At 35.8% G+C, this 121,896-nt stretch overlaps 1 protein-coding gene across 1 annotated transcript; it reads right to left on the bottom strand.

Moving 5' to 3' along the window:
* Positions 1-60,018: 60,018 nt before the first annotated feature.
* On the bottom strand, positions 60,019-111,724 carry RFX6 (regulatory factor X6). The gene is made up of 19 exons (XM_012753826.3): positions 111,465-111,724; positions 111,027-111,183; positions 108,156-108,279; positions 106,380-106,441; positions 95,549-95,626; positions 94,394-94,421; positions 81,988-82,095; positions 77,546-77,623; positions 77,315-77,428; positions 75,657-75,706; positions 73,297-73,456; positions 72,260-72,404; positions 70,810-70,919; positions 69,732-69,849; positions 68,181-68,303; positions 67,318-67,524; positions 65,687-66,199; positions 64,631-64,843; positions 60,019-61,441 (listed from the first exon to the last, which is right to left on the bottom strand). The coding sequence occupies exons 1-19, from the start codon at positions 111,685-111,687 to the stop codon at positions 61,266-61,268; spliced, it is 2,787 nt and encodes a 928-aa protein (XP_012609280.2). The 5' UTR covers positions 111,688-111,724; the 3' UTR covers positions 60,019-61,265.
* Between the last annotated feature and the right edge of the window lie 10,172 nt (positions 111,725-121,896).

A 121,896-nucleotide genomic window follows, 5' to 3' on the forward strand; every position in this document is an offset into this window, starting at 1 on the left:
CCCTTTGCTGGTACATCCTTGCCAGTCTGACCTCTAAATGTTGTTCCCAAGGCTTGGTCCAAGGCTCAGTTTTTGATCCTCTGCTCTTTTCTTTCTGTGTGTACTCCTTCCATGATCTCATTTGGCCGCATAGCTTTAAATATCTTCTATATGCTGATGACTCTCGTGTTTGTATTTTCAGCCTGTACCTCTTCCCTGAACTCCACTGGGATGTCTAGTGGGCCTTTTAAACTTAACATGTTAAAAACTAGAGCCATGCTGCTTCCCTTAAGCTCTCCTTCTCCCAGTCCTCCCTTTTCTTTCTCCATTTCTCCCCTACCAACTTTTATCTTTACTCCTTTACCTGAAAAAGATCCCAAAAACCTTGTGTGTGTGTGCGTGTGCGTGTGCATGTGTGCTTAATCTCTCACTACTGCTATTGTTATACATTTATCATTTCAATTGCTAGTCTCCTGAGCCCTCTCTTCCTTTCTCTTCTCTCCTTTCATACTATTTTTAGTTGCCAACTTTAAACCTAAGCACTTTCCATATGCTACCTCATTTTAGTCCTCATAAAAATGTTCTGGCATAGGCGTGACTATTCCTATTTAATACATAAAGAACTTGAGGATCAGAAAGGTAAAGGCTAGTACAACCTCTATGGAAAACAGTATGGAGATTCCTCAAAGAACTAAAATTGACCTGCCATTTGATCCAGCAATCCCACTACTGGGTATTTACCCAAAGGAAAAGAAGCTATTTTATCAAAAAGATAGCTGTACTTGAATATTTATTACAGCACAATTCACAATTGCAAAGATGGTGAATCAACCCAAATGCCCCTCGATTCATGAGTAGATTAACAAAATCTGTTATATGTATGCCATGGAATACTACTCAGCCTTGAAGAAGGATGACTTAAGCCTTTTGCAAAAATTTGGATGGAACTGGAGACCATTATCTTAAGTGAAGTATCTAAAGAATGGAAAAACAAACACCACTACTAAACTGGAATTAACTGATGATACATGTGCATAGAGGGAAGTAAATCTCAAAGGAAATCAAGCAGGGATAGGGGAAAGGAGGGGATGGGCCAAAACCTACCTAATGGGTACAATTAACACTATCTGGGGGATGGGCACATCTAACCCTGATTCAGGTGTTACAAAAGCAATCCATGTAACCAAAAACATTTGTACCCCATAATACTTTGAAATAAAAGGAAGAAAGCTTAAGGCATTAGTAAGGGGCTAAACCAGACTTAAGATCCAGCCCTTTTCTTTCCTAAGCCTAAATTCTTTCTAATATTAAACACAATATATATTGCATTTAGGGCATTAACCACCTGTTAATTAAATAAAAACACTAGTCAGACCAGTTGTTTTCTGTCACCCAAAAGACTGATAGACTGAATGCTTCATTTCCAGACATTTTTTGTTGTTGTTGTTGTTACAAAACCCGAATATAGACTTTGATTGGTTTTGTTCGAGTCAAAAACCTGAGTCCAGACTTTTACTCTGTGTGGGTTGAAAGTCAAGCAAGTCACTGTCCTTTATGGTAGGAGCAGCAGGAACATTGGAGAGCAAGCCAAGGGAAAGCAGAGGGAAAGTACATGACTTGGCTCTTCCAGTAAAAACTTGATCTGTGCCACAGATACTCAATCAAATGAATTTATGAGTTTTTTTTAAAAAGATCACTATTAGTGCCAAAAATCAAAGCCAAGGAAGGATTCATGCTATGTTGACCAATATGAGGGACACTCCAGAACTAAATGATCGGGCAAGTCTTACAGTTTCATCTCAGCTTGCATCCCACTTGGATTTTTAAATACCCATTTAGGCAAAACATAGATGTTTATCTTTTTTATTTCCATCAGGAAGAGGGATAACTCTCATATGTCATCTAATTTGTCCTCTTTAATTTAGGCCTAGGTCTGAATGAATATCTTTTGTGTGCTTAACGAGTTCTAAGCCACAGTTACTCCCATTGTCCCATTCCACCAGAATGGCTGGGATCATCACTGATATGTGCTGATGTTTGTACATAAATATGATGCTCCCAGCCCACTAAAGTCAAAATTTGAAAACATTTACTGAGCGCTTATTACATGTCAGGTAGGTATTATTGCTCCCCATTTGCAGAGGAGAAAACTGAGATTCAGAAGGGCTGAAATAACTAGCTAATGTCATGTCACTGGTTAGTTGTAAACATTTTCTGTGGGCTAGTAATATTTTTCCTCTGTGATTATTAAAATGAAAACCTAGCACACAAAAAAATCAGTACTTTGTGTTTTGACAAGGACTTTTTAAACATATAAATGCAATAATTGTACCTTTGAGACACAGGACTTAATATACAGTTGACATCATGTCGTGATGCCACTTCTGTGGAATTATGGCTGTGACTTTATCCATAGAAAAATATTACTCAGATTAAATCATAATCAAAGATGATATACCTAATTTATTTATTTTCTGTGTATCCTAATAACAATCATTCTCTTTAATACATAAAGATGAATTTATTATTACTAAAAGTAAAGTTTTATATTCATCATGCTTAAAGTCCAAGTTTAAGAATTTGAGCCACAAACCACTTTTTTTTCTTTTCATCCGGACACTTGATAGGACTTTTAATTTATTAAGGCCTCTTTATATTGGCACAAATCACTTTAATAATAGAAATACAACAGAATGTTATGGGACCAGCCAATTCTCTAAAGAACACATTGATACCATAAGATAGCTTCTTAAAGCTGGTAGATGCAAACAAAAATGTTTATCTAACTTGTTTATAGCACCTATATAGTACATAATAATTTGAGTCTAGGATATACTTGAATTTAAGATTTACTATGCCAACATTGCAATGAGATTCCCTAGATATTTATCACAATGAGAGAAATGCCTGTAATGTCTGTCCCCAAAATTCACACACAGCAGTATGTGCTGCTTATTAGGGTTAAGAGGCACATACTTGTGGAATTCAATGCCTCAGTGATAGTCAAGGCTACAATTTGATAGACATGACTATGTTCCTGCCAGAGACACAGGTCTCTACTTCAAAGCATGCAAAATGAGAGGGTAAAATAAGAGGAAACAAAGATCTAGAAAAAAATAAAATAAAATACAATCCTTGATAATGTTTGGTAGGTGAAAAACCACACGCCAATTTTATAATCATTTCAAGTTACAACTGAAGTATTCTAACTGGCATCTGACTAATTTGACCATAATTGTCTTGTCTACATTACTCATTTTGGGCCTTAATTACTTGAGGATCAGAAAGGTAAAGGCTAGTACAACCTCTATGGAAAACAGTATGGAGAGTCTGTGGAGTTTAAAATTTTATTCATTTCTATGCATACATGCACAGCAATTAAATAAAATTCTAGACTTTACATCTAGAATTCTCACCCCTTGTTCACTTCTCCATCTAGGCAAATAAGTTTTTTTTTCAAGGTAGAGAAAGCATCTTTTATAGTTTTATTGGTCAATTACTTTAAGTTAATTGAGGCAACGAAACTTTTTAAAATTTACAAGCTAATAGTTTTATCAAGCAATACAAATTCTTTAGTTTACTTCAAATGTAATACTAATCCCATAGTAAACAACAGAATTTTTTATACACCAATATATGAAAAAAAAGTGGACAAAAACCTCGTGCCAGCATCAAAAATTCAACAAAAACAACTTTTTTCTCCCATTTTACAATCTCTAGGTTTCATAAGAAAGACAAAAGGCGATATTCTGTAAAGTTTGGTAGCTTCATGAAACAAAGATAAATCACTTATCAACACACATTCCCTCAAGCACTTTTTTTTCCACAGCTTTTATTTTGGCTTAATGGCAGCATGAAGAGAACATTTACACAGAGGACTATCAATATCTCAGAAGGTATTTTTTTCTTTTCTTTTAAAATTTTAAACGTAAAGAATGATTTCTAAAAATAAGAAATAGAGTCTGTAATTTGGACATATTCTAAACAAAAGGTTTTTAAAATCTTTTCTTTAACAGTTAAAATACAAGTTAGAAAGTGTGCTGGCAGTTTATTTCATGGGAACATATCAGATGTCCGTCATCTCTCAATGCATTCCCAACTCAGAGGCGAAAGCAACAGGCACACGGAAGTGCAATGGACAGGAAACTGACTAGGACCAAAACCTCAGGGGTATCCAGATGAACAGTGCTGACTGTTACAAGATGCTGGTTTGTTATTGGACGAAGGCCCAGATGACAGAGCCATGGCTTTGCCATACTGATTTCACATTTTTGTTTGCCATCTACATATTGCTATTGCCAAATGATATTTTTGATAATGTAAGGAAACACAGGGACCACAAAACTTTTTTTTTAATGTGAAAGATTAATGTAGTGTCTTTTGGCATACTTTTGATTTTAGAGGGTATTTTAGTACGGTATCAGCATTGACAAATCATATAGATACAAAGAACTCTATAGATTATCACAATATTAAAGGTTGACCCTGATCCTGCAGAACAGCTTTTTAAATACTGTGTGGGCCTCAGAGCAGCATGTGTCAGATGGAAATCCTCCATAGGTTGAAATGCCAAAAACATATAAACCCTATTATGTTGACTCACATAGTTTAGTCCATTTTAGGAGAGCTTTTACCATTAAAACCAGTGATGAAAAGTATTGCATATCAACCTCTCCTAGAAGCACTGCTCCCTCCCCAGGTGAGCCTGACTGTCTGTGGGTTGGGTCACAGCAGGTAGCACCTGTCACACCCCTGCTGGACAGGCTTGTTCACAGTCTCAGACCACCCCATCAGTCAGAAATGATACTGGCAGGGGAAAGAGATTTTTTTCCTCCATGTACAAATAAGTTTTTGTTTTTGTTTTTTATCTAAGGACTGAAAACTGCTCTTGTAAAGGTCATCATGTTGCCAAACATGATGACCTTTACATGACCTTCTCCATGTTGCCAAATCCAACTGACACCTCCCTGTCCTTCTCTTATTTGATTTATTAATAACATTCAACACAGCTGACTATTCTTCTTTTCTCAAACACTTACTTCTATGACACCACATGTTTCTGATGCTAGAAACATTGTATAACAAGGTAGTTTAGACTTTGGTCCCTGACTTAGTCTGTTTGTGCTGCTACAACAAAATACCTGAGACTGGGTAATTTATAAAGAACAGAAATTTATTTTTCACAGTTCTGAAGGTTGGAAAGTTCAAGATCAAGACACCAGTGGGTTTGGTCTCTTCTTCCAAGATGATGCCTTGAACGCTGAATCCTCTGGAGAGGAAGAACACTATGTCCTCACATGGCAGAAGGTGGAAGGGCAAGAAGGGATGAAAATTGCCATCAAGCCCTTTTATAAGGGCACCTAATTTCATTCAGAAGGGAGGAACACACATGGCCTAATCGTCGCTTACAGGCCCCATCTCCTAATACCATTATATTGGTAACACCTGAATTTAAAAGGGGACACATTCAAGTCATGACAGTGCCGGATTGCCTGGATATGAATCTCACCTCATGTGCCTACTGACTTTGTAACCTTGGAAAGATTAGTTTTAATTGATCTATCACTCATTTTTCTCATTTGTAAATGGGATGGTAGCACCTAATTGATAAGGCTGTTATAAGTATCAAATGAGGTAGTATTTAAAAATCATATAGAAAAATTCATGGCATAAAGTACTAGAAAAGCATTAGATATTATTATCTGTCCCAAATTTCTCCTTCTTAGTCTTTTTTGCCAACTCAACTCGTCTTATAAATATTAGTACTACCTAGTGCTGGGTCTCTACCAATGCCCTTTTCCAGTCCCATAACTTCAAATTTCATTTAATTGTTGATGACTCCCAGATATATTTCATCTTTCTTCTGGACTCCCATATGAGACTGCCTAACTCAAAAGAGCCTAATCTATAGGCATGGGCAATATTACATACAATGGGAAGTTCTGAAGTGGTTATGAGTAACATGTTAATGAATTTAGCAGCTCAAAGATATCATCACATCCCCAGGGGCTTTCCATTTTCAGCTTTTCATCTTTAGCATATCAGCTAAGTTTCCTGGTTATGGAAAACAGTTCTGGCCATCACATTTATGGCTTTCTCAACCTTGTTAATATTGATATTTGGGGCTAAATAATTTCTTGGTGTGACGGATGTCCTATGCATTGTGAGATAGTTAGTAGTATCCTTAGCTTGTACTTAGTAGATATCAGTAGAATACTCCCAGATTTGATGAATAAAAATGTCTCCATATATGCCAAATGTCCCTGGGTGTACGAGATTGCCCCATCTGAGAATCACTGGTTTAATGAAAGAAAATGGCAACTCTTCCTGTGGGTATCTTTTTATAAATAATAAAACCTTCCCCAGAAAACTGCTCCTCAGTTCTCATTGTTCAGCTTTTTTTCACTTGCCATTTCAAAACCAATCCCTGTCCAGATAAATAGGATTGCATGATTGGTTTAAAGTAATTAGCATTTATTCTGGGGGTAGGAGTAGACACTAGAACAGGATTGGCTAAGCCTTCCTAGGATAACAGAAAAATAGAGGCTGGTGTTCATAGGGATTAGCAGTGGCTGGTACACATCTGACACACTTTATCTTTGCACTGACAACAAGTTAGCCCATGCCTTTCTCTCTTATCTCCTCCCACTTTTATCATCACTCTCTATATTCTAGCCACATTATTTTTTCTTCTATCCCTCAAATACACATTTCTCAATTACTCCTTGAGCTTTTCTTTAAAATGTACTTACTTGTTCTTCTTTTTGGAATTCTCTTTCCCAGAGGGATTTTTTTTTTATTAGTGATACTTATCATTCGGGTCTCAGATCATGTCTTACCTCCTTAGTGACTCCTATCCCAAATTAGCATCTTTCCCTTTAGTCACTCTGTATTGCAGCATCTAATTTGTTTTTTAAATTGCACTTTCTTCTTTCTGGAATTTACTTAAATTTTACGGAATAATTTCTGCAGGATATGCACCAGATTTTCTTTGTAGGTCTACAAAATTTGGGTGTGAACCCATCTAGTCTGGGACTTTTCTTTTTAGGAAGGTTTTTTTATTGCTGTTTCAATTTCAGTACTTGCTATCAGTCTGTTCAGGAATTCTATTTTCTTCCTCATTAAGACTAGGGAGGTTCTGTGTTTCTAAGGATTTGTCTATTTCCTCCACATTTTCCAGTTTATGTGCATAGAGGTTTTTATAGTATTCATAGATGATATTTTGTATTTCCATGGCATCGGTTGTAATTTCCTCTTTTTCATTCCTGATAGAGCTTATTTATTAGAGTTCTTTCTTTTATGTTTCTCATTTACATAGCCAGAGGCATGTCAATTTTGTTTATTTTTTCAAAGAACCAGCTTTTGCTTTATTAGTCTTCTGTATCATTATTTTGTTATCAATTTCATTTAGTTCTGTTTGATCTTTGTTATTTCTTTTCTTCTGCTGGGTTTGGGGTCAGTTTGCTCATCCTTTTCCAGTTCTTTGAGACGATTCATTAGATTGTTTATTTGTGATCTTTCTGTCCTTTGGATGTGGGCATTTATGGATATAAATTTTCCTCTCAGGACTGCTTTAGCTGTGTCCCACAGATTTTGATAACTTATGCCTCCTTTATCATTTAGTTCAAATAACCTTTTGATTTCCATCTTGATTTCCTCCTTAACCCAATAATCATTCAGCAGAAGGTTGTTTAGTTTCCATGACTTTGTGTAGAGATGATAGTTTCTGTGGGAGTTGATTTCTAATTTTATTCTACTATGGTCTTAGAAGATGCATGGTATAATTTCTATTTTTTAAAATTTTTTGAGACATGCTTTTTGACCTAAAATATGGCCAATTTTAGAGAATGTTCCATGAGCTGATGAAAAAAACATATTCAGTGGTTTTGGGTTACAATGTTCTGTAAATGTCAGTCAGGCCCATTTGTTCTAGAATTCTGTTTAAGTACACTGTTTGTTTATCTTCTGTTTGGAGGATCTGTCCTGCTCTGTGAGAGGGATATTGAAGTCTCTGGTTATTATGGTGTTGCTGTTTATTATTTTGTTTAGATCATGTAGGATTTGCTTTATGAATCTGGGTGCACCTGAATTAGGCTCACAGATATTTAGAATTGTTATGTATTCTTGTTGAATTGTACCCTTCATCATTATATAGTGAACATCTTTGTCTTTTATTATGTTTGTTGATTTAAAGACTAAGTTATCTGAAATCAGAACTGCCATGGCAGCTTTCTTTTGGCTTCTATTTGCTTGAAATATTGTTTTCTATCCCTTCACCTTGAGTTTGAATGCATCTTTGTGGGTTAGATTTGTTTCCTAAAGACAGAAGATACTTGGCTTGTGTATATTTATCCATTCAGTCAGCCTATGTCTCTTTAGTGGGCAGTTCAAACCATTGACATTTATTGAGAAAATTGGTAAGTGGGGCAGATTTATGTTCATTCTGTTGAGTTGAGGTTTGTTGCTTCATTTTCTCTCTTGAGCTATTGTGGTATCTGACCTTTAACCTTTAGCTTTTGGATGATTTTATATTCATGAGTAAAATCTGACCTGTGTAACATTGTTTTGAGTACTTCCTGGAGGGCAGGTCTTGTCTTGATGAATTCCCTCAGTCTTTGCTTGTCTGAGAAGGTCTTTATTTCTCCTTTGTATAAAAAACTACTTTTGCAAGGTTCAAGATTCTAGGTTGGGCATTATCCTATTTGAGAAGAGTGAAAATGGGGTCCCAGTCTCTTCTTGCTTGTAAGGTCTCAGTTGAGAAGTCTACCATTATTCTGATGGATTTTCCTTTGTAGGTTACCTGCTTTTTTTACCTTACAGTTCATAGGAAGGCCTCTTTGATGGTTATTTTGGTCAGTCTGATGACTATGCCATGGTGTTTTCCTGTTTGTGATGAATCTCTCAGGAGTCCTTTGAGCTTCTTGTACTTGGATATCTAGATTTTTAGTAAGGCCTGGGAAATTTCCCTCTATTATATCTTTAAATAGCTTATCCAACCCTTGTGTATTTTCTTCTTCATCCTCAGGGAGGCCTGTGATTCTCACTTTAGGCTTCTTCACATAATCCCACATTTCTTGTAGGCCTTGCTCTTTTCTCTTATTTCTCTGCTCTATCTCTGTGACTGATTTAATTGAAAGATGTTATCATCAATCCCTGAGATTCTTTCTTCTGTTTTACCTGCCCTATTCTTAAAGCTTTTCACTGTGTCTTGTAATTCCTTGAATAAATTCTTCATTTCCAGAAGTTCTGTTTGATTTTTCCTTAATATTTTAATTTTTCTTTAGGGATTTTTTATTCTAAGACCTGGGTTATTTTTGTGGTTTCTTTGTGCTGGTTATCCATTTTTTCTTGCATATCATTGAGTTCCCTTATAATACATGTTCAAAATTCTTCTTCTGTCATTTTAGTGTTCTGAATTTGGTTGATGTCTGTTGCTAGAGAGCTGATGTTCCCCTTTGAGGGAGTAATTTCCATTTGATTCTTCATATTTCCAGAGTTCTTTTGCTGATTCCTTCCCATCTGGATCAGCTGTTGTTTCTTTTTTTTTTTTTTTGAGACAGAGTCTCTCTTTGTTGCCCAGGCTAGAGTGAGTGCCATGGCGTTAGCCTAGCTCACAGCAACCTCAAACTCCTGGGCTCAAGCAATCCTTCTGCCTCAGCCTCCCGAGTAGCTGGGACTACAGGCATGCGCCACCATGCCCGGCTAATTTTATATATATATATATATATTAGTTGGCCAATTAATTTCTTTCTATTTATAGTAGAGACAGGGTCTTGCTCTTGCTCAGGCTGGTTTCGAACTCCTGACCTCGAGCAATCCGCCCGCCTCGGCCTCCCAGAGTGCTAGGATTACAGGCTTGAGCCACCGCGCCCGGCCAGCTGTTGTTTCTTACCTTTAGATTTTTGTTTGGATAATGACATGTCCTATTTAGTCTCTGAGCCAGTAGGTGGTGTTTGTGGGTGAGATTCAACACGCTTTATGATCAGTCAGTAGATGCAGTGAAAGGGTGTACAGAATGATCTTCCTATCAGCAGGTGGCACTTGCTGGGAGGAGCAGACGGCAGTGCTGCAGTGTTGTTTTTGGGTCCTGTAACCACCTCTTGTTCCTCTGAAGAGGACTCTAGTGCCTCAGGTGGTGGGTGGGGCCCTGGGACTTCCAGGTGTGACCTTATTCTCCACCTCAGTGTGGGTGAGTGATTCTGGCAGTGAGTCTGGGTGGAGCTGTGTTGGGTGAGCCTGCCTTCAAGCTCCACAAATGCTGTTAGCAGGGTTCAAAGGTCTGTCCTCTGCTTCTGGGCAAAGCTGCCAGGGAGGGGCTGAAATGGCCCCACTCAGCTGAAAAATCTGGTAGGGCTGTCTGAGACCTTCAGTCTGGAGCAGGCCTTGCTCCTTTATATCCTACCCTATTCCTTGGTTTCTTCAGAGCCTCTGCCAGCAGGCAGGACCTCACTCTAGTAGATCTTCCCTGGCAGTGATGCAGGCTGGGAGGTTCCCTGCCCAGGATCACAGCGTGAGCTGGGTGCACAGCCCTGCTGTGGGAGGAGGGTTGTCCCTCAAGCACGGTGATCTGCCCCTGAAGGCACACACACCTCAGTAGGCTCGTTCACAAATATCCCTTCTGTGCCCCAGGGCAATGCGGTTGAAACCTAGGTGTAAGTATCTTGTCTGCAGGCCTGTCCCCTGAGTCCTGGAGATCAATCCCTTACCCTGCCAGGGAGAGGAGTGCTGGTCTCAAGTTACCCATGGGGTAACCAAGCTGAATCAGTGTCTCTCCATCTGAGGATTTGCTCCATTCTCCTGGAGTCACCAGGCAAGTGGCACGTGGGAAGGCTGGTGGATAGGGAGCTCACAGTCTGAGTACCACTCAGTCCACTATAGGGCCCCAAAAGGAAAGGTTCCATTCCCCGCAGGAGCCTCTGGCGGTAGCTGAATTATCTCTCTTGGCAGCCGTGGGTAGGGAAGGGGAAGAGGAGAATGGAGCAATAGGGTGCCTGCCAATTGGCTTGGGTATGCAGGCCAGAAGGTGCCCTGAGGGAGCTGGGAGCCTGGTGCCCTGTGAGCAAGAGGCTCACTGCTCACAGGTGGCAGCCATCTCTGGGCTGGTGTTGGCAAGTCTTTCCAACCACTCAGAAGCCCACCAGCAGTCCAAGATACTAGGGAGGGGAAATTTAACCACTCCACCTACCCATGTCGCTGGTCTCTGAGCCTCTCAGGGGCCTTTTTCCTTCCAGTTCTTCTCTGCAACTTCTTCCTATGGAGTCTTCTGTAGTCTCAGGCATCCTTCCTTCCAACCCTCATCTGATCTATGTTTGTCTGTCTGTTTATTTATTTATTTTTTTCACTTTCTTCTAAAATCTGTCTTTCTTGCAGAGACACTCTGGCTGGCGGTTTTTCTCATCTGCCATCTTGCCCCTCCTCTGATGTATTGCAATTCTAAATAAAATATTATTTCAGCAGGTAATTTAAAGCTACATGATAAATGATAAATATGGAGACTGGTTCAATTGAACTAAGGGCTGGGGAAAAGAGTCTATGAAAAATGATTACAATTAAGCCATAAAATTGGTAATGCTGCCTGGTTATCTAGTTCTTAAGGTATTAAGGATTATCTTAAAACTCTATTATACCTCAGATATTCTTATATGAAAAATCTAGATGAAGAAAACCTAGAAACTATCTCTCTGCTGACTCTGTTAACTATAGTGTTAGCACATTGAAAAGATACATGGTAGGAAGCTTTTGAAAGCTGTCTGTGTATATGAGGTTTTCTATGGCCTTTATATAGTTTGTGTATCAAGGTTTGTTTTTGATGTATTTAAGATGTTGTCTAGGAGTGAAAAAGATCACTAAGATGAATCTAGGTTCCCCTGCATACAAATGAGACACAGTTGTACATGGTCTGTCCTCAATCTCTCTGCTATCGTCTACTCCCAAATACTCTCATCAAATATCTTGAACTTTTTCTATTCTAATATACAGAAATATTTCTCTTTGTCTTTCTTTCAAACTCTTCTTATCAGATTTACCATCTCTATTTTAATCAAATTTTGTAGGTCCTGAAGTTATTACAATCAGGGAAAAGGAGCTCTCAAGAGACAGAATACAAAATTAAGCAAATCTTAATTTTTCAGAAGGAAAAAAGCAATCCCGACAAATGATAAATTCTAAAAGCTGACAAATAGCAAAAACACTATAAAAATCAAGAAAAACACATATTATTTTTTATTACTTTGACCAGTGTATCTCTATAATACTTTTACTCCTATTTTTAAAATCTGTATACTAGGCCTCCTCAAACTATGGCCAGCGGGCCACATGCGGGTGTTTTTGCCCGTTTGTTTTTTACTTCAAAATAAGATATGTGCAGTGTGCATAGGAATTTGTTCATAGTTTTTTTTTAAACTATAGTCCTGCCCTCCAATGGTCTGAGGGACTAGCCCCCTGCTTAAAAAGTTTGAGGACCCCTGCATACTTTTCATCACCTAATTATATTACAGTAATTTAAAAAACATTTTCTATAGACAGAATTAAAAGGTAATTCAGTCTCTCTTCCATCATGCATTATAAAAATTTGTTGTTTATTATCAGTAGTTGAAATGCATAAAATATGTGACTTCAGACACAGATATACTACTCGTAATCTGGCAAAAGTTTATTCCCTACTAATACAAAAATTCTGGTAAATTTCATTTCATGAGATTCTGGTCGAAAAGGAAAATATATGTAGTGAATTTGCAATGCTCTTTACTGCATTACTGAGCACATGCTCCAGGGGAATAACTTTTTATTTGATAAGGTGTTAATAAAAATTGGAAACATGCCTTCCAATTTTACACAAGATAAGAAGAAAATTTTTTCATATACTAACTTTTAACTATAACCAATTCAAACCTTGTTTCACCTCTACCACACATTCTTTGGGTCCTGGCACTGTAGGACACATAGAATTGTCTCTGACACCAGGTGGTTTTGTTTGAGATTTCCTCTGCTCTTGGCTCCTTCTATCACAACACTAGGTGAGTTGTCACAGGAGAAAGAAGTATCTCTATGACTTAGCTATGCCCAAAAATGACTGCAAACCCTGTAACTGTATCTTACTAAACCAAAACAAAATGCATCCTCTATTTAACTTCCTTTTAGCCAGATTCCAAAAAGACCCCCAGCTCCTAAAATTCTTCAACATGGAGGTGTGAACCAGGCAAAGTCAGAAGGGACGAAGGCAATAGCATTATCCATTGTTGTTAAAATATCTTTCTTTTGCTAATTTTTATTAAAATGGATGATACACATACACATTGCTAGATCACTACCAGGATCCTGGAAGGGGTCTGTGCAAGTGAGTGGCCCTGGAGTTTGAGCTTACATAGGTTGCGATAAGTCCACCTCTGGTCTTACTCCAAGAAGCTTTGGAATAATAAGTGCCATTCATGCATTAAAGGCATTCCATTGTTAATTCTGAGTGATTTTTCTTCAAACCATCACACAAAACTCTTTTCTCTTACTCCCTCATTTGTTCAACAATGTTTATGGAGCACTTATTATATATGTACAGTCATGCATCACTTACCAATGGAGATAACATTCTGAGAAATGTGTCATTAGGCAATTTTGTCATTGCGTGAACATCATAGCGTGTACTTACACAAACTTACATGGTATAGTCTACTACATGCCTAGGCTATATGGTATAGCTCCTAAGCAACAAACCTGTACAGCATGTTACTGTACTGAATACTGTAGGCAATTGTAACACAATGATAAGTATTTTGAGTACCTAAACATAGAAAAGGTATACAGTAAAAATACAGTATAAAATATAAAAATGCTACACCTGTATAAGGAACTTACCACAATGGAGCTTGCAGGACTGGAAGTTGCTCTGGGTGAGAAAATGAGTGAGCGGTGAGTGAATGTGAAGGCCTAGGACATTACTGCACACTATAGCAGACTTTACAAACACTCTACACTTAGGCTGTACTAGATTTATTAAAAAATGTTCTTCAATAATAAATTATCCTTAGCTTATTGTAACTTTTTTACTTTATAAACTTCTTAATTTTTTTTTAACTTTTTGACTCTTTTGTAATAACGCTTAGCTTAAAGCACAAACACATTGTATAGCTGGACAAAAGTTCTTTCTTTATAAGTGTTTTTCTATTTAAATTGTTTTTATTTCTTTTTTAAGTTTTTGTTAAGAACTAAGACACCAACACACATGTTAGCCTAGGCCTACACAGAGCTGAAATCATCAATATCTCTGTTTCCCACCTCCACATCATGTTCCACTGGCGGGTCTTCAGGGGTGACAATACTCATAGAACTGTCATCTCCTGTGATAGCAAGCTGCCTTCTGGTACTTCCTAAAGGATCTGCCTAAAGCTATTTCACAATTAACTTCTTTTTAATAAGTAGAAGAGGTATACTCTAAAATAATGATAAAAAAATCAGTGCAGTAGTTTTATTAACACCAACATCACCCCAAACGTGCAAGCAATGTGTTGTGTTATGACATTGCAATAGCTATGACATCACTAGGCAACAGGAAGTTTTCAGTTCTGTTATAATTTTACAGGACCACCACTGTATAGTGGGCTGTTGTTGACTGACATGTAGTTATGCAGTGTACATGTGTACTAGTTTCTATGTTCAGCCCTGGAAACCAAAACAACAATTTGTATTGTTTGGTTCAATGCTAAGTGTATTCAGGTGATATCTGACTAACTTTGTTAGGCTTGCTTCCCAAATTAGCTTTGCTTTCCGATGTCAATAACGTGAAATGATCTTCAGCCAAATGCAAAAGGATACACAAGTTGGCTGCAAAACACGATGACCTATCCAGTGGAAAGATGAAACCTGACAGAGACCTGGAGACAGGATCAAACTCTACCCTGGGATGCTTAGAGATCTGAGAAGGAGCACATTGAAGTCTTGAAAAGGGAAATGGCAAACTTGAAAGTGTACTAGCTGAAAGGTATAAAGGGCTCAGCCCAACCATCTTCGAAAAGGCAATCTCAGTCCTTGGGAATTTTGTAGAGAAAATCTATCACCACATACATGACCATCTGAACTCACATGGACTGAGCCATAATCAATTATACGCAAATCAAATATTCTAAGTGTATAAACAATCTCTGTGAATTGATGAGGCATGTGTGGCCCTGAGGATAAGAGGATGACAGGTGTATAGTTACTGTTTTCTCAGAGCTGGTCACATGAAAGAGGAAAGCAGCAATGCATGCAGCTGTATTTATATCCTGTATTCAATCACGGAAAAAGCAGCATTTGATATTATTGTCTGTCCCACCGAAAGGAAGTCTGGAATAGTTCTTTTGGGAATTTCACAAGTTATCTGGACACAGAATTCCGTCCTTAACGATTTCTTAGCTCTGCAGAGTTTTTAAAATGCATGTGTGGTGGGCAGGGAGTATTCCAGATGCCTCTGAATCTTCCTCTCAATTTTGCTGTGAACCTAAAACTGCTTTTAAAAATAAAGACCTTAATAATGACTTTTTAAGAACCAATAAATATTATATATTTTTTAAAAATTCAGTACTAGTTGGTAAATGTGCCTTGAAATTTGTGAAATCAGGTAGTTAAGACATAAATTTTGTGAGTCTCTTAGAAATAGTGGCACCATCCCATCGGAGTAGGCACAATGCCTCCTTTAACAGATGGCTGGGAGAGAAGGCAGCCAAAAGACCATGTATGAACAACAAATGTGCTTCTAAGGGCGGGAGTCCAAGCGGTGAATGTTGAAATTGTTTTCCATCCTACGCTTGCAGGCCTGTGGCAAAGGGACCGGGGAGTCAGTTGACTCTTGTACGCTGGAGCAAAATGGCCAAATAGCTCCCATGACTATAGGAAAGACCAGCAGACTTGTGAGCAGCAGAGGGTTCCAAATGTGGGATTAGGTATGCTCGCTGTCCTTGTACCCTTATGTGGAAGTCCCTTCTGCTGTCTGTTAACTTCATATTTTATCTTGTTCTCATTCTTACAAACTGAAGCACGAGTGCTATAATACATACACACAGGCAGTTTGGCATCTTAGGAGATGAGAAGTATTTCCACTAGAAAGACCACGTACAAGGTTATTTTGCCAAAAAAGAGAAATATTATTTATAAGAGATAAATAATCTCTTTGGTCTTTGCTGCCTTTCTCAATGAAAGTATAACCAGTTTATAATCTTCTGTCTACTTCAAGTCCTATAAGGATGTAGTAAAATATCTGTAGCGAAGATAAATCTGGCTCACATATAGGATCTCTGGAGTAAAAACTGCAATGCATGAGAATTTTGAGACTATGTTGTTGAATGATAATTTTTATATTAATGAGACTTTTCCTCATAGTGTGTGGATGAAACTGAAATTGTAATAGAAACATCACTTTATTAAAGTCCAATGTCAACGGACGAAGGGTGTGTGTCGGTGTGTACATGTGTGTATGAGGATGGTTTCTATGTGTAAATAACAAAACATGTACATATATGAATATGGAAAGTGTTAATATTGCTGGGCGTAGCTGCATCAATTTTTTAGACAACTAGATTTACACAGTTCTCAGAGCAATGAAACAGATAACAGGTCTCACAGTAAAATGAGGCCCTTGATTTTTATACTTATGTTGTGGGACTTTTTAGTTCTTAGAATAGAGCCTACTTTTTAAGTTATTATGTTTTCACAACACGTGACGGTAAGAGAAAAGAAAGATCCATTTTTGCCATAAAATCCATGTAGGTAAGCCTAATGCTACTTCTCAAACAGTATTACATCAAGTTGGCACCCACCCTTCCTCCTTCCTAAGATTTAGGGAACAATCACGTTGAACCTAATCTTTATCAGATCAACTACATTCTGTGCTGTATCATTATAGGGTCTTACTCATATTAAATATAGGCTGGAGGTAATGTGATTTTGAAAATATCATGTATTTTCATGTTTTAAATAAGTAAAAATCTTTGTGTAAAATCAGCCTGGGTTATTGACTCGAGAATTTTCCCATCTGCTGAATCTAATTACTACAGCAAACATTTATAGATTATTCTCAGACACTGATACAGGTTTGTGAAATACATTCCTAGCAATTCTTTCCTGATCTTACCCAATTTTGTACTTTCAGCCTCTAGGATTGGAAATTTAAGCATGCTGACAACTTATGTTATTTAAAAAACTTTCAAATATAATTTGCCAAATCAGGAAATATTTCCCCTACCTAAATGGTATTTATTATGGTAACCTTGTTTCAAGTAATGCTGGTTTAAATTATGTAGTTAGTAATATCGTATTGTATATTTCAAAATAGCTAGAAGAGAGAATTTTGAATGTCTTACCATAAAGAAATGATAAATGTCTAGTGGATATGCTAAGTACTCTGATTTTATCATTACACAATGTACACATGTGTCAAAACATCACACTGTATCCCATATGTACAGTTATTATGTATCAATTAATATAAATAAATAAATACAGAAAATTTAAAAACCTGGAAGCTGCTGTACCAGGATAGGTTCAGAGAGACTCCCAGAAAAATAATTTTTTAAAATGTAGTTTATGATGATCTGTTGATATTGAAATTGCTGGATTGTAATCAGAATCTACATTAAAAATTTAAATTTTTAATTAATTTAAAATGCATAGACTTATAAAATAGAGTTAAATCTTATATAGTTCTTGAGCCAGAATCCCGGTTTTATAAAAGTAGACTGTTTAATTTAAAATGCAGAAAAATATCTATCAGGCTAAGGAAATGCTATCAATGAGTTTAAATTTTTGAATTTTTGGGGCAGTGCTGCCCTCTAATGGCAGTGTTGGAGAACTTGCTTACTTGATCATAGTTCATTACCTAATACAAAGCCTGTTTAAATTAGGCTCATGTTCTCAATCCTGGTTGCACATTAGAATAGCCTGAGGAACTTTTAAAACAATTCCCATTATCAACCCCCAGAGATTCTAATTTATTCATCTATGGCCTGGGCATCAGTAGTTTATATATATTCCCCTGGAAATTCAAATATGAATCATTTTAAGAAATGCTAGTTTAGGCAGAAAAATAAGTATTAACAAGCCCCAAGAGTTGTATCCCCCAAGCATTTAGTGCACCAGCGATCACTATTCTCTGTCATCTGTTGTGAAACACCATTTTCAGGGATATGGCTTCTGGCTCCCGAATTTCCCTAAGTAACCACTGGCCAGATTACCACATATGCACAGCAGTATGTGTAAACACACATGCAGAAACACAGATACACCCACAACTGCAGAAACCAGCTCTTCCTTCTACTGCCTCTGCACCTCAGCTTCTTGCTAACTTTTAACCAAAAAACAGGTTCTTTACTATAACCCAGGAGGCTCTAAAACTGATGCCAACCTCATTGGGAAGAAAGGAGAGCAAAAATGGGAAGATGACATTGGAAAAGGAGTGGGAGGTTTTTAAATCGTGTGTGTGTGTGTTTTCCTGTCTTCCCCAGTGAAATATAATTCCAAGAATAAATGTATTTTTATCTATTTTAGGACAATGTCTGGCACATAGTTGGCACTCAATAGGCATCATTTAATGGATGAATAAATAAATGAATTAATGCATAAATGAGTAGGTTCATGTGTGAGACTGGGTGAGAGTCTAAATATAAATATTAAAGGTTGGACAAGAAAGGACAGGTAATCTCAAATTGAATGAAAGAAGATGCCAATCCAAATGAAAGGTTGAAATTGTATATCACTGGATTAAAAAAAGATAGAATAAGGAAAAAATCAAATTTATAATTAATTTATAGAAACCTGTGAATTGTATCAAAACCCAACCATTCTAAGATGGGCCTTAAAGGTTATTTAAGAACATATGACTGGAAACTAAACTAATGGGTCACCATTGGAGCATTCTATAGAACCAACTCATGATTTTGGTAACTAGAAAAGAGAAAAAAATTAGTCATTTAGCTTGCCTTTCCTACATAAACTATATCACTGGGTAGCCAAATATAAATATTCTTCTATAGAAGCATTCCAGTTAATAAATGAAAAAACTTGTAGAATTAGAATATCATTACTTGCCAACACATGAATTGTTTTGGCATTGAGCATCAAAACCTGCTAACAAGACAAAAAGGAGTGATAATCAGACACTTGAGGCCTCTTGATGGAAGAGCACACCACTGCCTATGAAGTAGTCTTGCTAAAAAAATACCTAAATCTAAATCTGGCAAGCTTCTAGGGCCAAATATTAATATAGAATATCAGCATACAAATACCAGTATACAGAGCAAAAAAAATACTTCTTAAAATATACCACAGAGATGCAACCAGCAAAATCCAGAATGAAAGAAATTTTATAGAACAAACAACCTGATTTCATCAAAAATCATTTCAAAAGAGAATTGGAGAAGGCATTTATAGATTAAAATATCTTGAAATAAATCAATCAATCACAATTTGTGAACCTTATTTGGAAATTAATTCAAACAAACTATGAAAAATCAATAACATTTACAGGACAACTGGAATTTGGACACTTACTAGATATTCTATACTAAGAAGTTATGTTAATTTTAGATATGATAATAATATTATAGTTATGTTCAAAAATAGTCTTATCTTTTGGAATAAGTACTGGAATGTTTATTAGTGAAATAATGTGTGAGATATACTTGAAAATGGTAAACAAAAATTATAAAAGAAGGAAGTTTATGGCGGTATACACTCTTTGGATTAGGCCTGTGGTGATATTGTTCAATCTGGGTGGTGAATACATGGAGAGCATACTATCCCTTTTACTTTTTTATAGGTTTAAAATTATCTATAATAAAATTTTGTTTCATTATCCCATGAAAACACCTTCATCGCTAAGTTGGAAAGGAGGATTGGGGAGGGTAGTTTATCACAAACTTTTTTAGAAATGAAGAATGAAGGAGAGGGAAAAGCTTTTAATGGATTATACTTGTCCATGGTAAGCTGTTCATTCCTACTGGTTTTCTTTGAAAATATTTTAAATAATGCAATACTTGCCATTGAAGCCAGCATGCCACAAGTATTTCCATTTGCAATAAGAAAGAAAGGAACACTTACTACTCCATGCTTCAAGGTTTGCGGAAAGAAAAACAGGAGGAAAATTTACACAAGTCTTGATGCTATAGCATGTGGAGAATACTTACTCAATATTTCTAGGAATATTTTCATATCATTGCAGTTTAGAAGGTGTCTCCTCCTGGGGGTCTTTTGTTCCTATTTTTCTCTCCTATGGAAAATAGGTTATGCTGGGTTTTCTTTTTCATCCAGTAACATAAACTGTCAGGAATATGTGAGTTTCATTTGCTCTCCCCATTCCATCAAAATGTCATTTTGTACCTCAAAGCAAGTGCTAAATTCACATAGGGCAGATTAAATAAATGACTGATTTGGAATTTATAAATCTGGTAATCTATTCTTGTAGATCCAGCAGAGGGAGTAGTGAGCACAGATTTGCCTGCCTCAAAGAAGATGAGGCAACTTTAATCAAATTGTATTTAGACACACTGTTGCTTTTAGAGCTTGACTATTTCTTACTTCACTTCCATTTTCTAGACCCTGGAGCTCCTGGTTGATAAGTAAGTATCTATAAGCAAATCTTATTTCATCCTTACCCAGAGTAATACAGAGATTCTTGTGGTAATGTGGAACTGGGGCATGAATCCAAGAATCTCCTTTTCTGTGTGTAGGATTTTAATACCTTTCCAGAGCTAGCAACTTCCTCTTAATTTTATCCCCTTATTTAATCTTCCCATACCCTTTTCCTCCTCTCTGTTTCCATTTCCTCAAAGTCTGGCCAATAGTAAGGTAGAAGCCATTCTACATTTTTGTGCTGCCTACTTTAGATTAATGACAGAGGGTCACACAGGAAAATTAGCCTCTGCTGTTTCCAACCCACGTGTCCCTTCACATGCCCTCATGATAAGTTGGAGTTTAAACTTTTCTCAGAGAGGCCCCAACACAAGTGGGCCAGTTGCTTCTTCATGTACATTCAGGCAGCAAAGCACAAGGGGTGCTTTTTGCTCAGAGTTGAGGGGCAATTAGCTGCAGTGGACAAATGAAGGTGTAGGTGCCTTTTCTACTCATTGCCTTTGAAAATGAGTCAAGCCACAGAAAGAAAGGCTTGAAAGGGACCTCAGTAACAGCTGATCCACTTTGGCCTACCTGGTAACGCCCTAAGAACACACCTTCCCAGCTGTATCAAATCCTCATTCTATAAAAGGCAGGGGAGTCCCGCACCAGCGTAGCTGCCAGTGAGGGTGAGTACAGAGTAGCCTCTCCTGGGCATCAGCGGCCTCCTCAACTGGCCCTTCTTCCTACAGAACAAAAGGAGGAGAAGACTGGAGATAAGGTGTCCCAGTAAAATAATTTGTTGTTGTCATTTAGAGCAATGTAAATTCACCCACATGGTCTCTCTTGTACAGAGAACCCTCCCTCCTGCATCAGAAAATCTGTATTCTAGATTAGTGCTTCTTACACTTTGGTTTGTGGTAATCCCTTGGAGACATTGTTAAAGTTTTGTCATAGAGGAGAGCCAGAAATTCTGAAAGGGTCCAACCTGGCATCTCAAAGTGTGGTCCGTGGGCCAGCCCCATGGGCATCACTTAGAAACTTGTTAGAAATGCAATAGTGAAGTAGTAATACCATTTTCCCCCTATATATGTTCAAAGATCCCTGATGCTGGGATAATAGTAATAATATTGATAATAATTTTCAAATACCACTCATGAGTGTTTATTGCATGCCAGCAACTATATACATATTAACTCTAATGCAAATATCATTGTCCTCATTTTATACACACACAAAAAAACTAAAGCTCGAAGAGAAAAAGTCTTATAATCTGCCCCAAATCACATATTTGGGAAGCGCCCCATCCAAATCCAGCCAGCTGCAAAGTCTGGGCTCTCTTTGCCACTTTGTGCTACAGTAATTGACATCCTTCATCCCACCAGTAACCCTGCCCCGCCAAGATTCCCTGACTGCTTCTCCAGGCTCACCCATTGCTTGCTCTGTTCACTGTTATTTTTTTCATTACACTCTCTTTGTCTGCAATGTCTGCAGGTGATTTTCTGTGCCACCTCTGGTTAAGAGTGATGACTTATTCTTAGGGCAGTTTCTCTGTATGTAGTTCAGTTGGGAGAGAGATTACTATGTACTTTTGAGTTTACCAGCTGTCTACTCTTTATTTTAGAGTGAACAGATTTCTTTCTCTAGTGTTTTACTAAAGCATTGGATTTAATTTTCTTCACCTTCTATTTTCTCCATTTGTATTTTCCTTTATATATGGAAATTTTCATCTTGTAATATCTGATTAAAGACAGTTTTCCTGTAATCCATTGGCTGAGGATGTGTTTGATTTTCTTAGAAGAATAAACACATGAGTTGCTTGGCTGAAGACTTACAGATACTTGTGGGTTGGCTGCAACACTATTCTCTAGTCTTCCCCAACATGCCTAAATACATTTCTCCAATAAATATGTTTTGAGCACATACTACATGCTAGACATTGTGGTGACCTTGGGAATACAGTTTTAGTAAAATATGCATGGTCTTACCTCCATTAAGCTTTCTTCAGTTATAGTGTAAACTGGCTTCTCTTCTTGTGCGCCTTTTGGTATGACAGCAGAATTATAATCTCAAGTGGAAAGCCTAGAAATTACAGTAGATGAAAAGATTTGCATGGAGCATGATATAGTAAGAAGAGTAGATTGGAGGTTGAGAGACCTCACCTCTCTCTCTCTTTTCCTCCTTTCCATTCCTCCATCTCTTCTCCCACCTCCCACCCAGCCTATTCTATCTCATTCCTCTGCCCTTCCCTGCCCCCACTCTCTCATCAAATATGTACTCAACATTGGGCTACAGCAGGAAGCAGGCATAGGAGGTCCCTGTCTCCACAGAGCTCTGAGTCCAGTGGGGAAGGAAAACATTGTTATTTCAGTTGCTCTGAGTTGGATGAAGGAGAAGGTTATAGGCACGGGTCAATAAGTGGGCCTGACTCAGTCTGGGTCTAAGATATAGGAAAGATAGATCATGATTAAGTTACCAGCAAGTTGTATGACAAATCATTCAATTTCTCTGGGCCTTGAGTTTTTTTTTTAATCTGTAAAAATGGATGGATGTGTGTGTGTGTGTGTGTGTGTGTATGTGTGTGTGTGTGTATGGTGGAGTTGGATTTAACAGTCCTTTTAAACCCTTCAAGTTCTAATATTCTACACAAGAACTTTAGCACAAAAAATAGATTGTTCACTGTAAAAAATATTATGCTGTGTTTTAATGCAAATACAAATACACAATTAACATATAATAAAGAGAAGTATGTATGATCATAGTATATAACTTTTCAAAATACAGACAAGTCCTGTGAAAAGTAGTCCCTGTGAAACTTGATAATCTCTCTTTCCTTCAACTTCAGAGATGTGTTGATCTTGCAGTTCTCTGAGTAACCCCACTTCCCCCCATCCCCCATCACATTACTGAAATATAACCACCTGCCCGGGGCAGGTAGCAATCCAATAACAATAACAATAGAGTTACATTTCTAAAATTTCAATTAGAAATTAAAAATATTCCCAAGGACCCCCTACCTAGTGTTAACTTGAATTGATTTGATAATAATGTTACTTATATATGTAGAGCCACAAAACTAGATATAAACCTTATTAAACAAAATGAAATTTCAAATTATATATAAACAAAACTACAAAACCAACACCATTTATATTAACATTTAATTTAATGTGACAGATGGCTTTGTTTTTCTAAAACTGAGTGTCTGTTGGAAACATGAAGTGATGCTGACGGCTGGGGTGTGGGTCCTTGAGCTGGGGGAGCCCTCACGATGAATGCAGCATGATGACTCAATTTTCCATCAGTTCTTAAGTTTTGATCTACAGTGAAACTGTCATATATACAGTCTGTACAACATTGTTTGGCTTTTGCTTGATGTGAATGAATCATTTAGTTGTGCTTTTGTTCTTTTCTCAAGACATAAACCATGGAATCATAGGCATATACTCAGCCACAGGCACCAACATCCAATGAACACTGAATTAGAAATCTTGATTAGAAAGTGAACAGATTATTTAGAATAATTTTATATTATGTTTTATTATACATGTAAGAAATTATGCACATACATGTGTACTATAATGATATATGTATGTACATGTTACATATAGGTATGTATGTATGTATATAAATATATATTTATACATATATGTAAAAAATAAAAAGCTTGCTGATACTTGAAACTATGTATGAAATTACCAGTTTAGGAAAAACCAGCAATAGAAAGTACTGGAAGATGTTAGTGATTCTTAAAAGCCAATCTTAAGGGCAAGATCTAAAATAATAAACATATATATATTATTTCAGATTATTACAGGAGTACAAATGTTTAGGTTACATATATTGCCTTTGCCCCACCCGAGTCAGAGCGACAAGCATGTCCAAGCCCCAGACCCCACGCACCACACCCATTAGGTGTGAATATACCCATCCCCTCCTGCCCCCTTACCTGCCAGATACCCACTGAATGCTACTACCATATGTGCATTTATTTGTCTTTGGAGAGGGTAGAAAAATGAGGACTTTGAAGAAGATATATTTCAGTCAGAATGATTGACTATCATTTCTTGGATGAGAAAGGCTCTGTATTCTAAAATTATTTGCTTTTTTTAGTTTCACCATGTCCTTTCAGTTACAAAATGGTAGTGTGGGGTAGTTGCTTTGACGAATCATCTTCACTGCCTAAAGGAGTTTTAAGCCCACTCTAAGTTGTTATGGATCATCCTTACAATGCAGTCTCCTCGTCGAGGTTAAGTAACCTGGGAAACCCACAGGATTTGGTGCCAGTTCTTGCTTTGAATCCTGGTGCTGTCACTGCTGAGCCTAAACTATCTCCTCTCTCTGGTCTCAGTTTCCTTACCTGTGAAATGGAGGCACTATTACCGGCCTCATCAGATTACTGCAGGATCAGTGAGAGCACATATACTAATCTCAGCATGGAGTAGCAGCCCATAGAGTGTGCATGGCCAGCCTCGCCACCGCCAGTCAGCCTCCCATGGAGAAATGTTACAGATGGAGTTCCGATCCAGAATCCTCTTACTTAAAACTTGACATAGTCAACCAATTGGTACCAACATAAACAAAAGGATATTTTCACTTTATTTCAGATGCCCCCCAGGGAATCTCAAAGTGTTTGCAAGTCTATTTTCTCAAGATGGGGCAGGTTTCATAACTGCATATCTGGTTATAAATCATCTAGAACCAACAATGCAGTGAGACAGTGTAAAACAATAAGAGTATGCTTCTTCCTACTTCTGAGAACACTATTCAGATGGGGAAGTACTATAGTCAGGATTCCCATTATACCTCATTTCTGGCCTTGGATTCAGTGAAGCAGATGCTAGTGTTAAGAACATGAGCTCCATAATTTCGGAAGTTAACACGGACAGCACTGCTCTTGCTTCTTAGTGAGTTTTTGACCCTCTGTCTGATCTAACCTTCCTTTGAAGTGCTCCAGCCAGGCCTATTTTCCTCCCATGAGGATTTTCTCCTCTTGTGTACCATGACAATGTTCTTTTCTACCTCTTAGCAATGGAAACTACTGTTCCTATTAATGCTCCCATAATTCCTTAACCATAAGGGGACATTAGTTGTACCCAGGCTGTCTTGGTCCAACTTCCTCGGGATTTCTGAGAGGAGATCTGTGATCTGTTCTGATACAATTTTCCACTCTAACTTTGGCTTTTTAGCTCCTTTTATCAGCTTGATCTCTGATTTATGCTTTGAGGACAATCCTGAGTCCTTGTTCCCAGTTCAGCTCAGTTTGCAACTTCTATTAATATTAATAATAAAGTCCTCTGGGATGGGACCAGGTTTTGATGTTGACACCTTGACTCCTGTTCTGTCCAACAGGTAGTGTGGTGTAGTGAACTGAACACTCAGTGGGAAGCCTCAAGTCCAAGGTTGCAGCCCGGTTCTGCCACTCACCAGCCCAGTGATCCTGGCCAAGGACCTTCATGGGCCACATTTCTTACATGTCAGATGAGGAAAACTAGGACAGGCCTACCTCAGTTGTTTTCCAAAGCATCCCAAGGGGTGATTTAAAAAAATGCAAATTCTCCAGATCGATATATAGATATTTTAAATTAGCACAGAAATCTGTTAAAATTGGTCATTGAACCTCAACTTGACAAATCCTGGACTAGCAGATCTGTAAGGTTACTTTTGTGACTGTATATGTTCTGGCTCAGGTTCAAGCATTCTCAAGTTCCCCAACACTTCATTGCTTTTTTAACCTTCCTTCCACTTGGGGACAAGCTTCCCTGCTGCTTTCTGAAATGTATTTATTATTGTCAATTCTGGTGGTTTTCTTGGTAGAGTTTATCTAAGTCAAGAATTATTCAGAAAAAGGTCATGTGGCAATACTAATGCACACGTGTGAATGGCTACTCCACACTAATTAAGCAAGTGCTTAACACCGTAGATTTTCAATCTATTTGTGTTAAGTGAATTACCAATCTAATGAACTGAACTATGATGGGAGAGAGAGCATATTTTTTTTTAAAAGGATGCATTTTAATTAATACTGATCTCTATTTGGGAGAATTTTGGATATTGAAACTAAATGAGGATCTTCAGACAGGGTTGACTGAGATGACTGGGGTTGAGGATCCTTTCATGGTCCCCATGAGGAAGTAGGAAATCACAGCACCTGGATGTTCTCAGGATATCTGGATCACTTTACACAGTTTTCTGCACAATCAGCCACTTCCATTTCTTCATTTGTTGGATCACAGAAGTTCAGACAGTACTTGGTACAGGTTTCTCTGCTCTTACAGCAAAGCCAGCCCTGCCTGGATTGCACTTCTCTACAAATCCTACCACGAGCTCCCAGCTCCTGGGATGGCTCTTGGTTGATTCCATAACAAAGTCCAAATTCCTCCATGTGGTGAACGAGGCCCCTGAACATCTGGCTTCTACCTGCCTGTCTAGCCTTATGCCTTGTCCCACACCCTTCCTACATATAATAATAACCAAGCAGAATGAATGGCAAGAATTCTGTGATTCTCTGATTTTTTCCCATTGGCAGGAATTAATTTCTCACCTTAATTAGCTAGCTCCTAATTAATCTGAAAGACTAGATTAGGCTTCTCTTTTATGGTGGGCAGAATAATGCTCACCCAAAGATACCCATACCCTAATCCCCGGAACCTGTGAATATATGTTACTTGCCAAAAGGGACATTACAGATGTAATTTACATTATAGACTATACTATAGGGAAAGTTTCATGGATTATCCAGGTGGACCCAATGATACTCAAAAGCAGAGAACTTTCTCTGACCAGAGGCAGACAAGAGATGAAGCAGAAGGGGAAGTTGCAGAGACTTGAAGCACAAGAGGGACTTGATCCCCCTGTAGACAGGATGCACAGAAAGCTTAAGAAGAAATGTGAGTGGTCTCTAGGAGCAAAGATTAGGCCCTGGCTGACAGTCAGCAAGGAATGGGGACCTTAGACCTACAACTGCAAGAAACTGAATTTAGCCAACAATCTGAATGATCTTAAATGCAATTTATCCCCAGAACACAGAAAGGAGCACTGTGTTGCTAACATCTTGAGTTTGGCCTGTGATACTAAACTGAGAACCAACTGAACCCGGAGGGAGTTCTGACCTGCAGACCTGTGAGATAATAAATGGATATTGTTTTAAAATGCTAAATTTGTGAAAATTTGTTTTAGTAGCAATAGAAACCTAATATACCCCCTTACAGAGAGCCTTTCCCAAACTTCCTATAGCTACCCCAAGTCAATGTTACGTGTCTTAACTACATGCTGTCGTGGCTCCCACGTGCTCCTCATTGAGGACTTAGCCCACTATGCTCTACTGCTCTGGTTACTGGGCTGTCTCCCCTACTACATTTTGAGTGCCCTGAAAGTAGAAACCACATTTTATCAGCTTATATCATCAGCACCTATACAGGGCCTGTACATAGATGTTGCTCAATGATTGTTTACTAAATGAATAAATAGACATTCTATTCATTCAACAGATATTTGTTGAGCACCTATTACTGGCCAGGCATTATCTTAAATGCTAGAGTTACAGAACCAAATAAGAAAATTCCCTGATTCAGAGAGGAATTGGAGGAGGCAGGCACTAAATGTGAAAATAAACGAATAATTTCTGACAGCTATAATTTCAACTAATAAAATAAAACAATGGGACAGACAGCCATAGGGTGGGGAGCAAGGCTGCCTTAGCTAGCATGGTCAGGAAAGCCCTCTCTGAAGAGGGACTTTGAGCTGAGACCTGAAGGACAAGAAGGAGAGACGAATGTTCAGGGAGCTAGTGGAGAAACCCTTGAAAGTACCCTGCAGGGGTGGAGTATATGAGGAAGAACATGCAGGAGATGAGCTGGGAGCTCCACGCAGAACTCAGAGCCTTGCAGACTAACAGAGAAAGCTTGGATTACATTCTAATCCAATGGGAAGCCTTTGAAGGAGTTTAACAATTGACATGATTGGACTTATATTTTTTAATAGTTTATTTTGATATCAGTGTGAACAAGACACTGTGGAGAAAGGTTGGAAGCCCGAAGACCGCTTAGTCCAAACCAGAAGGGATGGTGGCCTGGATGAGCATTGGAGCAGTGGAGAGGGAGAGAAGAGGTCAGATGTGAGATACGCTTTGCATGTAGAGGCTACAGGCCTTGCTGGTGGATAAGATATCGGACATAAGGGACTGAGAGGAATGAAAGATGACTTCTAGGTGTTTGGCCTAATCAACTTGGTGGAGAAAACTGGGAGAGTATCCAGATTTAGGAAGGAATGGAAGATAATCAAGAATTTTACGCTGGACATATTAAATTGAAGATGACAATTGGTCATCCTCCAAGGCAAATGAATATGTTGGTGAAAATCTAAAGGCAAATGGATATGAGCCCAGAATTCAGGGGAGCACTTTGAGTTGGAGATAGGGTTGGTGGCATATCAGTGGTATTTAATGCCAGCAGACAAGATGATATTATGTAGGGAGAGTTAGCTGTTAAGGACAGAGACCTGGATGTTCTAGCATTTAGAGGTGAATAGAGGAAGGAGAGTCAGACAATAAGATAAATAAGTAGTAAGTAAAAAGAGAGGAAAAGGAGAGTGCCATGTCCGAAAAACCTGTAGGAAAGGTGCTTCCGGAAGGAGAAAGACCAGCTATGTCAAATGCTTCCAAGAGGTCCAAAACACAAAGATAAAAAAAAATTGGCCACTGAATTTGGCAATGGATCATAATTATATTTTGGTGTTAATATATGATGATGTTCTTAGTTGTGTCTCTTCACTTGCCTTAATCAATTGATTTAATTCATTTCAATTCAAGAAGCCTTAAGACATTGCTGAGCATGTAAGGGATAAAAAGGTGACCAAACAGGACTTCTTCCCTCAAAGAACTTACAACTTAATTGAAGAGACAGATTGATCAAAAGCTAATATGTAATTTAAGCATGTTCAATATGCAATTAATTCTGAGAGAGAGGAATGGGAAGAACAGGAAAGTCTCCAGGGAGAAAAAAGCATTTCAGCTGAGTCATGAAGAATCAGTAGTATGTCAGGCAGAATAAAGAAATAAGAGCTTTTTTAAAAAAAAATTTGACTAAATTGAGGTAATGTAGGTAAGGCATACAAACTTTTTAAACTAGATAGCAACATTGGGAGTGGGAAGGAGGGGAAAAGGTGAGAAAGAATGTCATCATTAGCTGTTCTTTATTATCTATGCTTCAAGATATGTGTTTGTTTCCATTTTACACATATAATCCATGAACTATATAGCCCAGGCATCATTTTCTTTATTTTATAGAGAAGGAAACTAAATCACAAATTATCCAATAAAGATGATATGAAAGTGAACACAGTAACTAGACTGAATTGTCAAAAAACACTTGATTTAAATGTCACCACAACTCATCCCTTCAAATTTGCAGTAAGAGTGGAAAGCAGGTGCCTGTAATATGATTATGGTAACCAAGTCCAACTACGTTAAACCTAGGTCCAAGACACAACTTTGAGTCATAATATTGGGATAGATGTCTGGCCACATAATTCCACAGGATCCAGTGTATAATACAGAGAACTTACATAAGGAACAGACAATATCTTTTAGAGCTGAGAATAATTTCAAGGAATGCTGCATATATATAGTATGTGGAACTACAGAACAGTTGCACAGAACAATTTAGTATTGGTGAGAATGACCTAGGATCATCTCTTTTAAAAGAAGTGCATCATTGAATCCAATAATTAAACATTAATAAACTTGCCTATAATCCCAGTACTTTGGGGGCCTGAGGTGGGAGCGTTGCCTGAGTCCAGGAGTTCAAGATCAGTTTGGTCAACATAATAAGACCATGTCAGTACAAAAAATAAAAAAATATATAACTGAGCATGGTGACATGCACCTGCAGTTCTAGCTGCTCAAGAGGCTGAGGCAGGAGGCTCACCTGAACCCTAGAATTTGAGGTTTCAGTGAACTATGAGCATGCCACTACTCTCTAACATGGGAGACAGAGGGAAACCTTGTCTCAAAAACAATAAACAAACAAACAAAGTATTCAAATCTCAAATGGCAAAGCTGGAAACAAGGACACTTCATAGAGGAGCTGAAAAATGAAATTCTGATTCCTTAGGTTTCTTGGAGCACCTCTGCAAAACATGGTGAATCTCTTTAGTAGAGTTTCTTTGTAAATGAATTAAATGGTAATATAGAAGGAGCCCAGATGCTAGCAAACAAGGAGACACAATACTTCTGTAGCTTGTGGACCATCTTTCATAAAAGACCACAGATAAGTAGGCTATAAATCAAGAAATTTAATCATCCTTTCAGGAGAAAACTATTTTTCTCTTTTTTTAAGAGACAAAACCTCACTCTGTCACCCAGGATGAAGAGCAGTGGTGTGATCTTAGCTCACTACAGCTTCAAATTACTGGGCTCAAGTGATTATCCTGCCTTAGACTCCAGAGTAGCTGGGATTACAGGCCTGCCCCACCATATCTGGCTAATTTTTAAATTTTTTTGTAGTAGAGACAGGATGCTTCTATGTTTCCCAGACTGGTCTCAAACTCCTGGCCTCAAGTGATCCTCTTACCTTGCACTTACAGTCCTGGGCAGAGGTGTGAACCTGGGATTAGGGGTGTGAGTCACTGTGCCTGGCCAGGAGAAATATTTTATTTGGACTCTATAAATCTGATGAAACCTCAGAGCAAGTACTTGTTCACATGCCATTTCCAAGAAAGAACAATCAATTTAGGCTTAGTGTTTGGGAAATATGTGTACATTTTTTGGGTAAAGATTCTATTTTATTTAGCTCCCTGATCATGATAAATCTAATGTACTTGAAAATAACCTATAGAAGTGATAGAGGAAGGACCTGACATTCTCTCACCTGAATAACATGATTATGCAGACTCTAGCTGCCTTCACCTCCATTTGCTGCTTTAAGGACTTCCTCTCACAGAGGCGGTACCCAGCCAGCTTGAGACGCTAAGTGATGTTTAACCTTTGGCACTTTCTTATTGGCATTTGATTTTTGCCATAAGCAGGTCTTTTGTGCCTCAGTGAGAACTGATTAGTGCTTATGTTCCACTTAATGCAGTAGTAAAAGATTTAAAAGAAGTGGAACATGATTGCTGCAGTGTATTTTCAGGTACTAAAGTTCGAGCAAAATGGAATAAGGGCCAGGTGGTGGTATCTACAAACTGTGCTAATGGCTCCGTCAACAGATGTTTAATGTACTTAGAGTTATTCTCCACATCCTACTGTTGCTAATACATTTCCTCCCATACCTCCTCTCAACACAAAAATTTTGAAAGGAAAGGAAACATTAATAACTCCAAAGTGTTTAATTTTAAAGAACATTTAAATCTTAATACTGGTCATAGATGACCTATTGGACCACTGAATGGCTTATTGCAGACTTTAATAATTTTGTTGCCATCATTAGTAAAAGTTGTTAACCAAGAGAAGGCTTATAATGCATGGGTTTTCTCCTTTATTTACCCTTGGGTTGCATACTGCTTTGAAATTATTTTTCAGTGGATCAAAAAAGCATAGATGCTATGCAGTGATGTTATAGCTTCGGACGCTGATGAGGCCAGCTGTGAAAGTGGTGCCAGCCTGCCAGTAACAGACCCTGTCTTCTCTCCAGTCAGCCCACTGAGTCAGGTGACCAACCTGAATTAGACCATCTTGTAAACATCAGGTCCCCAGTCAATATTAGGACATGTTTTCCACTAAAATGAGAAAGAAAGAATGAAGAAATGACTCCCACTTAGAGCAATGCCTTCTCCAATGAACATGTTGAGATGTTTATTTATATGATGATCCTTCCTCCAGGTTGCTAGATAACAGAGAATGGGGGCCTGGGGGGAGCCGCAGGACAGAAACGTTCTGTGAGAGGGAAAGGCTAGCAGGCAGGATAGTTTGGGAGTGCGGCTGTTGTGGCCTTCTGAGGGCTCCTTAACCCTTTGCACTCGGATGTCTACTGTGGATAATGTCGAGTGGATAATGAGAAAAAAGCAAGTGAGTGCAAAGGGTTGCCACCCTAAGGGAATGAGGCAAGAGAGAGAACAAATAAATGTGGACCCCCCCTACCCACCCAGGAGAGGAGCCTTTCCTCAGCCAGCTACACGGGCAGATTGTTCTTGTGATATCCCTCATCATCCTTTCCCCAATTAATTTCCTTTATCTCTTATCTCTGTCCTACTGTATTTTAAAATTTTTCCAATTTTTAATATTTTTAAATGGAGGAAGGGACCCATGAAGAGAAAAGTGCCTGGGCCCATGAAAATCATGCTGCAGTTGTCCATTACCATTTGGCAAATTTTAATCTGTTTTATGACTTAGGGCATTCTCATTGTGCATTACATATAATAATTTGGTAAATTGAGAAATGAACATAAGAGAAGGAAAGGCATCTTAAATCAAAATTATAAGATATGGATTTTCTATCACGGCACATTTTAAGTTCCATATCAACAATGAGAGAAAGAATAATTTCATCTGTAAGTTCAGGCTGAAGTGGAAGTGGTGTGCGGTGATTGAAAAAACGTTGGAAGGAAGTCAAGATGGTATCTCCAGTTTATTCCTGGTGAGGTTTTATCCAGTTATGAATGGTGGGAAGGTCACTCAGCCTATGGGTCACCACTGGGATTAGCTGATCTCTACTGTTCTTTCTACATTGTAAAAAAAATGTTCTCTGATTCTAAGGGTATATTTTGGTCTCTACTTGAGAGAATGCCCACTTCCATTTCTGTGTGTAGCCAAGAAACAAGAACAAAGTAGAAGCAAAATTGAGGAACATGAATCTTTGCTGTAACAAGGATTAAAATTGTGGAAGAGTTCTATTTTATGTGAGATCCTTTCTATTTAGTAACATTAACAATTATAATTTAGGGTATTCTAAATGTGGGTTAGATATAACAATTTAGTTAATTAAGAAATGAACTTGAAAAGAGGCAACATTGACATTTTATGATATGAAAAATGTCAACTGTTAGCTTTGAAGGGCAAGAGCTGCTCCCTTGAGAAGACAGAGATATGCTGCCTTCTGGTAGGCCTGTCTATAATCAATAAAGGGACAAAGTAGAAGAGACTAAATAAGAGGAAAGATGAAGAAATTAAAACAAGGTAATATTTGAGGATATGAGAATAATGGCTTAGCACAAAGTACAAATAATAATTATGAAAACAATCATGTGAAATATAATGGGAAAACAAATGATTAAGACAATAAAAAAGAATGCTTTATAAGACATATTAATTCATGTAAAGTCAGTTTTCTGTTTTGAAGTTTGTGAGTTACATATTTTCTTTATCTTTTCCTGATTTTTATATCCTTGGAAAATATAGAAAAATATAAAGAAGAAGAAAAAAAGCATCCTAAATCTTATACCATAGTAAACACTATTTATATCTGCTATATTTCTTTTTAGATATATACATTTAAAGATAAATTTAGATCATATCTTATAAATAGTTTTCTTTCTTTTTGTAAAATATTAATTTTCATAAATAGTCTTTAAAAATCTGGCTTTAAATGGGCCTAGAGTACTTCATTGTTGGATAAAGCCATTCTCCTGCCATAATACATTATAATATTTCAAAAATGTCACTATTCATCATAAGGTGATGTGCAGTTAGAAGTAATAGAGTTGTTCACATAGCATAGCAGCATGCTAGACTTAAATGGGACTCTAGAGAAAATGGACCTAACAGACACTTAAAGAACATTCTATCCTTAAACTATTAACTATACATTCTTCTCAGTAGCACATGGAACATTCTCTAATGTAGATCACATCTTAGGCCACAAAACATGTCTCGACCAATTCAAAAAAATAGAAATTATACCATGCATCTTTTCAGAACAGAGAGGAATAAAATTAGAAATCAACTCCAACAGAAACACTCAATTCTACACAAAGTCATGAAAATTAAACAACCTACTGCTGAACGGTTATAGGATCAAGGAAGAAATTAAGGTAGAAATCCCCTTGAACTAAATGACAAAGGGGGACACAGTTATCAAAATCTTTGGGATTCAGCAAAAGAGATCTTAAGGAGAAAAGTCTTAGCCTTAAATGCCGATATCAAAAAGACAGAAAGATCACAAATCAACAATCTAGTGAATCATCTCAAGGAACTATAAAAGGAAGAGCAAGCCAAACCCAAATCCAACAGAAGAAAAAAAATAACTAAGGTCAGAGCAGGACTAAATGAAATAAAAAACAAAAATTAATACAGAAGATTAATGAAACAAAAAGTTGGTTCTTTGAAAAGGTAAAAAAAATCAATAGACCTCTAACTAGATTAACCAGAAATAGAAAAGACCCAAATAAGTTCAAACAGAAATGAAAAAAGAGATTTTACAACTGATATTACAGAAATACAAAATATAATCTGTGAATACTATAAAAATCTCTATGCACATAAACTCAAAAATGTTAAGAAAATGGGCAAATTCTTGGAAGCACAAACCTCCCAAGGCTCAATCAGGAAGAAGTAAAACTCCTGAACAGACCAATTATAAGCAATAAAATTGAAGCAGCAATAAAATATTTTCCAAGAAAAAAAAGTCTCATACCAGATGGTTTCACAGTGGACTTTTATCAGACCTACAAAGAAGAATTGGTACCTACAGTGAAGAAATTATTTCATAACATTGACAAGGAAGGAATCCTTCCCAATTCATTCTATGAGGCCAGTATCACCTTGATATCAATGCCAGGAAAGGATACAAAAAAAATTATAGAAAAATATCCCTCATGAGTATAGATGCAAAAATACTCAATAAAATTCTAGCAAACCAAATTCAGCAGGACATCAAAAAATATTCCACCATGATCAAGTGGGCTTCATCCCAGGGGTGCAAGGATGGTTAGACATATGTAAATACATAAATGTGATTTACCACATAAAAAGAAGCAAAAACAAAGATATATGATCATCTTAATCAATGCAGAAAAAATATTTGACAAAATTTAGCACTGTTTTATGATTTAAAAAAAAGTCTTAACAAAATAGGCATAGATGGACATACCTCCAAATTATCAAAGCCATATACAACAAACTCATAGCCAACATCATACTGAATTGGGAAATGTTGAAAGCATTCCCACTGAGAACCAGAACAAAACAAGGGTGCCTGCTGTCACCACTTCTATTCAACATAATGCTGGAAGTACTAGCCAGAGCAATCAGGCAAGAGAAGAAAATCAAGGGTATCCAAATGGGGAATGAGGAGGTCAAACTATTGGTCTTTACTGAAGATATTGTCTTATATCTAGAAAACCCCAAAGATTCTGCCGAGAGACTCCTGGTATTGATAAATAAATTTAGCAAAGTCTCAGTTTATGAAATCAATGTACACAAATTAGCAGCATTCCTATACACTAACAACAGTCAAGCTGAGTATCAAATCAAAGACTCAGCCTCTTTCACAATAGCTACAAAAAAAATAAAATACCTAGGAATATATTTAACCAAGGAGGTAAAAAATCTCCACAATAAGAACTATGAATCACTGAGGAAGGAAATTGCAGATAATGTAAACAAATGGAAAAACATATCATGCTCATGGATTTTGGCAGCATCAACATTGTTGAAATGTCCATACTACCCAAAATGATTTACAGATTCAATGCAATCCCTATCAAAATACCAATGTCATCTTTTACAGATCTAGAAAAAATTATTCTGTGCTTCATTTGGAACCAGAAAAGAGTCCAAAGAGCCAAAGCAACATTAAGCAAAAGGAGCAAATCTGGAGGCATCACTTTATCAGATTTCAAGCTATACTACAAGGCTATAGTAACCAAAACAATATGGTACTGGCACAAAATTAGAGACATAGACCAATGAAATAGAACAGAGAACCTAGAGATAAAACCATCCACACATTGCCATCTGATCTTTGACAAAGTAGACAGCAATATACACTGGGGAAAAAAATCCTTATTCAATAAATGGTGTTGGGAAAATTGGATAGCCCCATGCAGAAGGTTGAAACAGAATCCATATTTCTCACCACTCACAGTAATTAATTCAAGATAGATCACAGACTTAAATCTAAGATATGAAATCACAAGAATTGTAGAAGAAAATGTTGGAAAAACTCTTTCAGATATTGGCCTAGGCAGAGAATTTATGAAGAATACCCCAAGAGCAATAAAAGCAACAAAAATTATATAAATGGGACTTGATTTAATTAAAAAGCTTCTGCACAGCCAAGGAAACAATTACAGAGCAAATAGACAACCTACATTATGGGAGAAAGTATTTGTATGCTATATATCCAATAAAGGGCTAATTATCAGAATCTACAAAGAACTCAAGCAAATCAGGAGGAAAAAAATCAAACAACCTTATTGAAAAGTGGGCAAAAGACATGAACAGAAGCTTTTCAAAAGAAGATAGACTAATGGCCAATAAACATATGAAAAAAATGCTCAATGTCAGTAATCATCAGAGAAATGGAAATCTAAACCACAGTGAGATATCACCTAACCCCAGTGAAGAATAGCTTTTATCAAAATGTCCCAAAACAATAGATGCTGGCATGGATGCAGAGAGATAGGAACACTCGCAGTGTTGGTGGGTTTGCAAACTAGTGCAACCTCTATGGAAAGTAGTATGGAGATACCTCAAAGAACTAAAAGGAGACCTACCATTTGATCCAGCAATCCCATTACTGGGTATTTACCCAAAGGAAAAAAAGTCATTTTATCAAAAAAACATTTGCACTAGGATGTTTATTGCAGCACAATTCACAATTGCAAAGATGTGGAATTAATCCAAGTTCCCATCAATTCATGAGTAGATTAATAAAATGTAGTATATGTATATCATGGAATAATATTCAGCCATAAAAATGAATTAATACCTTTTGCAAAAATCTGGATGGAACTGGAGACCATTCTCCTAAGTGAAATATCTAAAGAATGGAAAAACAAACACCACAGGCACTCTCTATTAAATTGGAACTAACTGATCAGCATGTGCACAGATGGAAGTAAAACTCAATGGAAATCCTGTAGGTGGGAGGAGGAGGAGGGGATGGGTAAAATCATACCTAATGGGTACAATGTAAACTCTCTGGGTGATGGGCACACTTATAATTTTGACTCAACCAATACAAAAGAAATCCATGTAACCAAAACCTTTGTACCTATAATATTCTGAAATAAATAATAAATAAATGCATTAGATTGGTTGCCTGTTAAGTGGAACATGAGAGTGGCAAATGGAGAGCGAGTAAGTGAATTTCAAATGCATGGTTTTCAAGAATTTATCATTGAGTAATTGCAAAGAACTTCTTAATTCTATTTGAGGCTTAAAGAGTAAGATGGTTCACCCCTTGCTTCAGGACTTTTTAGAAAATTTGAGGTAGAGAATGAAATAAGATAAGCAATTACATATATGTATTGTCTCTAAGAATTTAGGGATTTGAATTTTCTATTTCTCCAAAGGTGATACTAAGGTGTGGTAATTATGGTTCAGTTTACTTACTTTGCCTTAATGTAATGTTTTAAAAATGCACCTTTTAAGTCATTTTAATTTTCAAAACATATTATTTATTTATTTTTACTTTTATCCACATTTTAGCCTCAACACCAACATCTCCAAATTTTGTTGAATATAATTCCAGCCACTTCCTTCTGGAATGAGGCATTTATTCCTTCCAGAAAAATCTCAACTGATTAGAAATCACAAAATGCTTCTGATTTTAATTCCCTGCAGAGAGTTGCTAGAAGAGTTGTTTTAGATTATTCTGGCAACATTTATTAAGATTAGAAAGCACAGAGATAAGACCATCAGAAATGTTTATTTTCTGTAACTATTTAGATCCTCCCACACCTGCTTAATCCAATGACCCTGACTATCTTGTAATTGCCTCTATTAAATGTTTAGTGGATATGAGGCAAAAATATACCACCTTAATGGAAATGCATGTGCTTTCCTTTTACATCAGTTTTAATTGATGGTTCTAATTCTATTTAATGGATACAATTTGAAAATCTCACTAACCAGATCATTTGATATAAAAGTATTTTGTTAAGCATATAAGAAAGGTTTCCTCAGGCATTCAAATTTATTTCTTAGTATTATCAATTTAATTAGAATCAGGATTTAATATAAGAATATTTTTTGTATCCTACTATCATTTCTATTTTGGAAAAAGAAGATAATTTTTATAAAGAAAGAAAACTTAGATCTTGCCCTCTTGTGTGATTAAAAAATCTTTATAAACATCTAGCAATTGAATCATTTTTTTAGTATGTCATTAATTTTCCTTTGGGTTTTAAGCAAAAACTGACAATTTAATGTTTAGAAAGTAGGTTTACTAACATAATTTTAGAAGGGGGTTCTTTTTAAATGAACAACAAATTCATTCCTGTGACAAATTCCTTTTTTGTGTGTCCTTAGCTTTTCCTTATTGCTCATTTTTTGCTAAAGTTGAAACTCTCTAATAATACTGGGTTCCAGTAAAATTCATCAGACTTCTGTGTGTACGTGCATATGTTGCATAGTGAAATATACATACGTGAATATAGTTCTTAGCCTTGAGGTCATTCAACGAATAGGAGCCCAGAATCATGTGCTCCGTAGTTTACTAAAGCCCCATGGGAAGCCCTACTGCAGTAGCTATGCAAAGTTCTGGTTAAACATTGTCCTAGCGTTTGCACTGCTCCGTCTGTTGTTTTTACACTAAAGACTCAGCCCGTGTTGGAGGCAGTATTGACTTTGTAATTAAACCATTTTACCTTCAGAATTTTGTAATCACTGGTTTAAAACCATCTGTTGTGGTAAGAAGGTAAACTCTTTTTCCCCCTCAAAGTACAGGAAAAAATATACAGTGGCTTTTTTTTAGGATTCTGTTTTTTTCTTTTTCTTTTTTGGATTTAGTACTCTGAATTTAAGATTGGCTAACATATCAGTAGAAAAAAGGAAAAAAAATTCTCTCTGAGAGATGGAAAAGGAAGACTGTCATAGAATTCAAAATACATGTAGGTGAAAGTATCTTCTTAACTGCTACTCTTTTCAAAGGTGCTTTGTTTCCTCTTGTACATTCACAGTTATTATTAATTTATTAGAAAATGAATGTGGCAATGTGACAGCCAGTGTTTTTGTTTTTTCTTTCTTGGTTAGTACAGACATTTTATTGCCAATATAAAAAGAAGTTTGGAAACAGGCATCCCCAGGCTGGTCCAGAGGCTCAATGATGTCAGCAGTGGGTTGCCTTTTCTTGAATTCTTTTAGCCTCCTCCTCATAATCCCAAAGTATTAATAGTTGGAGAAGTTCCCTATGGCATGTCCTCACATTAAACACACCAAGCAAGAAGCTAAAGAAAGATGGGTCCTCTCTTCACCCATATTGCTTTAAGAAGAATAATTCTTTCCCAGATACCCTCCTGCAGAGGTCTCCTTAAATTAGTCAGCGCTGGGTAAAGACAGGTGACAGCTTTTAATATGATTCACATTATTGGAAACTTTTCTTGCTAACTTATCATGATATTGTCAGGAATCTCAGAGTATACATTTGCCACAGGTATGGGGTGCTTATTACAGTAAGTAGAGAGGGCTCATGGAAGACAAGCAAAATGTTCAGGAAAGGGGAAAATATTTTTAAAATAAGTTGGCTTATGAAATATATTTCTTGGCATTGATGTAGAAAACCCTGCCCTTCTTTTTCCAGAAAGAAGAGGCAGAAGAGTGGCCAAATTTGCACTTCTGTTAAATCTTTGTAAAGGGCATACAATTGATCTCAACTGTCTCCCCAACATTGTGGATATGAGAATGTCTGTACTACCATAAATTTCACCTTTTGCTTTTGGGCGATGTGGCAAAAAGAATTTGCAAATATGAACTATGGAGTCAGACCAGTGTCCAAGTCATGGCCCTGCCACTTTTTAGTTCATGGACCTGGGGAAGTCATTTAACCTACAGAAGCTGAGGTCTCTGTATCTATAAAGCAGTGGAAATAAAAGTACTTCCATCACAGGATTGCTGCAGGGTCTTTATGAGATAATATATTAAAGTACCTGGTACAGTTAAGAAGCATAACAAAAATTTTACTTCTATCACAGTCGATTGGTTTATTTGAAAACAAATTTTTGAGACATTTCACTTTTAAATTTCAGTGTAGTTCAATAATTATAAAAAAATAATTGAATATGTGGCTTAATAGTGGACTTTTAAAGCAATTCTGTAGCTCTCTTTGGCTGACATCTAGTATATACACCCATTTGGGGAGAGGAGTTAAAATCGTTGTCAAAAATCACAAAATTCATTATTGAATGAACACTTTTTCCTATTTTTTTTTTCCCCTTTCTCTTTCTTTCTCTCTTTCTCTTTCTTTCTTCAAATACTTTGAAGACTTTGAGCGAAAGGTCAACTTCAGCTCACAGCAAGCCAACAGTGGCTGACTGTGACGTGGCACAGGGGTGTCATGAGGGTAAAGAGGAGAGGGTGTGGGTGAGGACAGGCCACAGTGCCATCCTAGACAGCACTGTCAGCTGAGAATGCAAACTTTAACCTCAGGGTGCTTAGCTTTAACTCTTAGCTGCTGCTGCCCACTAGCTGTGGAACTTTGGGCAACCTGCCTGTGTTCAGCACACAGTTGCCTCATCGGTAAAATGGAGATGGCCACAGCACTTGCCTCATAGGGCTGATGGGAAGGTTCACTGAGGTAGTGCATATAACACAGCACAGTGCCTGGCACATGGTAGGCACTCAGTAGATTTATTATTCATAACAAGAGCACTGCAATTAATATGCGATGACTGCTTATAGTGCATTGGAATTCAAGATAAGAGAGTTGCTATTGATACCATGAAGGTTCAGGAATTGTTAAGAGCATCCAGTTTCTCTTACAAGTTTACTTATCCTCCCCAAAACTCAAGGATTTTTTTTCTTTTATGGGGTTACTGTGACCATATAAATAGGAGCCGTGATTAAGACCATATTTAAGTCAGAAAACCAATAGGTAAACAATCCTTTTTATTCTGTAATGGAAGATGAATTAGTTTGCTTTTAACAGCACACCATGCTAAGCACATAAAAATTACTCAAGGAGTGTACGTATAGTTGAGTTTTACCAATGACATATAATACCTTGAAACCATGAATGTGAGGGAATATGTATGCAGTGGTTCTTAAGAAAGATATGAAAAGACAAGCATAAAATTTTGTCCTTTTTATGTTTAGGAAAACAATACATATATAATTTTATTTTAATTTGGTATGATGAATTAATAAGTATTTATGAAAATAATTCCAAAAATTCTGTATAAAAGGTATTATAGAAACTCATAATCCAGGGGCACATTAGGATATATAACTGTTCTAATTGGTAGAAACTTTATAGAAAATCTATGAAAAATGTAAAAGTATGTGGGCTTGAAAAAAACTAAAGTTAACATGAGAAAAAGAATTCCAAAGAAATAGACATTATTTTGGCAATATAGGGATTCCTATTCATTGCCTAGGCAGTCTATGGAATAAAAATTCTACTTCATGTTCCAAAATCAGTTCAGAAAGCAATACTTTCTAAAGCCTTAAATAGCATAGGGAACTTTCTATCGTCCTTAAAACTTAATCTAGTTTACAGTCCCCGTGGGATAAGAAATTCTTCTTGTGTAAGAAATAGGTGCTTTTGTGCAACAACCTCTAGCCTCCTTCCATAGCTCAATACCGAAAGTGGTGGATCAGGGGTGCACCCTGAGCTATGGACAAATCCCCTTCTGGCATAGGAGGTGGGGAGAGGTAAAATGGAAAGTTTCAAAATCCTCCTACAGGAAAAATTGTGTAGCCAATATAATTCATAGCTGAAAGATGAACCTGATACTGTTTAGGAAGCTCTAATTATTCCTTTAGATATTTATGTGAATATAAACATTCTAACGTTAGCCTTTCCAGTCCAGATACTTTTCTAGCTCTTATCAGCACAGATAAGCTGAGGGAAATCAGATGTGAGAGAAAGCACGGGAACCCCATCAGCTGTGTGTCAGCCACCCGATTGTTCTCCTCTGGCTGTGCTCCTCTTGCCAGTCTGCCGGCTCACAAAGGCCTCAGCTTTGATCCCAATCTGACTGTTTGACAAAGCCAGTTGCAGATGCCCTTCAGGGAGACAGCAGATTATAGACAATACCATGCTAAAGAAATGCTATCTTCTAACCATGTATACACTGAAAGCTATCTCTTTTTTCTGGGATATGCTTGTTTCAAGGAGTCTCAGAAATGAGGCAACTGTGGAATGGAAGGCATTTATTTATCCGAGTTGCAAAATCTCCCTGAGAAAGACCAAATGTAGCAGCAATAGATAAATAACAATTGTCGATGACATGAAAATCATACAGATTCATGTTCAAGACATAGCTATTATAGGAAGACTAATGAGGCATCAGGCAGCTAAATATGCTCCCCTTTTCCCTAGAACATCTTTAGCTGTTGAAAGTGGGCAACAATAATATAATCATGTAGTTGAGCACTAACTTGCAGGGATATGATACCCCAATTTTGAAAACCCATTTTGACCTTTGCTAATCCTCTGATTTAGGAAAGAGATTCTGATTTCACTTTGGCTAACACTTATGGTAAGAAGAATGCCATTTAAATGATTTTGCTTTAAGTAATCTTTATTACAGGATACATATAGTTGCAAGTTGCCAGAAAGTACAAAATCCTCTTGTAATTTGAAATTATACTGCCAGAATTGAGCAAATGATTCTGTTGATGTCAGAAGAATAGACATTGAGTTTTATCTTCATGTTTAGTTTGGTAAATTGCTTGGTAGTCCAGTCCCTTTTTGTCTCAGTAGCCCTAGAAACATTGAATAAAATGACATTTTTCCAATCACTTTATTTTTCATGCTTACATTTGAAAATCTTAGTCTTTTAAAATTAGTGAATAAAACTGAGCTCTTACTCAGCTTTACTTTCCTTTAAAAATTGAAAGAAGATATATTAATGCTTATCTCTGAGACCCACACAATCTCATGCTTGGTGATGTCACTCTAGGGCCATCTTGAGGCTTCTCATTCCCTGTCATCATTCTAAGCGCTCTTATTGTCATTCAGACTTGAGAGCTTCCCACATTCCAAGTTTACTTATTTACCTCCACAAGATACAACCTCCAAAAATTTTTTCCTTGTCCAAATTAAACAACTGTTGTTAAATTCTGGTACAAATGGTCTGCTATATTTTGGTTTTCATCTTGGCTTGGGCATTTGCACCAATATCTCTAAAATTTACTGTGTGCATATTTTTCATCCATCAACCAATACAATGCTAATCATTTCCTCCTTGATTTAGAACCAATAAGATGAGATAATGCAAAGAAGTTCTTTAAAAACAGGTAAGTATTCAGGGTTGTATCTGTCCACAAATCTGGTTGATCAAGTTCAAACAGGGCCTGTTCAGTAGCAGAATTCTCAAGAAAGCACAGGTTAGCTTCTGGTCATTAGCAAAATATCCAATACTATTTAAGATGTCCGCTATAACTACACTTTAATCACCAACTCCTATTATAACTTATACAGCAAGATGTTTTAGGTTTTTGTTCTAATTATAATAGTAGTCAACAAACTTTAATAATTATAGTAAATCATTAAACAGAAAATCCCCTGTAATTTCCCCAGCCTGGAAAATCACTATCAACAATTTGAGACCAAATCCCCTCTTCAACATTTTCTTTGTTTATATTTATATCATAAAGTACGTAGATAGTATTTTGAAGAAAAATGTGATCCCATGTATACTAATTTGTAATCCATTTCTCCATATTCTACCATATTTAGATATCTCTCTCTGTGTTTCAGAAGAGCACTAGGTTTTAAAATTCATTTTGGAAAAACTCATTTTTAGAGTGTTTGCTTTCAGAAATATCTAATGTAAATCCAAATATCTACCAAACGTAGTGAGCTCAAATGGAAAACAAGAAGATATTGTTCTGTGAGTATCTAATTATCATTTTCCAAAGGCTCAAAGAACATAAAGAAATCCATGAATTTTCTCATCATTACTGCAAATGGGCAGACTAAAGAGTTGGTTATATGGATTTCTGCATATCTACATTCTATAAGGATTCAACATGAAATCATGAGAAGTAATTGCTCTCTGGCTCTTTCTAGATCTTTTCTTTTCAACCCTCACCTTTTTCTTCTTCATACCTAACTCATCATCCAGATTTTTTTCTATGTACACTTTGCATAAGATTTATAATTTTAAAAGTTTGAATTTGTTGCAAGTGGTTATCATTTCCACTACAGCAAGAGTAAATGATTTATTGTGAGCCATTTTCATCCCATTTAAATGTCCTTCTTAAAAAATGAAGAAACTGGACATATGGAAGATGCTTATATTCAGATGACATACACATTTATGTAATATCTGCCTTAAGTCTTCTTTCTGTTTCTCTCTCTCTTTCTCTTCCTTCTTTCTCTCCCTGCAGTAACCAGGGCATAAGGGCAGCTGGAACATGTGGCCTCTTATTTGATCAAAGGTAATGATCAACCAAGCCAGAGGAAGGTAGGTCAGCTTTCCTAGTTCACCTGCTAAATAGAATCTTTTTACATTCTCTCCAATTGTGAGTCCATCTGTGCCACCATCAGGAAGGAAAAATCTACAGAAATAAAGGGACTGGCTGTAACAGGAACTGAACATTTAAAGTTGCTTTGAATATGGATGTAGGGACTGCTACTCTATGGATGAAATATGTCCTTTGCTCATCTCTGTGAATCTAAAGAGCCATAGAGTGGTTGCCTTTGTTGTTTTGTTTGTTTGCTTATTTTATTTTTTATTTTCTTCTTCTACGTCATCATTTTCATCTTTGTAGTTCTCTTTTTTCTTCCTTAAATTTTAATAGGGGACTCAAATCTCAGATTTATGCCAAGAAATGCCAATACATGCATATGTACTGTACAATATATATTTGCTAATCATAGTTTCCAGAACAAATGCTCTTTATTTATGAAGAAAAATGTCAAAGGCAGAAATTCGTTCCAGGGCTCTCTACTTATTTCCTACACAATATGTTTCTTCTAGCATTTGAGGAAAATTGATACAGTATCTTGGAGTTTCTGTGAATCCTGACTATTTTTTCAGTTACAAGTCATTTGAATGATAGTAATATTAATACATCAGATTCAAGTAAAAAAAAGTCAAACACTATAAACACCATTGAGCTTCCAGGTCATTCTGATGCTACAAGCACTTTTCTTCCCCGTGTCAGATTCTTTGCCCTATTTCTGGGGCTTGACACTCATATTTTAATTGTTAGTACTGCTCTCTGTACAGGTAAAGACCCGAAAATAAAACTAGACCTACCTGCCAATGCTGTCTGCTTTAGAAACTTTATGTTCCTGTGCCCCAGATAATAGTCCCTGGCACTTAACAATACTTTTTGGTTGATCATTTCAGAAAAGGCTCCTAGAACTACTGTTGAAATGTAGTGATAGTTGGCTGTAGGGTGCGGGCAGAGGGTAAAGAATTGTCATGGCAACTGTAAACTTCAAAAGATGACAAAAGAAAAACAAGAGTGGCCATTGACAGAAAGTGTGATTATTTGAAAAATAAGGAAAAGGCAGAACATGGTAATCTGAGGAAGTCGAATGTCCTTCTGACAAGACTATTTTGATGTTGCTATTTTCACCTTGTGACCATTTGAAATTTTACAGACATTCATCAAATTGCAAAGACAAAGTGTTAACTTTGAGCTTATTCCACATAAGAAGATAGAAGGACACTTTCACATATTTCTATATCTCCCTCAGTCCCCCAGGTCATACCTAGGGGTGAGTCTGAGAGGTGGACTGGGGGTCACAATGGAGTAAAGATATCTACTGTGCATGTTACCAGGTAATTAAAAACCTGGAAGTTTACATTCTACCTTTAGGCTAGCCTAAATGTGTCTGTGGCTTGTTGTTGCTCTATCAGCACTTCCTGCTTCACCAGGAAAATAATATATCCTTGTGTGTTTTCTGTGTATATATGTGTTAGTACAGTGGCTTGAAACCCACCCTAATTCAATTCAGCCTGTCAGGGAATTTCATGAGATATGCCCATTAACTTGGATTTTGTAGAAATCTCCACTTTATGAAGATTTTGTGGCTCTGTTGCTTTGATAACAGAGCTTGTCTTTTGGATGAGGAATACTGAATTACGAGGAAGATATACAAGCTGGTTAGGTCATTGCATTGCTGATGTGGTGATTAAGACGTAAACAACCAAATAGAGAAATATTTCTGGGGTGGGTGTTGCTTCCACTCACCCATCACCAGGGCCATCCCATTTTTCATCTGCCAGGATTTTGAGAAAAAGCTTGGAAGAACAAGGCTCATAAACAGATGGTTCATGTTGCAGATCCTGCCAAAGGATGAGAATAGATGGTGAATATCATATGCATGTAGAATCTTGTGGTAGGGTAGTGAGAGGGAAAACAATAGGAAGTTCCATTGATGCAGCCAAGGACACTTCTTCCTATCTGTCACTCCATCCATCTTCTTCATCTCTCTTTCCCTTCCATGCCTTCCCTTTTGCCAGTTGTTTCTCTGTAGCCCATAAGAATGATTAAGTGTCTTCCAGTCAAAAAAGCAAAATATTTTAATCCTGAATCACCATGTTCTCAAATACAGAGGATCCAGAAAAAGTTTTTAAAGAGGATTCTACACACGTTGTATACCTTTTCCCATTTCCCATTTAGATTTGGATTTTCATCTTCATTTTGATTGAGTAGTCCAAACCCATACAAGTTGGCTTTTGCTTAGAGCACTACACTCAAACTGCCCTAGCAAAACCCAGCAATCACCATATGGCCAAGCCCAGCATATATTTTCCAAGCTTTTTATGGAGCATCTATGCTATGTTTGCCACTATTGACCATCATGTGTTCTTGAAACTCCCCATATCCTCGACTTCAAATCACTGCTATCCTTTTTCTGCTCTCAGCTCTGACCCTCAGCCTCCTTTACTCCTCCATTATGGATACCTTCTCTGTTTCTTCTTTCTAAACATGAGTGTTTCTCAGGGATCTTCTTCTGGCACACTGCTCTGATCATCTGTGCACTCTCCCTGGGCAAATAATTTGCAGCTTATAGTTCTAATTAACACCTTATCTTAGTGACCATCAAGCACATATTTCCAATTCTATAGTTCCCCTGAGTTTCAAGCTGGAAATAGATCAGTTCAGGCATGCCCCCAAAAGAACCACAAAATTAATTTGTGTAAAATCAGTATGTCTCTTGTCACTTTTCACCAGAATATCCCTCAGAGTACTACACTTCCTCCTATAGGTTTTAATTGGTTATTGGCATTGCTATATACTTAGTCTCCAGATCAGCCCTTTTCTCCCTTCTCTTACCACCACTTTCCTCCCCCTACATCTAATTAATCAAGTATTTTTAACCTATCAAATTTATTGCAAGAGTTGAGGCCTTAACCATCTTTTACCTGCAGTATTGCAGTATATTCCTCACTGATTATAAAAATTGTAGTAACCCAAGGAATTCCAGGTACTAAATAACAGCTTTTATGTGACACATGGGGCTTCCTCCCATGAATTATTTGTACCTCAGCAGAAACACAAATACACATGCCTGTCTCAGAAAAACCAACCCAGGTAGGAGTTAATTTCCTTTATATAACTGAGAAAATTCTTTGATTGTTAGAGGTTGTTTGCACTGACCTTGAGCAGAAATTTGGACTTTATTCCTTGGGAAGGGATGTTGAAGATGTTTCTGAATCATTCCTTTTACCTAAGGGAATGTGTGATAAATCTAGCCTTGAAAGCAGAAGGCAGATGAGTTGCTAGGCTATCGAGAGCTGTGTTTGCATGGAGAAATAATTTCAAGGGAGGAAGTCATGTGTTTATACCTCATCAATATTAACTGAACTTGAAAGAATGTATTGTGATATTGCTATCAATAGTGGATCAAATCATGACCTCCAAAGTGCCTGAATTACACCAAGCATGATTGCTTAATGGTATTTACCCTCATTCAAATTTTACTTGCTCATGTTCTCCATCGCGCATTGTGCTCATCATCTCTTACCTAGACTACTGACATAGCCTCATGTGTCTCCCTGTCTCCAAAGATATGCCCATAGTTCACTTGAATGCAAATAGATCTTCATGTTTCAGAGGGTTGTTTTTGGTTTTTTTTTGGCATTTAGGCCAACAAGGCTATTTTGCCATATCTACCCTAATGGTATCATAAAGCAGCTTCTCCTAACATTCAGTATTAATAGGAATATAATGTATTACATAGAAGTGTTGTGAGGATTAAAAGAACACATCTGTTGATTGGTATTCTTAGTATTTTGGAAAGAATTCCCGTCTAGGAATATTTAAGCAATTAATTATCCCCTAAGAATTTCGCTTTGAGCAGTTTTAGTGTGGCATCCCTTTTCCCCATCTCCAAAGTAGAGAGGTAAAATTTATTGTGGGGATATATTAATATCCTAGGGATGTCAACCACCAGACATATTAATAGCTGGCTGGATATTCTAGTGGTTTTTTTCTCCTGGACATAAGACATGCTTAAAATACCTGGGCAATTTAGTCTATCATCTGAATAATTACTTATTTTAAAAAATATCAACTCTGTGTATATGTTAGAGTTCAGTAAAAATAAAGCGGGGATTGGAGGATATTCTAGGTCATAGTTTTCCAATGAACCAGGATATCATTTTCTTTTGCTTTTTTTTTTTAGTGTCTAGAAACCATTTAAATATCCAGTAGTAGAGAATTGATTAAGTTATAACATACCCATATGAAGAGACTGTACACAGCTACTAAAAATCTTCTGTAAGAAGAAGCTAGATAACATAGAAAAAGTTCACATGTAATACTAAGTATATGCAAAGAGTAATGTAATTAAATCATGTGTGCATGTAGGCATATGTGTGTGTATGTATGGAAAAATTACATTTATACATTCATTCATGAGAGGTGAGATTAAATGTGAATTTTCCTCTTATTTTGTATTTCTGAACATCTTTTTCTTTTGTAATTCAAAAAATTAAAAATTTTTAAAGGAAAAATATTCGTCTCCATCTTCTCTAAGAAAACCTTTGTTACTGCTTTACTGATCTCCCTAGAGATATAAACATTTACTAATGGCACTTAACTCTTTAACTTTCAATAGCATGTATTTTACTCCATTCACTGCTGCACTGGTCAATTAATGTTTATGGGTAAAGTTTTAATTTTTAAAACTGAATAGGATCTCCCTTCTTATGGCTTATTTTTTTTTCATTGTAAATTAATAAATAATTATGAAATATTTAAAGTTACCAAAAAGCACACAAAGCAATGTATGTCAATGTATCTGCCAACACACTTTAGCAAATATATAACATTTTGCCATATTTGCTTCACATCTTTTTTAATGAAACCAAAATTTCACATAAAATTGAGCCCTTACCCAATCTCATTTCCCTGCCTCCTTTACCAAAGATAATCATTATGCTGAAAATAATATATAACTTCCAATTATATATTTATACTTTCATCACATATGTATATCCATAAGCAATAGTTTTATTTTATGGTTTTTAAATTTATATAAATATCAGACTTTTTTTGAACTTCCTTTTTTCACTCAGTATGATTTTTCAAAATTTATTCCTTTTAAATGGGTAGATTTTATTAATTTTGCCCAAGATACAGTATTCTATTGCATGAATATTTATTCTTTTTTAAAATCCATCCATTTGTTGATGGTCATTTAAAATGTTCTAAGTTTTTTTCTATTACAAATAATGCTACAGTGGACATCCTATCATCTGTCTCCTTGAGCAAAAATACAAGCATTCTTTAGGGTGTATATATCCAGATTCCGTGCCTTACAAAGGCATCTTCCAGGCCTTCCCAATCAATCAAGCAATCAGTGCATTAATCAATATTTGCTGAGGGCCTACTCTATTAAAATAAATAACCAGATGTCAGGTCTTAGAGTTCGCTTGTGTTTCAGCTCCGTCTGTGTTTCAAAATCAAATCAAATCTAAAGACAAGAAAAAGCATAACTTTCTTCCCCAGGAATGTTTTAGATTGATGACTACACCAGGGCAGGCCCTGCCTCAGCAAATGCCTGTGCTTTGTGCAATTCGGGCCCATGTTGAATGGCAGTGATTGTAGGTCCAGCCCGGCTCTGGCCTCTCACTATGTTATCTGGTAGACAGTGTCTTGAGTAATGGACTCATTCTGAGTTTTCAGGTGTTCTTTACCTGCAATTTTAATTAAACATGTATTTATTGTGGGAATAAATCAATAAATCTGACAATTGCCTCATCCATCCCAGAGTGTGCAGTCAAGCTCAGGATATAGAAAACTAGCATGATGAGTGACATATTGGGGAAGGACCTAATGGGAGCACATGGCACAGACACTGGACTTTGGGGGCTTCAGGAGAGACTTCTTTGGAACAAAACATCTATACTGGGAAGTAAGTGAGAATCAGCTAAATATAAGAGGGGCAGAAGGAAGAGGAAGAAAGTTCATTGAATTCCTATATGTTAATTTTCTTATCTCAGCCTTTGCCTCAATTAGGCTTCTATAAGCCTTTATGTCATGGAGGTCCATCAAGGTATTTCCTCAGCCTTTTAGTATCACTTTGTCACACATTAAAAAGGCTGAGAATTGAGCCAAAAACTTCCATTAAATAAGATTTCTTTCAGTGTTCCTTGTGTCAAATGTTAATATCTTGAAATATTTTATAGCCATTAAAGTTATTGATTTTAATAAGCATTTTAATCTCTTATTGACCATTTATCATTCATATTCCTACACTTTCTACTTTGAGAACAAAACATAGAGGAAATCTCAGTACCTACAGAGTGATTACTTTTGCCATCTAAAAATTCTATAAACCTTCCATTTTCATACCAAGTCCCAAAGAGCATACACATTATATTGATTAACACTAGCCTCAAGCAGAAGGGAAAAAGGCTTAGACTTATGCAGAGAAGCCTGGGCCTTGTTCTGAGGTCAAAGAGAAGCAAGCCTGCAAAGGATCCTGAGCAGAGGTTTAGCTCATGCTTAAGAAAAATCTCTCCAGAAGTCACAGGAAAGCTGATTGAGCTAAAACTAATACGATAATCCTGACAAGATATGAGAGTTTACGCTGGGTCATGCTTGCGGATGAAGAGAATGAGAGAGCTCAAAAGATAATTAGGATAAAAAAGTGACTGGAACAGGGGGCTGTGAGAGAGAGATGAGGACGATTCCCAGGTTCCTGGCTTCCATAGTGCTATAATGACAAGAGAAAAATGTGGAGAGAATGCAATGAGAATGAAGCAAACGTCTCTGGGCCTGTACACGCTGAGCTTTAGCGGCCTGCAGAACATCCTGGGGGAGATGTTCAGGTTAGGCTTGGGAGAGTGCTTATGGCTAGGGTGATGATTTGCTCTCAATAGTAATAAAGAGAACAGAAAGTACCTTGTCCTGACCTTGCAGTTATGAAGGCATCAGAAATGTCCAGCTTATTAATCATTTCTGATTATAAATTTAATCATCTAAACTTTTAGAAATACTAATTTAATTGACTTTTACAGGAAAAATGAATCAGTGAAGAATACTTTGTTCCTAAAAGAAAATTTCACAGAAAATTTTGATATTTTTTAATGACAGTTCATTGCAGGTCTGTGAAAACAAAGACAATCAGTCAAACTAAAATAAACATTGACAGTTGCCCTCCCAGAATTACTGATTAATCAAGGAAGAATTTGCAACATTGTATGAAACCAGTTAAATATATATAAACAAATTGTTTTAAAATATTGCTTGTAATTCTGTTTTCATATCTAACAATCACGCCATATTGTATCCTATGGGTGTCCACAGTGATGTAGTTAATAATTTACTACATTTTGCTTTTTTGCCTTTACTTTTACATAATAAATTCTTATTTAATTAGCACTGGCCTAGCTTGCCTTAGTAGACAACTCTAGCAATAGAACAGTCTACATTACACATAACAGTTTGCATTGTTTTTAATAATCTACTGATTCCATGAGATTTAAATACTAATAAAAATAATTAATAAGTTACTAATTATTGAGCCTGTACAATGTGTCAGGAACTATAATGCTAAACAGCTAAATTAATTCTCACAAGAACTTGTGACAAATACTATTATTAAGTCCATTTTACCTACGAGAAAAATGAGTCTCTGGAAAGTTATCTAAATTGTCATATGGCTATTGTGGTTTTAAACAGATCTGACTCTCTAGTAAATGTATTAAATCTCTACATATTTGGCCTCTATTTGAAATAATATTTTATGGTAATTCTGCCTTTATATATATGTATATATATATAATTTTTTTTTTTTTGAGACAGAGTCTGACTCTGTTGCCTGGGCTAGAGTGCCTTGGCGTCAGCCTAGCTCACAGCAACCTCAAACTCCTGGGCTCAAGCAATCCTTCTGCCTCAGCCTCCTGAGTAGCTGGGACTACAGGCATGGGCCACCATGCCCGGCTAATTTTTTCTATATATTTTTAGTTGTCCGGCTAATTTCTTTCTATTTTTAGTAGAGGCAGGGTCTCACTTTTGCTCAGGCTGGTCTTAAACTCCTGAGCTCCAGTGATCCTCCTGCCTCAGTCTCCCAGAGTGCTAGGATTGCAGGTGTGAACCACCGCACCTGGCCTCTGCCTTTATATTTTAATAGAGACTTGAATAACCACTTCGATGCTATTCTACAGAGGTGAATAAGGGACTCTTGGGGAGATGCCTTTCCTGGCATCTTGCCTTCATCTTTCTGATACATCTTCGTCCCTCTGCCCCTTATCTGACACTCAAATGCAGAGACCAGGAAAAGTTACATAGGAGTTTCACGGGGTCAAGTCACTTAGCACTGAGGCATGTGCCAAAGACAAGCTATTCTCTTTGGTTTCTAGGACTTACTAGTCAATTCTTGGCCACTTTTCCCTTATACTCACCGGGGAGCTTCAGCATGTGCGAGAACCACCCATATGCCAAGGGGTTATCTCTCATCCAAGGTTCAGTGCACCCTCAGAGGGCCTTCTCTGCTGGTTTGATGTCCAGGTGTTTCTAATCCCCCAGGCCTCTGAATATCTAGTTTCCTATGAAAACTGTTACATCATTATACCACCTTCAGGCTCGTTTTCTAGGTGACGTTTCTTTGGGGAGCACAGAGTCAAAATCGGCAATATAAATTGTACATGTGCCCAGGCAATGAGTAATGAGTGAAAAACAGTGTGTGTGTGGGGGGGAGGCAGATGGGAGGAGCAAATAATACAAATATATTACCCCTAAAAGTCAAAGGCAAGATATATTACCATTTTTAATATAAAAACATTATATGGTAAAATAGGAAAACAATTTTCTTTCACATAGAGGGCATGTGTAAAGTATTAATAAGCTAAAGCACACAAAGCCAAATGACAAATCTTGATTAACAAACTACCCACGCCGCCCATATTTGCCTCAGTGTGTTTAAAGATGCTTGAAGGCTGTAAATCTCTGACCCTCATTCTGACTATTGATTGGTAAGAACTCCACCCTTGCTTTTTAACTAATAAAAACAATGGTTTCTCTTTACTTTAGAGCAGGTATCATATTGGGTAGTTAATTTTTCACTTTTGTAAACGTGTAAACGTGTTTCTCACCCAATTCTTACTTGGAGGCTCTACAACACCTATTATGAGAAAACAGGTAAAGTCACCACATCACACTAAGAAATCTTGGTTTTGACATCTTCACTGGTAGTTCCCTTCAATTTCAGGGTTGAAATCAGTATAGAAAATATACAGAATATTTGAAGAAATATAGAATATAGAAAAATATCATTTAAAAGCAATAACATGTTTTCCTTTCCTTGTTATTTAAATGTATTTTTCAAGAGAGGAAGTCTGGGATTGAATTTGTTGGAAAAATAATAGTGAATTATTCTACTACAAGTAGAATAATTCTACTACAATTATTCTACTACAAATATTCTACTACAATTATTCTACTACTGTAGTTCTACTACAACTTGTTTATATTGCCTGAAATTATCATTTTCTAAAGAGATTCAAATTAAAACCTCCACAAAGAATCCCATGAGATTAATTTCCTTGATTATATGTTGTCACGGGACACATAAAAGGGACTTAAGGGCTATTAAATAATTTTTAAGTGTGAAATCTTTCAGAAAAGCAAGGCTATTCTCATAATGAAAATGTATTAACATTTCAGAGTTTATACGTTCTTGCCAAATCTCTTCTAATTATTTACAGATCTTCACCATCATACAGGTTTCTCATATTTTATCAATATATCACTATATCATCATTAAAGTTTGAAAGCCTGAGAAGTATCTCCCCGGACTCGTTCTGGTCACTCTTCCAATGTCTCTGTGATCTTATGACACATCTTTTCAACTTTGGCATCCAGTCGGTGACTCTTCACATGTGGGATTCCTGTCCTGAACACCGGTTCTGCTGCTCATCTCCCCCCAAGAAAACATCCTTCCCCATCACCACCCACTTCCTACTCATTCTTCAGCTCTCAGCCTGTACGCCACTTCTTCCCAGAAGCTCCTCTGACCAGCATTCCCCACCCAATCCCCTGCCTTGTACACGCATTCATTAGCCTCACTCTTGTTATAATTTCTCTGAGCAGCCTTCACTTGCCACATTTTCAATTAATTATCTCTTAATTGTAACCAATTGTGTAAATATTTAGCTTAATGTCTTCTCTCCCTCATAAGCTATTAACTCCATGAGGGGAGGAACCTTGCCTGTTATTACCAGTGTGAGCAGACATATTTGTCAGAATGTGAGATAAAAGGGACTATCTCTTGAAACCTTCAACCCATTAGCTCCTTCAGTATGGCGCTCACCGGCTGCGAAACCTTGCCCACAGCCGGCACTCACAGTCTGCAGGATAGTTTGTGCTGTGCATTGATGATGGATCTGTTTTGCTCTTGTGTGATGAGGAAAGCTTGAAAGCACTGAAAGCTTGTTTTACTTTATAGGCAGCTTTACTTGTCATCTAAATCAGAATAGGTAACATATACATATATGTTTTCATTACGTTATTTTTTAATGTTCACAATTTTATTTTGATAAATGAAAAATTAGAAAAGTCATATCACGGCTGTCAGCTAAAGTCTCTGTGTGCGTTCATCTGTGGCAATCAACTGTAGTCCATGCTGGGCTGTGCGCGTTCATCTGTGGCTATCGACTATAGTCAATGGTGGTACCGAAGTGGTTAATAAAACCTAACCAAGCCTGAGAACACCACCAAGATATTTCATTGAGAATACTGAATCACTGGCTTTTCTTACTCAATTTCTAAAAAAGAAAAGAATATTCAAATAATAAATAAACTTTCTTGAGATCAAATGAAATATTTGCAAATAATGACATGAAGTTTTTAAGAGAAACAAGAATCTAGAGATATTCTACATTTATATGTCCAAATCTTCCCATACTGTTGAATGGACAAAGTAGGCTTCTAATAGAACTGTTGGTATGATAAGTAGTCAAACTAATGAGTGACCAATTTTAACCTCATAAACATCTGCATGAATATTATTGAAAATATAGACATTAAAGAGAGATTTGGGGAAAAATTAGAGATCTCGCACATGTATTGGATTCTGGAAAAAAAAAACTAAGTAAAAAATTATTTTGTTTATTCTAGAAAATAAATTTTTTTAATAGAAAACATTTCTACCATAGTATTATATAGCCGAGATCAGTAGAAATTAAGCACTAGTTACAGAATTTTGATATTGGAAAATTAACTCAAAACCTTTTATCGATAAGAACAGAGAGAAGGCCTTATTTTGTGATTAAATATTTTAGAATTAGTGAATAGATTATTCATCAGAGTCTGCTTACAGCTACCAATCTTTTCCAGTCATTGCTCATGCTTATAATCAAGAATAACTGAAATTTATTTTCTTTTCATTTAATCAGTGTGCTTTTGGAACAGACAGGTTGTGTTCTCTGCCATTTACAAACTCGAGGATTTAATTTAGAATTCAATAATTGAATGAGATGGTACAATAACCTTTTATATAAATTCATCATTTCTTATCTTTCCCAAAGAACAAAATGTCCTGTATGCCATAATCAGTATTGTTTACTTTTCTGGAAGGTTTTTGTTTAAATTTCTATAACTTACCCTGGATTGTAAATCTGCCCTCAAAATTCAGTGTGAACAGTTTACTACTTCAGCAGCTCATAACTGCTATTGTGACACATGTATGGCAATTAATTTCATCTCCTGTTATATAGAAAGCTGAATCCCCATAATATCCCTTTCCAGGGAGTACAGATATATCACCCTCATTTGCCTCCTGCTTTTTTTAAAAGCAGAAACTTTGGATTAGGGTTTCAGAATTCATCTATTTCAAAGATTTTCCTCCCTCTCTTCCTTCCTTCCTTCCTTCCTTCCTTCCTTCCTTCCTTCCTTCCTTCCTTCCTTCCTTCCTTCCTTCCTTCCTTCCTTCTCTATTTTTTTCTTCTATTTTCCTTTTATTGGGGGATAAATAGGGAAAATGCACTACCTAGACTGACTTTCAAGAATTGGCAGTATTCTTTGTCCTATCTTTATGGACTGCATTTGTATGAGACAGATTCGGTCATTCAAAAATAAAAATGAGGGAACCTCTATTTTATGGCTTATCAAGTTTTTCTGCAGAAAAGGAAACATGCTGTGGTGCACTTGGTAATATAGTTAGAGCAGCTGTCCTTTGAGTGGCTGTATGGACACCTCATCCGTCTATGTCTCCAAAGAGAACTGGGCATTGCTCCTCACTAGTCAGGACAGCACAGTCGCTGCTCTGGGTTTCTGCTGCAGGTCTGGGAGCCTGTCATTTTATTAGAGGGTACCAACCATTGCTGCCACAGCCCCTTTCACAGCTCAGCTTCTCTCTCCCTCTGCTTCTCTCTGTCTCCCTCTTTGTAGCCCTACTCCTCTGCCTGTTTGTTTCTAGGCTGTGTGCGTGTGTGTGTGTGTGTGTGTGTGTGTGTGTGTGTGAGTTTTGGAGTCACAGTTCCTAAGGGGATTGTCTGATTGGATTAGCTCAGTGATACACAATATGAAATGCCACTTTTGGGCAAAATTTGGAGGCAATCACCTCATAGCCTAATAGTCTACCTTCATTCCTTATAGAAATGTCATTGGCTTTTGAAATGGGACAATTCTTCATTGTGCAGATGTGTCCCAATGTCGTGTACCTGCCTTCTGTAGGTACACAACCCCTCTTCATTTCCAAAACAGACTCTGGGTGTATGAGACCCTGAGAGTCTCACAGTCTTTTTTCTTGAAGCAGGAACAAAGAGAAAGATTTGTGCATCACTACTGTAATTGGAATTTAGCTTACATTGTGTGTGTGTGTGTGTGTGTGTGTGTGTGTGTTTAAATCTTGCTGATCTGAAAGCATACTTGGGAACATATAACTGAGGAGAGCTCCAATTTGTCTTAGTGCAATACCACCGGTAGAGAAGACAATAAACTAACTCCCTCTGATCTGTGATTCTATGTTAATGACATGGCTAGGTTACAAAACAAAACCCTGGGTTACAAAACAGGGTTTGGGTCTCTAAATTGTATTAAGAATCCACTGAATTAATTAAAGCATTCATTTGTCAATATGTATTTTATCTGTAACAGCCACCATAAGATTTGAAATATAGTACTATAATAATTGAATTTTAAAGCAAACGTTTTTGAACATTGATTTCTTAATTTTGTATTTCACATAGGCATTAGCTTACACAGGTCACTTCTTTACAGTTGCTACCCCACAACTTCCAAAAACCATTTGAAGAATAATTTATTTACTTTTGAAAATAGAAACACTAAAAAGCTAGGCAAGATTCTTTGCTTATATACATATATGTAAATACATATACATATATGTATATGTGTGTATATATATATATATATATATATAGAGAGAGAGAGAGAGAGAGAGAGAGAGAGAGACAGACAGACAGACAGACAGACAGACTGCAGTGCAATGGCACAAATCATAGCTCACTGCAACCTTGAACTCCCAGGCTGAAGCAATCCTCCCGTCTCAGCCTCCCAAGTAGCTAGGACTATAGGCATGCTTATCTAATTTTTTCAAAATTTTTTTTGTGTGTGTGTGTGGAGAAGGAGGTCCCTCTATGTTGTTGTCCAGGTTGGTCTTGAACTCCTGGCCTCAAGCAATTCTCCTGCCTCGGCCTCCCAACATGCTGGGATTACAAGCATGCATCACCACACCTGTCCCTTTGCCTATATCAAAATTAACAACAAATATCAGAAAATGCTTTTAGCTTCAGGTCCTTGAAGGAAACAATTCTTAAATGATGAGTATAACTGAAGGGCAGAAATTAAAGGGTAAAATTAAAGATGCTGTCACCTTTAATTCATGCAGGACTAGCACTGCCTCTCCAGGAGCATTTGAAAATTTGTGAGGTATTTTGTGTTATTGCAATAACTGGGAAATGGGCTTCTACTGGCATTTAGTGTTTGAGGTGCAGAGATGCCAAATCTTGTGCAATCTGCAGAATAGTTCTATAAAACAAAGAACCATTCTGCCTGAAAGCCAGTAGTGCCTGCATCGAAGAACACTGTTATGCATGTAACAAAGATAAACTCCAGTCGCATTACCTGGTGAAAAGATCAAGTTAGTTATCTGTCCCTTGACATCAAGATTGAGCACCTTGTTATCATCCAGGTGCATGAGACCCAGAGACACTGCTCACATGTCTTGTGAACCTCGCCTTGCTACAGATCACTTTCCCTCATTAGCAAGGTGGGTATCAATATAGGGTCAACTATTTGTACTGCAATGCTTTGCGAATAGAGTTAGGGAAAATTCTTCAATGTATTTTTTGAAATGATGCTCATGCTTCTTTTTCTCCCTCCCATCTCATTTCTTCTGCTTCCAAATATTCTCTATGCTTATCTTCTATACATCTAGATTAGAGAAACAGCCTCCACAATAGCCTTTTCTCAGGCTAATTCCTCACGTGTCCAATCCACCTCCTCCCTCCTGCTGCTACTAGATATCCCTTGAACATCACTTTCCTCATATTGGTTTTCTACTCAGAAATATTTAAGGGGCCTCTATTTCCTATGACATCACCCTTTCATCATTACATCAAAATGTGTTAAAGGTATGGCAATGTCCTTCTTATCTTTGTATTTTCCATGCTGTCTAACACACTGTCTGCCGCATAGTAGATGCTAAATATATCTTTAATTACTATACCTTGAAATTTTGATTCTTAACTTCTAAAACTTATGGCCAAACACTTGTTGAAGCTGTTTTGTTCACTATTTTGTTCCAAGCCTTTATTAATTTCACCCTCCTTTGTACTCCTATGATATTACTAGAAAAAAGAATATAACATTTAATTTGCTATTTCTCATGATTTGCTACTGCAATCTTTTTCTGCTCAACTAGATCATAAACTACACACTATTGAATATACAACGAATAAAGAGTAGCAACACTTTGACAAATCCACAGATAATTGTTTATTGCTTGCTGAAAACAATTCCACAGTTTGTTTTAACAAATTATGTTCTGATGTATAATGGGTATTTGGGGTTTACAGATTCTTTTATGATGTACCTGGAGCTCATGGCATTGCCTAATCCTTAATACAAATAAAATGAAGCCTATCTTATGAGTATGGGAGAAGCCTGTAAAGTTAATGGAAGTTCTTTACTGTAGGCCAGGAATCTTAAAACAGTCCTTTCAGCCAAGACATGGAAAAGAAAAAGAAACAGAGCTAGATAGATGGTGCTATGAAATTATATTAATTTATGTGCAGTGAATTCTTCACTTCTGCATTAGCCTTTGCATCCAAATAAATGATCTCTGAATACTCATTTCATTCTCAATTTTTAAGCAAAGTACTTGATTATAAAACTGCTTTCCAATCTGAAAAAGTTCAGTCTACAAGTCACAATTTCTTTATATTTATAGGCATGGATCTGATATGCAAATATTGTTGAGTTATGGTCTTTGGTCAACCAGATTTCCTCCTTAATTTCATATTCAAAAGAGCTCTGCCTGCAAATCCTCAGTGTTCTTAAAAACAGTACCAGCCCTGAGAGCAACCAAGCCTTTAAAAATATTTCCACACATAATTTCTTTTTATCTTTTTTAAATAAAGAGGGGAAAGCATTTATTATCTCTATTCAGTTACACAGAATTGCAATATGGCTATGTAACAGAAATTATCACACTAATGCACAGGAATTGATAGTCAAGCAACTTTGGTCTAGGCTGAATTGAATTAAATCTTGACCTTGTAAACATTTCTATAGGAGGTAGAACATACACATTTGACTTCTTGTCAAATAAGGGATAGTAAACAATGATTCTGAGGTCCTAATAAATTAAAGGTATTGTAAAGGCATTAAATATACTTTTCTCTTTCTTAGAAACCAAAGATGAAAGAGCACGCACATTTTTAATAAATTAGAAAATGAAATATTAAATCTTCATAGTTGAAATGTTTGCATCTTTGAATCTCCACTGGTTTCATTTGATAATTTTTGAAAGAATCATTAATAATGACATGATGTGTGCAAGGCGAACTCTGCAAGTATCTCCATTCACTATGGAGTTGTCCAAAGTACGAGTGACTTGAAAAACAATGTCCAGTCACTGCATATTCCATTTTCTTTACTTTCATGGTAGACTGAATGAATAATGATATTTGCACCGCAGAGATTTTTAAAGTTTCAACTCCCCTCAAACAATGTTGGTTTAAGTGCCTCCAGCTGCTGTTCCCATGAACACAGTGTTGATGGGTGGTAAAGAGGACACCATTTCTCTACTGCTTGTTCCATGGGAGTCCAGGGTTTCTTGAGCTGGATACTGACTGGAAGTTCCATACATACACTGGGATGAGGAGGAAGGTATCGGGGTTTGCAAGCTGGAAGCTGGAAGGGAAAATATAATCAGCAATTGAAAATTGACATTTTGTTTTCTTTGCAAATGCTACTCACTGTAAATCTCTGCATTTATTTTGCATTTAGCGCATATACCTGTTCTAAAAGTTTGTATGGTTTGTCAAAGCAATCACCTTTTTTTCATTTTTTTCCCACTTGCTATTCTTCCCGAAATCTTCCTTCTACGTATTTCACAAGGAAAACCCAGTTTCAACGTAAGTTCTACCACCAAAATATATCCCCCAATTTACCTCCTCTTTCTATCTGCACCCATCATTGTAGTTCAAACCACCACCTTCTCTTACCTGGAGCAACACAGCAGTCTCCTAATCGGTCCTGTGACCCTCACCTTTGTCTTGCTCTCTCAGTCTCCAGACAGTAAGCAGAATGATCTTGCTGAAGTGTAAATCAAACTTTCACTCTTCTTCCCAAATGCTTCTATGACTTCACATACTCTTGAACAAGATCTAACCTTCTTGCCCTGGTTCATAAAGCCCTGTGTGGATTGATCCCTACCTTTTGATTTATTTTGCTCCACTTTCTCCTTCATTAACCATGCTTAAGCCACACCGGCCTTCTTTCTGTCCAGAGGCTCTGCACTTGCTGTTTCTTCTGCCTAGACCTCCTCCCTCAGATCTTCAGTCATTGCCTCCTTGTTTTCACTCAACTTTTAACTCAAATGTTTCTGCCTCAGAATTCTTTTCTCAACTACCTTATCTAAACCAACTCCCTCACTACTATCTGCCATTATGCCCTATTCAATTGGCTTCTGAATACCTGAAATTATCTTTTTTTTTTGTGAAATTATCTTTTTAATGCATTCATTTATATATCTATTGCCTTACTCTTTCCCAACTTGAATGTAAACTTCAGGCAGGAACTATGGCCTGATTTCTACCATATTGTCATACCTAGAATGGAGTCTGGCACGTAGTAGGTTCTCAAAAATATTCACTGACCGGCTCACTTGCTCTAGATTTCCCTAATGTGTGGTTGCTGCCTTCTTATAGCTGACATGGCATGTTCTCTGTCACTAATACCAGATTTTATAACTAAGGAAGCATACGGTGGGTCTCAATTTCTCTTGCACTTTCTACCCACCTATTCTATTCCTTTTTTCACCCTGAAGCCCACTTTGTAGTCTATTTGTAAGCCAGCTCTAACAACTAACGCTTAGAAACCACCAACTCCCAACCTATGTTTCATCAAAGCTTCCACTATCTCTACAAGTAAATAGAACTAATAGTAACAATAGCAACACAGTACATTTTAGTCTCATGGTGAAGAAACTTCCTGAAGTGGAATTTTCTGCTTCATTAGAGTAACCTAGAAGCAATGGCCATTTGCAGATAGCAGGAGATGAGCTGCTAGACTCTGCTCAGGGAGCATCTGTGATGGTCAACAGGAGGGGAAGAAGTACTTCCTATTGAATTATTGGATAAGTACACTGAGTGAGGACAGATGAAATTTATTTTATTTTCCCTTACGCTCTGGTTGGGTGTCAATGCCCTTTACTGATGCTAGTCTGAAATCAATTCCATGGGGAGATTTCAACCATCTCATACAAACATTAACACTCTGCCTCGATACTTAATGAATATATACTTTCTCTGTGATACCTTATTAGTAATTTTAGAAACTAAATCAATATGTAGATTTAATCTCTAAGTCTATGTTATTAGTAATAACATACTAGTTATTTATAGACTAACTGTATGTATAGATTTAGTTTTTATTTCCTTTTTTCACTCACTAATAACTGAGTTCCTACTATGTGGCAGACTTTTTGCTAAGTGCTGGTGATGCATTTATTACAAGTTGCAGAATTTCTTCATAGATAAAGTTTAGGGACAGCAACCTGATTGGAAGACGATTCCAGGAGACTTCATGGCCAGCACACTGTTTTGCTCATTTTTAATTAAGTTGTTTGTTATAGAAGCATAAAAATAGTAACCTTTTCTACAGAGCTGAATCATATTTTACATAAAAGATTAAGAAAAGGCTAGTAAGGCCGGGCGCGGTGGCTCACGCCTGTAATCCTAGCACTTTGGGAGGCCGAGGCGGGCGGATTGCTCAAGGTCAGGAGTTCAAAACCAGCCTGAGCGAGACCCCGTCTCTACCAAAAATAGAAAGAAATTAATTGATCAACTAAAAATATATATACAAAAAAAAATTAGCCGGGCATGGTGGCACATGCCTGTAGTCCCAGCTACTCGGGAGGCTGAGGCAGAAGGATCGCTGAGCCCCGGAAATTGAGGTTGCTGTGAGCCAGGCTGACGCCACGGCACTCACTCTAGCCTGGGCAACAAAGTGAGACTCTGTCTCAAAAAAAAAAAAAAAAGAAAAGAAAAGGCTAGTAGCATCCACCATAGGACACTATTTTTTAAAAAAACTTGGAGTGGTTTTCAGGTAATGATGAAGATTATAAAGTTCAAACTTACCTCTTGGCACTATGAGTGGGTAGATCCAACAAAATCAAGAGAAAGTGAGAAAAAGACACCATTCCTGTCCTTGTAAAATTAATAGCTTTAGACTGCACTTGACAGGTTAATTTTTTGCAGACATAATAGATGTCATCTATATTTTTTGAAAGAATAGCAGTTCTAGGCTGGGTGTGGTGGCTCACGCCTATAATCCTAACACTCTGGGAGGCCGAGACAGATGAATCGTTTGAGCTCAGGAGTTTGAGACCAGCCTGAGCAAGGGAGAGACCCCATCTCTACTAAAAATAGAAAGAAATTAGCTGGACAACTAAAAATATATATAGAAAAAATTATCTGGGTATGGTGGTGCATGCCTGTAGTCTCAGCTGCTCAGGAGGCTGAGGCAGAAGGATTGCTTGAGCCCAGGAGTTTGAGGTTGCTGTGAGCTAGGCTGCCCATGGCACTCTAGCCCAGGCAACAGAGTAAGACTCTGTCTCAAAAAAAAAAAAAAAAAAGAAAAAAAGAATAACAAATCTAGCAGTAGGCTGCATAATAGTGATATATAGAATAAGAAATGGAAAACTGTTAGCAACTGTGTATATCCAGATACAACGAAATAACTTCAGATCCAAAGTGATAAATCAACTGTGGGAATGTGAGTGCTCAGTTCACCTAAACACATCACCCTCAAGTAATGCTGCATACCCGAGGTCAATGACTTTTAAAAATGTTTTCAAGAACTACTAAAATAATTTACCTAGTACTGGAGTCCGACATGCAACTGGAGATGATGTGTCTGCATAAAACGAGCTGGGCTGTTTTCTACTACTGTCATCTAAAATGTTAAGTGGGTCGTGGATGTCGCTGTAGGGAGGCAGTGAACGAACGCTGCTGATGACAGAAACATGTTGATTCACCATTGATCCGAGTCTGTGAGACTCTGCGTAGTTGATGTTGCTTCCATAGTATCCTATAACAGAAAGTGTTGAGAATGTGCTGTTGACTTATTATAAAGAACATTCAGGAAAGAAAAAAATGACAAAGTAATTGGGTAGAGCCCTAAAGATGCCAAATGATAAATACTACATTTATATCTATGCTTGCTATAGAGTTGGATTTATGTTTATATATGCATATGGTTTACTACTCTGATTTTTTTCAAAAATATAGAATAGTCATATTATTAATTTTGAGACAGACTATACTTCTCTCATATTTCCCTTAGCTAAATTAACAAGATCTGCCTATGAAGAAAGAAAAAAAGCACTATTCTCCTTTCATGAAAATACTATTTTTATTTATAGATTCATGCTTATAAGAGAAAGACTGGCCTACCTTTAGGAGAAAAGCATCAAAGTAACTTATACACAAAGCCTATTTTGGTAGCTGAAGGTGTCCAGAGATCTTTCTAGCTTGCCTAACTTCAAGTTTTTATCGACATAATGGGGTCATTGTTTTGTTCTGAATCTTTAAAGTCTGCTTTAGTTCTCTGAAAGAAACATTGTCCACTAAAAATAGTTTAAAAGGACAGAATGTTCTTCTTTGGGGCTATTAAGGTTGGTTTCAAGCATATGATTTGACATAATTTTTTTTTATCATATGTGGCATCTAGAAGAGCAACTTTAATAAAGCCATAAGAATTAGGGAATATATTTGCATGTGGCAGAAATCAGCTCCAAATGTCTGAGATACCATGATCATTAGAAGCCTGACATTGGATGACATGCTATTCAGCAGAGGTGAAACTCAATGTCCAATTTTGCCTTATTGGCCATCTCAAATGCCATGAAAAGTTCTTTAAAAATTTCAATACCATTAGGTGAATTAGGAGGCAATGTCGCTCCTTGGCAGTTGGCAGGCCCTGTGTTGCTCAGGAAATTGAAGCTTCCTGTATTTAAAAACTGCATACTGTGTGAATCCTGGGCATGAGGGGATGGTCCATAGCTGGAAGGTGGCCGGGAGTTATATGGAGACCCAGCACAGCTGCCACTGAAGAAGTCTCTAGAAAGCTGCTGCTCAGTCCAGGCCATGCATCGACCATGCTCACTGTGATGAGAATAGAGTCCTGATGGGGGGTGGGGCTGTGACCTAAACACAGTCTGATAGTTAGAGCTGGTCCCATAGAAGTCATGGCTGGCTTGAGGAAGAGCAGGGTAAATGGGCTCTGGGTATGCAGAGCAGTGTGACGGAGCTGACAATACGGGGCCCACACTTGGGGGTCTCCCTGCCATTGGCCCTTGGTTAATGACGCTTCCTCGGCTTGCCATGGCTGGAGAAATAGGTGGTGTCATCAGATGGCCCGTGCTCTGTGAAAGCTCCATTTGACCTGAAAAAAATGACCAGAACAGTCACTTATTGTCATATTAAAGTATATGTGCTCACATCTTTAAAAAATATTCAAAAGGTTTATTGATATATGTTTTTTCCAACTTGGTTCATTCTTACCCTCCAAAAATAACTGAGCTGGGGAACACCAAAAATCCAGATTTAAAAAAATAAAATCGCAACACATGTATACATCACAATAGTGGAGACTTGGAGTTAGTGACTACAGAGGAAAGTCTGGGAGGACCTCATACTTCCACAGGTATGAGGATGGTTAGAATTCATTCATGCTTGGGAAGGACATAGGAGTCTGCTGCTTACATTTCTCCATAATTAAAAAAAAAAAAGCTGAATGTTAAATGGTTTTTTAGAGTGAAAGAAAAAGGCACTAATGTCAAAATGGCCATGGCTTCAAAGCAGTCAATTCAAAAATATCATGCTAACACCTCAGATGAGCAATGCAATATATGAATGCCACCAACTCCCTGGGCCTCTGATTTTCCATATGTGGACTGGATCCCTGAACTATAAAGGCTCTCCCAGGTTTAAAATTCTGTATGTCCAACGAAGTAATATATATAAAAGAATTTCGAAAAGACACAAGGCAATAAGCAGATTTAAAAGACTCCTTAATAACTAGTTCAAGCCACTAAACATTCATTTTGACACAAAGAAGACCCCACACCAAAAGAGAAAATTATTGTAATGGTTATCCCAAAATGCCCAAATCCACTTTCTAATGGAGGAGAAATAGTCTCCTGAAAAGCCAGAAATAAATAAGCTACCCATTTTTTGATCTTCAAAGCATCTTAAGGATTTTATGCACACCTAACCTAATTTTTTCTTCTATTACATGAAGACAACTAATTATCTATACTCCTGATATAACTTATCAAGTGTGTCAAAATATGATACCTATGTTAATAATGGTACTAATTGAATGTTAACTGCTGAAAGTCACAAAAATATTATGAATCTGTATTAAAAGTCAGTTAAGATAATCCTTATTTATTCTTGAAATCCCCAGTGGAGGTTACAAATTAAAAGACAAACGAAGGGGCAGGCTCCTCTGGGATGTGTTCAAGCCTAAGTGGTTCTCTTCGTTGTTTCGCAGGGTACCTGGGAGCGGCATGCTGTCTGTATTCCCAGCAGGGAACGGGTGCAGAGCAGGGGCTAAGCCCCCAGGTTGGCTGGATGACAGAGGAAGATAGGTTGTCTCCACATGGCTTTCATTCTTCACGGCGTCGCTGGAAACTAAGCTCCCTTTATTACGGTTAGCCAGAAAACATGAACTTGGAGAAGCGGTAAAAGCAGCTTTACTTGCATCTGGAAAGATTTTTTTAAATGGGAAAGCCATGATTATTCCCATATTCCTAGTAGACAAAACCAAGTAAAATAAACTGAAAATGTTTCATGATTGAGTCATTAATCTGGAAACTCCTAAGCAATGTGTTCTGTGGGAAACAATGCTGGCAGACCTTGTTCCTGACAATGGTGTGGGCTTTTTAGTTGTGGATTTGTGGGTGTAGATGTGCTCTGAGGGGCACTAAATAATCCACTCTGGAGTGAAGTCTTCAAAACACAAGTTGTCCCGTCCAAGTAGATGTGCTCCTTTCCTTCTCTAAACTCCTATAGAACTTATTTCTCTATCATTTATATATGCAGTATACCACATGTATTGCCTTGAATGAGTTATTTTTTGTATTATAATCACTTCTCCAACTTCATCTAAATCTCCAGAAATTAAGAACATCAATTTTGTATCCTTCAGAGTTCCCAGTAAAGCAACTTGACTACTCTATGTGTAAATTAATGAAAGAAGAGATAGTGCTCCAATAGTGTTGGCATATGGTGTTAGTAGTGATGTATTTGGGGAAAAATTTTGAAACTACTATAAACCCCCTTAACATGTGTACTTACAGAGTCCTGAACTTAGGTTTAAACAAAGAAATATGCAAAACAAGATAGCTATTTTAAATTACCTGAATTCTTCATATACTTGTCCAATAAATTCTGTAATTCCTGCTCTTTGTCATTATTAAACTGAGTCTCCATTGCCAGGAGAATGTATTCATCAAGAAGCATTCGAATCAAATGGAAAGAACCTTGTTTATGAATGGGGAGAGGACATTGTGAAATGAAAAAAGAGAGAGAGAGAGAGAGAGAGTTATCTTTGTGACCATCTTGCAACATTTTACAAGGAGCAACTGATATAAACAAATACTCGTTGGACTTTAAATGACCTGCTAAGACCAACATGCTTAACTCAGGTCTCTAATCTTTCTGTGTACCGCCTGCCCAGCTCACTGTGTGTACTGTCCTGCCAGTTCTTTGGCCACTAATTACATCAAAGGAAAAAACGGATGAAAGTGAGACATGCTTTATACTTTAAGAGGGCACACATTGGAGCGTGATAAGCTTTAACCTGGGGAGAATGAGCTCTACTCTGCTCTATTTCTGTTTGCTTTGTACTAAATAATTAGACAATAGCCAAACATGGTCTGAAAAAAGCATCAAGTACGGTGATGTCTTTCTAGCCTGAAACAAAATATTTTTGATTTAAAAAAAAATCAAAAGAATAATTTTCATGGGAAAGATGTACTGAAAACCTTCAACTTCTTTTAACTATTCAACAGATGTCCCAACAAAAGTCTTTTTTCACAACAAAGTCAGCATTCAATGCTGTACATTTTAAGAAATCTTAAATATGAGCAAGTCTATTTCAAACAATAGATTCAACACATTTAGTTCGTCCCTCAATACAAGTTCACTGATTCTATTTAATTCTATTAAATATTAAATAAAAACAACGTAGTTAGTAACGAGAAGATTTCTTGAAATGCAGCTATGAAATGCGGTTACTGCCCATGAGTTTAGCTACAAAATATGAACCTTAGAAATTTTAGGGGAAAAAAGGCATTCAAGTTTTGGAAAAGCTAATGTGACCCAATTTGTCTCACAAGTCATACAGATCAGGAAAGATAGTCCAGAAATTTATGAGGGTGTGTCTTTTAAGCTGCATTTTTATTCCTGGAGTGCAGCTATGTGACTGCCCAGAAAAGATGCAAAAAAATTGCCATATTGCAAGGAATAATCCCTCTGGAAAATAATGTCTTAGTTATTGTTTATTTGTTTGTTTAACAAAGAAATTTTTTCCAAGCACTGATAGAATGGAATGTAACAGTTACTATTCATTAACTATTTGCTGAGAGTTATGCAATGTGTTTTTATATACATCATCTCACTAAAACACCTACACACGGGTATAAAGAGAATATTTTTCTCCTTCTTCATTGAGCAAACTGGCTTGGGTAAAGCCCACAGCCAAAGAGAAGCAGTGTTAGGATGTAACCTTTCGTGTGATCTGACTACAAGACCCAGCTAGTCTCATAACTACTATTCTCTACCAACTCAATATTCAGATACAGTTTGAGAATGGACTGTGTAACATGTTTAAAAATTGATAGGAGATGTGACTGGGGAACGGATGACATAATTCATTTAATAAGAATTTTAAAAAGCACATAGGATACCAAAACTGGATGCATTGTTCAAGGTGAGATTATGCATTACTCGAGCACCAAAAAAGCTCCACTTTAGCAGAAAGTCTTGAGCCCTCTTCTTTAATGATCTTCCGTTTTGTTTGCTGGTCTAAAAGTAAAGGAACAAAATGAAACTATAAAATCTGTCCTCTCGTTACTACATGCATCCTATGTTAGGTCAAGAGGTAAATAGACGTTTGACAAATGGACAGATGGCATGGCATGCCATTTATTTCATCAAACAAACGATTCTTCCCGGGATTTAATTTCGGCTGTCATTGCTGTCATTGTAAGGGTGATAAGTCTTTATTTTATATGGCTTTGTTTCCTAATAGAATTAAATAACCAAATGAAATAATTTACAAATTATTTTCATTTTTAAGTTTTTCTTTCACAGAGCTTTAAAAAAGAACAGACGGTGAAGTGTGAAGGAAGGGTTATATATTTCTGTGAATGATTAACTCTCATTTCTCTGGTTCCTGAATGATAATCTGTTTTCCTTCTAGAAGAAAAAAGTCCCCAAACTATAACTAGTTTCCTTGATATGGAATGGCTAACACCAACTAGTGATGGATATATTTGTTCTTATTGCCTTGTTTCATGATGGATGACTTGAAGGTTAACTGAAAAAGCTGAAGAAACCACAGAGAAAACACAAAATACTGAGCTTTTGGAATTCAGAAATGCAAATGCTTAAAACCATATTTTTCTCTCAGAATTTCTAAACACTTACTTTTTAGAAAAGGGCCAAATCTTTCCAGTTTCTAAGTTTATCCTTCTCTATTGATGTTAGTTAGCTGTAACTTTATTGACTGATAGGGAAGGCAGAGCATCTTCTAGTTCTTGGTCAGGAAAGGAAAAATAGAATGGAATTCATTCCCAATGCTCTCAAATCTGACATATTCCTAATTTTGATATTTGGGCTGCCTTATGTGTAGAGTGTCAAAAGCTTTTCAAAGCCTTCATACACACAGTCTGCCACCTCCCTCACCAGTCAAGAAATTACAGCCAGTTTAGCATTTACTCATAGCAAAAAACTTATTTTCTGAATCTGTCATTTAAAAAGTACCTTAATAACTCTCTGTTCTACCACAGTATCCAACCATTCAATAAAAGCCTCCACGGTGGCATTCTTCTTAAGGAGATCCTTCAGTTCTTGGAACACAGTGATAGAGTCATCTACCAAGTTAAAAAGAAAAGAAGAAGAAGAAGAAAAGAAAAGAAAGCAGCACATCGCACTCAATACTCACAAAAGAAAACCTAAAACTAGGTATCATCAATAATTGGATAGCATTAAAGGGCAGGTAGATTAAATTAATCAGGCAGATTAGGTTAAATGTGTGAAAGGAATTCATTTCATATCTTGAGAACAGTAACAAAAAATTCTTAGTACTCTTCAAAATTTTAATCTGAAGTATATATATAGGTATGTATTGAAATAAAAACTCATATATTATACATATATGCACGTATTAGGGATGAATAAGTTGTTAATATAGTTGGATATTCATTTTGAATCCAGTGTTTTCATTAAATGGAACAGATCAGTTGAAAGCTAATGAATGAACCAAGCTAAGCTTGTTGATTTTTTGCTTTCTGAAATAGCCTTTATTTTTAACAAAAATTAATTCAGCACTGCAGAATTTAGCCATGTACATGAATAACCTTCTGTAATATAAAATTTTAGAGAGGAAGTTTAGGAATATCATTTTATTAAAGAGTTTGATGCTTTTTACTGAATCTCAAGGGTAATAAAATTTTATGTTAGGAAATAAAAAGTACAGTTGAGGTTGCGCCGCAGAGAGCAGTCTATTGTTTGTGCTGTATAGGAGGCTGTGTTTTTGTCTTTTTGGAGAGAAATGGAGGGAAAAATAGTGGGCTATTATTCCTCAGATATCAAGCCTAGTTGTCTAGTAACACATATTGGCGTGGTAAGTTCTGTCAGATGCTCTAAACTTGAGTGCAGTCTCCTTTGAAAAACAGTATTGTGTTGAAATTTCATTTTGATATGTATCATATAGCATATGATAAGTATAAAACACATGTAAATGTGTGTGCTTGTAATGTAAAACTGGAAGAAAACTCATAAAGCATAAAACCATTTTGATTATTTCCAGCTTATTTTATTTTGGTTATTTCTAGGCAATGAGATTACAGATTACTTTTATTTTTCCCAATATTGTCTGCATTTTCTAGGTTTTCCGCAATGAGTAAGTACAACTGTTTTTGAATAGAGAACAAATATTTTTTAGTTAAAAATGTTTTGATAAACTATGGTTTTTCAACCAGATGTGATTTTGCAGCCCAAGGGACATTTGGCAATGTCTGTAGACATTTTTGGTTGTCTCAACTTGGGGGAGGCGCTACTAGTGGCAACTAGTGGATAGAGGCCAAGGATGTTGCTAATAAACACGCTATAATGCCTAGGACAGTCCCCCACAACAAGCAGTTACCCAGCTCAAGATGTTAATAATGCTGGGGTTGTGAAACCTTGTTTTAAATGAAGAAAGTGAACTTACGTTCAGTGTAGATATCAGATTCAGTGTCTGAGCTGCCCGAAATAGTAAGAAGGGCCTGAGATCCAATACTATTCAAGTCAACCCTTTCAATGTCAGATACCATGGCATTCACTACATGCTGGTCAAAGAGAGCTGGTCTGGCAATCTGCACAAAGTAAGCGAAAAAGACACTATGCTATATCATTTGGAGTCCATCTAGAGGAATGTTTTAGCTTTGAGAAAAAATAGTTCCTTGAGGGAAAAGGATCATTAATAACGTTCTTATTTTAAAACTAAAAACAATAGCTGAGACTCATAATCATCTCTGTCAGAGGCTTGAAAATTATTTTTGAGCTTAGTTTTTCTTTGTCCATGGTCATAAAATAAGGATTTCAAAATGTTATATTTCCTATCTGGAACCATCCCAAGCTAGTCTTTTAACATTTAGGGGATAAGAAACCCACATAAGGAAACCAACGATTTGTGGGGAGAGGAAGTATATTTTAACAATATACAAATAGGGTATTCCTCATTTATGAATTACTTTTGATCTTCCCCATATAAGAGAGCCATAATTAGTAGGCAATTTAAAATGTACTGGGTTTGTGAGTTTCACATCAAATATCACAAGAGCTCATTTCTCAAAACCTTAATTTGTATGAAGTGGATTCACATGGCAAATAAATGTTTTACATTTTGATTACATTCAGAACATTTGTTTTTACTTTTTATTTTGAAATAATTTTAAATCATAGAAAAGTTGCAAAGATAATGCAGAGTATTTCCAAATACTCTCCATCCATATTCTTATCATCTTACACAACCATTTCATATGACCCAAGTCAGGAAATTATCACTGGTACGATACTATTAACTGAACTACAGACATAATTCGAATTTCACCAGTTTTCCCACTAATGTCCTTTTTTTGTTCTAGCATTCACTTTAGGATCTCACATTCCATTTAAGTACTGTCTATTTAGTATCCTTTAATCTGCGAAAATCCCTCAAACTTTTCCTTAAATTCAGTGACAAATACCACCAGCTTACCAACTTACTTGAGCAAGATGTAAGAAAGATGTTTGTCGTTTCAGAGAAGACACAAATCTTCGCACAATAGGTATCTTCTTGTCAGTTAGGGCTTCTGGCAAGTTTTCCAACGATGAAACAACCCACTGTTCCCAATTTTTAGCAAAATTTCTTATGTCTGCTAGTAAGCTACAAAGAAAGTTATGTGTTAAAGCCTTCATTGTTAAAAATGCACTAAATAAATGTATTTTGATAGAAGTATACTATTATTCTAGAATTCCAAGAGCAGACGGACTTGGCCTATGTCTGCTATTTATCAACTTGGTCAAAATACTCAATCTCCTCAAGCTCCAGTTTCCTCATCTTCTAAATGGGAATAATAATAGTATCTGTGTCATAGAATTACTGTGTCATAGAGGATTACATAAAATAATTCATGGAAAGCGCCCAGGTTAAAGCCTGGCCCACAAGGAGTACTCAATAAATAATATACTTATTATTACTATTAACTCATAATTCAATACTTTTCTATGAAAAATTTTATAGGAAAATGTAAGAGTGCATTGTATTTCACATATCCTGACTTCTTGAGAGACATATTGAGATCAGAACATCATTTCATGTATTTAATAGTAGTTTCTAGTAGCATAGTCTTTTAATCCAAATATAAATTTGTGAGATGAATTATCAAAAGCATCCTAACTATAGGACCCAAATGGGAAAATTGCAAATGTTGGCTGTGTATATATTGCAAGAACATCCAAAATTTGAAAATCAATCAAAAATCTAGATATTTTATTTTAATAAAACACATATAAATCTATTTGGGATGATACACATGTTGGGAACAGTGACATGACACAGGAAACAGAGTAAGCCGAGTTTAGAGTTAAACAGACTTTGATTAAAATCTAAGCTCTGCTTCTTATTAATTTGCTGCCTCTGGGAAAATAAATTAACTTATTTCTGCTTCCAGCTTCCTCATTTGTGAATTCAAAATCATAATAGCTGCTTTGGAATAGTCTGACAGGCTGTATTTAAAAAAAAATAGAATTGTTAAATGATAAGGAATTGGTTAAATTAAGTACAATATTCTCCAGGTGCTGGAAATTTATGCAACTTTACAAAGATAATGTTGATCTATATTTATTGATATGGAGAGATTTTTACAGCATACTCCTATAATATGTATACTATAGTTTCATTCTTTAAATGTGTATATTTACAAATAATCCTAGAAAAAAAGTCTGTGAGATAATAATCTAAGACATTAAGCATATGGTGAGATTATGAGTAATTTTTTTAAATGCACTCATGTATGTTTTTCATTTTCTACAGTGACCATGAATTGCTCCTATAGTTAAGACATAAATCAATAAACAATCCTTTTTAGGTTTATTGTAGGAATTAAATGAAATAAGTTACATAAAGTCTCAAAGCCTATGGTGTGTTCAATAAAGGTCAGCGATTATTACTATTAATTGTCATGTGACTAGATACCTGCCACCAAATACAGCCATTTTGCTATGACATGGAAATGGTAGGTATATCTGATTCAGAACATAGATTAGATGTTTAAAAGCTACAATTGATAATTAAAAGAAACAACTGAAAAAAAGAACGCAAAAAAAAAAAAAAAAAAAAAAAGAAACAACTGACCAGGCTAATACCAACTATTATACAAATAAATAAAACAATCTAGAAGAAAAGGTAAATAAAAAATAAAATTTGTTTTATAAATTAACATCTATTTATTGAGCACCAACTGTCTAGCCCTATATAAATTTATACCCCCAAAATATTGAAATAAATTTTATTATTTCATTAGACTTTGTTTTCAAAGAAAAATTTGGCCTTTTGGTTCAAGTTTCTATTGTTCTTGCATCAAAAAAGTCTTTTTGGAAAATCTTCAGGTACCATTTTAATAAGCTATTTGAGATTTTATTCCTTTGTTAAAAGAAGGTAATAATTTCATTATGCCACTTTCTGATTTTGTAATTAAGACCAAAGTTAATAATTAAACATAATATGTCCCATACAGTTTTTATTATTATGCTTATTTTTCATCAATTATCCTCATTTATCGTCTTCCAACTAGTTTCCATCAAGGAAATTTCTCAGTATCTTGAAGTCCAGAAGCACTTAAATATCTATTTTTCACTTTGGCAGCCCTCAGATTAAAGGGATTTCAGAATTGTTTCACCCATTTTGTTCGCTAAAGGTCCAAATATAAGGATTGAAGATCTCTTCTAGCTGTTACAAAGGGACAGAGAAAGAAAATAATCTTCTTAATAAATCAATAAATTATTGCCTAATGTTTTCTTTTAATATAATGTAGAAAGTGAAGCCCCATCCTAAGAAATGATCATGTTTTATTAACTGAACATACCTCTCAGGCATTTCTTGCATTGTTGCAGGAATGAGTACATCTGTAAGAACCTAATCACAGCAAAAGAGAGTGAATATAAACCTTAACTAAGGATCTTTACAGAAAGACATTATTTGTCAACTACTTTTTCTTCAAAATCAACATATGTATGAGTTGTGTGCGTATGTGAGACAGTAAAACAGGAGACAGTATTGTATTTGCCCAATATGTTAATTACCAAAGGATTGGTCATGGGAATCATGTACTGTTTTATGACTAAAAGCTGACCACTCTCCAGAGGTGGGATAATCTTGCAGAAGCTCCTTTCACAGTGCTCTATTTACAGTGCTCACTGTGCCTCCCTGGTTTCACCATAAGGAGGAGAAAACAGGTTTGTTTAAAGTTACTTAAAGTCACGATTTCTGTGTTGGACTGAAAAAATAATAATAATTTGGAGGGGGAAAGTATGTTTTAAGGGTATTTCTTGGAGGAGCTGAGTGACAATCCAAAGGGCTTTGCTTTAATTGTTGTAAACGTGTATGCAAGAGGTCCAGATCTTTTCTTATACTTATTCTTGGAGCCACCACCATTCCTGCTTTTGGTTGCTTCCTCAAGTGTTAAGCATTACGGACAATCAGTGCAAATTAAACCTTTTCTGTCTAAATAATGACATTCTTATTCAACCCAGGGGGCAAAAAAATAGATAATTCTTGCTTTCCTCTGCCCTTCTTCAACTTTATCTGGAACTAAAGGCAGAGAACATACTGCACTTACTCCTCTGTTCTCTTATCCTGTGATGAGGAAGAACTGAACAGAGAATGAGAATATGGGCTCCCTTATTCTGGCTCAAGCCAACCTATCAATTCTTGATCTGCAAAGCTACTTCTGGACTGAGTCCACCTAGATTTTGCTTCACTTTTCTGAGAAGTCGAGAACCTGATAGTTGCAGCTAACTTAGGCGGCTTTTATTTCACAAACACTTACCAGGATCCAGCTTGGGTTTTCTTGCCAACTCATATTATTTTTTAAAAGGAAAGCTTTTAATTTTATTTATGACAATTTGGCAGGTAAATGTAGGCAGACTCACTTTAAAGTAGCCAGCTTGCAATATTATTTTATCTCTTAGCTTGGACTTCGTAGCAACCAGAGAAGAGACCGTGTTGGGGACTAGCCTCTTTCCCTTTCCCATTAAATATTTGGCTAGAAAGACAGCCAGCTTGTATTTATGCAGATGTCTTCGTGATCCTTCTGTAGATACTTGGGGACTTTTATTTTGTTTGAGAACAGAATTAGACGTTAATACATTAAAGCTAGAAGCTTTCAAGATTTACAAATTATTGTTTTGTGGGAAAAATCATTGTGTTATTTTAATCTGAAAACATCTTAAGAGTTAATAAAAATTAACTACGTTTTCGTACATATACATGTGAATAAGTATGTCATGTATACAGTCATTCTTAGCCATAAATAGAAATTGAGCTTGTTTTACTTAATGTAAACTTCAATTAAAATACATACACTAATAAACATGCATTATTAAATTTTCTTATCAGAAAAAAATCGATAGTACATCTCTATCCAGAAGTAACAAATTTATTGAAAATATATTACAAAAATTTAGATAGAATGCCATGTAAAGAAACAAATGGTGCATGTTTAACATATTCCAAAGAGCTTACCTTATAAAGAATTGAGTCACAAACACAGAAAATGTCAATGATAACAGGGTTTTCAAGCAGGGGAAGAAGATGATCAGGCATTCCTTGCCAAAAGTGTAATAAAAAATGCTGGATCTAATTGCAGAGCAAAGAGTATGGACGTTAAAATTTTCCTTTACCAGGAACTCATTAAGAACAAGACATGAAAGTATATGTAATATGCTCAACAAAACATTCTGTTGTCACCCTTACCTCTTCAAAGTTTCCATTAATTGCATTGTCCAGGATACACTGGCAGTGAGTTTTGTACATCATTATGAGAGTATCAACCTATTTCAAGGAAGAAAAAGCTTAACCAAAGCATCCTTTTCATTTGTTCATTCATTCACCACACATTTTCAAAGCTCCCATTATGTACCAGACAGTATGTTCAATGCTGAAGTTTCAAAAATAAATCCTTATTTCAAGGAGATTACTGCCTTGTGAAGAGAGAAACAAAAGTCAATTGACAATTGAAGTGTAGTATGATAAGAACAAAGAAAAAGGTAAATGTACAGGGAATTGTCGGTCAAAAGAACATCCTAATTTTCTGCCTAGTAAGAAAATTATCTTTGACTGGGGGAATAAACATAAAATGATGAAACACATCAACTCTTTACACAGTTTTATTAAGTGGATGCTTGGAGCTGTGTGGCGTAGTAGTTTCAAGTTTTGGTTCTGAAGTTGGCTGAACCTTAGTGCCCAGCTCCACTGCACTACTTAGCAGGTATGACTCTACAAGTTGCTTTGTCTCTGAGTTCCAAGCTTTTATCTTTAAGTAGATAGTAATAATATAGTACCCATATGGTGCTATGAAAATCAGATAAAATAAGGTGTGCTATACATGGAACAGTATCTTGCACACAGTAAGACCTTGCTAAATATTATCTGGAATTAGTAATAATATCAAATGATGCATTTACCAAAAAATACTCAAACACTGAGTGTCTCTTACAAAGAGTCTCTATTTCCAAGTTAATATGGATATTTGTATTGCATAGTTTAAAAAGTTTTAAATATGTTCTAAAATTTGCAATGGATTAGAACTAGATAGTATTCCAGCAACTTAACAATATTCAAACTAAGACCTTTATTTTATGTGCTAAAAATGTCCCCACCTGTAGCTGGTTGTTTGCTATGTGTGAAGAGGAGCTCAGGTTAAAGGTATGAGCTTTCCCCTAGATTACCTGGATTTGAATCCCAGCTTTAATCTGCCACTTACTAGCTATGTAACATTGGGTAAGCTATTTAATATTTATATGCTTTAATTTCCTCTTCCATAAAATTGACATGATAATAACTATATAGGTTGTTTGTGCAGTAAACAAACATAAAGTGTAGTACATGTTAAAAATTGTCAGTGATTTTGATTCCAATGGCATTGAGGATGGCGGTGGTGATGCAGGTGTCCTATCCTAACCCTTTGCATTCCACCCTTTATTCCTGCAGCCTAGTGAGAGCACCCTTCTTTGTGGTCCTGATTACAGCTGAACAATGGTAACATGCAGATTACCACTCTATTTCGTTGGAGGCATGCTGATTACAGGACACCTCTAGCAGGATAGGACATCATTAATGCAAATGAGACTTGCTCCATACTTTAGAAAATGCTATTACGTTTTTAGACGGATTGCAAGTCCTACTTTTGAAATGAGAATGAAAACTACTTGAAAGATGAAAGGGAAGTCATAACTATTGTCAAAAATTAACCCTTTGTTTAGATATCCAAAAGAAAGGAAAACAATATATCAAGGAAATATCTGTACTCCCATGTATACTGCAGTGCCATTCACAATAGCCAAACGTATGGAATCAACCTAAGTACCCATCCGTGGATGAATGGATAGAGAAAATGTGGTCTATATACACAATGGAATATTTTCCAGTCTTATAAAAAGAATGAAATCCTGTCATTTTCAGCAACATGGGTGGAACTGGAGGTAAAATAACATAAGCCAAGCACAGAAAGGCAAGTATCACATGTTATCACTCATATGTGGGAGACAAAAAAGTGGATCTCATGAAGGTTAGAGAGTAGATTTGTTACCAGAAGCTGGAAGGGGTAGGGATGGAGGGTTGATTAATGTGTACAAATATACAGTTTAATAGAAGAAGTAAGACCTAGTGATTGATAGATCAATCAGTAGGGGGACTATAGTTTATATTAATCTATTGTATATTCAAAATAGCTAGAAGGGAATAATTCAAATGTTTCTAGTATAGAGAAAAGACAAATATTTAAGGTGATAGATATCCCAATTACATTGTTTTGATCTTTACAGATTATATGATTATATTAAATTATCACATGTACCCCCAAAATATACACATCTATTATGTCTCAATAAAAAAAAAATTAATTAACCCTTTGAGCTCTGAAATTTACTAAAGGACAAATAAGATTTTATCTTCACAAGTATTTCTATTTATTTGTGTCAAAATTTGTTTTATACACAAATCATCAGCATTTAAAAATATTACTATTAATACTTCATTTGTTTATTTAATACTTACATAGACTTAGGATAATGAATTTTAGTTGTAGTGTACTTTGCATTCTTTATAAACACAATTTTACTCAGTTTTCTGAGAATAGCCATCATGTTAGAGACAGCAGGAGCAGAGACAAGGCTTAGCTCCATTAAAGGCAGCCACCACGTGGTGGGCGTGTCAACTGCCATGAGTGACAGTATGATCAGTCAAGAAGCTGGCCCCCAGCTTCAGCCAGCATCTCTCACTGGGGTCAGCTTCTCACTGGGCAGCCTCTGTTCTTTCTGCCTTAAAGAAGCAGGTGCTTCAAGTGCTTGGCTTCAGCCCCACCTTCCTCTTTCTAGGAACTGACAATTTACCTGGGGAACTTGGCTACTAGCTAAAAAGGTGAAAGGGTTAAGCTGTCCTCAAGGGACAAAGAAGAGTGTCAGTCCCTGGTGCTCATGATGGAGTCCACTGGGAATGAACTTAGAAACCAAGGGTTATGTAAGCACCTTGATACACCAGCCTTTCAAGTTGGTAGGTAAGAAATTCCTTGCAGGCCAGCAAAGAAACTGAAATAAACTATTGGAGCCTGATCTTTACCTCTTTTTTCCTTTGTTGCTCAACCTCCCTGTCCCTCTCTCTCTCTCCCTCTGGCCAGGAATATTTACACAGTAAACATCTTCGTGATAAGTTTGCATGTAAGCAATCCTCTGCACAAAAGCTACCCAATATTACCCTCCCCCAAAGAACTGAGATCTCACTGATTTCCATAGGCTTCCCCACAAACTGCCACATGTTAACATTTACTGGCAATTTTCAAAATATGAAGTCATAATATCACACATTACATCTACAAGGTTAAAAGAATGTGGTAAATTTGAGAAATGCAGTGAGAAAGGAGAATAGTAGGAAGTGGACATACTTCAGGAAACTCCTTTGGATTTGGCATCTGTGAATATCTGTAATACTTTGCCTATTCTTAACTGGCAGAGTATGACTGTCATCAAAATTAGCCCTCTAAGTTACTGTGCATCTCTACTTAATCTACCAATAACCTTTTTAAAATCAATGTGTTATTTTTATTTCCTGCTTCTACAAAAAGCCCATTACTATCATCATCAAATTGGTTTCACTGATCAACACCTAAGTGCACATATAGGAATAACATTTATCAGGTGTCGAGCAGATGAGGGGGGAGGAGGGAATGGGTATATACATACATAATGAGTGTGATGTGTTTTGGACACGCTTGAAGCTCTGACTCGGGGGAATGGGGGCTCTAGGCAATACACGTAACCTAAACATTTGTACCCCCATAATATGCTAAAATAAACAAAAGCCCATTACTAAAGTAATGCAGTTGGACGTTAATTAATCATATTCTTCTCTTTGCCTCAAAAATATAAACTGACTCAATATACTATGAAAGGCGTGTTCCTCAAATGCTAATGAAAATATAAACTTTAGTTGAAAGCAAAACATAGAAATCTTTAAGTTTTGATTTAATAATGGCTCCTGCTACACAATAGCCAATAAAACCCCAGCAAATGACTCTAGAAGTACAGAAATAGAGGAGAATTCAGCCTCAAATTTTATTACATAAGCATTGAAAAGTCATATTGAGGATTATTTATAAGCTGAATCCAATGAAAATGTTTCTTTCTTAACTTTCTTAACTTTAACTTTGTAAATGTAAGTGAGCATAGAATTTTAGAATTGAAAGGAAACTTTGTGATCATCTAGTGTAGCCCTTGTATTCATCTAGTTATTTCCCCCTTGGTGCTAGGAGTATATTCTGTTCTAGGGAAATACTTGATGACTATTTACTGAAATAAAACAAAGCTAATTGAAAACATAAAACTTTTAATTGAAGAAATTGCACATGATAGACACATTCTAGTGTTTTCTTTCTCAACAGAGTTTTAAATAAAAAATAATCTCTAGTCTTTTAAGGTTTATTTTATCACCTTCTGATTACATGCTGCCATGGAGATGGTAAATAATTAATTGGAAAGTGTTTAATCAATGTTAGTAAGCATTTGTCTCTCCTATAAATCAGTCAATTATGTTTGATTATGCAGACTTTTGACTGCTTCCTGCAGTACCATGAGATTTCCAGAAAATTGAGATATGGAACCAACCTATCACAAAATCAATAGAGAAGTATCTTTAATTGATACCTTGTCCTTAGAAATGCATCCTTGGTACACAAGGTGTTGAGCACTGGGGAATTCTGGTAGAAGTGTTCCAGTCTTTGAGCTAAGCGAATATTTACGAGTGAAGCCACCCTATAATTTAGGAAAATGAAAATAAATAAATCATTATCGACTACATGCTTCAAAACACAATTCTAATAAAATAGAAACCCATAAAATTTCACTCTTCTTCAACCTGCAAATTATGATAAATTAGAATATTTGAGTACACCATTCAGATTGTATAACTGAATAAACTACACATCAGCCAAAGTATTTTCAAACCTTAAATAGTTTCATAGTCATGATATTTTCGTATCACTTTAGATGTTAATTTTGAATATTTGTCAGTTTTTATAACTTTTTAGAAATTTAATTTCACATTAATTAGTGGCATAAGTTTTGGAAAATCTACATCTGGAATTATTGAAATTATTTTAACCTTATAGGATCAGGAATTGACAAATTCAACCTTCTCTTTTACAGATTAAGTAAATGAGATGATGATAAGTTAATTTATTCAGTCTCAGAGATAATCACTGTCAGAATTTTCACTAGAGTCTAAGTCTTTTGATTGCCAAACTAGTACTTTGGATTTTCCCACATCAATCTTTCCCTACCCTAAGTTCAGATATGTGATATTTTTTCACATCTTCTGGAGAAATCAAACCTCTAGCAGTTTTCAGAAAACTAGAAAAAGTGACAAATAATTTATGATGCAGTGGTTCTCATGTACCTACAAGAAACCCACATGGAAAAAATAAATACATTATTCATGACAGAACACAATCCTCAGCAAATCAGTCTCCCAGGCTATAATTAATTGTTTCTGCTCCACAAACAAAATTTTGACAAACTGAATGGTAATCAAAAGTTTGGTAAAGAAAGTAAAGCATTCCTGTCAAGGACAAAATGTAATTTTTCCCAGAGTTTCCTCATTCATTTCTAGACGTTTTATGTTTCTTTATCTCTGTATCATTGAAAATGTTTACTAGACAAAAGTTTTATTACTGACACAGATAGGTTGGGTTCCTACCCTGTCTTATCACTCCCAGACTTTATAGACCTTTTAGACTTACCATAGTAGAGCAGAAAGGAGTTGGGAGACCTTTCAGTCCTTAAATATCAGATATTTTAGAACAGGTTTCTTATTGACAAATTTGACATAAACTCTTAAACAAATTTTATATTAGAAACAGAAATTATTTTAAAAAATGTTTAGCCTAATTTGCCTCTATTTGCAAACATAATAAAATACTATTCTAATTGAATAATTTATTTAAAAATTCAACATTTATGTGCACACATGGAAATAACATTCATTGGAAATCAAGCAGGAGGGAAGGGGGAGGAGGGATGGGTAAAATCACACCTAATGTGTACAATGAACGCTACCTGGGGGATAGACATGGTACAAAAGCAATTTATGTGACCAAATCATTTGTACTCCTGTAATATTCTGAAATAAATAAAAAATAATTTAAAAAATAATCTAAATAACAAAAAAGAAATATTACATAAAAATATAAAATACAACAAAGTAAAGGATTTAATATTTAAAGGAAGGAAAAGGTATGGCAAAATATGAAACTAACATTTGATGGACAAACATAACAAAAATGAATCTAAATTCTAACTTTAGAAAAGTTTATACTTTTCTTATACTCGTGGGTGAAAAATCATTTTTATTGAAGAGACACCACAGAAAAGATTGTTATTATTAACAATAAAATTTTTTAGCAAGCATACTGAATACACAATCAATTTAAAAGTCAATTGAACTTCTAAATTCAAGGAACAAACATTAAGAACATGCAACAAAAAGATACTGCATGAAATAATAACAAATATTCAAAGATGCCTAAGAATAAGCCTAATGAAAGAAGCATAAAACATTTATAGCAAAATGATTAAACTTTATCAAAAGGCACTAAAGAAATTATGTAAGAAGATACAGTGTTAAGAAAATGTAAGTTCAACACAAATTTATTTTCTTCTTCAATGGAATTCCAATCACAATAACATCAGGGTTTTCTGAGAAGTTTAACAAGCTGATTCTAAAATGTATGTGGAGATACAAAAGATCAATAACCGACACAACATTTCTGATAAAGTAGAACCTGGCAGAAGGATTTGCACTACCACATATGAAGATATATTATAAAGCTTTAATAAATGAAACAGTGAGCTGGATGCAGCGGCTCACACATGTTATCCTAGCATTAAATAAAAGGGTGATATTAGCATAGGCATAGACTAAAAGACCACTGAAATGGAATGTATAGGTTAGAAATGGCCCATGTATACATGACAAAATTGGCATTGCAGATTAGCAGAGATAAAAATGGCTTCCTATCTCATATCACACTCAAAAATCAATTAGAGGAGAAGGAGGATTCTGGGAAAATGATGGAGTAAGAAGCACCAGGAACCAGTCTCCCCACCTAGACAACAATTACACTAAAATATGTCTCATGAAACTATATTTTAGAACTCTGGAGCCTACTAAAAGTTTGCCATTTCCAAAATCTGTGGTTCATTTTGGTCAATCTCATCTTTTAGCTCAGTAGAAGCTACCATCTCCCACCCCCAGCCCAGGGCAGGTAGTGCATGAGATGCAGTAGTGGCTTATACATAGCTAATGGGAGCCAGGGTGAGCAATAAAGACCCTGTCCTTCAGCTATTGGGGATCCACACTGTGATTTCTGATTGCTTCTGATCATGGAGGTACAGATATAAAGGCAGACAGCCACTGCTGCTGGAAACAAGACCCACACCCCTATATAGACACACAATTGCAAGTCCCTTTCCACCTGAAGTAATTTCTACAGGATTTAAAGGTCCCTCACCCTTCCCTTCATTCTCCTTTTCCTTCACTCTCTGGGAGTCAGACATTAAAGACTAAAGCATTCAAAAGCAATTTTATTTATGGGGGACATTAGACAATCACCACACATACTCAAGGAAAGGCATAGACTCAGAAAAGACCTAGGAAGACTGTAAATTTACACCTCAGGCTGATCCTCACCACAGAGACAGCCTACAACAATCAAAAAAGAAATAAAACAAAAACAAAAAACAGCAAACCCTGGAGTAGAGTCAGAATCTGATTTCCAAACTTAAAGCATGTTATTATAGTCAAATGTTCAATTTACAGCAACAACAAAAATCACAAGGTGTACAAAGAAATAAGAAAGTATGACCCATTCAAAGGACCATCAGAAACTGTCATGGAAAAGACCAGATGTTGGACCTACTAGACAAAGGTTTTAAAACAACTGATTAAGTATGCTCAAAGAACTAAAAGACATGGTGAGAGCCAAGAAAATGACAAATGAACTAAATGAAACTAAATGAAATCTCTATCAATATAGAGATTAAAAACCTGAAAAAAATCTAGAGTAAAAAATGCAATAACTTAAATAAAAAATTCCCTAAAGGTGTTCAATGGCAGATTTAAGCTGGCAGAAGAAAGAATCAGTAATTTGAAGAAAGAACAATTGTCCTTGTTGAATGTGAGGAACAGAGAGAAAAAAGATTGAAGAAAAGTGAATAGAGCCTAAGGGTCCTGTCAGACATCATCAAGTAGACCAATGCATTGTGGAAGTATCAGAAGGAGAAGAGAAAGAGACAATATTTGAAGAAAGAATATCTGAAAACTTCCCAAGTTTGATGAAGGAAATAAATATAAACATCCAAGAAACTCAACAAAACTCCAATATAGAGAACTCAAAAGAGACCTGCAGCAAGATATTATAATCCAACTGTGGAAAGATAAAGACAAAGAAAGAATCCTGAAAGAGAGAAGTGACTCATACATACAAATTATTCTCTTAAATCATGTAGAAAACAGAAAATAGAGTTATAATTGTTGTTACAATAACATTGGCTTTTATTATAATTGCCCATGTCTTTACCTTTACTGAGATTTTTATGTTTACATATGGGTTCAAGGTACTATCTACTGTCCTTTCATTTCAACTTGCAGTACTTCCTCTAGCATTTCTTCCAAGGGAGGTCTACTGGTAACTAACTCACTCAGCTTCTATTTATCTGGGGATGTCTTAATTTTAATCATACAATTGATTCTCCACAAGATTATCAGCAGATTTTTCATCAGAAACTTTGGAGGCCAAAAAGTAATGTTGCTGATTTATTCCAAATACCAAAAGAAATAATTTGTCAACCAAGAATTCTATTTCCAGCAAAACTGTTCTTCAAAAGTATTTTATACTCACAGGATTGGCAAAAACTAAAATGCCATTCAATACCAAGCATAAGAATGTGCTGCATAAGGAATGCTCACCTATAGCTGGAGAGATATAAGTTGACACAACCACTTTGGAAAATAACTTGACCTTAACTAGTAAAGTTAAACCAGAGCATATAGGACCTGGAATTTCACTCTTATAGATGTGTATCTGGATGCTAATGTCTATATTGTTTTTTAAGAAAAAAAATACATCCACAATGGAATCAATAAATGCATTGTGATATTTTCATACAATGAAATACTACACAGCAGTACAAATAAAGAGACTAGAACTTCATATATTAGCCTTGTGGAATCACAAAACCTAATGCTGAATAAAAAGTCATAAAAGTCATAAAAATGAATCCATTTGTATGTAGGATAAAACTGGTTGAACAATAAATAATACATGGTTTAGGGATATATAATAAGTGATACACTTCAGAAAAAAATGAATGCATAATATCAAATTCTGGAAAGTGGTAACTTTTGATGAGTCGGAAAAAGAAAGTGATTGAGATAGGTGCACAGAGGGCTTCTTTCTTTTAGGCTACAAGGTAGGGATGTATGCACTTGTGTGTGTGTGGTGGGGGTGTTGCAAATAGCACATTTCCCAACCACAAATGTTAGCATGCTAAGGTAACACATGTTACGGAACAAAGTCAATATCTTTTATTTTAATAGTTTTAAAAAACTCTCATGTTGATAAATAATAGTTTTGTGTAAAAGAAGCTAGCAATATGTGTGAAACACCAACAAGAGGCATAAGAGCCTAAAGGAAAAATCTTAATTAAAAATTAAATTTATTTGAATATGTTAACAATTGTGTACAAAGATGGTATCAATGGAATATATCAAGTAATAATAGGTTGTCAGAATGTGTAACACAAAAATAAAGAAGGGACCGATCATCTGCAAAAAAATAAAATATACTCATTTCAATTCCACTAATGTTTGCTATTACAATTGTACTAAAAGAGGTGCCAGATCATAGGCCATCTATAGCGGTCTGGGTTTTTTTTTGTTTTGTTTTTTTCATTCTTAACTTATGACTTTGGTACTCTTGGGTGAACTGTTAAGAATCTTATTTCTAAAAGAAAGCAAGAAGGACCCTACAGAAAAGAAACAAATATGATTAGTAGGCGAGGGTCTGATTTATGTAGAAAGATTAAAGGAGTTAAGCTGCACAGCTTGGCTAAGTGATGACAAAGGAGAGTATGATAACAGTCTACAAATATTTGAAAAGCATATACCAAAAAGGGAGGATTTGATATTTATCTCAGCACAAAGTTGTTCAACTGGCCATGAATGGTTGATGTTAAGAAGAAAACTCTGGCTATCAAGGGAACTTCCTGGTCATTTCAAATCAAGGGTCCCATTCCCTATGAAATAACTTCATAGGTAACTTCATCAGTCTAGGTACTTAAAACAAAATTTGGCCCACACTAGAAGATTCACAGGAAAAAAAAAAAAAAAAAAAGCTTTCTTCGATCAGGGCAAAGTATTAGAATTAGGTTTTGTTTGTTTGTTTTATTCCTGGCGATTAACAGATTCTGAGACAATCTCCAAGACATTTCTGAAATTTAAACCACTACATTTATGAATAAAGAATTTAAAACAATCAAATTATTACCACCAAGTGGTAACAGCTCTTGCCAGCCTCTCACTGTTAATTTTTTTTGCTTTTGTTGTTATTGGCTTTTTTTGCTTTTATATTTTGAACTATGTAAAACTTTTAAAAACTTTTAAAAAGGCAGAGAGAAAAAATAAGAAACACCCATGTACTCACCATCCTGATTAAGACATGAGACATTTCAAATATTAAAGCAGCTTTGTAACCCTGCCTAATCTCATTTCCTTTCTCTCTGCAAGAAAAAATAAATGTCCTGGATTTGGTTTAGATTATTCCGATTCAAACTTGTAAAAATTTGCCTTGTTGTAAATATTCTTAAATAACGTATGTCATTGCTTTAAAATTAGTGCCTGACAGTATGCATCCTTCTATACTCATGCTCTTTTCACTCAACTTTGTGTTTGAGATGACTCTAATTTGATTCTAATAACTATAGTTCACTCATTTCCAAAGTACTATAGTATTTTGTTGTAAAAATATATAAAAACTTATTTTCCCATTCTATCATAATGAACATTTAGATTATTTTCTAGTATTCTGCAATTATAAATGACACTGCAGTGAACATCAGCCTACATGCATCCTTGTACACAGTGTGAAGGTTTCTCTAGGAATGCAGTCATAAAATGTGTGCATCTCCAACTTTATTAGATACTGTCCCTTTTACTGTTTATGAGAGTTCCTTTGTTGCACATTCCTGCCAACAAAATATCTTTAGACTTTTTAATTGTTGTTCATTTAGCAATTGTGAAATAATCACTCATGAAGGTTTTTTAATTTGCATTTGCCTGATTAATAGTTAGATTGAACACTTTTTTATCGGCAGGGATGATATTCAAAATATGCTTGGACTCTGGTAAATCAGAATGGGCACCAGGAACAGCAGTATTATTGATTGTTCATTCATTTTTTTTTTTTACCTTGTATGAATTTGCCTGTTCATATACTTTGCTATATTGCCTTTGGATTGTCTTTTCATTATTGATTTGAATTCTTTACATATTATAGAACAGTGCTGTTCCAATTGATCTTTCTGTAATGATGGAAATGTTCTATATCTTTACTGCTCAATATAGTAGCCACTAGCCACATATGGCTTTTAAGCACTTGAAATGTAGTTAATTGACTGACAAATTATTAATGTATTATTTTATTATTTTGATATTTATTATTAACAATGAATAATTATTACTTATTTTATTTACTTAATAGCCATATGTAACTAGTGGCTACCACATTGCACAACATAATTATAGATATTCATCTTCTGTCATTTATACAGATGCTCCTTGACTTATGATGGGGTTATGTCTCAATAAACTCATTGTAAGTTGAAAATATTCTAAGTCAAAAATGCATTTAATACATGTATAATAAAGTGCTGAATATCTCATGTAATTTATTGAATACTGTACTGAAAGTAAAAAACAGAATGATTGCATGGGTACTCAAAGTTTGGTTTCTACTGAATGTGTATGTATCACTTTTGTACCATTGTAAAGTTGAAAAATCATTAAGTCGAACCATCATAAGTCGGGAACAATCTCTTTATGATTTATAAATATCCAGTTTTGTTTTATATATTTGAGGCTATATACATACATATTTGCTTTTGTGTATAATTTTTTCATAATTAACATTTCTCCATATAATTAAAAGAACCCTTTAATAATTGAAATAATATTCAGTCCTATAAATGTACTATAAGTTATGTAACAATTTATGTATTATTAGTCATTTAGGTAATATATATTTTTTCACTGTAGTAAATAACAATTTTGTGCATAATGTTTTGTTCACATTTTCTATTGTTATGTGAGATTTACATACAAGCAGAATTAGTAGGAGACTCAATAAAAATCTTCGAGCTGTTTGCCAGAAAGTTAATTCTGTCTTCACCAGCAGAATATGAAAGAGCTTATCTCACCATACCTTCACCAGCTTCAGAATTTCTTAATATCTGTTAACTTTATTAATATAATGTAAAATGTTATTTTAATTTTTATTTCATGAGCCTTTTCTTCCTTAAGTGAATCATCTATTCATATCTTTTACTCTTTATTGTGGTCTTCATATTTTTCTTATAAATCTCAGGATTTCTTCAGGTAGTAGATATATTATTTCATTGTGATATTTCTCCCAGTTTTTCCTTTGATTTCAAATTTTGTATATGATGCTTTTGATATGAAGTTTCTAAAGTCTGATTTTGTCTTATCCTTTGCAATTTCTTGAACTGTTTTCAGGCTTAGAAAGTGAATGACCTCATACAGAAATGAGGAAGGTATATATATTTCCTCCTAAGTATTCTTTTTATATTTAACAGTTTATATGAAATTCATATACAATATGAGGTATGGAATTTTTTTTCCAAAATAGTACATTTTTTCACATTATGCCTGAAGAATTTTATTCATTTTTTTGTATACTCCATCTTCCTCCGGAAAAAACTTAAGACAATTCATTGAAAAATTTTTTCTTTCTTCATTGGTTGTAATGTATCCTTGATCATACTCCAAATCCTTATATAAACCAGAGTCTTTTTCAGGTACCTAATCTTTGGTGCAGATTTGTCCCATCTGCAGTTGAGATGGGATTTGTCCCATCTGCAGTTGACATCCTAATGTCATAGTATTTTGATATCTGCCAGACAAGTCCCCTTTGACTCTTCTTGTTTACATTTCTCAAGTATTCCTTCCTGCATATTCTTCGAGATTTAACTTGTAACCATTTTGATCATTTCCAAAAATTAATTACTCATTTAAATTTTTATTAGAACATAAAATATCTAATTTAATTTAGGAAGAATTGGCATATTTATAATATTTAGCATACCTATCCAGGTACATGGTTTGTCTTTTCATTTAAAATTTTCTTTTATACCTGTATTTTTTCCAAACAGTTAGTATGCTTCTCTTATTAGGACTGCTCCTGAATATTTTGCATGTCTGCTGGCTCCCACCATTTAAATTTTACAATATTCTACCTTTCTTGTTTTCCACAAAGACTATTCCCATCTCTCTCAATAGAGTATCTGTGAGAAAATTAAGTCCTACAGAAAATAATTTGAGCAACCATTTTCTCATTTCTTTCAAGGGTGGCATTTAGCTAGCACCATTCCACATGCATAAAGGAGTTGTTCCTTCCATACAATGGGTGCCTTAGGGCATTAGGGCTGCAGGCTCTTTGGGAATCCTGATTGAGAATAATTGGGGATTCTTTAAGCTCTTCAAACTCCTACTTTCCCTCCATGATTTTCACTCACAACAAATAACCCAAACTGCTACCTCTGAGAGATATCCAAAACCACCACACAGAAGCTACCTCAACTTCCTGCCACATAATTTACAAATCTACTCACATCTGAATGGACCCTTTCCTCTTTCCAGTTTTAATGAAAGAGGTGCTCCTTCCCTTCAGGGCCAATTCCTTCTTTCTGAAGCTCTTTCCTCTCAGCTCTCCACTTTCCCCACTTTTCTTTCTGCAGTCTCTGCTCATTTACTGAATCAGTCTTACCAACATTAGCACATTAGTCTAATCATCCTTCAGAACTAAACTCAAAGCCCTTTTCTGAGTATAGCCCTCAACTTGACTAAATTTTCTGCCTTCAGTGTCACTTCCCACTTATTTCACAAACCAATCAAACCCCAGCTCACCACTAAAAATTTTCTCCCTGAAGTCATGAGTTATCCCACTTAACTAATTCCATAGATCCTTCCTGGTCCTTATCTTGATGACCTTTTAGCACCATTTGATAGTAGTGAGAGTAGCATTCCCTTTTGCTGGACACATTTTTTTTCTTGGCTTCTGTGACATTATACTCTTCTTCTCTCTTTACCTCTTTGGATTCTCCTCAGTTATCTCATTGACCCTCGTCCTCTTTCCCACTTTTCACAACTCTTTTCCGGTAACCCCTTCTCTTCTCCTTCATTTTTCCTGTATACATTTTTGTCCATTACCATGGCTTCAATCCCCCTCAAACTACATCTCTAAGTTCTCTTTTCCAGTCACATATATCCAACTGCCCCCTTTGAATCTGCACGGGATGTTTTACAAACACATCAAATATAACAAGTCCCAAATTGAACTAATTATCTTTCTACCTGCTTCTCCTCCAATATTTCTTAACTTAAATCAGTTACTTCTCTCCATCCCTATGTCAGTTATCCTAGTCCAGCTCTTCTCTTACCCAGGCTCATATATCCTCCAGTGGATTTACTAGCTTCCTTTCTTACACTCTTCTAACTGGTTCTCTATATTATAACCAGGGTGAGTTTTAGAAAACACTGGTATGATGATATCATTCCTCTTCAGTGGCTTCCCATTCCAGAATTCTTAACCTAATAAGACCACACACAATCCAGCCCTTACTCACCTATTATAGGTCTACTCTCTATCTCATTCTACTCTAAAGCTGTGTCAAATTTCTTTATTTTTTTCTATAATATGATGCTCCTTTTGCTTGCCTTCATACAATCCAGTGGATGAAATTTGGCCATGTCAGAGACATTTTTGGTTGTTACAGCAAAGGAGGGGGTGTGCTGCAGGAATCTGGTGGGAGGCAGTGATACTACTAAGCAAACTACACTATACAGGATATGTCCAACAAACAGAATATTCTGGACCAAAATTTCCATGCAATTGAGGCTGAGAAACCCTCCTTTTGCCATTCCCTTCGTCTGGATCATTCTTATTCCCTTACCCCTACTGCGCTCCTCCTCCAAACTCCCACTTATTCTCAGTCCTTTACTTAAGCAGCACTTCCTATGGAGAATATCCTCAATCCCCTAAACGCAGTCAACTCCCATCATACCCTTTATAATTCCTTGCTCAAGATTCGTTTTCCTGCCACACTGTAAAGCTCTGTGAGGACAGGACCAAATGTATCCATTCACTGTTTTGTCCCCTAGTATGTGTAATACCATATATCTGTTCATTAATATCTTGAACATGGGTTTTAAAAAACAGAACTTTACTCTGACTTTTTAAAAAAGCAAATACATCTCTCAGCCCCATTTTTCTTAGCTGTAAATTAGCATGTTAACACCTATTCTTCCTACCTCACAGTTATTAATGTACAAATGACCTGAAGTATATGTATGTTTGCATCAAAAGTGTCCTGAGCAAGCCTGTAATGATTTGTTAACCCTAAATACAAAAAATGTACTTTTTAATTTCAACTTTGTTATGAAAATTTTTATTACCATTTTTAAAGCATTTAGAGTAGTTCTAAGTTTTTAGAAAGCCCTTAATTATGTTAATTTCTATAATCATAATAATAATGATACACTATTATTGCTTCAGGTATCTGTAGAAAATTCATAGGCTGTCTAGCCTAACCAAAATATTTTATTTTAACTTTATTAACAAAATCTAGAATTGAGTTTGTAGTGTACTCTTCTAAGGAGGAAAAAGTAGACTGAGAGAATATTTTCTTTTATTCCATAAAGCAAGGCTTGCTGTACTCAGGATATATCAGCTGATGGCTCACTAGTACCCCAAGCCTCATCAAACTGGCAGAAAGAACACCTGAGAGAAATGACTTATATTCTCTATTGACATAAACTTTAGTCAACCGAAGTGTATTTCTAAGTCAATATTTTTGCAGTTTCACAATTGTTTATCTAATAAAGAGCTATTATTTCATTGGTAAAAGAACAATCTAGAGGATTTTTATTATGTAATTAGCTATTAACTGTATTAAATGCACTGGTGGAAAGAAATGGTCATTTCAGAGGTTGGAGGCTTTATATTATTTCTTAAGATAATATGCTTGCATCATTTCACCAAACTAATGGATTTACAATTTACCTCAGGTCCAGATTTACACACAACACATTGTCATGTGCCCTTAGTTCTATGGCACCTTTTTTTAATGATTAGTTAACTTGAGGATAATGAAGGTCTTATCATGTGCCTAATTAGCCATACAGTTCCTAATGGCAGCCTAACTCATTTAGATAAAGTCAGTTTGCTGATCTATTCTTTAAGGAGTGGGTGGAGAGGAAGCCTAGGGAGAAAGATTATATGCAAGTGTGTGTGTGATGTGTTTGTGTGTTTGTGTTTGTATACACAAGTAGCAAAGTGAACCATAATGTAGCATAGCTTTTGGGTTTCTTGATAACTATTAAATGTTTTGTCTAAATGGGTGTAGTCCAAATACCAATTTTTTCTATATCTAGCACTTAAACTTTTTGCTTACATTTAAGTGGAAATTTGGATAAATGATAGTCCTTTTTTCCCCCAGTCTCCCAACTATCTGATATTAGGTAAGAATAACTGAACAATTATCTCTCCTAGGTTAACTCAAAGTTGTTTGGTAGGTCCATGTAGAAACTCACTTGTTGCCCCAAATATAATTTAGCTGCAACTAAAGTCCTTAGTCATTCAAGGCATTCGTAATAAACAAGATTTATTTCTATATTTGTCAACACAGATGATCAAGAATATTGCTTAACTTGTAAGACATATTATAGCAGATATAAAATAAAGATAAAAATAATTCTTACCTCATTCTTCAGCTTGCTTCCAGAAAACCTTTAAAAAATCAGTACATTTCTCATTACTTAAAAAAATTACAGTTATAATATTCAAGGATATACAGAGGATCCCCCAAAATTGTAACTTCATGTCATGATTAGTGAAATAAACTGGAGAAATTTGTTTGTTTTTCAAATGAACTCAAGCATCTTTCTCAACTTACTAAAAAATATAAATCCTTTAGGGAAAAGTAAAATGAAGAATATTTAGGAAAGTAAAGTGAGATTTGAGGCAAGCAAAGAACACTTGATATTAAACAGTTGTGTGTGCTCCAGACTGTATTTACATTTTATAATGGGTAGTAGATAGTAAGTAGCCATTATGTTTCTTTTAATATCTGAATTTACCTTAGTATAACTCAGGTGACTAAAATTATTTTTTTCTATAGATACTTTATTTTTAAAAATAGTTTCTTACTCAGCTAAGAGCAGTTCTTGGTAAATCATACCATAAAACGCAATCTCAGATATAGACTTAATGTGTTTTTTAAAAAAATAAAATTGTATAATGTCACTGGTTTCATTGGATGTCACGTTACTTATTAAAATGGAAACCTTCTCTTGCTGATTAACAGCAGCTTAGAACAATGTGCTTTTTATTTGCATTTATGTTTTGCATTTCATAGAGACCCAAACAGGTCAGTAGCTTCATCTTACAAGGGAAGGTGATATTCAATGTATATGTTATTAAAGATTATTACAATAAACTTTTCATCTTGGTAAGGTACTAGTCAAGCACATAGATCTTTATAACCAATTGTGTCTCAGAAAAAAAATCATGTTTACATCTTCTGCCTTTATTTTATTGAATCCAGTTTGAAAATAGACTCAGCCTTATGAATAAATAAAAATTTAAAAGAAATTCTGCTTTCTTTATTTCTCCCCTGAATCTCTAAGACACCTAGTTCACCATTAACTTCTCATTATTACAAATTATACTTTATAATATTAACAATGTGCCCAGTCATCTAAACTACATAAATGCCCATACAAAGTTGACATTAAGGTCTGACACTTAAAAGAAAACATTTTGATGAGTAAAATTAGGAAATCATTTTATTCAATAGATGTCATGCACATTTAAAGAAATGCAGAGAATTTGCATTGAAGATGGTATAACTCTACCTTGTTAGGCCCTTTCCAGAATAAACGGAGTGGTAATATGCACTGCTCTCTTTGATGCCAATCCCATAGTAATGATACCTAGAGCAAGGACAGGAACCAGCTCTGTGTTAATGAAGGAAATTTTTGAAGGGGGAAAACAGGCTAAGATATAACTGAAGTAACCACAAGCAAGAACTGCAACTTCTTGATGACATTTCTCTTCCACTATTTTTTTAGGTAGGTAGCATCTTAATGTGCTAAATCCTTTTTTGACAGTCACTAATTCTAATTTTGGTCATATTTCTGGTGCTAGGGTTGAAAAAAAGTAGGAGACTCACTTACTTCTATATCCCCTTATGTCCCTTAAAAAATTAGCTTTCAAATCTCCCAAATTTTTAAATGTTAGGCATTGGATCTAAGTATGTTGATTACAACTATTTTCAAATTGCTCAGTTCAACCTAAATTTGGTTAATTGAACAGGAAAATGCTTTTTGGTTAATTGAACAGGAAAATTTGGTTAATTGAACAGGAAAATAGTATATCTATTGGATAGAGAAAACAGTGTGACATTATGTGTGAGGAAGACAATGATGTCATGCACAGGAATATACATGAAGCATGTGACCCTCACGAGGAATGAAAGGCCTAATTTATCATCATTTTCACTTAAAACATCTGTGTAATAATGGGGAAAAAGTGATGTCACAAATCAATGGAAATATGACACATGGAAAGCAACATGTGTCATGAGTTATCTGTTATAAATATGAGTTATTTGTTATGAGTTATTTGTTATAAATATGCCAATGGATCACAAACCACAAATGTAACATCTCATGGATTTTCAAATTTTAGCTCATTCTCCTAAGCTGCAGACTCCTGACATATTATAGACCCAAAAACAAACACTACAAATATTGTACAGAAACTAGTGGAATAAGTGGCATTTAGTGAGAGCAGCCAGAGTCCTCTAACATCTGCTTTCTGTGGTCAGTCCCCAATCTCTTCCATTCCCTCCCCCATGAAGCATCTCTACCCACTGTTTCCCTATCCCTTCAATTTGCATTTATCTAAGATCAGGAAAGGAATGAAATACAAGAGAATAAGGGGGTTTCTAGTGACCTCCAGCCTAACTACATTTGAAAATGTCATAAGCTTGCTGTTTGTTCTATTTGCTAAAGCAATATATGATAGGCATTGCTGTAAAAGTTGATGAATTTATTTTATCATAACTTTGATTTTCTTATTTCTCATTTATAATCCTTTTTTAACATGTAAATAATATTATACCATGGTAAAGTGGTTTGTTATGCAGACTGAGAAAAAATTACATTGCCTTCACAGGTGATAGACAAAAGCATAAGTCAAACGGATGACTATGAACTCAACAAATACTGGCATGTATACCATGTCCTGATCACTGAGCTAGTTGTCACTTCAACGATGAGCAAAACAGACTCTGAAGATCTGGTCAGGAACATTCATGTCTACCCTAGTCCACAGCTTCCTGAGCCAGATGCCTGCCAATCATGAAACAGTGACTGCACTGACCAACATTGAGGCACATTTTACTTCCAATTTTTAAACTACCTGATATTCACATTTTTTTAAATGCAACATTTTCAGGATCAAATACATACTAATATGGCTTTGTAATTTTTTCTTATGACTTTAAGGAAAGTATATTTCCATTATACAACATATTTGATTCATATTTTTATAAATTCCTGTGTTTGGTCCCCTCGGCCCTGCCCCCAATCATTAGGGCAGAATATCTTTACAAATAGAAGTATTTAATGCCTCCACCTACATTCAGTGTCAAGATTTTATACATACCCCCAAAAAAGTCCTTTTTGAGTAATATGTGTTTTAAAGGTCAAATATAAATGATGCTATCAACCCAGATACAAATTGACACCTGAGGAAAATGATTTGGTCAGCTCCATTCAGCTCTACACCTGAGAAATGGCAAGTCCTTTTCTCTTCATTAATGCCTCATAATGTAGATATGTTGAAGTAGCTAAGCATATTCTATCAATACAAGCTGATAAACATGCCAGGAGATAGGGAACCAGTGGAAGAGTGCATTCTCTTTTCTTCCAACATGTATCCAGTGATTACTGTGTGCTAAGTATTGAGGATTCAAAAAGAGGTAGAGTAGGGTCTCTGCAGGGATTGACAGTCTTGTAGGGGAAAAAAGAATGCAAAGGAAAAATTGTAATACCCAATTTAATATGTGCTACAATTGAAACAGGTGATAGCAGGTCATAATATAAATAGTAACCATTTATTAAGTTCCTATTACATGTAATACATCCATAACATGTATACACGATCTGAAATTTCCACAGAACTCTGCAAGTAGAATATTATCCCCACTTCAAAATAGAGGTTCAAAAATTATGGGATTTATTTTTAAATGTTATGGAAAAAAGCTATGGGTTTGAAGGTAAAATTCAAACCCATGGCTCAGTAGAAACAATCTCAACAGACTATACTGCCTCCATGTTCAAGATGCAAAAGATATATTTAATTTCATACTTTAATTTTCCTACAATTAGAAAGTCTTAGATGAAATATAGTTCAAATATGTTTGCATTTATGCACACACACTCTCGATTCCAGTTTGGCAGGAGTAACTAGTAAGCATGAATAACTAGCATGAATCGTTGAAACCTACACCATTGATCTGGATGTTTCATATTTGACATTCCATTAACAAAGAATCCTTCTAGAATATAAATACCTTATAATAGGCAATTAATAAACATTTGTTGAATAAATGAATAAATAACATGAAAAAAGTTAAAAATAACAGTGTGTCATAAAGAAAACTATAAAAAGAACTTGTGGAACTTGTCAATTAAAGGTATGCATATGGTATCCTATACTTAAACATACCAGCACAATTTAAAATTTGGTAAGGTTAAAGAATCTCTTATCCAACATGATGTAAGGAAGTCTACTAACTTCTTTAATCCTGCACAACTACTGGATAAACTTATCTGTTACTATCAGGACTGCCTGTGCTCTATAAATATCTTGTGCTTTTTACCCTGCTGCTTTTGTTTTGTTGAGCTCTCTATTGGGAATACCCTTCTTCCATCATGTCCTCATTTCTTTTTACCCCAAACTTTATTTATTTAATTTCAGAATATTATGAGAGTACAAACGTTTAGGTTCCGTATATTGCCTTTGCACCGCCTGAGTCAGAGTTACAAGCATGCTATCCCCCAGACAGTGTGCACCACACCCATTAGGTATAAATGTACCCATCCCCTTCCCCACCTCGAACCTGCCCGACACCTGAACTCTCATTTCTTACTCATGCCGAAAGGCATAACTTTAACACATGAAGGCTTTGCCTTGTCTCTCAGGAAAAACATCCTGAACTCCCCTGAACTCTCTTGGTCATTTGTCCCATGTAGCTTTGTCCCTGTATCATTGGTATATGTGTACAGGGATTACCTTCCCTATTAAACTCTAAGACTTAGAGGAAGAGAACTTTATTTTTTCTTTCATAGTCCCCTTTAGAAATTACTGTAAAGAAAAATCCTCAAGCATCTATCTGATGAATCAATGTGTTCTTCCAGGAATTTAGAAACAGATTAAACATACATTTTCTTAAGAAGAAAGAGTTTTTAATAGCCACTATCTGATACTACATTTCTAGGTCATCAGGAAAATACTGGGGTTGAACAAAAGTTGCATACCTAACCAATATATATGAATGGCATAAAATCACTGTATTTAGGCAGAAAGATTGTTGCTGGCAATACAAATCTCCATATTTAGCAATGACCATTGTAATGTTTTAGCACATTTCATATCCAGTTTCTTCTGGAGCCAATAAACTATCTTTCCCCTTTAATTTTCCTTTTGGTTTAACTAGGTACATATTGTCATCTGAGTGATGATTTAGTGTCTTAGAGAACAGAGGGGGAGAGATAATAAATGAACAGCTCTCTGTCTTCCTAACAGCTAAAATTAAACCTCATAAAACTGGGGAGAGTGAGTTCATGAAGAGTATACATGGATTTTTCATCTCACTTGCAACATTTTATGTTGTTGTTATTAGACTTGCCCCAAATAAATCTTGCTAGAGAATATTTACCATGAATATTCTAACATAACAAGAATATATGCTGATGCACATTAAATAAAAAGTCAGATTCGTCTCACTGTGGAATAGTTATTTTAACTTATATACCACTGCCTGATGCTTATCCTATAGATTACTCTGAATAAAAACATTCAACAGTTCTTTCTCCCTTTATGACTATTATTAATTTTTGTTAAAGAAAATATATGATAAATGCTCAAAAATCCTGAGGATGATTATTCTCCAAGAAAACATAAGTAGCCTTTATGATTATCTAACAGCATTGTGTTTATCCATTATAATCAACTGTCCCTAGCCCTATATCAAAGACAGATCTAATTTACAATTCCTGAATAAAGAAGAATTATTAACTAATGTTTGTGGCTACATTTTTAAGTGCACATGTTATAAAATGTAAGAGATTTTTAATAGGACAAATGAAATTGTTGCTGTTCTTCCATACTGCTAAAATATTTAATTTTTGTATAATATTTTTCTTCATTTGCTGGTAAATTTACATCTGCACTTATATTTCTTCTTTTCCATTTCAGTCCTTATATAGAATTCCTGAAACATATGTTCCCATTGAGCTAGTAGCCCTGATGTTAGTTTACACTACACAAATGATAACTGATAAGGAAATGATGGGATTAAGCTGTTCAGGGACTTGCAATAACTTGCTATGATAAGAGCAGCTGCCATATCAGTTTTATTAACCCACTAAATCACTACTAATAAATAAGATAATAGGTTTTGTCCGTCATGTCTGAAAACCAAGATTTGGCTGATCAAAGTCTACAACAAATTAAAATGTAACTTCAAATCAAACAGTCTACCATGGTTCAACTATGTTCTCCCTTACGTGACTCTGCTATTCCCAGCAAGGGTAGGACACAGTCTCTTTTTGCTTACTATTGTCTCCTAAGGCAATAGCACTGATACCTCAGTAAAATGCTTATAAAATAATTAATATTAAAAGTTCTTTGACAGCAGGTATTCTACTCTACAATTTTTTGCATCTCAAATGCTTTGTACATCAACATAAATATGGATTATTCTCAATATAATATTTATAACCACAAAATATGCCAGAAGTACTCTTCCTTATTCTATTGCACTTATTGAATTTCATTCTATTTTTATTTGTTCAAAAGCTAAATTAAAAAATATAACAGAGCCTACGAGATAATGATACATTCTGCTTCTACCCCTCACTGTGACTCACTTTTGCTCTAGGGTTCCATTTAAATGAAATGCACTGTCTGTGATACTTACTGTTCTTGGTACAAAAGTAAACACACTTAACATAAGAAAAAAAAGTAAATAAAAATATTACAGAATATAAAACCAGTTGTATACTTTTGACATTGGTGGTAAGTCAAAGGGGAAAAAAAGAAGCAGCATGAAATGAAGTCAATTTTTATCTTGGTGGAGAACGTGCAGAGTCTGCCACTGGGGTTACTGCTTTTTTTGGCAGGGAGGGGATGGTCAGAGTGAAGGAATGAATGAAGGGGTGAGCTGCTAATGCCACCTGCAAATTGACTGGCTTTGTCTCAGTATCAGTTGCTCTAGAGTGAGGCTTTCTGACCCCATGTGTTAATCTTTAGAGATTTTTTTCCATAACCATCAGTAAAAGTGGCTTCCTGTATGAAACATCAGACTTGCCTCTTGAAACAAATTATTCCATTTTTAATCGTTTATAACTTTGGCAGTGAAGGATATCTGGGCCTACACAGTGATTCTATCCATTTAGATGTTTTTGTTTTAATGTATCTGTTTTAAATATTTTATCTCTTCCTTTTAGATAGATGATTAGATAAATTTGGGGTTAGTTTTATTTAAACTTTTTTCATCTTTCACTTGTTGATAAGAGAAAGAAATAGCACCTGCACAAAGTTGAGAGTTGTGAGGACTGATTGCTGGAATAAGACCCAGTTATTTCAGAATGTAGAAAAACAAAACTTGAAAATAGATGCTGGTTTTACTCATAATTTTTAGACCCTTCTAACCATCTCTTTGTCACATAGATCAGCATTTTCCAAACTCTGGCTCTCGTATGTGGACCAGTAAAATTTGGAGAGAGACATTTCCATGAACTCCAAAGACATCTAAGAACAGTTTTAGAAACAGTGGTGCTACCTTGTGCCCAGAAGACAGAAACGAACGTGTTGAATCTATCTTCATCTATAATCAATTCTGTCTGATAGTCCCAACTGAAATGACTGGACATATTCTAGCAATCCTATGAGAATTTGGCAAATATTGAGTACTCATTTTTTAAAATAATAATCATCACAACAGTTACATAATATTGTTATATTTTAATATGCATTCCAGGGAAGTTAAAATAAATTAATAGCAAATTTATTTATATTTTTTAATAATTCAATAAATCTTTAGCAACAGTAAATATTTAGTAACAGTATATTTAAAGTACTATATTAAACAGTATAATGACAATAAAATAAGTTTTGAAAAATTACTAGTAAGATTAGGAGAAACCAGGATTTCCTGATTCTCCAAGATATACATACTTCATTCATATTTCTGTGTCTCATTCAATTGTTCATATTTCTATAGACAAAAATATTTTTCATAAAGTATAAATTTATGAAGTATTAAATTAGAAATAATGGTTGTGAAGATAATATACTAACAGAGAAATGTTTAGGACAAAAATTAAAAGGCAGAAAGTAAAGTTGCATTTGTGCTGCAAATTTGCTTTTATATAAACATAAATATCTCTGAATAAAATGCCATATAATTGAGGCTTAATAAAGTGTAGTTGGTTCTTTGAAGAAGAATCTAAGCTATTAATACATCTTAAGAACTGTTAGATCAGTAAAAATAATCTTAATAAAACATACTTCAAAAAGTCAAAAGTTCAATTAAACAATTATTTTGTTGCTATGGCTGATATCGGGAAAAAGTAGACTTTCCTACTTTTACTAGTGGATATAACAAACTTCAGAGTCAGATAAACTTGAATTAAATGTTATTGTGTAGTATCTGTGTGGCCTTGGGCAAGTCAATAACCTTTGAATTGCAATTGCCTCATTTGCAAAACAGTAATTTTTATCTTCTATCATTATTACAAGGATAAGAGATAATGAGTGTATGTGTCTGTGTGTGTAGTACTCAGTAAGTAATAACTTTTAATTGTATTGCTGATTTTTTTGATTCATTGAGCCATAAATTTCATGTTCTTAAGAATAGTGAGTTTGAAAGCATATTTGCTCCTCCATTCATTCCTATACTTAATCTCATTTAACTCTCACAACAATCCTATGAGATATTGTATACCCACTTTACTGATGAAAAGCTAAATAATCCATCCAGCACAGCTATATATGAAAGTATGTGATTCATGCTTAGATTTGTCCAACTTTAAACCTATGTGCCTAACCACTAGACATAATGCCTTTTGATATACTATCTTCCAAAATAAAATCCAAGAATATTTCTTGGAAATAAAGGCAGGAAAACTACCTGGCTAAGAATAATTACATCAAAATATTACCATTTATAAGATGTACAAACTTTACATGTTGCTATATCATTCAACATTCTAAGTTTAAACATGGAAAATTTATTTTTCTCCATGATATAAAAATACCAAAAATTTTAATAGTCATGTCATAAAAAGCAAATGGCATATCAGCAAGGCAGAAAAAAATTCAAATTGATAACACTTTGCCCTGGGGCACATCTCTGGCTCTTAGATTCAAATAAACTGCCACAAGTCACCACATGTTGTTATATGAGCCTAAGTACTAGAGCCTCACTTTGTCACAATGGACAGAGTTAATGATTCATCCCTAATCCTAAAGGCTCCTTCTAGGATTAATTGACTTTCTCTGCAGCTTGCCAGCCCACCCTCTTGTAGACTCTGTCAAGAGGATTTCTCTGCATTGCTTTGCCTCTTTCCCTCCTATCTATTTACTTTAAATACTATCTGATCTTTCCTTCACCTACACAATTCAGTAGGAGTCAAATTCAGTAGAAACCAGTCAGTTAAACTGAGTCAACTTTGAAATAAAGCTTACTTCATTAGAAGGAAAAGACTAATTTTATCTGTTTCAGTCTGACATTTTATTCCTCCTTCCCAGGCCACAATACTGCTGGCATTAATAGAAATCAATTAAATAAGTATTAATTGATAATCTATTATGTATCAGACAACAGAAAGGATATAAAAGTGAATGAGGTAAATTTCTATCCTCAAAATACTATCTGTTTAGAGGAAAAGATAATTTAATTTTCTACTGAAGATAGACACCAACAAACTACTATCAGGGTGCAGAGAAAGAGCCTACAGTAAATCAATAGGTTAAGGAGGAAGTTCTAGAAACAGTCTTTTAAATGGGTAAAATTTCAATACCTATAGAGAAGAGGGCATTCTCAGCAGGGAAGACAACATAAACAAAAGACTAACAGCTGAGGGTGAAGCAAAGGATACTGGGGTAATAACTTGCTAAGAGCATAGGCCACATGATGAAGAGTGAGAAGTAGATGGTAAGATAGTAAAATAGGTTGGGACTAAATCAAAATGAACCTTGCATGCCAAGGTGAGAAAAGTTTTTCTTTAATACTTAGAATTATGAGCCAGTGAGAGTTTCTAAACGTGGGAGAGATGGGATTGAATCTAAACTTTAAAAGGTCAGTTTGGAAAAATTGTACTGAACGGACTAGAAAGAATCAAAGTCAGGCTATGAAAGTAGGTGAGACGAATTCAAGAGAATTAAAAAAGTAGGACCTATTTTTTGGCAAGTGACCAAAGCTGAGCTAGCCAATAAGGTAGCCATTAGCTGAACACAAGCAAGTGAAATGTGGCTAGTCTGAATTAAGATGTAAGTGTAAGTACATACTGGATTTTGAAAACTTAGTATGGGCCAGGCATAGTGGCTCATGCCTGTAATCCTAGCAATCTGGAAGGCTGAGGCTGGAGGATTGCTTGAGCTCAGGAGTTCACGACCATCCTAAGCAAGAATAAGACACGTCTCTACTAAAAATAGAAAAATTGGCTAAGCATGGTGGTGCATGCCTGTAGTCCCAGCTACTCAGGAGGCTGAGGCAAGATGATCCTTTGAGCCCAGGAGTTTGAGGTTGCAGTGAGCTAGGATGATGCCACTGCACTCCACCCAGGGCAACAAAGTGAGACTCTGTCTCAAAACAGAAACAAAAACAAATAAACAAAAAACTTAATGTGAAAAAAGAATATAAAATATCTCATTATTTTTATTATACTGATTACATGGTGAAATAATAATGTTTTAGATAAATTGGGTTAAATAAAACATTAAAATTAATTTTACTTGTTCCTTTTTACTTTTTTAATGTGGCTACTTGAAATTTTTGTCTTAGTGCTGGACTAGATATCAGGGCAGAAGGAGACAGTGGATAAGCTAGAAAAGGAGTGGTAGACCAGGGCAGAGGACTGGGCAGTGCCATGAGGGAAGTCATAGGGGAATTTGCTGTATTTATCTTAAAAGGGTGTCATCAGCAGGTTCAAATGCTAGACAGGAGCCAAGAAAGATGAGTAACAGTAAAAAGGAGCCATTTTTTCTTTTTGCCCAGGTAAAGAAATGGACTAAGTCAGAGGGATGTGATCAGTGGTAGGGGAAGTCAGCAGGTAGCTAGCTTTTCAAAAAATAGCAAAGAGAAAGAAAATAATAGAGCAACCATGAAGGCATCATATAGCAGGTTTGATGTGGTTTTTTTTTTTTTTTTTTTGAGACAGAGTCTCGCTTTGTTGCCTAGGCTAGAGTGAGTGCCATGGCGTCAGCCTAGCTCACAGCAACCTCAAACTCCTGGGCTCAAGCAATCCTGCTGCCTCAGCCTCCCGAGTAGCTGGGACTACAGGCATGCGCCACCATGCCCAGCTAATTTTTTCTATATATATTAGTTGGCCAATGAATTTCTTTCTATTTATAGTAGAGACGGGGTCTTGCTCTTGCTCAGGATGGTTTTGAACTCCTGACCTTGAGCAATCCGCCCGCCTCGGCCTCCCAGAGTGCTAGGATTACAGGCGTGAGACACCACGCCCGGCCATGATGTAGATTTTTTTTCTTAGTGTAAAAGAGATGTGGATATGCTTGCAGGCAGAAGGAAAGGAGACACTGAAAACACGGTGGACAGAGAAAATAACTGATGAATGAGAACCCGTCATTGAAGGTTCTCCAGAGAGTGCCACTAGAGAGAAGAAAAGCTAAAGATACCAAGAAGGGGAATAGTCAACAGCTTATTTTTTGTTTATATCTATATGAAGAGATAATTAAAGAGGCCATTTGTGCATGTCATTTGTGGTAGAGAGAAGAGAGAGAATACTAAGAAATTATTAACTGGGAGAGAAAACTTGAGGAAGAACCGGAAGCCTGCTAGGACACTTCCTTCCCTCTTGCAGCTCTTCCCTCCCTGACTTTGTCCTCATTCTTCAGGAGTGTTGTAGGGTCTGCCTGCTCCCTACAGCTAGTCTCATACATTTCTGCTTCATGACACTGGTGCCTCCAGTAATGGCTTTAAGATTATTTCACCTGAAGGAACAATATATTATGATTTTTCTGTGGAAATCTTGCTGTGTAGACATTACTCTAAAATTGTTCTTTTTGGTTCTCACAGTCAGTAAAAGTCTGCTTCATCAAGAAGAGAGTAACTTTCTATTCACTGACAAAGACAATACTTATTTTTCATTTGTGTCAAGCCTCATGTACAAGGGCAAAATCTGATATATGCTCACTGATGTCTCTTACTTTGAATGGCCTCTTGTTCCAAGCCGCCGTGTTGTTAGGAGGGGAAATTTCTGACGAATTGTCTAAAAAGAAAGACAGTAACTTTGTTTTTATTTAATAGAAAGCATGTGATTCTAATGCAAGCCCCTCATAGCCAATGAATTGGAGATAGTGAATGAACTCTGAATGAACTGTGAATGAATACTGGTCTGGACAAACTAATGTCTTACACAGATTGATAAGAAATACATCAGTAGAGGCAGGAAATACTTTTTGATTGGAGTATTCTACTGCCTTTGTGTCAATTTCCAAGGCAGATCAATATCTGCTTTTGCTTGATGTTAGTACCAAAGCAGTTATTATTTTATTTACATAACAAGTGTGAATATTTGGGGTTTTTCATGACTCCATAAAGAAACTTACCAACAATTAAATATCTATCCTCAACCCTGAAAGGACACATGAAACTTCCTCTGCCTTACTGGATCTCCATGATAGTACTACAAAAAAATGTTTTGTGTGTTCCTTTCTCTAAATTTGCTAAAACTAGGATTTGATTAGAGATCAAAAATGTCTTCTACATAAAATAGGAGTTTTAACCTAGATCTCAGGAGAGTCACACATGAACTTCAGAGAGCTTGATGGCAAATTTTTCTTTATGTGTTAATTTCTTGGGGACTGGGTCTACAGTTTTTATTGGATATTCAAGGTGCTTCATGACCCCCAAATAGTTAAGAATTATTGCCATAAAGTGGACTCACAAAATGGTAATGCTAACATGGACACCTAAAGTTGTCTTATCCAACTTCCTCATTTTATAGAATGGGCGAACTGAGTTTTGAAGAGATTAAGTGATTTTCAGAAGGTCTCACAACAAATTACTCACTTTAGGCCAGAATCTAAATCACTTGATTACCATGTGTCATATCGCACTGCCCCCATAAATAGATAGATCTTCAAAATAAATAAATAAATATTTTAAAAAATTGGGGAGCTGGACTATAGTATTCATTATTTTCTAGACAATGAGTCCCTCTACAGGTTAAAATTCGGATTTCAGTTTATATGAGGTATGATATTTTTGAGATCCAACTTTCCTACAGTTTTTCTGGGAATTCTAAGTTCTTAGACAGCAGAGCATGACAAAAATCTCAAAGAAAAAGGCTTTCTCCAAAAATTGATATTGTTTCCTGATTCTCATAAGGATGTCAATATATTTAATTATAGTAATGTCAGTTCTATAGATTCCTATCCTAACCACATAGATTGGGTAGGAAGAAGTGTTTTAAATGAGAGAAATTTAACCAATCTCATCATAAAATATGGAGTATTAGATGTAAACATACTCAGATTGAAATGGAGAATTAGAAGAACTGCTTAGCTAATAGAGTAAAACGTATTAAAAACTTATATACTTGGACTACCTAATAACGAGGATAACCACTAATATTCTTTACAAGAGACTTGTCACCTCTGTTTAATTTTACTTCTCTACACACCATACCATACTCTTTAAAGCTTTTATGATTTTAACTTATTCCATTTTTAAATGGAAGTGCTAAATGAAGCTTGCTTTAAGTTCACATTAGATCTTCCGATAGCCATGATTCTAATATTCAAAATCAAGCTATAAACAAATACTAGTACCAAACATAATCTTTAAGAGATTTCATTTATATCTGCAAAGCAAATGTCTTCATATTCTCTAACAGAACTTGCTCAGATGATTTTGTTTTCACAGTATCTGTCTGACATGACTTTAGTTGCAAATCAATATAGCCAGTATGTGCCATTTACCTTTCCGAATGTGGCCGCACAGGCTGGCTCCAATTTCTCTTTCCTGCAGAAATCTAAATAGTGTGCATAAAGGATGCAACGTGGTAAGCAAACTCCTTCACATACAATGTAATTCTCTTCAAGCCTAAGAAAAAAGGTCAAAAATTAGGTCAAACCTTTTCTTTACCTCTCCTTTTCTTTCCCTTTCGTCATTGACTTAACTCCCATTTTGAATATAGACTATGTAAATAAGTTATTAAATAGACATGAGTACAATTCCTTTTTTCTGCATATTTTTTAAAAATCAGATCACTGGGATTAATGTTAGAAGAGCAAGAACCCAATGAACATCTGCTGGTACATTCCTACCACACCTGCCTGGTCCACATCACAAATATTAGGTTTTACTTCTATACAAACCTCATCGTTCATCATGGTTTGCTCTGTGATATATAAATACGAATGGTGAAACTGATGATGATGGGTTTTTTAAAGAGCATCCTCAACACCTAAGGGCTGCCAGGCTTCAGGCTGGCAAATGCTTACGTTCTCTCACTTTCGTTCACAAACTAGTTCTTAACTTAATAGTTAGAGAACCTTAATAGTTAGAGAACCCTTAATAGTTAGAGAAGGATGGTGATGCTTTTATTTGCAAAATACATAAGGATAAGCTCATTTTATGTTAGTCTAAATGATACTCATCTATTTCTATTCCTACACGTTTTACTATGTTCAGTACTGTAATTATCTGAAACATCCTGTACATTTGAAACATAACATTTCCATCTCTATAGATGGCTCCAAACATAACATATAAAACATCAACTTTATATTATAAAAATAATTACATAAACTTTAAAAATTTAGAGTAATTCTATTTAATTTGTAATTAAGTATAATTTATATAAATGCTATATATATATATATATTTGTGGTACAATTATATGAACAGCAATCTAGAAATCAGAAATTCTATATTCTAATCTCAGTTTTTCCAACAGTTCAATAGGTAATTTTGGCTAAAATTTGCTTATGCCAATTTTATGTATAGTAAGATCATAATTCTAATGTAGGAACAATGCAATATAGACTATGTATTCAGATTGAAATTGGGTGAAACACTTCAAGACTTCTGATTTAACATATTTCCAATGAGCACAAGGTAAAGCCTAAAGGAGGTACTCCCTGAGCAGGTAAAGTATTTCTATAAAGAAAAAACAAAGACCAAAAGCCAGTAACAGCTAGTGCTTCAAAACATAAAACCAATTTGCATGCATAAAATCAAACATCTAGTTGACAGTAAGAATTGGAATTAATCAAGCAGCTTTTTCACTTTGATTTTCAGTTCTAGTTGTTAACACTCCCAAGATAATCAATAATCTTAAAGGAAAATACAAATAACTCAGTTTTTTAAATGTATAACACTCATTATTTAGAAGAGAGTGTGGAAAAATCAAACAATAATGACAGTGCTTTATAGTTTTAAAAATATGAAAACTGTTACAAGAAACATTTAGCTATTTAAAATTATATTTTAATTACATGCATATAGTATCCTCTTTCATCTGGCTATTTTGATATTGTTGTAGGTATTGTCTTTGTCTTCAAAATATTGATTAATCCTAGACATAACTACAATGTTAATTTGGGGTATGAATTTTTCTTTAATCTTAATGTGTACAGATTTATAAAATAAAAACTCAAGGTAGTTTCCACTGACTCAATTTGAATGGAAAAAAATGAGAATGATCACTCAAAACACCTCAATAACATATCTGAAATCAAAACACTTTTGCCCCAATTATCCTAATGAAAATAGTTGTATCTTAAATATTCTAGATAGCTAACTCACTTATTTACTGCTCTAGTGTATTCTTAACCAGTAATCATGGCATTAACTTCAATAGTTAAACTATAACTTTAGAGGAATATTTGGTTTATATTTCCAATATTTGAAAGAGTTCAAGCATATAATCACAAAAAATAGTATATGCAAATTATGATTTAATGTTTAAATAAATAAAAATAAAATTTACTAAGTTTAGAGCCTATTTTTTCATTGTATTTTTCTAAGGTTTAGATTATACTTTGCATATAAATGGGTTATGTAATTAATCATTAAACAAGTAGCTCTTTATAGTAATTTGTTTATTACTTAGAATTTGGAAATAAATGTATATGACTATTTCTTCCCACTACATAGGAAAGTTTAATATTATGTTTTTACTTTAGCTCCCTTTTTCACTGAAATAAATATTACAACATGTTCTATGTTGAAATCCTACTGACATACTCTTCATTTTAAAAGATTTTCCACAAAATCCAATTTGTGATATTTCATTAAAATAAATCACATGACAGGTGCTATAAAAATAGTTGAACATCTGTAAGTTAATAATACCTTAAGTGATTGTTCTATGTCTTCTACTTCAAATGCATTTTATCTTATGGCAAATACACTATTTTTAATTTGCCCTCTTATGGATAAAGCCAGTATTAATAACCTTCCTCTTTTCAAGTTGTTTTTAAGAATCATGTTTCATAAAAGCAAAAACTACTAAATAACAAACATATAAGGACTGAAATGATTGCATGCTAAGCAAGTAAGTCAGGAAAACATTATTGCTTACATTTGAAGAAATTACGATTTTAATCAATAATGAACAAAGCAATGTTGTTTTTATTTGTATTGCAGATCATATTTCATCGGTACTAGAATATGCCTTTATACTAAACATTCACTGAAAAAAAATTCTGGATTAAATTCTAATCAGTCTTTCAAACTTCACCAAAAAGTTTGAGGGAGAAGCAAACTGTGAAAAGCAAAGATCCCGAAGACACTAGCTGTGGAAACTTCACATACTTCAGTGTACCCCTGTGGGTAAGTCTTACCACTGCAGCGTGAGCTGTGTCTGCTTCTTTTTATCCTTCATAATCTGCGTGATGGTTTTCTTCTGAGACAGGTGTTGATCGGCTGCTTTGGTTTTGCTGTCGCGACTGTCCGCATCCTCTTCTTCAGAGGAAAAGTTACCATCGTGCAAATGCATTTCTGATTGCCAGTTGAAGGGATGATAAACACAAACAGAATATAAAAATCACCCAAGTAGCTTCTCAGTGCACCTTAACTTCAAAGGTGTAGCCTACTGGAGGGTGGGGAGGAGGAGGAGGAGAGCAGAGCAAAACGCCTTAGAGTTCATCTCCGGTTGACATTTACCTGGGGAAATACATACCCTGTGTGTATGTTTAAGAAGTGCTTGCTTTTATTATTGGATGCCCTTCTTAGAGCACATCGTCGTCCCAATCGCACCGCGGGATGGGGCAGACACTCACCTGATTTAACGCCCACCCGCAGCTCCGGGGCTTCCCCCCTGTCCCCGCTGCCCGGCTCGCCCCGGGGCTGCGCCTCGGCCGCCAGGTACGCTCTTTCCTCGGGACGGACGAGCAAGCCCTTGCCCAGGAGCTGCGCACAGCAGTCTTCCCGGATTTCAGGGGACAGTTGGGGCGAGGGCTGCGCCTTCAGGAAGGTGTCTTCCAGCTCCGGGACCTTGGCCATCCTCCCGGCCGCCGAGACCTCGGCACCTCCGCGCGCGGCTCTCGGCGCGGAGCCCCAGACCGAGCGGGCGGGGCGGGGCGGGGACGGGACCCGCGGGCGGGGCCGGGACCCGCGGGCGGGCGCGGGGGCGGGGGCGGGAGCGGGGGCGGGGGCCACCGGCCCCGAGTCGTCAGCGTAACGGAGAGACGACGCCGTGCACAGGTACAGCCTAGACCGCCCGGCCGAGACGCGTCTGCGTTTCTCCACCTGTCAGTGGTCCAGGCAGATGCTCCCCTCGGGACTCACTTGCTCACCTGCTCCCGTCACGCCCTGAGCAACGCAGTCCCGCTCCCCACACTCCTTCCACTCCCTTCCTCCCTTTCTCTCATTTTGAGCTGGGCGGAGGACAGTTTTCACACCCAAAACTCCCAGAAAGATCCAGAAAGCTTCACTCTCCTCTGTGGGGGAGAAAGCGGCTCCAACTGTCCCCATGCCTACTCTCAGGAGACAGAAATGAGGCACCTGCGGGGCAGCCTTGACTCTGCACTCCCAGGACAGGGAAAAGAGTACTCCAGAATACCGCTCCGTCTTTGCACAGCATGGGCCCTGTTTTTATTTCCTGAACGATCTGAGGAATTGGTGAGGGGTCTTCTAAGTGGCTTGAGGAAAGATCCCATCTCATCACACACTGGTCTGCTCCCGGGCACACACCGGCTTGGACTCCTGGGCTTTGCAGCTTTTGAGGATCTGGCCTCAAACTTGGAGGAAAGATCCACTCCCTCCCATTTATAGTATTTTGTAATTTAAACGTGTCCCTGGTGATTCCTCATCTCTTATGCCTAGCGATAGTACCATGGACGTTCGCTTAAATGAAAAATAAAATTGCAATAATTTTCCAATAAAAAAAATGGCACGAGAGTCACGTGTCAGGGCAAAACAACAATCTGTGCTTTCTCTAAGCAGGAGCAGGCGTGAAGGCTTGGAGTTGGTGTTATCTGACTGGTACATCATCATCTTCCTTTCCTTCCATCCTTTGTTCTCTTGACAGATATGCCCTGTACCTTTATGTGCCTGGTGCCTTCCAGGAAAAACTTTAGTTCACATTGCCTCATCACAATCTACAACCTGTCATCCTCTCCAAGCCTTAGAGAAAGAAATTCCCCTTGGACTGTAATTTAATATTAAACTACATTATTACAGTGAGGTTTAACATAGAAAAAACAAAACGGGCCCCAAGGTGGTGAGTGGCTGAAGGGTGAATTATTGAAAGGAGTCTAATACAGCCTGAGCAGCTGAAATTATAGGTGCATTGGAACCTCTCCCATTTTTTAGCACAACTCCTTGGGGAAGGCATCAACTGTCAAAGGTTTTCTCCTTACCTGGTACCTCCAGCAGCTGAATCCAGGCTGGGGCCACCCACTCATCAACATACCTACAGCTCTGACGACATACCCCACAGGAGAACTTTGCCAGTTTTCTCTCTATACAGTCTCCTGAAAGCCTAGAAGCCTACTCAGTCCGGAGGGCTTAGCTCTGCAGTACTAAAGTTTAGAATGTTCCCCCTTTACAAAGACACTTCATTCTGCTCAGATCCCCTTGGATTCTGTTCACATTTTTTGAGCACCTTTCCCTCAGTCTCTACCTCCTGTATATTTCCAGTGTCCAGCCCCAAGACCACCACTTGAGAGAACCTGAGTCTGAGCCTCTTTGGAGGAACTGCCCTTGGCTCCTAGACCACCATTGCCCATAGGCAGAGAGAGCCTAAGGACCTGTATGTTTATATACCTCCAGAGTAGCCCTTGGCCAATGACTGATGGTTAGGAACCTTGACCTCTTGGTGGATAAATCTGAGGTCCAATTTACAACCCAGAGCTCTTGTGTGGGATCAGATTGAAGCCAAACCTCTACCAGAACATCCAGAAATCCCACTCTTGTTTGGCTTCTTCCCCTTCTCTGTACTGCTACTCCTATTCTATTACCATATATATTTTTTATTTTATTGTCCTTATTGAATGTAAGATAATAGAGAAGTAATGGAGAATGGAGAATAAAGAGGAGAGAGAAAGAAAAGAAAGGGTCAAGAAATGTTGAAGAAGATTGGGGGAGGCAATTTTAAAAAAAGAAATATAAAATAAATATATTCAGTTGGTTCTAACCAAGTTTAGGAGACCAAGTTGACAAGTTCAATTTCCATGTGACCAGAACAGTTTTTTTTTTCTTTCCATAATTGCAAATCAATGTAAAAGATAAATTAATCTGGAGAAAATCCAGCAAAGGGATTTTCTAGGAAGCTATACCCAGATTCCAGTTGGGCAGTGATCAGGGCCAGGAAGCGAGTTACGTGGTTGGAAACGGGGTGAGTAGCAGGTGCTAATGTTATTTAAAGGAAGAATCAGTATCACCTGGGTAACAAATAGAAAGGTCTTGCATGGAAAGGAAAAGTTACTTCCCAGATTGCAATCTTTAGGAAGTATCAAGAAAAAGAAGTACTTTCTATGTACATAATTTCTCAGCTAGTTGCTTTGACTCTACACCAGAAGTCACTGACAAACACAATTACAAGATAATTTCACTACTTTTACCACCATCATTCCAAAGACATGTCTCTTAAGCCCAAGACAGGAACTTCAGCTTGAGTTAGGGTTTGAAGGTCACAACTCAACTGTGAACCGGAAGTGTCTTAAATGAGAGCATGTGCTGCTGAAACCCATTCAGGTATCTAGACATTTCATTAGATTTTCCTCAGGGCCAAGATGAGATATTCTTCTTCCTTTGTAACTCTCCATACAATAAACCCTAATGAATGACTGATTGTAATGTGTTCATTTCTTATTTGATATGTTATTTGAAAAGTAAAAATGTCAGGGGATAGAGTATATAGGTGCTTCTTACATTATTCTGTTTACTTTTCTGTAGATTAAAATTGTTTCAAAATAAAATTTTAAAAGCTTCATTTTTTAAATCATTAGTAAAAGTTGGCCTATGATTGTTTGTAAGTAGAAGATATTTACATAATTCTAGGGATGCATATAAACACATAAAATATGTTAAAGTTTAGGAAATACATGTTTTTATTACAATGTTACTGTTAAAAATAGAAAAAGTACACTTAATATATTTTAATATTCACTCCTTTAGTTAAATTAAAGCAAATCACTATTTTTTATTAAAAGTTATTTTCTTAAAACTTAACATCCAGTTTCGCCAGTAACCTTTGTCTTTAATGTATTAATAATCATTTACCTTTCTTTTCATTTCCAGTTAAAGATAGTTCTTTTTTAGATTAATATAAAACTAATTGTATGTTTGCTATAGTGAAGAAAAAATAGATTAGGTTAGTCAGTGGACAAAAGTAAACAATATACTGCTTTATGTGTGTTTGAGAATTGCTTCCAATATAAGCGTTGTAATAAGAACATATAGTAAATGGCAAAAATATAAGCTACACATCAAATTAAATACTAAATGTATATGTTAAGCATCAGCTGGTACATAGTAGATACCTATTAAATATTTGTTACAAAAATGAATGGAAAGTGATGGCAGCCTTCCATCTTCTTCTTCATTCAACCAAAAGTAATTTATCATGACCTGGTGATTCAAAAATAAGTAAGACATTGGCTTCACCTTCAATACTCTTGGTCTAGTGGAGGAGGTAGATATATTAGAAATACATGGCAAATACATGATACAACATGGTAAATACAACGTGGTGGTATGCACAAAGTGCTCTAGGAATATAGAGGCAAGGGTCCATTAAGGGCAAGCAGAAGCCTTCACAGAGAATGTAACATTTAATTGGTCTGGAAGGATTTGTATGCATTCACAGGTGGAATTGTGGAGAAAATATATTCCAGGCAGAAGGAACAGAATGTGCAGAGGCACAGAGGCAAGGCAGAACTAGTTGGAGGAATCAGTATTGGGGTACAATTGGAGGATAAGAAGCATCATAGTACATAGAGAATTAAGAGCTTAGGTCAGATCTTGAGAGGGTTTGTTCAAACTGAAAGAAGTATAAAATTTTATTATAACTGACAAGAGCATTGAGGGGTTTAGAAAGAAAAGTATCATGAAGCATCAGTGCATTGTGGAGGAGGAAAGTTAGGAAGACCAGGTGATAAAACAAAGGCTTGGACTTGGCAATGGCAAGAAGGATAGAAAAGGAAGGTGTGATTAAAGAACATATTAAAGATGTACACATGGTGATTATTGTAGATTGTTATAATATTGGCCCACAATAATTCACTGCATTTTCCATCCATGCCCCAGAATAATACTTTTCTATCTTCATTCTGCATTTGGCTAGTAATCACACAAGCAGAGGCTTGAAAAACTCTTATGCATTGGTTCTTCACTTCTCTTGCTGATGCTGGAAATCTTGGGACCACCACCATGTGACTAAGCCTAGTCTAGCTTGTCAGAAATATGTCAAACCCATTACTCTAGCTGACAGAATTAGCCACTAGCCAGAATCAACTGCCAGACATGTGAGTAATATCAGCAAAGCCACTCTAAAATAACCAGCCTCCAGATGACCAGCCAGTGACTGCTGCCTCATTAGTGAGGCTTGGCAAAGTTCAGCCCAGGTGAGTCCAGCCCAAATTGCTGACCCATATAACGGTGAACAAATAAATATTGTGCTAAGTCATTAAATTTGGGGCAGTTTGTTACATAGCTAAAACTAATTGATACAGTAATGGATTGGCTTTAGCTTTGCATGTCTCAAAAAGCTGGTTGAACTTTAGAGACAGTGAAGTTGCAGTAGCTAGTAAGAGAAGCAGTTTGGAGAATGAATGTGGGGCAATATTTTATTTTTTGCTTTTGAAGTGATTTTTGCTTGCTTTTGATATTTTAAATGAAGAAGAGTAGAGCTCAAAGGTGAGGGAGATTTTGAATAATAAAATTTACTTCTAAGGGCTTCTATGGAGAGCAAATGCAATAATGTACACAAAAACATCAAATAAAAATAATTGTTACCTTATAAGTCTGTATATGTGTAAATTATATGTACTTTATCTTCTATTTTACTTTTTATAGAATTCACACAAGTGGATGTACACATACTAACAGATACACATCCCATTTTGGGGAGAAATAACTTGAGTGCCACAGTATACTCTAAAACAGCTCCTTAAAGTTTCTGGCTACAGGTGGAATGTAATTTTAGCAGGAAGAGCTTCCCTTTTACCCCCAAATCCAGAGAAATCTTTAGTTGCTTCTTCAAAATGAAATGTCTACACAACAGTTATAAACAGAATAAAATATTCCAAGTGTGACCCCAAAACCCTCTAAAGCTGTTTGAGGGCTAAACAAACTCTTCTTCATTTATGAAATTTTTAGTCACACTAGTCTTTTCCACTTTTCCTAATGGTTTGGGGGCTAAGGTGTCTATTATTTCAGATAATAAATTATACCACAAGATAGGCCATTTTATCAAGCATTTAATTTCAAAACATAATGTATAGTCTACAAGATGAAGTTAATAAACTGATTATTGTCATATAGTGTTCACTTGGAAGGAATGGGCAAAACCAGAATGTTTTTCAATCCTAATATTCTTATCATAATACGGCAAATGATTGAAATGAAATGTCTTATATTGTAAATATGAATTTTTAGTTATGTTTTATCTACTGTCATGAACAATACAGAAGAAATTGGATTATCTAAACTTTAAGGCAGCACACATGGTTTAACCTAAATTTGTCACAAACTATTTACCAGAAGTTTGTCCTTAATTTTTTTCTAATTGACAGCTGGTTCCAAACCTTTTTTTTTTTAAAGTGTACTTCGCTATGTTATTGCTGAGTTAAGAAATACACTCTAACTGATCCCTTTACTTAGAATCTCTGTTCCATGAATATTTAAGATTGTAGCTTTTATTTTTTTAAACTTCCAAATTTTTGTATTTTATAAAATTATATGTGATTGTGTTGATTTTAATCACTTTGCTGTGTACCATAATTTGACTAACAGTCACTAGTAATTTTGATGAAATAAATTGCTTTTTAAATACAATGTTGAAATCAATAACTTTTCAGAACTCACGTAATTTCCTCAAGCTAAACAAACTAGTTCTGTTTAAATTACTAGTTTTGTACCATGTCACTGATTGGAATGGATAACTATGTCCACTAACTCCAGGCTGTGGTTCTACGACTGTGTACAATGCATTTACTCCCCATCCCTCATGTTGTTAGAAAGCTTTTGAGCCCAATAAATCATCTTTACTGAACAATTTATCAAATGGAAGAGCTGAGTAAATGCTACTCTTTCCATAACATATTGCTTTGGGGTGCCAGTAAAGGAGAAATAACGACAGAATAACATAATAAGTAAGTAAACATCAGGTCGAGAAAAGAAGTGGTTGGCTATATCTAACCCAAAAATTAGAGCAGTGCTTTTTGAAGTTGGACCATCTGTATCAGAATTACCTGAAGTTGTCATGAAATATACAGATTCCCACCTCAGAACCAGCAAATAAATCAACGCATGACATGGATTTTACTAATATAGTGTCGTGTTTTATAAATTCTTACATTGAGACAGGAAAACTGGCTTTTAGAAGATGTAGGGGAGGAAAATGTGTCCCAGCCTAAGCCACAGTCTGAAATCTTAAGAGATGTAATAAAGTTCACCTTCAGCCAGATTACAATTTAGCATTAGTTCATTCAAAAGGACTGTGTGAAGGAGAGAGTTTGGGGCAGGGAGAGAGAGAGGGGTAGATTGAGGAACAGTGGTCACAATCCCTCCGTTGTCTCAGCAGTGCTTTCCTGGTGTTTCCTATCATGGCATGTAGAAGATGATAGTATTATATCCAGCACCCTGGCATAAGCAGATGAGTCTGTTCACAGATATAGCTAAGTAGACCTGGACACCCCAAAAGAGACTGAGGGGATCAATGCCATCCCTTTTGGGATACCCTGTTGAGAAATTGCTCCAGGAAACATGCCTCACTCTGTTAATGTGTTCATCACTGCATGTGCTTAGCAATATCTGAGCACTAGTTTTACCTTCTCTACTTTGTAACTTCGCTACAGAGGGGCTAATACCAGGAAGTTGCTGATCATTCTCCAGCTTCTTTTAAGGAACAGGAAATAGTTTTTATATTTCTGTAGTCAATTAGTGAACACTATTAAATAGATATGGTATGGCATGTAGAATATTTTTCTTAATTGCTATATTTTGTTTACCTTTGAATGAAATTAGTAATTTAATAGTTATGTCAGAAAGTACATTCAACTTACGCATATTATCTTTTCAGTTAGTAATCTATAGGGCTACAAAGTCAAATTTCAAGAAAATTTTGATTACCATACATAAAATAAGAAAAGATACAAATGCAAAATACATAGGATAGTGAGAGATAGACTTTATTTTTATTTATCCTTAGATAACAGTTGTTTTTTGATCTTATTTGCATCTTAAAGAAGTAAACAAACATGCATTCCAGATTAAAAAAAAATAAAGGTAGAGAGGAGGAGTCAATTAAAAACAGAAGTCAAAGATGGCTTGGACATTAGCTTTTATAAAATCAAAAAAACCAAAAATACCAAATAATCAATATTTCAAATAAAAAGGCTTATTGGTCATTTTCCCAGATTCTGTAGTACTAAAATGTGGATTCCATATATAACTCAAACTATGTTGAATTTTAGCAATATATCTTTCAGCATTAATTAGATGAATTAAAATATTGCAAAATAAATGAGAAAACATAGAACTTTGGAAATCATATGCCAACTTTAAAAAAATTAAATGGCACACAGAACTAAAAGTAAACTATAATAACATTTACACTAACGTGGAAAGTAAATAATTACAAATGATTACACATTTTGAGTTGATCTGACAGTGATTTCTATTTGGTTCCATTTACAGAAACTTAAAGCACTGACACATAGGACAACACAAAATCAGATGAGAAACCAAAGTGCATGTTAAGTCTATTAACGAATTTGCAGTAAATGTAAACTAAGTTTCAATTTTATGAAGTGAATAAATAATAACCACTTCATCCTGAAAGCTTAGCTATTATAACTAATAATTTATAACTTAAATCACATTAAATACATGGTTGATTATCTGTTTATAACTATGAGTTAATTTTGAAAGGACACATGAGACATGAAAGCCAATTGTTCTCCAGAGAGAGTAGGTAAATTATCAAAGTCATTATATGGTTGATCATTTAAGGGAAATTAAACTAATGGAAAATTTTCCTATGACAAGTTTCCATTAAATACTCTGAATTGCCAACTGCCTTCAGCATTCACTTAGTGTTAAAAATAAAAGGATTGACAAAAACCATTAAAAAAAGGAAATTGCCATAGTTGAGACAAGAAGTGATTAAGGCAGAAATAAAGATTTTAGTAGAATCATGGTCATGGTAAGGATGATTTCTGTTCTGATCCTGTTATTAATAATAACAAACCTAAGAAGAGAAAAAGTAATTCCATAGTGACAACAGTAGGCATATGTTAGAATTCCTATTATTTCATCATCCACTTTGATGTAAATAAATCCAAATGATTTAAGCTAGAAAAATTAGTATAGTACTCAGAAAAACTTGTGGAAATATGAACACATTCAAAGGTAATAAAATTCTAACTTTAAAAGTTAATAACTGTCCTATATTTTATTAAGATTCATTGCATCAGGGAATTGAAGACTCATGTCACCACTGCTTTATTCAGTGAGCAGCAGTCATGGAGTGCTTTCTGTGTGGGTAGCTTTGTAAAAACTCTTATAGGAAGTAAAGCTCCCTTTCTACCAGGGATGCACTTTAATACCTGCAGTAAAAGGACACATTCAGGCTTGCTGTGGCTTCATGACATCCAAGGTGATCTGAAAACTCATGTTCATCTGTGTGCAGTCCTGAGGTTCAGTAAAGAAACAAGAAATGCTGATGAAAATATGGAGAAGAGAAAATTAAAAATAAAAAACAACTAAGTGTCTGATGCATTGAATGCAAATTTAAGACCTAGAGGAAATAACGAAGACAAAATGAAAGGTGTTGAATTTGGCATAATTAGAAAAAACACATGGGAAGATGCCCATTAGATCTTGTGACTGAGCTGGAATGGAAGTGTGAGTTCCTCAGGACTGAAAGGTTAAATGCAAAGCATTTATCAATTTCTATGCCATTAATATTATGTAAATTTAGCTTAGTGCTTAATATTCATTATAAGAATAATGAGAATATTGGAGTTTAATAACATATCATATACCAAACACTTATTATGTGCTAGGTACTATGTTAAGTACTTTATATGCTATGTTGTTTTTGTCCTTATTGATTCTATGAGATTGGTATGATATTTTTACAAATGGAGAAACTGAGACTCCAAAAAAATTTAAGTAACTTGTTCTAGTTCTCTGGCTAGTAAATGAGGAGCGAGGACTGAACACAGTCTTATTTGATTTAAACTTTCATGTTCTTATCCAATACAATGACAAGCTTGTTAGACCTCCTAGCCAATACCAGGGCCAAGTCTCTGTCTCCTACTTTCTTGGATCAATGGTTCTCAGACCCATCAATCCATATCCCTATACCTCCTTTTTATAACACATTTTGTAATACTCTCTTTACTACACCAAAAATAAATTCATAGGCAACACATATATATTTTTAATCGATGTAATATACTGGTTCTAACAGAGAGTAAATTCTTCTAATAAAGTAGAATAATTAATAATCAATGATATGCATTTCAATAGATATGTTTTCAGGCATGATTATACTAAAACACTTTAATAAGTAATCTGATGTTTGCCTCAAGAATGAAACAATTATACAAGCATATTAATACTGGTGGATTTTGTTCATTTGTATGTTTGTGACTCAAATACATGAGAGTTATTGCCATTGGTGATGTGTTTTTCTAAAATGGTAAACAATTCTTGTTAAAGTTCCATACAAAATAAAATACAATCACTGGTTGAATTTCTAAAAAGGTCATTATATATTACAACCACACCAAAAAACTTCTTTATGTTTATATGTAAAATTGTTAGCTTCTAGGCTTATATATAAAATTACACACACATATTTTATCTACCTGATATATGGTGAGATAGTTAAAAGTCATGCAGAATGCAGGTGTGGAACTAACTTTACAGGATGTTAAGCATCCTGATCCCATGCACTAAATACTGATAGTATCCTCCCCAATCATAATAAAAAACAAAATGCCACTGATAGTGATACAAATGAAAATCATTCATTCA

The sequence above is a fragment of the Microcebus murinus genome, chromosome 5 (genome assembly GCF_040939455.1).
Source record: "Microcebus murinus isolate Inina chromosome 5, M.murinus_Inina_mat1.0, whole genome shotgun sequence".
NCBI classification, from domain to species: Eukaryota; Metazoa; Chordata; class Mammalia; order Primates; family Cheirogaleidae; genus Microcebus; species Microcebus murinus.

What these genes read in the sequence shown, in the direction of transcription:
- RFX6 (XM_012753826.3), bottom strand. Translation starts at nt 111,687, where the DNA reads ATGGCCAAGGTCCCGGAGCTGGAAGACACCTTCCTGAAGGCGCAGCCC. An exon ending in GCGGGTGGGCGTTAAATCAG is followed by an intron (nt 111,184 to 111,464) that starts GTGAGTGTCTGC and finishes ACTGGCAATCAG; the next exon opens with AAATGCATTTGCACGATGGT. An exon ending in ATCTGATATCTACACTGAAC is followed by an intron (nt 70,920 to 72,259) that starts GTAAGTTCACTT and finishes TTAACTTGGTAG; the next exon opens with ATGACTCTATCACTGTGTTC.